The sequence below is a fragment of the Panthera leo genome, chromosome D1 (assembly GCF_018350215.1).
Source record: "Panthera leo isolate Ple1 chromosome D1, P.leo_Ple1_pat1.1, whole genome shotgun sequence".
NCBI classification, from domain to species: domain Eukaryota; kingdom Metazoa; phylum Chordata; class Mammalia; order Carnivora; family Felidae; genus Panthera; species Panthera leo.
This window is the reverse complement of record NC_056688.1, coordinates 92008766-92152944: the sequence shown is the minus strand read 5'-3', so window position 1 is coordinate 92152944 and position 144179 is coordinate 92008766. Positions and strand designations below refer to the sequence as shown.

General features: G+C 35.4%; 1 pseudogene; it reads left to right on the top strand.

The window, feature by feature from the left end:
* The first annotated feature begins 49673 nt into the window (after window positions 1–49673).
* On the top strand, window positions 49674–103252 carry LOC122201279 (annotated as a pseudogene).
* Window positions 103253–144179: the final 40927 nt, after the last annotated feature.

The window sequence follows — 144179 nt, the reverse complement described above, 5'->3', positions numbered from 1 at the left end:
ATTTAATTGTCTTAAATCCTGTATCATTTTAGTGAAGCCTGTGATATCACATTCCTTATTTGAATACTGCTTTTGCCACCAATTAAGGTGGTGAGAGCAGCAGCAATTCCTAATCTTTCCTTTTGACTTAACCACTTCTTTTTCATTGGGAGGTCATTGGAGAAACAATTACCTCACATATTCATATTGACAAATATGTAAATGTCCATTATGAAGGACAGTTCTCCCAAGTCTGTAGAAATTGGTAGAATATGCTCAGATAGGGTCTAGATCTACATATATACATATCATTAGGAAAATTTGTATTGGTTGGAAACTCTTACAGTGATCCTCAGTGACCCCTGCTTCCTGGTGTCTACATACATTTGTAATACCCTTCCCTTGCCTGTACTTACTTGGTCATATCTGATAAATAGACAAAGGAAGAAGTGATTGGATGTCTCTGCTGATATTCAGTTATAAAAAGATAATGGCTTTCTTCTTGAACACTCTGTCTCTCTTTGATTGTTCTGGGGAAGCTAACTGTCATGTCACGAGGCAGCCCTGTGTAGAGGTCCACATGAATGAGTTTGGAAGCAGATCTTCTGAAGACTGCCAGTAGCCTAATGGGAAAGTTGGAGACAGATCCTTCAGCCCCAGTTGTGGCTTGAGATGACTGTACCTCAGCCAACAGCTTGATTGCAACCACAGCAGAAAGCTTGAGTCACAGACACTCAGAAACTCGCACCCAGGTACTTAACCACAGAAACTATGAGTTTTTAATTTTTTTTAATTTTAAGCCACTAAATATGGGAGTAATTTGTTACACAAAAAATTGATAACTAGTACAGATTTTGGTTCCAGGAGACAGATGTCATTATAATAAATATCTGAAAAAGTAAGAATAACTTTGGAACCAGGAAGTACAAAGATGTGAAAAGGATTGCAGTTAACTTGGTAGGCAAAGCTAAAATTTCATTAAGTAGATTTATAGTAGAAATGTGCACTTTGAGGATGCTGAATCTAAGGCTCAAAAGCAAGCAAAGAATAGGCGATTGTTATATAAAGACAGAAATGTAGCAAAGATATTGCCTGCAGTTATGTGGAAAGTAGAGAGTATACCCAAAGGGGGTGATTTAACTAAGGAGACTTCTAAGCAAAGTATTAAAGGTGCCACAACTGTTTCTTTTAGCTGCTATAGTAAAACACAAGAAAAAAAATAGATAAATGGAAATAAGGACTGTTAAACAAGAAGGAGCCAAGATTTGATGGTTTTATAAATCCTCAACCTTTCCAGATGGCCAGCGATACTAAAATTAAGAAATAGCTTTTAAGCAGACATAAAATCCACTCTACTGCCAGGAAAACTTGGTCAAAAGATGAATCCAAGGGTATTACTGTAAATGTTTTATAATACTTCTGAAAGATCAAAGGTCATGTCTCTGTATATTCAGTCACACAACAGGCCCTTTGAAAAGATTAAAGGTGTGCCTCCAGGATCCTCTTGTCAAACAATTGAGAAGTAGAAAGCTTAAGGACTCTTAAGGGCTCTCCCAGGATGAACCCCAAATAGATCCGTGCTTCTCTCCCAGGGATTTATGGGTATGACTTTGCCTAATGCAGAAACATCATCTGCTTTGACTAATGAGCATAGAGGTGATACTGATTGAGAAGAGGCCTTTTGACCACACAATACCATGGCAGAATTGAGGATAAGAAAGTTGCTGAGCTGCAAATATGTGTTACTTTGAAAAAGAAAAGCTAATTCTGAGGGAAAAAAAAAAAAAAAAAAAAAAAAAAAAACAAGACCAAGGAAGGGAAAGTGAAGAGCCATGAGGTATTCTCAGTCATTAATAATAATCAAGAACGTTCCTGTGATCGCCAAACTCGATTTCAGAACTGCTACGGACCAATGCCCCATTTTATCTCACTATTAACATGTCTTTTTATTTTCTATATTCTGATACTTTGATTTCTGGGGGCCTACTGAGTCTAGAGAATTGCCCCTCAGGGTTAGCCATTTCCTAGAGATAATAAACAACTTGCCTCTGAATGTACTTTTCAAATGCAAGGCAACTAATCCAGAACTCATTCACCAAACACTTAGATTATAGGGCTCTTACACTTTGGGCTGCTATTCCTTTGAGCTAATCACCCCAGGGTCAGTTACCATACAACTAGGGTCAGCCCATACAACTCAGAACCTGCTAAAATTCTTCAAACAAGCCACTGAGCCTACATACCCTACCCCACTCCTTTCTTCCCACAGAAACCACAATAAAGGCTTTAGCCCACCAATTTTTTTTGTCCTGTCTGCCTTTGACTTACTCCCGTGCTTCCTGATAAAGTGTGCTGTGCCTCTTGTTTCTAGGGAACTGTGAGTATAAACTTTTCTCTTCATGACACTCATTTCCATGTCTGAGTGTCTTACCTACCTGATGAAAACGAGTCCTGGGTATCCCTAAAACAGTTCCCTTTTACCCCTTTGGAACAGGAGTATCCACAGAGGTTTTCCTATGCTATCTGGCTACTGGAGATTAGGTGCTTATGAAGTAAATAATTATGTATTTATTATCCCATATCTACAATTAAAGCGAGGTCACACATGAGGAACTGTACTTAAAGAACCATAGCTAAGGAGTCTCATCCATACCTATACCTGATTTGGATGATGACATTATAGGTTTTCAACTGTAATACTATGAGACTACGGGGAACTCGGGAGGAGGTGAGTGTATGTTTCCTGTGTGCTGGACATGAATTATTGAAGGCAAGAGGGCACGTTGCAGTCTATAATTAATCTTCAGTGATCTCCACCACCTTGTATTTATGTGCATATGTAATTCCCTCCTCTTTAATGTAGGTTGGACTTTCTTCTACTGAGTAGAATATGGGAGATGTGATGGTATGCTATTTCTGAGGCTAGGCTATAAAAAGACTGTGATGTCCTTGTTGGCCACTCTAATCTTGCTCTTTCCTGGATGACTAGCTCTGCAGGAAACTAGCTGCCATGTTGTGAGATAGCCCATGGAAACATGAAGTTAATGAGTTTGGAAGCAGATCTTCTGATATTTGCCAACAAACATGTGAGGGAGCCTGGAAGCATATTTTTATCTCCAGTTAAGTCTTGAGATGATTAATGTCCCAGCCAACAAATTGACCATAATTTAATGAGAGAATTAAGTAAGAAACACTCAGTAAGGAGCAACTGGATTCCAAACCCACAGAAAACTGTGAGATAATAAAAACTTATTGTTTTAAGCCAATAAATGTTGGGGTATTGCTTTTTCATGGGCCATAGATAACAAGTACACATTTCTACTTTACTCCTTTTCCTGGTTTTGTGCAAAAGTACAGACACTTAATCTGAAAAATGTGTTTAGGAGATAAGAGGAAGTACTCAGAAACTTCTTAATGAGGACTAAGTAATTTACTTATAGGTAACTGAATTAGGAGTTGCATTCTACTAATTTTCTTTTGGATTAGAAATAATGTATCCTTCAGTTAAGTTTCTGCAATTGAAAGCTTCATTTCTTTCAAAAATTTTAAATATACAACTAAAAATTTGAAAAATCCTAAAACGATTTTAGTTTTAGTTAAAAAACTAAAAGTTGCTGACTTAAGCCTATTTTGATTTATAACAAAACATAACTTTTACTCTTTTCTTTGTACACATTGGTAGTATGTTTTAGTTTTTGTATGCTATAGAAGTTCCATGAGGAAAAGGGATGGTGACTGTCTTGTACTCCAGCTCATTGTCACTTTGTAGGACATTGTTTAGCACATACAGAGTGATAAATAAATGTCTTTAAATTACTTTCTACACCTGTTATTGTTATTGTTTATTAGTAAGATTAGTTAATAAAGAAATATGTAGGAAGACAGGTGATAAAATTCTGACACTGAGAACTTTTTCTCAATAACTTAGTAAGAATTAGTAGAGGTAGCTCATAATTTCAGATTAAAATCCCACCACATGTTACCCATATGGAACTATAACCAAAACAAACAAAAATCCATCACTGACGACTTTATGAAATATTTGTGGGTTTATGAACCAAATATTCTTCTTCTTTAGGTAAATGTTATAACTCTTGTGCACAGACACACACACAGAACATCTTTTAAAATTTTAAATCATATCACATTAAGTATACCTATTATGCAAATGTAAGAAAATAAACACTTCTTTTATTAAGAAAAGTATACAGGTTGACTTAATATTGTTGTGGTTTTTCATATAAATAGATTTCAACAGAGAATAATCACATTATCTGTGGGAAATCAAGTCAGAAGATTTAAAACTACCATTTTTCACGCCTGGCTATACTAAAGAATTTCAAAGACAAGGGACAAAAGAGATCACTGAGAACTGAGAGTTTGCACTATATGCCAGAGAAATATTTTATAATTGCCTTCCTTCTCTCATATTGAGAATGAAGGAAGATTTATATATAATGTAGCCTCTACCAAAGGTAGAAGTCATGGTTCAAAGGCTTCTACTCATTATGAAAGTTACATCATGAATGTTTCCTTTCCTATGAACCATGTTTTGACCATGTTTGTTAATCCAGAATTCTCTCTTCTCTGCTCAAATAGCAAGTGTATATGACTTCATTATCTTTTTCTGTTTGAACAGCTTTATTTTGTTTTGTTTATTGGTCTGTCTCCTTTTCTAGATTATAAGTACCTGAGGACAAGAATTGAGTTCAACAAAAGCTTCTAGACTCCTGCCTAGATATATTGACCAGTACTCTGTGAAGTGTTCGCTGAACTTACCCTTTGAGAAATACATTAAGCACCAGAAGGCTTTTTTTCATCCATAAAATTAGAAGTTTGTTCCAGATGTTTCAGAGAGCACTGCTGTTTCCTGTAATCTGACAATAAACTCATTATATTGTTCTTGTGATTTGATGAATTCACAATAGAAAATATAAACTACTGTTTTAAAAGAAAATATTCAATAGGACATTTATTTTACTACATTAAAGAGATGGACTCCATTTCTTGGTATTTGACTACTTACAGCATTGAGCCTCACCCTTCTCTCTTATTCTGTCCCACATCTAGGCAAGCTGGTAAGAAAGACTCTAGCATTGGCAAGAGATGCAATTTGGAAGTACCTGCCTATGTGAGAATCCTCAAAACATCTCCACACCTAAACACAATAACAGCATCAAGCCAGTCACCTGCACCTGCTGTTTCCAGTCAGTTTTGGAACCTCTTTGGAAACCTGCCTTGTTCTCCCTAGAAACCCTCAATTATGTTAAATAATAAACTTTAATATTGTTATTAAATTAAATATTTAATATTTAATTTTTAATATTAATTAAATATTAAAAATTAAATACTTAATATTGTCTTGGTATGTGTGTGGTGTTATTGGGCTTGGCATCAAAACCAAATTTCAAGGGGGCTAGTGGAAAGAGAATCAAATTAATACTTTAGCTTTCTGATTATGCTTAGGTTAAAAACATTTTTAATGTTAAACTTAAAATCTGTGAAAGCAGTAATAAAATCTTTGACCGTAGAAAAATTTAGTGGATTCCCAACTTATAACTGCAATTTGAGTCCCAGTATTAATTAAGAACATGAAGGTTATTGGCTCATGCATTTTAGCACATTGAATGCTATCGTTCTACTCATTAAGTCCTCCTTATGCAATATTATAGAAATTACTGACTCCACATAATCAGAAACCAAACTGTGTTTTCTGTTATAGATTCAGCTAATATGTTCTATTTCATGCCTAGTTCAAAACCTCTTGGCCAGTTTGTCTTCATCTCCAAAGGGAGTTACTACATTTTCACCTGTCTACTTATGGGTACCTCAGCAGGCTTGTTCAGTCTTTGTAGTCAAGACCTTGACTGCATACAACTTTCTCCAGGAGCATAGGTGTGACATTACATTGGTGATTTCTCCTCTGAAGAGAAAGGTGTCTTTACTCACTTGGCACTACTCATTCAGGACATATGCATACTGATGAGGAGCTCAAAAATAGGAATAAGCTCTTGCCCCACACATCATGCAAGACCCTTACAGTTAAATGCCTGCTAATTACTTGATAACTTGAGGGCTGCTCCGTCCTTGGCACTGCCAAAGAACACCTATTGACTTGGTCAACACTACAACTTTTTTAAAGAATCTCTTTGATTTGGAGGGCAACATATTCCTCATTTACAAATCTGACTAAAGCCTACTTGCACGGTGACTTGCAAATTGGCCCACTTTGAATGGGTCTTCCCCCAACAAAAGTCTCCAGAAATCCAAACTACAATACAATAGGCACTGCATTAACGGCCCATGCTTTAACAATAACATCTCATGTCTCTTGGGATCTCTGGACCATCCATGACATCCATAAGTTGGCCATGGATTTCTGATGCAAGAAATTGCCCTCTTCAGCCCTGTGCTATATACATCATTAAAGCAGCAATTGTTAACCACAAAACTAGGTTCTCCTAAAAACAGAAACTGTCACAAGCCCTGAGCCTGTGATATTCTGTACTCAGCTGCTTATTGCCTTGCTTGGGTCATGAAAGAAGCACCCCACAGACTCGGTAAGATGACAAAGACCTTCTTGCTACAGGATGGATCCAAATATAGGCCCTTTGGTATATACCACTTGCAGGAGGGGGAGGCCTCTCCTGTCCTTATTCTCTTGTCAGATGCTGTGGTCTTGTAGAAGTTTAGCCCTCTTCCAAACTCATTGGTTACCTTAAGATTAAGTGAGTCAACAAAGGTGGAGTTCATATATTTTATGGAAGGCATTGTCACCAATGGGCAATTGCTGCTTTTCATTCCTTAACAATTAGTCTCAATATCTGAACCAAATTTTGGGTAAGCGTTCATCCTGCTTTTCAGCATGATTCCAACATAAACATTTGTGTTTAAATCCCTCCATTTTATTTCCCTGTTGTTAAAGAATTTCAGGTATTTTTATTAGTATTTTAAAAAAATCTATAACTAGCAGATAGTATCTCTTTATAATGCTATACATTTTAGCATTTATGTGCAATCACTTTTGACCTTGTTTCATTTTTTTCCCCCTTGGAAAACATTGCACATCATTTGTGGTGCTTTAAGTGCCTATGAATGTGGGTTTGCTTGTTTATTTTAAGAATTTTTAAAAATATTTATTTATTTATTTTTGAAAGACAGAGCACAAGCAGGGGAGGGGCAGAAAGAGAGAGAGAGAGAGAGAGAGAGAGAGGGAGAGAGAGTCTGAAGCAGGTTCCAGGCTCTGAGCTGTCAGCCTAGAGCCTGATATGGGGCTTAAACTCACAAACTGTGAGATCATGAACTAAGCTGAAGTGGGATGCTTAAACAACTGAGCCACTCAGGTGCCCCTGTTTGTTTTTTTTTTTTCATTTGAGAGAGAGAGAGAGAGAGGGAGAGAGAGAGAGAAAGAGGGAGAGAAGGAGAAAGAGAAAATCTTAAACAGTCTTCATGTTCAGCATGGAGCCTGATGTGGGTCTCAATCTCACAGCCGTGAGATCATGACTGAAGCCAAAATTAAGAGTTGGCCACTCAACCAACTGAGGACCTAGGCACCCTTAATGTGGTTTTAAAAATAAGAAATACAATAAGATATTACCACATACCCATTAGAGTGGCTAAAATACAGAAAACTAAGAATACCAAATGCTGACAAGTATGTGGAGCAGCAGGGACTCTTATTCCTTGCTGGTGAGAATGCAAAATGGTGCAGCCACTTTGGAAAACAGTACGTATTCTTACTGTATGATCCAGAAATCCTACACCTTGGTATTTCTCCAAAGGAGTTGAAAACATGTCCACACAAAAATCTGCACATGGATATTCATAGCAGCCTTATGTCTACTTGCCTAATTGGAAGCAACCAAGATATCCTTGTAGGTGAATTGATAAATAAATTGTGGTATATCCAAGACAACAGAATATTATGCATCACTAAAAAGAAATGAACAATCAAGCCATGAAAAGACATGGAGTAACTTTGAATGAATATTACTAAGTGAAAGAATATAATCATAAGAGGTATTATTTTTGCCAGTCACATTTCTTAGCATGATATGCTGAAGAAATTTAAATTATATTTAAAAAAAGAAAATATTGGGGCACCTGGGTGGCTCAGTCAGTTAAGCAACCGCCTCTTGATTTCATCTCAGGTCACGATCCCATGGTGAGTTCAAGCCCCATGTTGGGCTCTTCACTAACAACACAGAGCCAGCTTGGGATTCTCTCTCTCCCTCTCTCACTGCGCCTCCTCCACTCTCTCTCAAAATAAAAATAAACTTAAAAGTATTAAGTTTTCTATATTTCAAAATAGTTTCAAACCCACAAAAAGTTGCAAGAATAATAAAATAATTATTTGCCCTGAACTATTTGAATGTAAGTTGCCAATATGCCATATATAGTGTCAAGAATATCTCCTATATAATGATATTGTACCATTGATATAAAGTGGAAACCAAAGTGATATCAGAAAATTCAAAGAATTATTTCAAATTTACCCATTCTTTCAATAATCTCCATTACAGCAAAACAATCTATTCAAAATGTGTCACATTTAGATGTCATATCCTTTTTATCTATTCCAATCTGGAATTCCTTAATCTTCCTTGATTTTCAGGAGTTAATTTTTAAAATTATGGACTAGTTATTTTGTAAAACAGCCATCAATTTAGTTTGTCTAATATTTCTCCATGATGAGATTCAGGTTAGTATCATTTTATGTTGCCATGTGGCATATGATTTTGATTTGTCCCAAATTCCATTTATTTTTTCGCCTATTAAATGTTAGTACTTGAATAAGAAACGCTTTTAGTGTTTCTTCTCAGAAAAAGTACTTTTTTCACTATTGTAATTAATAAGTATTTCCTGGGGAAGTCTTTTATGATCATGTAAATATCTAATATCTTATCAAACTTCTATCCTCTTATTTTAGCATCCATTGACAATACTTGGCTGAATTATTACTTTGATAGCTGTCAAATTTTGATTATAAATCAATCACTCTTTCCACTTTTATTAGATGGCATTATACCCTAAGGAAAAACTCTTTTCTCCATGTTTTATCATTTATTCATTTATGTATTTTTACCAGCATGGACACATGAATTCCTATTTTATTCAGTGCTTCATAATCAGTTACTATTATTATTTAATAGTATTTTAGATTGTCTCCATTTTGGCCAGGGAATAACTCTTCACCCATACCCATCATTCTTTCAGCATTTCCTTCCTCTCTGGCATGATGCAGTTATTCAAGGATCATTTTGTATTTTTTTTTATACCGGCCCTGTAATTTACCATGTCTTCAAATAGTTTCATTACTTTCAGTGGAGAAACAAAATTTAGAAACTGAGATCTGGGGGATAGGTTTGCTCACAGCTACTGAGGTGTTGCTGCTCTAAGACCCTCTCAGTGAACATGCATCACACACATGCATCTGAATTAATTTTAATGTCTATCTATTTATACGGCAACCTTTGAACTACACTGATAACTTCCTATTTCAATCTCCCATATAGGATATGCTGTAGTTTTCCCCCTTCACATATTTGCAAATTCGTCCCATGGCAACCAGAAAATCAGCTTCTATTATCCTTAGCGTATTTACTTATTCAGTTAATCTCCCTATATGTGAACCATCTGCCATCTCTGTGATCTTCTGACCATGTACCGTTCCCTTCACCACAGGTGAGCCCTCTAGACTCACTGAATTCCAGCATCTCACATCCTTGCATACGACTCACTGTGCTGGGTTGCAGCTGCCATACGACCCACCCAAATATGTGTGCCCCAGCTGTGATGGAACTGAAATTCTGTGCCAGCCAGCTATCACTATCCCCATGCACAGTACCTACCTCACCCCACCTCAGCTATGGCACATATAACAGGCCACGCCCACCACTATTCCACACTTTCATGGATGCCTTTCTAACCTGACCCCCCTTCCTAAGACTCCTCCCCAGCAACCTCTTTGGGCTTCAGCATGTTATGCAGAGCCCCTGCCTGCCCCCTTCCTTACAACCCCCTCACTTTGCTGGGGCTCTGACTCTTCACACCAGGCATTTGCTTCATTCAATGTCTCCTACACTGGGACATACCTCACCCCATTTGAGTTTAATTTCTATTCATTTGAGCCTACATCAGAGTTTGGGCTATCGTAATGAGTCAACCTGAAATGTCTCTCTCTAGCCTTCAATTTCCTTAGTTTTGTAAAGTAGATACCCTTGAAATTTTATCTCTGATAATTTGAATTCTTAAATCTCCTTCTAGAACATTCAGAACTTTATTAGGTAAAAAAAAATTAAATAGGAGGAAAAAAGCTAACAGAAAAGGAAGTCTTTTAATATTATTTTCAAATTACTTTTTAAAGTATGTCATAACTTCTCAGCTTATGTGTAGTCCCCAGGCATTGTTAATGGCCATGAATGCTAATTAACACTGAACTGCTTACTCTAATGTTTTTCTAGCAGGCCGCCTCAAAATGTCCCATTATCGTGATTAAATATTTATTGAACTTGAAGTGTGTCCTCAACACTGTAAAGAAGGTACAGGAAAAGTTTCTACTTCAAAGACATTCTTGTGCTCCAAGTACATCAAGGCAAGATTATGTACCCAAGACTTTTTTTACCCAAATTCTGCTACACTCTATCTTGTATTTATTTATGACTTTTCTTACTAAATCAATAACTATAAATTTAAAACAGTGTCTATTGGAAAAATCTTTCTTGAGAGAAATTTGACAATGTCCACCAATTACATAAAATCTACCCATACCCTTTGACCTTTATAGAAATCCACTTTAATACTTTTAAAAGTTCAATCAGTAGAGGTACAATGTCTATATTTAGGATTTTCAACAACAGTACAACTGTTTGAGGTGGATTATCCCTTGTTGTGGTGTCTCTTATACTTCACCGGATGTCCAGCAGCAGCAACTTTGGTTTCTAACCTCTAGATTCTAATATAATCATCCACCAATCCCCAACATTTGCACAAGCAACAATGTCTCCAGCCATGTCAGATGTTCCCTGGCAAGGCAAAATCCCCCAACCCAGACTGCAAATCACTCCCTTACATATATAAAAATAGAGAATGATTTGGGACATAATCGTACATTCATTTTATAGAAACCTGTGAGTAACAGAAATCACAAACAACTCTGTGGGACAGGAAAATAAAGTAAGTGAATGGAAATCACAGCTGGGGACTGCGATAAACTAAGAGCTCATGACATGTGCTCCAACTAGAAGGACCTGCCATCCCTACGTTATTACTGCTGAGTATTCTAAGACTCAAATTCAGATCCAGTGTTGCTAATTCCCTTTTTTAAAGAAAAAAACCACACACATCTGAAACTCTTATTTTTTAAATATTGAGAATTAATTTATTTTTTAAAATACTCTGCTAACCAATCTTCTTCTTAGAAAAATTCAGATTTTGGTTTGCACCCTCTGTTGCACTGTTAATTGATAAAAATAAATATAAAATTACACAGAAATTTATCAATTTTATCTGATTATGTTAAATATATAAACACTAGAAGGATATCGAGCTGTTTATCATGTTTTCCCATGGGTGGTTATAAATTTTATACAGGAGTATTAATTGCTAACATATTTCTTATATTGATAATTGAGCTTTTATGACAATTTCATGGAGAGAACACACAAATGTTAGTTCAGATGACAGAGAAGTTGGGGGTTTAGGAAGCACAGATAAGCCAAAAAGAGGAATCCCTCAGTTTCCACAAGAGCCTAAACTTTGCTGGCACCAGAGTTTTGTTTTATTTTGTTTTGTTTTTTTATCATCTGACAGTTGAAAGCCACGAAATGGTAGAAATAGGAAGTATCACCTACTGAAGGAAACTGTATCATGCACTGAAGGAAACTGAACAGGGATATAACAGCTTCCCACTGCTCATTCTCTATTATGCCAAATGTAAGCCAAGATGTCACCTGAGTCTGTATGTCCCAGAGTTTGAAAGAAGAAAATGATGCCAAGGATGATGAAGCTCCAACAGGAAACTTGAGAACCAGCCCATATTACACATCCCAAAACATAATACAGATGAGAGCCATAACCACAACTATAGTACATTCAGCTTGTGCTAAAATTTTAACTTCCCCGGAAATGGAGCTAGGATGGAGAAGGAGAAAAATCACCCAGAAGAATCAATACTCAAGAAGATGGAGGCAAAAATACTCATGTAGAACTCAAGACAAAAGATCTGAGTAGCCTGGGGAGAATACTATCCACAAAGACATGCTCCTTTAAATGGGGTTTTTTATCATCCTAAAGGAGCCCATATGATTCACAGATCAGGTCCCTCCTTCATGAAGGTCCCACTCATGACGTGATTCAGGCAGCAAATATTGAAAAGAAAAGATAATGTTTTTGTTGACATACAAGTCAGACAGTGTTGTAGGATTTGAATGGCCCATCTATTTTAATATGAAACTATAACTGTTTTAATTGTTTTTGTTTTCTTTGTTGAAGTAGTAATAGTTTCAGGTCAAGTTTTTCCTTAATTTGGAAGGAAAACAATTTGTAATATTTGTATTAATGGCCTATTGAGATCAGTTGAAGAATAAGAGTGAAGCAGGTGGGGTAAAAAAAGAGACCCGAAAGAAGGGAGAGAAAAGGGTCTTCCAACTTGAAGAGGACAATTAATGATTTGAAGCATCAGAAGTGGTGAAGACAGAATAGGTTGCATAGCAAGACCGGTTAGCTGGCTGCCTTTCAATGATAGGTGAGCCTCCTGGAAAAATGGCTGGTCTCAATAAGGACAAGAAGCAGCCATATAAAAAATTATTTTGTTCAATTAGTTCAGAGAACCAACACCAAATGGCTGACCTAAATTGACCCTTCCTATGGGACACTAAGGTAACTTGTGTGGACAGATTACAATGTGCCATAATCACTCCCGTTTCATTTTATGAAAGGTCTCCAAAACTATAGTGCAACCCAGGGGGAAAGGTTAAGTTTTAGTCAGTGTGCTGAGTTGTGAAGGTAGTCATTACTTTAAAATACATAAAGAGATGGCATATTTCCTGTCCAAGTTTGTATATTGCTACTTACTTGCCTACTCTGTGACTCATCACACTTTTCTATGTGTTTCACATTTTCTAGTATGGGCATGTATTGTGTTTCAGGATCTAAAAATGTATTTCTAAGAGAAAAATCCAAATGTGTGCAAATTACATGTGATGCTCTGATTTTTTTTGTTTGTTTTTAATTAAAACAATCTAGTACTGATGAGAATTTAAGAATGCCAACATGTAGGCAAAATTGATGATACTGAAGCCAATGTCTATTTTCTCATTGATCCATGGCGGTCTGTAGACCTCACAGAAAATAAAACAGTGGCTAATAAATCCTGCTTTGAAATAGAGAAGGTTTAAAATAATGAAAAAATCTATTTCTCATTTTATAATATACAGACTGTCTCACTTAATTGTATTTTGTTCTATAGTTTTGACACAGGCATTACTTTTCCCTTGGCATTAGTATTAGTGGATTATTCTGCAAGAAATCCCCTTTGAGGGACTATCAAGTACTGCAAGTTTGAGAGGCTAACATTTGGCAAACAGCACAAACAGGAGATATTTCAAATAAAAATGAAAAACAAGAAAGAAATGCATGATGCCTTATTTATATGGAAAACAAATGCTTTAATAGCAAACATTACAGAGTTTATGATTTACATCCTGTGTTTAGAAAGCATTCGGCTCCTCTTTCCTGTATCTAGTAAGGGCACCTGAGATCTTTCCTGCACTGCCTAAAAATAAGACAAAGAATCCCTGACCACCTTCCACTATTTCTACATGTACCTTGTTCTAAATAGATTTGAAATAGTTGCCTATTTCTGAATCGCTCCCACCACCTCCTTCCCAGTTCCAACTAGCGATTGGTTAAAATAGGCTCCGTTAAGACCTACAGTAAATATGGCTCAGTGTACATACTTTGGGATTAGAAATGAAATATAGTACTTCTTGTTACAAATATACACAGAGACATGGTCTTTACACATAGCCACGCATAGATACCTGTTTGTGTACAGCATGTTTCTGTGTCAAATACCACATGAGCAATTATTTCAATTCCTATTTCTGGCTTACACACCATTCCCGTATCACCCTTCCCTACCTACACATGTAGAAAGAAATATTTCTCTATATTTTTCAGACAAACTTGGTAGGAAAACCCCACAAGATTCATATTTGTCTACATTATCTTCATTCAGCCTACACTTTTGTATTAAAGGCCAACTTTATGCCAGTCCCCACTGCTCTGAAAGCATTAACATAAAGAACTGTCATCAGCTAATAACACTACAACATAAATTAGTTTTATTCATTTAACAAACATGTATTGTTAGATTGCTATTCGGATGCTGGTACAAACCCAACTGACACTGACTTTGCCTTGGAAACATGCACGGTCATGTGGGGGTAGGGGTCAGTTGTATAAATCAGTAACTATGATGAAAATTACATAATACGCATTTATACAAAGAGTCACAGAGAGTAAACTCTGCAAAGGAGAGTCAAAGGGGAAATTCTATTAAACCTTCCTTCTCTACCCAGTAGCATAATGTGTTATGGAATTTCATATGGATGGTGACGTCCTCTAGGATGATGATGTCCTAACTAGATTGAAAGAGCTAAGTGAATAAGACAGGAGTCCAGCCCTATTTCTCTAAAACTGATGAAATCACACTAAAATCTCATAATGATTAGCGTGATTTACTTTTCCTCAAGTGTAATGGGGGCATAGGAAAATACATTTTTATGGTGTGTTCAGTGAGATGGCACTCCTCTTTTTGTATTAGTCTTATCAGAGCTGCCATTCGTCTGTATGACCCCATTTAGAGTTCCTCGGTGTGACCCTACTTGTCCATTCTCCATATTGAGCAATGGAAAATTACGTGCTGACCATAACCACGCTTCCAGTTGCCAACTGTCCTGTATACTCCTTTCCTGCTGAACCAGTGAGAACACTGAGAGAGTGACAGTATGCATGGGCACAGGAGGGCAGTGTAATAGTCAATGATAAATCATTCTGTGATCTTAATGGTGTTTGGGTCTGGAGAAAAACACATAGTTCTTAACTATTGCCTATAATTATTTCTTGTAGTGGGAATCTCCTAGTGATGAACAAAAGGTTACTTAGAATGCGCCACCACCAGATTTTCCTGGTTGCTTCATCTCAACACTTAGATTTCAGCTGAAATATTACTTTCACTCCCAGGCTTTCCTTAACCTTCCATCAAAAGTGGTCCTTCTAAATGCCAATTCTTCTTTTTTAATTTGAGTATCATTGACACACAATATTACATTAGTTTCAGGTATACAGCATAGTGATTCAACAGCTCTATATGTTACCCTTGTTCATCACAAGTGTAGTTGCCATATATCACATAGAATGCTATTACAATGCCATTGACTATATTCCCTATGCTGTAACTTTTATTCTCATGACTAATTCATACCATAACCGAAGCCTGTATCTCCCACTCCTCTTCACCCATTTTGCTCATCCCCACCCTTCCCTCTGGCCACCATCAGTTTGTTCTCTGTACTTACATGTCTGATTCTGCTTTTTGTTTGTTTGTTTGTTTATTCATTTGTTTGGTTTTTTAGATGTCTCATGTATGTGAAATGCTAATCATCCCTTGTCATATTACTTTATGTTATTTTTTTCATTAACATTTATTACCTGAACTTTTAAGAATATTGTACAGAATACCAACTATGCATTGAGAATATGGAATAAAATATGGCTTGGCATGTAATATTAGTGAAATATTTGTGTTAAATTGATATTGAACAGAACCTGCCTTAATCCAGGCAAACTTGTCTCAATTCAACTAGAGTGATACATATTTATTTATTATATATATTGAGGGTACATGTCAGATTTTTCACCTCAAAAGTGAATAATGCTAATAAAATAAGTTGAAAAACTAATGCCTTGGACCTTAGCAGCAGACACTCTGAGGTTTGGTAATATTAATTGTATTCAATTTTTTTTTCTGTGATTTTTATAACTTTTTTTTTCTGGTACAAACTTTATGTCTCTTAAAAGAAATCTGTATTTGTGCTCAGAGCTCTGTAGGTCAGAAGTCTAGTGGACTTAACTGGGTTCAATGTCTAGAGTCTCAGGCTCAAATCAAGATGTTGGCCATATTGACTTCTGACCTGGAAGCTCTGGGGAAAATCTGATCCTCAGTGTATTCTTGATGTTGGAAGAATTCAGTTCCTCACAGTTATAGGACTGAGCTCTCCATTTAATTCATAACTATTGGCCACTGGCTGCTCTCAACTCCTGGAGACCACCCACATTCTGTCTGACATGACTCCCAACATCTCTAACCAGCAATGGCATATTGAATCCTCATGCACTGAATCTCCAACTTCTTATTCTGCTTCTACCTGTCAGAGAAAACTTTCTGCTTTCTTTATTTCTCTCTCTCTTTTTTTAAGTTTTTATTTACATTTCAGTTAACTGACATACAATGTAATATTATTTTCAGGTGTACAATATACTTATTCCACACTTCCACAAAAACACCCTGTGCTCTTCCCAATAAGTGCACTCCTTAATCCCTGTCACCTATTACACACATCTCCCACCCACCTCCCTTCTAATAACCATCAGCTTGTTCTTTAAAGTTAATAGTCTGTTTCTTGGTTTGCCTCTGTCTTTCTTGTCTTCCTTTGCTCATTTGTTTTGTTTCTTAAATTCCACATATGAATGAAATTATACGGTCTTTGTCTTTGACTTATTTTGCTTAACAGAATAATTGCTCTCTAGCTCCATCCATGTAATTACAAATGGCAAGATTTCAATTTTTTATGGCTAATATTCCACATGAGTGTGTGTGTGTGTGTAAAATATGTTTTTTTTTTTGTCTGAGATCTGCGGTCAGGGTCATGTCCAGAGTTAGGATTAGGGTTAAGATTAGGGCCAGGGTGAGAGTATGTGCCTGGTATCCTGCAGTTCAGAGACCCCTCCACAGGGTTAGGTTTAGGGTTATGGTTAGAAGAAAAACCCCTGCTTTCTAAAAGACTGGTGATTAGACAAAGATCACTTGGATAATCTGTTAAGTGTGTCATATCACATAATCTAATCATACAAATAAAATCCATCATATTTGTGTGACATGGACCCAGGGGACAAGGAATTTGGGAGCTATTTTTGAATTCTATCTACCATGTAGGCTAACACACGCCATGGAGTCAACAAAGCAGAGGCTGCAAAACATAAATTTTGAAAATAGTTCTAAATTTTAAAACTATTCTAATATATCTTCATGGGGAATATCAAGATTTTATTGGACTTACTGGTACTTATTTGTGTGTGTGTGTGTGTGTGTGTGTGTGTGTGTATCTATGTGTGTTGTTGGTTTGCTTTGCTTTTGTTTTGGTAGGTTTGTACTTTGCTTTGGTTGTTTGCTTATTTTTTAAATTACATATGGAAGCCACAAATAATAGTGTAATTTCTGAGACTGTTGAAGGGCCAGTAAGTAAGCTATTTATTCACAACAACGTTACAGAATATATATTATGTATCATATTCTTTCTTTTTTCACTTATGCACAAAATTAAATAAGGTTGTTGATAGGCTCTGCTCTAGAAGGCACATGCTGTAAGGTCAAAATATTGAATATACTATAAAATTGATAAGTTATAGAGTTTATAGATGTTGAAAAGCATTTAAAATGCTTCCAACTCCCTATGGAAGAATGATTTCAATTTCTTCTAATGTCCTATACTGTAAAGAATTTAGAAACATTTGCCAAATGTATTAAGCAATAACAATTCACCAGCCATGACTTTAGAGTAGACTGATTTGATTTTTTTTTCATTCTAAGTTAAAAGCAGACACTGATAGGGAATTTGCCTAAATTAAAACACCTATAAATACCTCTTGTAGGTTATGCAACATGATTTAATTTTACTTATTTTTCTAATAATAACCTAACACCAGGTACCAAAGACTTGGATGAAAACACCCATAAATTATCATTTGTGTGTAGAACAAGATAGAACGAGACTAAACATGATATCCTAAAATTTATGTTTATTCATAAACAGAGTCACAAAATAGATGCAGGAGGTTGCACCTGTTTAAGGCACATACTCTCTCAGATTGCAATTAACTGAGTTTCATCATCTCCTCTAGATGAGATTTCTGCTGTGGGATGGAGTTAATTAAGTGCATTCTATGAAAATAATTAGTGTTTGTGGAATATATAAATGGAACTGCTGCAGTTGGTGTACATGAAGATATTATATGGGGATTATTGCATAGTCCTTCAGATTTCAGACATTACCAAGAGTGACAAGAATAAAACATTCACAGGCATGCATGCAAAAATCTCTCTATGTAGGCACAATATTATCAAATTATCCAAGTTGATTAAAGCTTCACTTGCAAAGTAAAGGTGCAATATTCAAGTGACTTCATGTTTCTACAAGTAAAATTGAAAATAAAATAGCTTTTTCCCAAGTTGCCTGAAATGTCAAGTAAAAGTGGTTTGCAAATTAAATTAACTAGAAAATTGCCTCTGTTTTTCAGCAGATGCAATCTTATTGTCCTCCTTGAATGATTATAAAATAAAAAATGGTCTTATTACTATCTCCTACTTTATGGTACTTCAACCAGTAGGAAACTGGATTAGTTCCTGATAGATAAAATGGTTGTAATTGGTCAATGGGAAATTTCTGAGTGGAACCAAATACAGAATTTCTGATAAATATATAATAATACTCCCTTGAAGCTAACAGTCAAATAACTTACTTCCAAAGTACTTTAATAGTATATGTCAATCTTATTGTAACTTACAGAAGATGAAATTATTAATTTTGGCAAATTTATAGAAAATCAAATTCAAAGAAATGGGACCTAACTTAATGGAAGCTGTGCTAACATAGAATCTCTTTTTTAGACACTATTCTTTAGACACTTCTTCTTTAGACATTATTCTTTCCATAGTTGGATAGCTACATTTGTGGTACGAGTCATGTTTGCAAATTTAACCGGTAGGAATAAACCTCGTCTCTCTTCCACATGATAGTTTCAAGAGTTTGAAGATGGCTAACATATATTTGTTTAAACAAAACATATCACAATATTTTATGTATTTCTTATGTAACATAGTTGCTGGATATTTCACCTTAATTGCTTATCTCTCACTCCACACTATCTTGCAACTGCTTCTCTTAGAACATGGAACCAACATTACTAAAACTTATCCTCCTGAGCATTGTATCCTGGAATCTGGATGGATGCTGTCTATTAATACCAGAAAATTATATGAATTTTCAAGGTCATAGTGAGGATGTTTATTTGGTCAATATATAAGATAAAGGGTACTTTGTTTTAGCTTGACTTCCTGGTCTTTTATGAATCCATTTTATTCTACTAAGAATTTCATGTCAGAATATAAACTCTCTATTTTCCTAACTGCATAATTAACATTCAACAAGGCATCTAATCAAAGCATCCCTTTCTCATTAGTACAGTCCTGACAGTTTCATCATCAAGTGGCAAGTGTTCCAGCAAATTGTGTTGATATCCTATCAGATATGTCAAGAACTTGATCTTCCTTTCCATTAAGTCAGATTAGGGACAGGAACCAATTTCCATTATGAAAATGTGACTGAAAACAATGAGGCTTTTCCAACAAAATCTTCTAACAGAAAATGGATTAAACTCACACTCTCCTTTATATATGTTCTGCATGAGTCAAGTATTTTGAAATACTAATTGAATAATTTAGTATTGATAAACTGGTGTGAAAACTGAAGGAAAAAAGTCCTTAAAATCAATTAGCTATTTGATTACAGTTAAGCTTTGAAATATTGCAAAGAAAAACAAATTGAATCTTGGAATTCATCCATGACTATGAGTGGTATAATTGTTTTAGTAGTTATGGCTATTTTAGGATGGATTTTATTTACTCTTCCATTTGTTAAATTCCATTTATTCCATTTGCTCCATGATTACATAATTTTGTATTTATTTGTCTCTGTTTTTTATCATAAATATATAAAACTAATAATATGCCATCTCAATCATTAACCAATAAAGTTGTACTTTTAATTATATTTATATTGATATGAATACCTATATTAATTGATTATAGTTATATTTAAATACCTTCATAAGAGATTTCATAATGATTTTCTTTTTGGCTGACTGTAACTTTTGATTCTACATCTTTACTTTCAAAATTTTGCCTGATCTTCAATCCTGTTTCTAACATTCGCACTGTATAGAAACTCACTTAATACCATAGAGATATGACTCTCTTCAAAGAGTATATAAATAATAACTTTGGGAAAAAAAGTGTTCACTTGCATCTATATTTCTGTCCACTAAAATATTTTACAGTAACAATATTCCTATTGTAGAAAGCATCTAAAAATCAATAGACCAAGATGGAGCCCAAGAGAATGTAACTAAGATACCCCAAATTAAGGGGACTTCATTTAGTTCAGGTTCTAAAAAGTTCATAAAGCTATGTTTTCTGATAATTTTATCTAGAACAATGAATGCAAATGGAAATAAGATCATTAAAAATGTAAGAGTCTGGGGAGCTCCTGACCTTTAGAGAGGTCAGTGGCAGTCACATGGATTAGCTTACCATTGCACCATGTGCCAGGAGAGATCTTGAAAAGTTCAGGTACAATATTATACTAGTGTAGAATTTCGGAATTTACCTTAAAAGGTTAAGAATGACTGTTGCAAACACTTTGAGTATGAATTTGGCATGTGCTCTATGAATTACTTGACACAGAGTCTTTCCCCTTTTCAACTTTCTAGTTCCAACTTCTAAGCAGTGGCTTTATACTTTTTCAAGATTTTATAACAATTTTCAAAAATATGGTGAATAAAAGGATAGTAGAATAATGTACCCACATTTCCACCGTCTAGATTCAACAATATTGCATATCTTGCTATAATTTTGTTCCGTGTATGTATATTGTGCACACATATGTGTGTGCGTGTGTGTATGTGTGTATTTTGCTGAGCCACTTCAAAGTAAGTTGTGGACACAGCACTTCTTTCTTAAATACTTCAGTATATGTCTTTGAAAAATAAGAATGCTATTTCACATAAATAAAATAATGTTATTGCAATGAAGGATGATAGCAATAATTCTCTAATGACCTCTATAATGGAATTGAAATACTTAAATATTACAGATTATATCTCAAGTGTCTTTTTAAAATCTTTTTTTTCCCACCATTCCCCAATCAAGATGCTCAAAATTATTTTTTTGGTTTATTTTAGAACAGTTCCTACTTTTAAAATTGACATTGACTTATATCAGCTACCGTATTAATTATTTTTGTAGAACGTTCCATATTTTGTAATTGTCCCATTGGTTTTAAAGGTGCTGACTCTTTCCTTTTCTTCTGTATTTCCTCTAAACTGAAGCCTAGATCTAAACTTACATTCTAATTTTAATGTGTCTAGACCTCAATGTGTGCATGAATCAATTCATCAGTCAGTCAAAGTGCTTGAGAAATTAATGAACACAAAACATACAGCATACTTTTAGGCCAAAAAAAATGATAGATGTGTTAATGAGATTTTGAAATACCCTATTAAGCTTAATAAAAGCAAATCAAATTTAAAATTTTACTTTCTGTTTACCATTAAATTGGGTTTTATATGTAGCTCTGCTTCCCATAATAATTGCGTATTTAATTTAAAAATTTTTAATGTTTATTTATGTTTGACACACAGCAAGAGCAGTGGAGGGGGAAAGAGAGAGGGAGACACAGAATCCGAAGCAGGCTCCAGGCTTCCAGCTGTCAGCACAGAGCCAGATGTGGGGCTCCAACTCACGAACCACAAGATTTTGACCGGAGCCGAGGTCAGACGCTTAACTGACTGAGCCACCCAGGTGCCCCTGCATATTTAATTAAAAAAAATCTCTAAATTATATACTTCAGTTTTCCATATATGATAAATGTGGTAATTGTTTGTTTCATCATTTTATTTTTTCTATTCTCTACTTTATATTATTGTGTCCTGGCTTATTTTGGTATTTTCACTAATAGTAAATCCTATAATGATACAAACTGTAGCAAAGTGATCCCTCTATTACCTGCTCCATAACATTTTTATTTACATAGACATATGAGATTTTTCAAAATATCACCTATTAAGACAATGTCCTGATAAATTAATCATTCTATATGATTTCTAGACATGTTATTAACTATCTTTGAGATATGAAAAGCAACCATATACATGGATAATTACTGTATAAATGTTGCCAATCATGGAAAAATCAAAATTAGCAAACAATAGGGTAATTGCCTCATGATGAGAATATAGACAAAAATTCAAAATGTTAGTGAAAAGAACACATAAATGCATTACCCAGATGGAATATAAGGAAGCCCCTTTTCCTAGGTTCATAGGGTCTGTTAAAAAAAAAACATTATGGATAAAATAAGTTGATTTTATTCTCATCTGTTTCTTTCCATTCCAGAAAGTATTTTGTAGAAAACCCATTACTATAAAGCAAGCATAGAGCTCTTCATTGTTTTTTAAAATAGTAATCACCCAATAAACACAAGGTACCAAAGTAAATTGACAGAGTTCAATTATATGGACAACTTTTCTACATTATAATAAAGAAAAAATAACATGACATATGGGACCATGAGTCCTATGCCATTCTCCCAACTTCAGAAAAAAAGTTATTTTCCTTACCTGATGGCATAATCAAACATAAACACTCAATCTGTGAAATGCACACTAACATAGCTTATATTTTGCACTTGTTTATTTTGAAAATGATATTCATTTGCATCTTTCTCATTATTTTTAAAAGGGATTTACAACATCTTTCTATCACCAATAGGAATATCCTGGAGAAAACAGAAGCTAATGAACCACTATATGGTCTGCTGTTCTACGCTCACTGCACTCCTTGACAATTTGGATGAGTTTTCCGTGGACTAGCATATATCTACCATTTCAATTTCTGGCTTTGGGGCGCCTGGGTGGCTCAGTCAGTTAAGCATCCAACTTCGGCTCAGGTCATGATCTTGTGGCTTGTGAGTTCAAGCCCGGGGTCGGGCTTTGTGCTGACAGCTCAGAGCCTGGAGCCTACATCTGATTCTGTGTCCCTCTGTTCTTCTAAAAGTAACACTCAGTCTCTGCTCCTTAACAGTGGCCTTGTTTAGACAAAATATGAATTCAATATTTCCTAGAAAATAAAGTTAAGAGAAATCAGGATTGTCCAATTGTCAGGATTGGACAATTTAATTGTCCAGATATCTAAGATTGTATAGATAATGTCGGTGTATCATTTTAAAGAGTGATTCAATAATTTATCTAAGAGCCATTGGTTCTATGTGAAGTTGGTAAATTGAGATAAAAATATCAATGTCATGTTTACTGCCCAAAGAGAGAAACCTTCTTGTACCTGAATTCACAAAAACGTGGATGTTCTCACAAAAAGGTCAGAAGATGTATCCGTTATGGTAACTCAGACACATCCAAAAATCTCTGTAGATTTAATACAGTAGGAGTTTATCTCCCCTTACACAACCCCCAGATGTTGGTATATGCCAGATGTTCCACATTATTCAAGAATCCAGGTACCTTCATAATGGGGCTCTTCTAGGCAGCAATGTAAAGGGACAGAGAGGGTGAAAGGAGACTTATCTAATTCTTAATTATGCCAGTTCAGGAAACACACACATGTTAACTCATAATGTTTGGGGGACAAATTGGTTCAAAGCCATCCCCTAAGTGTACTAAATGTAGCCTCAGCTTGGGTAGATGTTCTCAGAAACATGTGTTTGAAAAAAATAAGGAAACATGAATCTTTGATTGACAGGTACTAGTCTGCTGCAGGTGAAAATTTGAAGACATTCATAAAATGTCAATCTACTGAAATAAGAGTCTCCCCAGGATCACCACCACGAAGCAAACACTCATTCCTGAAAATATGCTCACCTTCATGCCTTATCAATTTCCCATGTCTAGTTTTCTGCTTACATTCTATTGGCAAAAATTTCATGGGAACAACTTTAATTTATTCAGTAAATGTGTCATTATTATTAATTAATGAAGATTTATTGGCATGCTTCTTATGTGCCAGGTATTGTACATTAAAATTCATTTATGTTATTTCATTAAATCTGCACAATAACCCTAAAAAGCAAGTGTGACATTTCTCTTTGCAAATGGCAAATCTAAGACTAGAGAATTGAGTAATGTATAGAATTGAATCACTGTACTGCATATCTGAAATTAATTATTAACTGAAATTAACTGTTAACTATATTGGAATTAAAATAAAAAACATCATTAAAAAAACAACAACAACAAAAAAAAAACAACTAAGGCTAGATGCTAGCCAAATTGTCCACGGTCAGAATATATATGTTGACATGAAGAAAATGGTAATCTGGTTGCAGTGAAGAAGGAGGAATGAACCCTTAGGAGCTACTGAGTATGAGCTATCTAGCGAGGTATTTAGATTGATCAAGTTGCCAGAGACAAATGACATGACCTCAATAAAGGCAGGGTGAAGGGACAGGTTTTAATATGAGAAAGTTAATCATTAATTAATATAATGATTAGCAGAAGGCAAAAAGGCACATGGAGAGGTAGACTTTATAGTCACATGACAAAGGGAAAGAGAAGAGAGGTTGAGTATGTGTTTTTTGTTTGTTTTTGTTTTTGGGTTTTTGTTTTGTTTTGTCTGTTTTTTGGGGGGGTATTTATTTATTTATTTATTCATTGAGACTGAGAGGGGATTAGAATAGTGCACATGTGGAGACTCCAACTTGGTCAGGCAGAGAGAAAACACTCTCCTTTGAATGAAAAGGAAGGAGGGGAATTCGGGTAACAGTGTAAGGGAGGTGTTGCGTTTGGGGCAAGGAAGGCTGAAGGTTAAGGGATTTTACACTTGACTGAGTCTTACAGCCTGTGGCTTGAGCATATGCTTTAACATTTGCCAGACTTACTGCTTGTGTTATTTGATTGTTGTTTGTTGAACATACCATGTAAGATATTACCATGAGAGTTTTAGGAAATATGTCCTGCTCATCTATTTTATTCACATTCTTTGCCCACATATTTGGAAATACCAATAATTGTGAATATTAAAGAGGGGGGCATAAATTAAAATGAATGCTTTAATGTGTTTCAGGTTTAAAAATTACAGTGAGCAATAATTCCTCTTAACACTATTAACAAGAGAGGAGGATCCTATCCCTGGAAGACAGAATAATTATTAAATATTTTGCCGATTTTTTTCACTCAAAATGTTCCTGTTTACTTGTGTTGAAATCATTTTACTTTAGTTTCATTGAAATGTTTGGTTTCCTCACTAGTCAATTCTCTCCTGAAAGAAAACCGGAGCGTGCACAAATTATTCTGTAGGTTTTTACAAATATTTTTGTTAATAAAAAAGAATTATAGGTAATACTCACTTTGTAATAAGCATTTTCATGAGTACATTACATATGCCAATTCACAGTTTTCATAACGGGCATATGAATAAATGCTAATATTTCTTTTCCATTTTACAGATGAGGAAACTGAAGTAAGAAAATAAAATCTGACATCTGCTTTTCCTGACGTTAGGATAACTCTAGACTTGTTTCATATAATGAATCAATACGTTTTCTTTAATAAACTAGCTTGGGTTAAATGCTGTAATTTCCAATTTTAAAAATGCTGCTGGAGGTGTCCTCCATACAGATCACTAGATATGCACTGCCCATTCTCTCACTGTTATACAGGCTTCAAGAGAATATGCAAATAATCCCCTGTGGAATGATCTTTTCCTCCCTCATTTGCTTAAATCCCACATAACAAGATGATTCTTCAGCGCTCTGAGCTTAGCACTATTTCCCCTGGATGGCTTCACAGTGGTCAAACTGCTCTACCTACATCGTGCTTCTCCAACTTACAATACCAAAATTTGCTGATTAATATCTAATTACCCTCCAGTGCCCCAACACCAGTATGTAATCTCTTCTCCGAACTTCTATTGCTTTTACAAAAAAAAAAAAAAAAAAAAAAAAAACAACTTTCTTTATAACCTATTCACACCAGGATTGAGGAATGGGAAGAAGGGGAGAAAGAAAAAAAGAAATCTTTGGTCTTGGTAATTAATGTATCAGCACTGATGGAACTTATATTCTAATGAGTTTACCTTTTTGTTAGGTTGTTTTACTGTATGCAAATTTGAACATGAGAAGGCATATTAGAGCCATTTTATTATAGTAGCAGTGTAATATATGATGAGCCAATTATATATGGATCACATAATTTATTTTCAGAATTTTTGTGGCTAAATTTTAAAAATTAAGTTTCTTTCAAAGAAATCAGTGTATGGCATATTGGGAAAATGTGAGAATATTATAAAGAGAGGACTGGGTAATTGAGGCTAGTTCTGGCTTGACTTAAAACTAATTTGATGGAGGTGCCGGGGTGGCTCATTCGCTTGAGCATCTGACTCTTGCTTTCAGCTCAGGTCATGATCCCAGGATTGTGGGATGGAGCCCCATGTTGGACTCCACACTGAGAATGGATTCTACTTGAGATTCTTTCATTCTTTCTCTCTACCCGCCCCCCCCCGACTCACTTGCTCATTCTCTCTCTAAACAAAAAAACACCCCTGATTTGATGGACAAAGGACTTATATAGACCTTTCTCCAAAGACATACAAATGGACACCATGTATATGAAATCATCATAAGCATAAAAGAAACACAGATCAAAGCCACACTGAAATATCAATTCACACCTATTAAGATGACTATTATAAAAAAAGAAATATTGGTATGATGTAGAAAAAAAGGAATCCTTATATACTATTGATGGGCATGTAGAATGGATGTAAAATGCTGCAGCCAGTATGGAAAACAGTATGGAGTTTCCTCAAAAAATTAAAAATAGAACTACAATATACTCCAGCAATCCTACTTCTGGATATACATCCAAAAGAATTGAAATATGGATCTCAAAGAGATATCTGCACCCCCATGTTCATTGCAGCAATTTTCACAAAAGCCAAGATACGGAAATAATCCAAAGGTCAGTTGACAGATGAATGGATAAAGAAAATGTGGTAATATATATATACAATGGAATATTATTCAGCCTTTATAAAAAGGAAATCCTGACATTTGTGGCATGGATAAACCCTGAAGATATTACATTATGCTAAGTAAATAAGCTAATCACATAAGAACATATACTGCATGATTGCCCTTATATGAGGTCTCTAAAATCGTCAAACTTATAGAAGCAGAAATTTGAACAGTGGTTGGCAGATGCTGAGGACAACAGGAAATGGAGAATTATTGTTCAATGGATGTAAAGTTTCTGTTGCACAAGACAAATAAGTTCTAGAGATCTGCTATACCACATAGTACCTATAGTTAACAATACATTATGGTGCACTTTAATCTGTGTCTAGAGTTTTGCACAATGTTGGTGAGAATGGAAATTGGTACAGATACTATGGAAAAAAGTATGGTGTTTCTTCAAAAATATTAAAAATAGAACTGCCATATGATCCAGCAATCCCATTTCTAAGTACATATCCAGAGGAAGTCAAATCGCTATGTCTAGGTGATATCTGCACCCCCATGTTCACTGCAGCATTATTTACTATAGCCATGGCATGGAAACAACTAAGTGTTCATTAAAGGATGAGTGTATAACAAAAATATCATATAATACATATATTATATCATACATAATATCATATATATGAATATTATTCAGCCATAAAAGGAAGAAAATTCTGCCTTTTCCAAAAACATGTATGAACCTTGAGGATATTATGGTAAGTAAAAAAGTCAGACATAAAAGACAGATATGTTATGTTCTCACTTATATGTGGAATCTAAAAAAACTGAGTTCATAGAAATAGAGTAAAATGGTGATTGCCAGAAGCTGGGAGCTGGGTGAAATTGGGAGATGTTGGTCAAAGGATACAAACTTTCAGCTATAAGATGAATAAATTTTGAGGATGTAATAGTAAGATTACTATAATTAACAATACAATATTATACACTTGAAAATTGTTAAGAGAGTTAATCTTAAGTTTTATCACCACAAATAGGAAGGGTAAGTATGTGGAGTGTTAACTAAACTTTACTGTGGTCATAATTTTGCAATGTATTGAGTCATCACATCTACATTTACATGTTATGTCAATAATATCCCCATCAAGCTGGAAAATAATGTTGAAAGAATAGATCTCATGTTAAATGTTCTTGCCACCAAACACACACACACACACACACACACACACACACACACACGGAAAATTTTGAAGGTTTAATACATTGATCGTGGTGATGGTTCATTGGTGTTTGCATGTGTCCAAACTCATCAAGATGTATACGGTCCACCCTTGAACAACACAGAACTTAGTGGTGCAGACTCCTCATAACATCAAAAAATCCACATATAAGTTTTGCCTCCCCCCAAATTTAACTACTAATAGTCTACTGTTGAATTCAAGCCCTACCAATGACATAAATGGTTGAGTAATACATATTTTGTATGTCATAGGTAGTATATACTGTATTCTTACAATAAAGTAAGATAGAGAAAATAAAATGTTATTAAGACAATAATAAGGAAAATATATTTACAGTACTATACTATATTTATTTTTTTTAAAGCCACCTATAATGGACCCATGGCCTTCAAACATATTGTTCAAGGGTCAACAGTATATTAAATGAGTGCATTTTGGTGTGTGTATAAATTCTTCATCAACAGAGCTTAGAAAACTGAATTGAGTCTCTTCAGGGTTCAGGTGATCATGTAATATAAAGTTTTTCTCTACATGGTCTCTCTCAGGTTTTTTTTTTTTTATTTTCACAGGATTTGCTAGAAAATATATGATTCCTTTTGGCAATTTGGCTCTTCCTTTGTAACACTGAACATTTCCAGTGTCATAAGAACTCAGCATTAGTAGTGAGAACTGGGAACCAGAACTTTTGGACTGTAATCACTCATCTTGCAACCCTAAGAGAGGCAACCCACAATCCTGTTTGTCATCATGTGCCAGGCCTCCAAAAGAGCCAAGTCTTGTCATTCAGATGCTCTCAGCTGCAATGAATTGTGACAGTGTACGCAATCTATTATATGTTAGTGAGCATCTGTTTTCACCATGTTCTACATAATTAGGCTTTCTGCCACTTTTAGGTTTTAGGTTTAACCACTTGCAAATCTAGTCAAGTGATATGCTCCACACTGTATGATGATTTTCTTCACCACCTAACAGAAATGGAATTAAAGTTTCAAGGCAGCAGTAACATCCAAGAGTCTATTACCCTTATGGTAAGAAAGTCAAATATTTATAAATTTTCATCTTGGGGGTGTATGAATTGAGATTTCACATTTTTAAGGATTTTCAGAATCATAGTTTTTACGTTGTACCTGTACTTTCTATTAAAAATCAAACTAAATTATAACCTTTATCAAAAAAAGTGGATTTTGTTCATTAAAAAAGTGGTTGATGTTCTGTCGCACACAGGTCATTATCCCTAGCTTCCAGACAAAGTGGTGCATGAGACAAGCAAGAATTCTAGCAGAAGAGATGTGCACAATAAACAGTCACATATACTATGTATAAAATGAAACAAGATGATAAAGAAATTGTTCTCTGTGGTTTTGCAGCTTACTTTAGAAAAGTAACTGGGGAAGAATTCTCTGAAGCATTAACATTTGGGGGGAAATAGCAAAGAGAATATCTGGGACGAAAGCACTCTCTTTAGGCAGAACAGGAAGAGCAAGTATGAGAATGAGATGTATGTACATGTTCAAGAAATGGAAAGAACACCAGTGTGACAGGGCTGGTTGTTACTGAGGGGTTGACAGAACGAGGTCCAGTACAGGGGCAACACCTATGCCATATGAAGTCTTTTGTTGGCTTTGATAAGGAGTTTTTAATTATATCTTGAGTGCATTAAGAAATCATTAGAGGATTGTAGTCTGAAGCATTTGGTGGTTTATCTATATATAAAGTTAACTATTACATGAGGGTAAGAGAAGCTCAGGAAGTGCAGTCGAGAGTCTACTGTAATGGGCTGGGAGAGGACGCTAGCCTGCCATGAGCATGGAAAGGAGCTATGAAATACAGTATGTATCAGGAAGTGGAACCAGCAACTTACTACTGGACTGAATTTGGTATGTGAGACGAAATGAAGAACTGAAGGTGACCCTTGGGTTTTTGGTTTGAGCAAGTGAGTAGGCATAGTTCATCTTTACTGTGATGAAGAAGTCACGGGAAGAAAGAGGTTTAATAGTGAATGTGTAAATGAAGAGCCACAGTTATTTTACATATCTTAGCAAAATCAATTCAATATGTAGTCCTCTCAACTTCCATTTGAGAGTAACGAAATTAAAGCCACACCAACTGCCATAGGTTTGTGAACCTAATTATGTTTTTGGTCCAGAATAATAAGAAAATTAGTTAATACATTTGGCACAGTTTCATCACAAAGATAACCTTTCTTAGGTGACATATCACCCTGCGAGAAGCTATTGATTTTCTCTGTTCTATGTTAACAGGGACATAGGAGCTGGCATTATTTCTAAAATTAAATATTTAAAACCTGGCATTTCAGAGTATAATTTCCTACTTAAGGATAATAATAAAATGTTCCCAACAATTTCAATGCACTTAAACTGAAGAGAAGTAATTACCTTTGATAGATCAAAATGAATGTTTCTTTTATCTTATAGACTCAAAGATACCTTTGCAATATCTTCAACCTCACAGAAATTTCACCTCCACCTTGTTTTCAAATTGTAGAGTTCAAAGTATGCATAAGTGTATAAGGTAAGCAGTATAATAATATAAGCATAGGGATTACCACAGTATTCTTTTCTTGAGAAAACAGAAGCAGTAAATATTGGAGAAACAGTTGGCACACAAAATCTACCAACATTGCTGAATGATTTCATAGGTAGTGGATAATATTTAAAGGACTCTTTAAAGAATGTTGATTTTTTTTCTATAAATGTGCAACCTAAGTCATATAATTTGTTCATGTTATAAATATACACTAAACATAGTTTCATATATGTGGCAAGAAAGTACACCTGCATTCTTGGGTTTGTTTATAGGAAGGCAGAATATAGTTAGTTTGGTGAATCTTCCAAATAATCAGAGCTAACTTCAAGTAGGAGGCATCATTTGGGGAACTGTTTGCATCTTGGAAGAAAGCTAACTTGTTGAGCTCTAAGAGGAAAGATAAAGAATAAATGATTAATATGATTAATATAATCATAGGTATTTGATTTAAAAAGAAGGGTGGGTTCCGATGTGAGGACAAGGAAGAATCTAGGCAATAGAAATTAAATTTTTAGTGTGGGAATTAGCAAAGGTTTCTAAATTTGGGATCAAGGTGGGTAATAAAGATAGAAATTCAGCATAGGGAGAGAAGCAATTTAAAAAAAGAACATAGTTTTATGCACTGGAGTAACAACTTTAAGAAACTATCACTATTGAAGCAATAGTCAGACTTATCAGGTAAATTAGGTATTGAAAGGGCATTTCTACAGTCACCTGTATTGGTATAGGGAATCCTGATTAAAAGGGACAAAAAAGAGAAGTTATTTTCATAAAGCTGAATCATAATACAGTATGTACAAGAGTAGAAATAACCTGGAATATTTCAGGCAGAAAGATCTGAAATGACAAAGTCAGAGGAGCATGAAACCGAATGTGATCGCAGGAAGCTATAAGGTTTATAAAAATCTACTTGAATATTTAAATCAATGCATGAATGGCAAGAGAAAAGTTTAGAGAAGTAGGTAGACAACTGTTCCTAGGAGTATTTTTAAACCATAACAATAACAGATAGTATTTATTTTATGTAAATTATTTTCTAAAAAGTTCAGTAAGCTAAATCTGTTAGTTTGTTATTCTTAACATCCTAGTATATATATGTGCTGGATGCAGTGTGTGTGTATGTGTGTGTGTGTGTGTGTGTGTGTGTGTGTGTGTTAAGATTATATGTTAATTATGCTGTTGAAATCTTCTGTATCTTGGCTGGGTTTCTTAGTCAGTTATAAATTTATACTTATATTCATTGCTTGTTATGTCAGTTATAGAGATAAACATGAAAAATCACTCATTATGAATATATTTTGTCAATTTAAAAATATATTTTCATTTAATCTTCTTTAAAAATAGCCAGAGACTATATCACCAGATAGTATATTTGTTTTTAAATTATAATATATTCTTAGTAAATTTAAAACACATCATTATACATTGACCCTCTTTATTTAGAGTAGTGTCCTATTCTCTGAATATTATTTTATTTAACATTAATAAAATGATTCCAAGATTATTTCATTTATCATTTCCTGGGTTAAGTTATAACTTTATTTAACTTAAAAATGTGTGTATGTATTTTATCTTTGCCTCTTGAAAATGGCATATAGGCGGAGTTTGCTTTGTGATAATCTTTTTACTTTAATCAGAGAATTTCATCTGTTTACAGTTAACACATCACATGCTTTTGATACATGTCATCATATATTCTGCTTTTTTATATATCTTGCACGTTCTATATTTCTTTTTCTCTCCTTTTTGCCTTCTTTTGGGTTGATTAAACATTTTTATAATTCATTTTATTCCTACATACTATATAGAGTAAATATATTCTATTGGTTATCTGAGAAATTATAATGTGCATACTTCCTTATCAAAATACAAGTGTAGTCAATCATTTTACCCTCTCCCTCTACCAAAGAAGAACCGCAGACACCACTATAAACTCCCCTCCTTATATATTTTTTTCTTTAACGTTTACTCATTTTTGAGAGTGAGAGAGATAGAGCATGAGCGGGGGAGGGGCAGAGAGAGAGGGAGACACAGAATCTGAAACAGGCTCCAGGCCCTGCGCTGTCAGCACAGAGCCTCACGCGGCACTCGAACTCACAGACTGTGAGACCACGACCCGAGCTGAAGTCTGACGCTCAACTGACTGAGCCACCCAATCGCCCCATAAACTCCCCTCCTTACAGATAACTGTTGCCATATGTTTTAATTCTTACCTTGCTTTTTACCACACAGGAAATTATGATTGTGATTTTATACAGCTAATATTAATTTCAATTTCGCCTCACGGTTACCACATTTTTTGCCAGGCTTTCTGCCAATTAGTTTAAACTTCTTTCTCTTACATCATTTTCTTTAATTCTGGGATTGGTCTTAACTTTCAGACTCAGAGGAAGAAAACTCGTTAATTGAAATGTGTCCTTTTCCACACTCCCATCTATATCTGAGTTGTTATTGAATGGTGTTCATTGAATGTCCTGTATGCTAGCCATTGTGGAATAGAATAACAAAGTTAGAGAGAGACCCCACACGTGAGGAATGAATTAGTTTATCATTTGAAGAGTCAACCGCATTAATAACTTTGGCTTCCAGTACATTGAAGACTCTCAAAAGTCACAAATGTCACTCAATCAAGAATACAGAAAACAACAATTAAAGACAATTTTCTGGAGTGCCTGGGTGGCTCAGTTGGTTAAGCATCTGACTTCGGCTCAGGTCATGATCTCACAGCTTGAAGGAGCCCCGCATCCGGCTCTGTGCTGACAGCTCAGAGCCTGGAGCCTGCTTCAGATTCTGAGTCTCCCTCTCTCTCTGCCCCTCCCACCCCCCCCCCTCAAAAATAAATAAACATTAAAACATTTTTTAGCTTAAAAAAAGACAATTTGCTGAAGATGGTAAAAAGCTAATTTTTCATTAAATTTTGAAAGAAAATTATACCACATATGTGGCAGTTAAAAGAAATATTACAGTAGGCTCTGGAACCTTTAAAAATAAAAAAGAAGAAAAGAAGTGCAGGTCATATGGGTGCTGAGTCCCTTTCAGAAGCTAATCAGTCATGCTATTTCTATTTCGCTTTGCCAAACATTGCATTAATGAAAATGATAATTGTAATTCATTACACTTGTAGAGTTCTTTCATATACCTCATCTCCCTCCAACCACAAAACAGCCTTTTGAGGAAGGTATCATAGCCCCAATTATAGATGAGAAAACAGTCCTTCTGAAACAAATCTAGAGCCAAAATGGTACTTAAATTCAGGTGTTCTGTCTCATAACTTTATCAGTGCTTTTTTTACTATGTCAAGCCACCTGAAAATCTGGTCTTTAAGATATTCAGATAGGAAGAAAGTTCTGGAGGTGGTTAAGCTTATTATTTTAGAATGATCTAGAAAGATGTCAGTGGTTGAAAATAAAAATCTCTTGTTCTTATAACTTATATATGCTTAGTCAAATACTGAGTGTTTTAAGACCCTAATGAGGTATTTCGTGGAATGAAAAAGGTATATTTAAAGCACTAAAAAGTACTTTACTTCCATCTTTATAGGTAAATCTAGCCTGAATTCTTAGTATAATAAAAATCAGGAAAAGCATAAACTTCTTAGTGATTCTTAGCTATCAAGCTATTGTCAGATTGGTTAGATTTGTTGGCTGAACATTTACTTAGAAGTATATATACCCAAATGAATGAATTATATGGAGAAGTGTGTGTGTGTGTGTGTGTGTGTGTGTGTGTGCGTGTGTGTGTGTGTGTGTGTATGAATTGAGTGCTAACACAGATCTGTTTGGTGCTATTCTGTGGTGAATTTGGTTGTGAACTGTAGAATATATTGGCTGTTTAAAAAAAGAATGAATAATAGACTCTTAGGATACATTATTTCAACTTCTTACATCATTGCATTTTGGGCAGTTCAGCAAAGTGAACTGGAAAAAAAAGAGCAAGAATTATAAATCATACCAATCGAAACGTAATGCTTTAGATTCTTGCATAACACCTTCACACATGCCATCTGATTCAACTTTCTCTATCCCCGACAATTCTAAAAGAACAGATTCACTAACCACCACCACCATCCCCATTTGACATACAAGAATTTAAAGTACAACGTTTAGATATGTCTTTTAAAAATTCCCAGAGATATTAAGGTCCAAATATGTGTTTGCATTTCTCAATTAATTTAAATAAAAAAGAAAGGATATCATGGCAAATATACTAAAAGCAAAATTGCAGGGAAACAGATGGCTTGTGACTCATAATTTCAATGGAAAAATATTCGTACAACGTTCTAGACAATCATTTAGTAACATAGGTTTGTTTCTTGGTACAAGTTTTTTGGTTAGTTTTTTGTATTCTAGGAAGGGAAAGAATTTCAAGCTAAGTGTACAAAGGTGACTTACAAGTATTTATTTTTCTTTTAATAAGCAAGTTGGGCACATGGTTATATCTGCCTTCACATTTTCATAATAAAATTTTTGTAATTGTGACTTAAGGGAGCTCTGCTCATCACCTTTTCTGTATCTAACAAACCTTAAATCTGAACTGAATCAAAGAGAAGTGAGTATAATCCTTGATTCATCTCTTACAAAGTATGAATTATCTTTGGCAATTTACTTAACCCCTTTTGTTGGAGGGTCTTTTTATTCTTTTTCTCTCAACTTGGTACAAGTGTAGTGCCTGACAGGGGCGCCTGGGTGGCTCAGTCGGTTAAGCGTCCAACTTTGGCTCAGGTCATGATCTCGCGGTCTTGGGTTCGAGCCCCGCGTCGGGCTCTGTGCTGATGGCTCAGAACCTGGAGCCTGTTTCAGATTCTGTGTCTCCCTCTCTCTCTGACCCCCCCCCCCCCGTTCATGCTGTGTCTCTCTCTGTCTCAAAAATAAATAAACATTAAAAAAAATTAAAAAAAAAAAGAGTAGTGCCTAACACATAGGATTTTTGAAGATTAAATGAGGTGATATATGTGATCGCACTTGATACTGTAATTCTCAATTTTGTTATTGTTATAATTACTATCATCACCTCTTCAGTAGAATTTAAGTAGCTTCTGTGCAGTTCTTTAGTTTTTAGGGGATGATGTCATTCATAATCTGTAATTGACTTTTTTCTTTCAGTTATGCCTTTGTCTTTAGATTGCCACATTAATTAGCTGAACTTCTAATAATCTTCAAGAAAAATAACATTTAAGCAACAATTTCCAAAACTCAACTTAGCAAACTATATTATGGATGGTTGCTGGAAGGCGGCAGAATCTCAATCTATTTGTTCTTTTGGATCAGATTTCATTGCATTTTCAAAAGAACACTGAATCCAGGGGCGGAGAAAATGACTAGTCTATATAATCAAGGCATGCTGTCCAATAAAACTGTAACGACAAAAGTGTTTTATAATTGTGTTCAACACAATCACCATTAGCACTTGAAATGTGGCTACTCGGGCTGAGACATAGAGTTTTCAATTTTAGTCAATTTTAATTTAAATAGCCACATGTGGCTAGTGGCTACTATACTGAAGGGCATGCGTTGAGAATCTACCCTGAAATCGTCATTAATGCTTAGCACCATATCCTCTTGTCACCTAAAGAATCAAATTGAACAAGTTGTGTGTGACTTTACATGATTCCAAAGACCTATCTTCAGAAATAAGATAAAAATTAGACTTTGCTGAAGATTTGACTTAAAAGGATGCTCGGTGTTTTACACAATTCTCTCTCTCTGAGAGTCCACAATTGAGATTTCTTCCTGGCATATAACCAGGACTAAGCATGCTTTCCCTGAGCAACTAGTGTATTTTAACTTATGAACATTATAATTTAAATTTTATGATTTCCTCTTGCCAAAGCCTGATACTAGCCTCAAAAATAATATTCTTTAAACAATAGACATAAAAACACCAATAATACAATTTTCATATTAATTGATCCCAAATAGTATTGATGTCTTCAGATGCAGTTTAGAATGTAAAAATGTATAACATTAACATGTAATTTATGAGGAGCATGAAACTGAAGAATTTTAAGCAAAGAAGAAACTAGATAATGCAATCAAACTAATGAAACCTCATAAAGCTTTCAATCTCCCACCAAGCCTTACCAAATTTAACATGCTTTAAAAAGCAATATCCTACCTGTAAAAAAATGGTTGTTTTAATTTAAGAATGCAGAATAATCTTGAATGCCTCTTTACTATAGAAATTGAATTTTAAGAGTAGCATGAAGATAAAACAGTAAAATTATAATAGTTACAATTGGCTTATTAAAGTAAAATCTAATTAGAGGAAAATAGGAGAAAATATAAAAGATGATGTACGTACTTTCAGAAATAATATATGCTATAAAGGAAAATTGAAATATTATTACTATTACTATTATCAATATAAAAAGCAGCCTTTAGGACTTTAAGAAAATCCTAAGTGATGAAAAAAATAGGTTGTGTTGGAGCTCGTTTACTGGGGTGTAGTGGAAAGAGTAGATAACATGTGGTCAGAAAAAGTAATTGAAGATTAATTTCCATTACGTGCTAGTTGTATAACCATACGCAATTCAACATAAGCCTGGAATCTGAGTTTACAGGGCTTTAAGAAACTATAACCACTGCTTTCTTGGACTCTGTATGGAAACACCCTGGGCAGTTAGGGAAGAAGTAAAAAGTCCTACGTCATTTGCTCTATGTCTATCAGATGTGGTGTTGCATCTTATATGCCCTTTTTTACCCTCACAAAAATTCAATAGGGCTAGCTCTCATTATGAATGTCTTTTTTAAATAAGAGCTTTCTTGAGCTATAATTCATTTACCATAGAATTAACTATTTAAATTCAATGCCTTTTAGGATAGTCATAGAGTTGCCCCACCATCACCATAATCAATTTAAGAACATTTTTTATTACTCCTCCTCACTCTCAAATACCCATACTCATTAGCAGTCACTCTGTGTTTTTACTCCACTCCCACTTCCAGCCTTTGGCAACTATTAATCTATTCTTGTCCGCATAGATCAGTTTATTTTGGACATTTCATAAAAATATAATTATACAATATGTGGTCTTTCATGACTGGCTTATTTCGCTTAGCAAGTTCTCAAGGTTCATCCATGTCATAGCATGTACCAACGCTTCATGTGTTTTTACTGCTTAATGACATTCCATTGTAGGCATGTACTACATTTTATTTATTCATGCATCCATTGATGAAAATTTCGTGTTTTTTTCCCACTTTTGGACTATTATGAATAATGTTTCTGTGAACAGGTGTGTGTTTTTCCCTTTTAAATTCTCATTTCCTTTAGTCAAAGAGAATGATGCTTAACATAAATGCTAAAAGGGGAAAAGAAGACCTTGCCTTTCCATTCCACACTAGATCCTATCGAAATGCTTCCCAGTATTTGGGAATTTCAACCCTCTGTCATCTTTCTGAAAATCAACTGGCCGAGTTGAAAGCTTTTAGGAATAAGAACAACCGGCCTCCCAGCAAATGTTGTAATAGGGGGAGAGCACAGCGCAAAGCAGTGTGTGAAGGTGCTTAGATAATAGAGACAGGTCCTGGGAGCCACACTCATGAAGGAAGGTGTGAGGTCCCTGAACAAACAAGCATTGTCTGTTTCAATACTGGGTTGCTAATGCTCTGCTACAGAGCACAGAGCATTGTGATTCTCATTCCACTCACTGGCAGCAAATTTTGCTCCATGTCATTTTGGATTGTTATAAAAATGTGATCCTTCCCATGATAAATCTAAGCATGTCAATCATATTTTATTAAACTGAGCAGCAGCAATATCTCCTAGCATACTATCAGTCCATCTCTATTTAGGATTATTATTTTTTTAACCATGGGTTTTGAGTGATCAGAAAGCATTAGAGCTCTATATTTGTGTGACACTTCTGGAACCTCATATTTCCAAAATGTAATATGCTGTATCATGTGAAGCAAAGTTAAATAGGGAATGAATTTATTCATGAGGGAAAAGAGGTTGGGGTAACTTGCGTAATTCATGCAATCTAGAGTTAAATAAGGCTAGAAAGGATGCGAATCTCTGGTAAAATGCTTATTGATGTTTTTGTGATCAGGCTATAAAGAATATTAGTTTTGCTTTTCAGCATGAAAGACATTCATATGAATTATGGTAAACTCTTCCTGAGATTTTAACTCTTACCTTCCAGATTTTGTATACTGTTCATGTACAGTATTTTATGTTGTACACTAATGCCTCTCTCCTTAGTTTTGTTCAATTATAGCTAATTATAAGAGTATTGGAAATAGTAACCCTAATAACTATGCCATAATTAGGAATGCCAGGCACTCTACTAATCTCTCTCAAAGCAGTGTTACTTAGTATCACTAAGTTCAGTGACATACTTAATGCTGTTACTCATTGTATAAATAGGATAATCCAAGATTAAATCAGTTAGCAACTTACCCAAGCTAGTAAATGAAACCATTGCAAGATTAGCTCTATTCTAACCAGTTCCTGAGCAAATTCTGCTCATGGATCTGGAGAGCCCTGTAGGGGTTTCCACCTGACAGTAGAAGGGGTCTAATACAAATGGTACTGCTCTTATGGAGAAACAGTATATGTCACATTCTATTAAAATTACCTAATTCTTTGACTATCTTCCTCCAGTAGGTACCACACTTACGCTGGACATGTTGTTCAACCTTGCATACTAGATTTGAGTACAATGAAGATGCTCATTAAATATTCACTGACAAAACAAGTTAAAGAGAAGCACTGATGAAGAACAGGAGCCAACTCATGCCAATCCTATCACCACCTGTCCTTCCCAATCATGTTGTTCTTTTCCATCTAATCAAACTTCTGTATCTCATAAGATCTTATTTTCCCTTTTAGAGTCCAGCCTCCCATGAGGACTGCATTTCTTCCATAAGTCCGAGAAACTGGGGTAGAACACTGAAATTCTGTGGAATATATTTTGGATCATGTACACTTTAACCTCAACCATTGGTTGAGATCCTGATCCAAAGAGAAATTGCTTGGGGTCACAAAGAGAGCCCTTGAAAGTTAGGACATCACTGGTAATTTGAATCCTTTAACATCACTTATCTTCTACCAATTTGCACCAAGGCCAAGTTCACTTGATTTATCTAGATATCTGTGTTTTATATCTGGTTACCATACTTCAGTGATTAATTCTATTTCCAGTTCGATTTTTCAGTTCTGATCTTATTCCCTCTCGTTTCTCGAAAGGACCTGTCCAAACTTTATCAAGCTTTAGAAACAAAGTGAATTTTTCACTTGACTTTCCTTTCACAAAACTTCAATTGAATTGAAAAATGGGTAATGAGTAAATAAGTTCTATTAATAAACTGGAAAAACTCAACAAAATGATTTGTTACTCACTTCATTATTTTTTTTTTTCTTTTCAATCCTTGGGTTTAATTTTACTTTTAATTCCTGAATGAATTTTATACTATACTTACCAGACTCAGCCTGCTGATATAATGAATGAAATGATAGATCTACTCATAGTCAAGAATGATTCTGTGTATGCTCTTAAGATTGATTCAGGATACTTTGGAATAATTGAACATAGACAAAAAGAGAATTTCAAAAATTAATATTCTGCTCAGTGAATTTGTGTGCATTGTGTGTGAGACAGAGAAGAGACAGACAGTGAGAAAGTGAGAGACAGAGAGAGATTTGTATATGAAGAGTAATTCCTGCTGTAAATGAATTATGTAAATTAAAGGCTAACATGAACATTTTAGAAACATTTGACCACCTGTTATTTTAAACTAGTATTTTGGGGAAATTTTGCAACTCTTTTCAGATAAAAGAATAGAGACTAAAAGTGACTTAGAATCTTCATATTATAATTTATTATTCATTTCAGAATTTGTTATTTCAGCAAGTAACTTTATGTTTTATTACGTGAATTGTCATAGGAACTAATTTAACTACCATGATATAGAAATCAGTTTAAAAATTAATGATTTAAGCGTCAGTAAAATATTTAGTTTCACTTCAGAGCTCCATCTTACTAGTCGGCTCAGATCTAAGCTATGAAAACACAGAAAATAGATGACAGAACTTACCCTCTTAATATTATATAGGCTAGAACATGGGCCCCATTAGATTAATTAAAGATTAATAAGCCTTATGTTGCAGTATCAACATATAAATTTTACTGAGTACAGTATTATAATAATTGTTATCATTGTTAATTTACATAACTCCTATTTATTAAAAAAATGAAATAAATTAATGTAAAACAGGGAAAAAACCTCTATTTTAAAAAAGATTGAAAACAGAATCAAGTAATAAATGAATAGCTTATGGGAAAAGAGAATGATTATATCCTGAAATCTATGCTAAAGTACATTACCATAATATAAAAAAGCAAAATAATTACTATAATATACTATAATACTAAAAATACTATAAAAATAAAGTACTATACTATAATTTACTATAATAAAGTACAGCACAGCTGAACAGTGTTACTGATCTCAGTTGGATTTGGTTGGTTTGCTTGAGGTATGTTCTCATGTGACAGAAGAGGTACTGGCAAGATGCCTATGTGACTGTTCAGGTGCTGTACTTGTACTGTGTTTCCTAAAAGCCCATTGACCAAAACAAATTACATGGTTGAGTCCTTAGTTAAGGAAGGGCAACGCTCCTCACCTTACCACCAAAGTGAAAGAACACCATACAAAGATACATGGGGAAAAGAATGGATGTCCAGTCCTGTCACTGGCAGAATATGGAGAATAGTAACAGTATCTGTCCACTATAGTCCTATTCAGCCATTTACTCAACAGATAATTTTTGAGCAATTTAAATGTGACAGGATCTATGTAGGTACAGGGGATATACCTGGAAACAAAATCACTTGTCTCTCATAATTAATATTTTAGGGGAGAAAAACAGAAAATAAAATATATAAATGAAATACATAATGTACTCCTTAGATCATGATAATATTGTAGTAAATAATATAAAGCAGGGAAGGAGAATGAGGAGCATTAGGGGATAATATTTTATTTATTTTATTTTATTTTATTTTTAAATTTTATTTAAATCCAAGTTAGTTAACATATAGTGTAAAGTGGTTTCAGTAGTAGTATGTAGTGATTCATGTAACACTCAGTGCTCATCCCAACAGGTACCTTCCTTAATACCCATCACCCATTTAGCCCACCCCCCATCTAACACCCTACCACAAACCCACAGTCTGTTCTCTAAATCTAAGAGTCTCTTATGGTTTGCCTTCCTCTCTGTTTTTATTTTATTTTTCCTTCCCTTCGCCTATGTTCATATCAGTTTTGCTTCTTAAGTTGCATATATGAGTGATATCATACGATACTTATCTTTCTCTGGTTGTCTTATTTCACTTAGCATAATACACTCAGGTTCCAACCACATTGTTGCAAATGGCAACATTTCATCATTTTTGATCACAGAGTAGTATTCCATTGCGTGTGTGTGTGTGTGTGTGTGTGTGTGCCTTCCTTATCCATTCGTCAGTCGATGGACACATTTGAGCTCTTTCCATAATTTATTATAATATTTTTATTATTTTAAAATGCTTTATTATTTATTTTTGAGAGAGAGAGACAGAGGGAGCATGAGCAGGGAAGGGAAGAGAGAGAGAGGCAGACAGACTACCCAAAGTGGGCTTCATGCTGACAGCAGAGAGCCTGATGTGGGGCTTAAACTCACAAACCATGAGATTGTGAGCTGGGTCGAGTTGGACTCTTAAGCAACTGAGCCATCCAGGTGCTACTGTCTATAATATTTTAAGTAGGATGATAAAAGAAAGACACTGGTGAGGGGACATTTAACTAAAAATGTAAAGGAAGTGAGGACACTATACAGATAAATTAGGATTTCAGTGAATGTTTCAACTAATCAAGAAAGCAGTAAGGGGTGCCTGGATGGCTCAGTTGATTAAGCGTCCAACTCTTGATTTTGGCTCAGCTCATGATCTCATGGTTTGTGTGTTCAAGCTCCACATTGGGCTCTGTACTGACAGCACACAGCCTGTTTGGGATTGTGTCTCCCTCTCTCTGCCCCAACCCTGCTCTGTCTCCCTCTCAAAATAAACAAATAAACTTAAAAAAAAATAATAAAACAGGAAAGCAGTAAATGCAGTCTCCAAAACTGAAGCCAGTGAAGTTATGCAAAGAAGGGGATGAAACCAGAGTGATAGGGAAGAGCATATGTTGGCTTCATAAACCACTGTAAAGACGGTGCCTTTCACTCTGAGTGAAAGCAAAGGCAGTTGCAGATTTTTGTGACATGACCAGATGTAAGTTTTAACAATCTCATTCTGCCTGTTTTATTGAGAATAGAATGTAGGCAGAGAGGGAGGAAGCAGAGAGACTATTGCAATACTTTAGATGAGGTTGGATGGTGGATTGGAGCTTTGGACCAGCACCATAGTGGCAGAGATGGCAAGAGATTGCCCAAGTCTGGATTTATTTTAAGGGAGAATTGACAGTATTGACTGAAAGATTGGATGACAGAGGAGAGGAGAAGAACTGCCTTCAAAATTTTTGGTCTAAGCACCTACGATGTAGAAGTGACCACTACCAGAGATAGAAAGGATATGGAAGTCATTAGGATTTGGGGGATAATGAGAAGCTTGGCTGTGGATGTTATCAAAGTAGAGACATCATGCAGATAGTCATGCATATAAGCCTAAACTTTTGGGGGGAGGTGAGAGCTAAAGGTATGCACAGATGAGTCATCAGCATGAATGATGTTTAAAACTACAGTCACATTAGGCATAATTCTCAAATACAGTTACTATATCAATCCATTAAATTTTAAAAAAAGCAAATGTAGTGCTCGCTTCGGCAGCACATATACTAAAAAAAAGCAAATGTATATTTTTCACCAACTTTTTTTAAGATTCTACTAGACTCGGAGTGCCTATACTATCTAGCATTCTGTCTTAGAGTTCTTTTTTTTTAAGTGTTTTTCTTTAATGTTTATTTATTTTTGAGAGACAGTGTGAGAGATACAGAGTGTGAGTGGTGAAGAGGCAGAGAGAGGGAGACACGGAATCTGAAGCAGGCTCCAGGCCCTGAGTTGTCAGCACAGAGCCCACTGCAGGGCTCAAACTCACGAACCGTGAGATCATGACTTGAGCCACAGTTGGACGCTTAACCGACTAAGCCACCCAGGCGCTCCCCAGTTCTTAGATATCTTGTAAGGTACTCAAAAAAATTTTTTTAAGCCTCAACCAAAGATCTTGAGGTTAAGGAACAATTTCTTTTAAAACAGTGGAAATAAAGATTCAGTAAGGTAAAGCTCCAGAAGCCAAATAATGATGAACTGAGGAATGAATCTCACTGAGCACGGAGTTGCCCAAGGCTCACCCCAACTCAGATGATTCCAGGCATATGTTTGGTGGTCCAGTCCTAAGTGGTCTGGAAATACTCAAACTTGAGTCTAGAGTGTGCATACAAGAGGACATAAGCCCAAACCAGGCAGGACTGGGGGTATGCAAATCTGACAATGAGGACAAGTAAGTCACAGCAGGAACAGGGGCTGATTTGGCAAAGGATTCCGGAAGGCACCATTAGAGTCACTTGAGAGACATCTTAAAATCAGTGTCATGGAAACGACTCTTTTAGTGTCTCAGTTAAAGTTCAGTCTCTGAAACACTAGAGATTTCCCTCTGATTGGCCTTTTTGTAATTCCAGAGAGCTATGATCTTTCACTTCTATTTAAAAGCTATAATGCTTTCTTGCTCCCACTTCAACACACAAGTCAGGATAGAAGGGGCCATTAACTTGGTGTGTGTTTTACAGATAAATAAGGATTTTGAACTAATCTGTATACAGGGATATTTGGTCAGGCCTGGAGATTTAATTGAACTTGGTATTCATTTACGATTAGTTTGTTTTGTTTACTTTCTTATACCATTAGCAAACTTATTAAAAAGGAAATACAAATAAACTTTGTGCCAATTACATAAGAAAATAATTGGATTTTATTAATCCAGGAACTCAGGCAATCAATTAAAGCAAGGGTACTCTGGTCTCAGTCACCTCATTATTCTTCACGCTAATTAATCGCAAATACTAATGGGTTCCTTAGAAATGGGAGGCTTTATTCCTTTAGACACATATAAAAGCTCTTAACGTAGCAATGTTTATGCCTTTGGAAAAAAAATACTGCTTTCACTGAATGGAGTGTTTGCTTTAAAGTAGAAACTTGCATTCTGAGCTATGATAGTAGGTTCTTTATAAATTCTTGGCAAATTAATAATTTAACCCGTGAATGAATAACTCTTTCAAGTTTAAAATCCAATAACAATGTCAATTGGATTAGGAACTAAAAAGATACAATATTCATATATAGGTTCAAGCTTCCTCTATTAAACTAATTGTCTATATGGTAATAAGTAGGATATTTAACTTCTCTGAGCCTGTTTCCTCACTGTAAAATGGGTTAGTAATATTAGCATTGACCATGAAGAATGGGAAAATGCAGTAATGGATATAAAATTCCTGGCACATGTTAGATCCTCACTAAATGTTACTTTTTTTCTCTTTTTCTTGTCTCTTTTTCTCAGGAATTTAGGATTTACCCCACCAAATCATAGTTGGTAGTAGATCATTTCTGGATTTTATCTTTTTAAAATAAAAATGTTGTTCCAAGCAGGTCCTTGCTCCCTAGGCAATCTGCATGTGTTAACTCATATAGGAAATCTTTTTACTAAGGTAGGAGAGACATAACCAAGCTGTCTACCCTTGCTGGTAGGCAAAATTTCAATACCCTTATATAATGAGGAGGGTTGATCATGTTTTTTCAAAACCATTTAGCCTACCTTATATAAGATTTGAATATTTCTTAAAAAGCTTGTAAAATTATCTGTGTGGTATTTATGCAAGTTTCTGTGTCAATATTGATTTTTGAATCAGTAATTTTAATTTTGTTATTGGAAAGTATTAACAGGGCACCTGGGTGGCTCAGTCCATTAAGCATATCCTACTCTTGATTTCGGCTCAGGTCATGATCTCAGGGTTGTGAGATCCAGCCCCATGTTGGGCTCCATGCTGTCTCTCTCACCCTCTTACCTCCCTTGTAATAAGCACCCGGTCAAGAACTGGAATTTCAGCCACCTTAGAAGTGTCTCAATGTGCCCTGTCTCAACCACAGGTTTGACCTTCCTTCCAACATTACTCACTATCCTGACTTTTATAGTGACCATGACCTCATCTCCTTGTATTTTCTTCCCTCATGTAAAGATATAGGTGAGTCTTGATCATTAACAATAAGGATAAGATTAATTCTCTTTCAATCTACAGTTTCCATTTTCATCACTGTCTTTTTCTTATTATTTATGTGGGAAGAACCTAGAGTGTTTGTCATCTCTGGAAGTGTGATTTGGCTGAGGTATATATCCAAGTATCCACCACCAGAATATTTACATCACCCAGAAAATGTTCTTCCAGTGCATCACTTCCCAAGCCCAGGTCCATCCCATTCCCCTAGCCCTAGGCAGCCACTGATCTGCTCACAAAAGGCTTTTATTTTTTTGGCACACCTTAAAGACCATGTGTATTGTGTACGGTTCCTAATATATCCCACATTTTAATGAAAATCTGACCGGATATTGCATTCTTTGTTCAATGCCTTTTGTCATTAATAGTTTTAAGTTTTTTAAACTTCATATTGTAGCTATTACTGTGGTCAAGACATCCGGTATCAATACGAATGTCATATATTTTTAGGGAGCTTGGTCTTTTCTGGAAGTTTTAACATTTTCTCCTCTGTTCTTTTAAGCCACTGTAAAATATGTTTGCACAGGCATCACTTTATTTGTCCTGTTTGACTCTCAGTGAAAAATTTCAATGAGTTCCTTCTTCCTTTTTAATTTATGTCTATTTACCTGTGCTTTGTGTTCTCCTCATTTCATTCCTTCTTGGCCTTATTTTTTGGGTACTGATATCGACAAATATTTTTAGATTTGATTGCCTGTTAATATTTTATATGTTATATCCTGTATTATTTCCTACTTCCTCCCCCCAAAAAATTCTTCAATCTGATATTCCAATTCAACAATTCATTCATTTTATCCATCCCATTTATTTACTCTATATAAAGTACTATTTCAACTATTATATAAATGTTACCATTCAAATCCTTTTAAGATTTAATACAGTTTTGAGCACCTGGGTGGCCTAGTCGGTTAAGCATCTGACTTAGGCTCAGGTCATGATCTCAAGGTTTCTGAGTTTGAGCCCTGCGTAGGGCTCTGGGCTAATAGCCCAGAGCCTGGGGCCTGCTTCAGATTCTGTCTCTGTCTCTCTCTACCTTTCCCCCACTCACACACACACACTCTCTTTCTCTCTGTCTCAAATATAAATAAACATTAAAAAAAGATTTAATACAATTTCATAATTCATACATATATAGATAAAAGTATGTATTTAAACAAACTTGCTTTAATTCTTATTATGTTCTAATACTTCATATAGTACATATTATAAGAAGAGAAGATAAATATTTCTATTTGATATACTTTTTGCCAAAAAACAAAACAAAAAAAGCCTCCATTACTATTTTTTACAATGCATATGAGAAAATATTGATCCTCTCAGCTTTTGCTAGTTTTTAAAGATCTTTATTTTTCCTTAAATTTTGAAGAGTATTTCTGCTGGGTACAGAAATCTAAACAAACTTTGTCCCCTTTGTGTGACACTTAAAAATGCCATTCATTGACTTCTCACCTCTATAGTTTCTGTAAACAAATCCACTGTTATTATATTTCTTCTTCTACATGTGAGGTATCTTTTTGGTCTTATTAGTTTTAAAGTTTCTTTTAATTACTGTTTTTCAGCAATTTGATAATAATGTCTCTTTTTGTAGTGTTTTTCTTATGTTAGGGATTTGGATATAACTTAAAATTTGGAAAACTTTCTGTTATTATTTTCTCATATATTCCCCACCTTTTGCACCTTCTGAAACAAAATCACTCATATATTATAGTGAAAAATGTTGTACAGCTCATTATTCTGTTTATTATTTTTAAATATTTTTCTCTGTGTTTTTTAAATAATTTTGTTACTATTTTCAACTATATTGATCGTTTTATATAGCTTTCAATTTTCTGCTAATTCTCTTCAGTGTATTTTTCACTTAAGAGATAGACTTTTAACACTATAATTTCTAGTTCTATAGCTCCAACATTTTCCTTGACGAATTTCATGTTTTCCTTTACGTCCTTGAGTATATTCTTAGGCTTAAAATAACTATTTTGACGTTATAGCCCTCTAGTTCCATCATTCTTATCATTTCTGGTCTGTTTCTATTGATTTATATTTCTCTTCATTATGCATCACATTCCGCAGCTTCTTTGTATGGCTTGAAACTTTTAGTTAAATGTTTACATTAAGTGTATATTGTTGTATGCCTTTAAAGAGTGGATGAGTTTGTTCTGACACACAGTTAAGTTACTTAAAGATCAGTTTGATTACTCTAGACTTGTATTTAAGCTTTATTATGGTGAGTCCAGAATAGTCTTCATTCTAATTCCACTGTAGACCCGATGGTAAAGTGAAATACTTGTGAACATTAAATACACTGATATATTGGATATTTTTTTTTATTTACAAATTTTTTAAACATTTATTCATTTTTTGAAAGATGGAGAGAGACAGAATGTGAGTGGGGGAGAGGAAGAGAGAGAGGGAGACACAGAATCCGAAGCAAGCTCCAGGCTGTGAACTGACAGCACAGAGCCTGACGCGGGGCTTGAACTCACAAATCATAAGATCGTGACCTGAGCTGAAGTCAGATGCTTAACCGACTGAGCCACCCAGGCACCCCTGGTATATTGGATATTTAATGTATTATTAATACAGTTATATATATTTATCTTGAAGTCTATCCACTCTGGTTGATAGAAACATGAACTATTTCTCCCCTTGTGTGAGTCCTGGGAATTGTCTAGGCTATTGCTTTCCTCTGGTTCTTTAATGTATTTTGGGGTTGTTCCTTACTTGTATGTGCTGTTCAATACTTAGCCAAAAATTTAACAGAGTTCTTGGAAGATCTGTGGGTCTCTCTCTCTCTCTCTCAGCCTTCCACTTTTCTGACTTCATCTGCATTCAACATCATGAATTTGAGCCCCTTCTCCCTTCCCAAATACCAACCGCGTAAGTCATTGAGACCTCTGGAGTCTTTGGGGAATCTCACTCCCTGCACTGTGATCTGGAAACTCATTCTATGCAGGAAGCTGGAACAATTTCAGGGCTTACTTTAAATGTTTCCCTTATTCCAAGCATCAGAGAAATTCAGTACCTACCATCTAATGTCTAAAACTAGTTGCTTCATACATTTTATTCTGCTGCTACATGATTACAGTGAGAGGAAAATGCCGGCAGTAGTCAATGCTTCATAGATGAAAATAAAAGTAATTTATTTAATATTAAGTTAGACACTATTACAAAAATAATATACACACCTGTGATTCTGCCATTCACATTTAACATCTACTAGTTTGCATATTTGCTTCAGGTCAGTCTAGTGAAGGTATATTTTATATTGACACGTAAGTTGCACACAGAATAGAACATAAAACATGAGTATAGCCTAATGAATTCTGACAAACTATGTTCACTTGTGTGTAAGCAGAACCTAGATCCAGCAATACTACATTACCCACTCTGTCCCCTTCTGTCAAGATACACCCTGCTGAGGTTAACAACTGACTACTAACACCAGAGATATGTTTGCCTGTTGTAAATTTTATGTAAATGGAATCCTACATTTCATATTACTTTATACTGGCCTTTTTTCATCAAAAATACATTTGGGGCTCATTCTGCTTCCAGCTACCCTAGTGAGACGAGCAGCAGCCATGTCCGCACAGCTACAATGGATGGTCCTGCACAACTGCTTCAACTATCTGATCGAGGGGAACGAGCAGATACACAGCGTGGAGCCCAATAACCCTTCTGCTATAATAGGCTGATTCACCTCAAGGCTGTGGGCATGGAGCCTGCGGCTGAAGGCTAAAGTGTGGTGGTGGTCAAGAAGTGGAGATCTGGCCAGAGAAAGCCTGCCACCTCCTACAGGTTGGACCGCCATTACAAGAACGCCAAGGCCGCCCTCAGCAGCAACCGGGACACGATCCACAAGAACAAGCGCAGCCCAGATCCGCATGTGGCGGCAGTTCATAGAGCCAGCCCCATCCCACCCAGCCAGAAGACTGTGATGCTGAAAGGGATGCATCCTGCCCCACCAAGACCTCCTGAGCACCTGCTCCCCACCTCCAAACCAATGAAGATAACAACCACCTCAAAAACAAACAATCTCCACCCCCCCAAAACAGTTTGTGGAATTCATCTATGTTGTGTATACCAGTGCATACATTCATTTAATAATATACAATTATTTAATTGCTGTATAATTGCTGTATTATTGCTGTATAATTATTCCATATTAAGTATAATAAAATGTGTAATCATTTTCCTTTGGTAGACATATAGGTTGTTTTGAGTTGTGTTTTATTTACTTTTTTTTAACCATGATGCAACTAGGACTATTCTTGTAATATGTTTACAGTGGATATACATGCACATTTTTTTGGTGGCTTTGTATTTAGACATTGAACTATTTGTATATTTCAAATCATTTTTAAATAAATGAAACATTGCAAATAAAACCATCGCTCCTTTTTTTCTCTAAGTTCTTTTAATGTAGGTACTTATTATCATGAATTGCTGGAAACTCTTTCCGGGCATATTTTAATATACCAAACTATATGCACAGTATTTACATGCAATGCCCTATAATACTGTTTAATAACCAGATGAATGGTATTACAATTCCGCTTTCAGTATCATATTAATTCACACTGTTAAAGTTAGGCCGTGCAGTTACTATTCTGCTGACGCCACAACAATAATTTGGGAGCATTGCTTTCTTTACTGCTCCTTGGAATGTATTAAGTAAATTCAGAGTTATCCATTCATTGAAAAACTTGTAAGCATTCTCTCATGAAATCTTTCAGGCATTTTTTTAAATTTTGGCAGAGAATAAATTTGAAAGTTGAAATAGTGAATGAAGGTAATAGGGAATTTTTAAAATACCATTTTTAGATATTCTTATAGTAATTGTTTGTATAGATTTTTCTATATTGGGTCAGCCTCAGGATGTTACATATTCCAGTATATCAATATTTAAAGTATTAAAATCTATTAATGTAAATTGAGCAAAGAATTATCCTATAATTCTTGTTTTTTGTATTTATCTGAGTTTATGTTCCTGATCTCTTTTCCAATGTGAAAGTTTGCTTTCTCCCTTTTTCCTTTTTGAAATTAAGTATGTGTACATTTATTCACTGTGATGTTGCTCAAAACAGTAGCTGTAAAGAAACAGATTTTCACAAAAACAATAGCAAATAAATTATGGTACTTTCATACATTGGAATAGGCAGTCACCTCCACACCACCACCACCCAAAAACCTGATGTCAATAGGTGAAGAAAAGAAAATTGTAGCCGATGTATGCAATATGCTATCATAAGTAGAAGAGACTTAATGTTATATACATGAATATATGATACATCAATAGTATAGATGTATATATAGGCATATATGTATATTTGTATACATATATGCACACATATACATACATATACCTCTGGAAAAATTTAAAAGGCAATGATGCCATTAGTTGCCTTCAGAAAGAAGAATGGGAGGGCACTATTTTATGGGAGACTTTTCACTCTCCATCCCTTCTGTCTTTTGAATTTTAAATTATGTCAGTTATGTGAATATATTACCTCTTCAACAACAAGAAAACAAGAAAGGAGGGAAGGAAGGAAGAAAGGAAAGAAGAAAGGAAGGGAGGGAGGGAAAAAGAAAGAGGAAGAAAGAAAGAAAGAAAGAAAGAAAGAAAGAAAGAAAGAAAAGAGAGAAAGAAAGAAAAGAGAGAAAGAAAGAAAGAAAACAGAAAGAAAACTTCTTTTGGCCCAGCTTAGTTCGGTTTCCTAATAAGTAACAGCAGTTCAAACTTCCACCAGTAATTCATGAGACTACCTGTTTCATGGCGTACTTATAATTATTGGTACTCAATGTTATTAATCTTTACAACTGTTGTCATTTTAAAGGGTGCAAAGAATTATATCATTGCTGAAATATTTATTATCTTGTCTAGTAGTGGGGTTGAATATCTGTTCATACGTTTATTATTCACTTGAATTTCCCCCTTTAAAAATTGCCTTTTTATATGTTTGAATTGTTTTTGGCAATTTGCAGAGAGTTCTTTGTATATTAAAGTTATTAGCCTTATGTCTTCCCACATTTCTTGCAATGAGCAAATGAGCATTTATAGTTTCTATAATAAATGTAATTTAAAATTTCTATTGCCTAATCATTTAAAAAGTTTCATAGCTAGGTGGTGCCTAAAGGCAATATAATATGAAATAAATTCCTACATTTGCATAGTGCTTTATAGTTTATAAACCTTTATTATGACATTCTCCTTATAAAAAATAATTACCTAATTTTTTAAAGTAACCCATTCATATGATTCAAAATGTGAAGTATACAAAAACACATGTGAAAATTTTTCTCCTTGACCCCAAGAAACTCATATTCCTTTGCTAGAGTTAGTCAATGTTATTTGAAATTTCTTGTATTCTTCCAGAGTATTTATGCATATAAAATCAAATGTGTATCATTTTCTCTTTTTATACAAATGGAAACTTATTAAATACATTATCATTCTCCTTAGTTTTTATTTAATCATGTATATTAGAGAATATTCCAGGGTTTTTATTTAATCATGTATCTTAGAGAATATTCGGATTAGTGCATGCAGAACTTTCTCATTATGTTCTCTAACATTATAGTCTGTTTTATGGATACATTGTAACTTATTTAGCCAGTGTCCTATTCATGAGTATTTAGGTCTTTCAGAATTTATTGCAAACAGTAAGGAAGGAAAAAATATTTTACATTTTATTATTTCAGATTTTAAATCTATAAGATTTTAGGAAGAAAAATTACTGGGTGAAAATTATGTATGTTTTGGATTTTGACAAATATATCTAAATTTACCTTCTAATAATGTCTCATTTTCATATGCTCATCAGTTCACTGTGGTATCAAACTCCTTGAATTCTTCAAATCTGATAAGAGAAAGATAATTGCATTTGTCTTATTATAGTAGTTAATCAGATAGATATAGATATACAAACCGTGTGTATTTCCTTTTCTTTGAAATGCCTACTTATGTCTTCCTGGTTGTAGGGTGTTTATTGTTATTGCTGTTGTTAGAAAATACATTAAATATACAATTTCCATCTTGTGCTGCTTGGAATTTATTCTTTTACAAAGGATGAGTTTTATAACCAACTTTATTCATGGATATATTTATGGCTACTCACTTCTTCCAAAATCATTTATGGAATAATCTTTTTCCTACCGATTGGGAGACTAAGTTGTACATTGAATTTTCTATGTTCTAGGATCCTCCCCTGAGCTTTATATTCTGATTTGTTGATCTGTGTTGGTTCACGTTAATTACATACTTTTCAATCATTAGAGTTTTTTTTAATATTTGCCTACATCATGATAGCATGAATCTCTCCTTGTTATCTTACATTTACCATGTTTCTATGAAAATGATTGCTTGCTTACTTTTTATATGAATGTTGATATTAATTGTCTAAGTACCATCTCCCACTCATAAATAAGAATCTTGATACTCATGAAAAGAATGGATAAATATATCACTGTGAAGTCACACTGTAAACTCCAGGACAAGAATAAACAAAGAGCAACACTGCTAACATGGCAAAGCCAATCGTTATTGATGTAAGTCAGAATAGTTATGTCCTTGTGGAAGGGGCGTGACACTAATTGTGAAACGTTGCAAGGGAATGCTCTAGGGTATTAGAAATTGTACATCTTGACTGGGTGATGGTTACTTGGTTTTATGCACAAATACCTCTTTCACTTACCATATACAAGTGAGATTACAAATTGTGGGGTGGGCGCCATGTAAGATCTTGCCCAATAAAATGGTCAGCTTTGACTGTAAGTTTTAAAAATTAACTCCCAGAATTTAAATTCTAAAGGATTTCCTATAACCGCCCGTATTTTAGCTCTAATACAGTTATCAGAAGTTTCGCACGTCTGGTCCGAATTCCCACAAGGCTCTTCAAATTATGTTGCATGGTTTCATTTGGATGGGACACACAGTCTTCAATTCTCCATGCTTCTCTGCGATCACTTTTGTTTTATCCACCTGAACTACTTCAATCATTTCCTTTGCTGAATTTCGGCTTTACAATATCGTTAATTTCACCGAACTGGGTCTGCTTATTTATTCTTTAATTACCATGTGCACTTGTATTACCGATAGTTGGTCATAAAGCAAATTCACTTGGAATGCCCATTCAATTCTGTCCTTCTTAAAATTTCAAATTATAACCTGATCCTTGAATGCCTCTTCAACTATTCCATCCTTCAATAATCTGTTTCTTTGAATGCCATTATAACTAACTTTAATCTGATTATCAACTAGTATGTAAAATATCTTATGTTTTTTTTTTTTTAATTCAAATACATGTGCTGTATTATATAATAGCACTATTAGGAATGAATTGTGTTTTTCTTTTTTTTTTTTTAATGTTTATTTATTTATTTTTTTTTTGAGAGAGAGAGAGAGACACAGACAGAGCGCAAGTGGGAAGGGCCATAGAGAGAGGGAGACACAGAATCCAAAGCAGACTCCAGGCTCTGTGCTGTCAGCACAGAGCCCGATGCAGGGCTCGAACCCACAAACTGTGAGATCATGACCTGAGCTGAAGTCAGACGCTCAACCAACTGAGCCACTCAGGCACCCCTGAATTGTGTTTTTCATCCAGCTTCCTTAGAGCTTAGGCAAAGTGGATCTAATTAGCAAACTCTTAATTGTTTGAAAATTACATGTTAGAATGACCATTTGAAAACCCAAATATTCATCAGCAAGTTTGCAATGGAAAATCCATTACTGGATATGATACAATGTCCCATTCAGGGTAGAAGAACATCATCTACAGACATAGATATTTTGTTCTAATAATTTATAAAAATTATGATTTAAATATAAATATAGTAAAATTAAGATATTTTTGAAACTTGGATATATATTTTTAGAGAAAAGAAATAAATAAAATGTTGTGTTTGTAAAACTGCTGACGAATTTTCTAGAAAATGATGCCGTTTTTTCTTTTTTTTAAAGAGGAAATCAATACTTTTTATAGATTAAAAATAAAGTAAAAACAAATTGATGCCCCATTGTTTTCCATTACAGAATTACAGAGTAAAGGACTATGTGACATCCAGCATTTTTTTTTCATATCAAATCACTTCACACAAGGGTTTAATGTTCATTTGGAATAATATGTTCATTTTATTGTATATTTCTGTAAGACCCATCATCGCCAGGCAAGCTCCTTTCGATATTTTATATTTCCTTTCATTGATACGATGCTGAAAATGGTCATTTGCATTTCCAATTGAAATAGTGCTCCAAATTTTTAAGCCTTAAGCTCATCTCTGTTAAATGGAATGAGGCTGGAACTAAAGTTTCTTCGAGACCCTTGTTCCAAGGCACAATCTTTTTGTTTGAGGTATTCATGACACATGCAATCACAGACAACTTGTACCCTGTGGCACTAAGAAATTAAAAGATAACATGAATGGTATCGCACCAGGAAAAACTATTACAGTGATAAACAGAAAAAAGGCAATTTAGCCTAAGTCCTTGAGACATCTAAACTAATATTCAACAAACTAAAACGTGTAACTTGCATATGGGAAAGTCACTGAAGTCATTCCTAGATAAAAGTCAACATGCCCAGAAGAGGGACTATGTAGTGGGGTTGTCTGAGCGTGACAGTGACCTTTGGCATTCAATTAGGCAGAGGGAGTTAACTTTCTCAAAGCCTCATTCATGCCTATACAAGATCAAAGCTCTCTCTGTCATTTGTCTCTGGTGTTAAAAATAAGTTCCTGCACTGTGGTTTATTCTCCTCTCTTGAATCTGTATTCACGCATCTTTTGTTTGTCAAATGCAGAGTTGTGACAGCGTCTGATTTTTAACAACACTTTGAAGTAGCTGAGGGAATATGCTATCAGTGTCAACAGAAAATAATTAACTTTTTGTATGAAAATGCAATTCAGGTTTGTATGTGGTTTTGTGATCTCAAAGGCCTGTGTTTATTAGTTTCATTTGACATTTGATAATTCACCTTGTTAGGGGCAAATAATTAAATTTGAGGCATTTTTTTATTTTGTGAATTTATATACAAGAAAATGAATATAATCATAATAAAGTACATTATTGTTGCCTACATTTTCATGACATTTCTAAATTGTAGGCTAAAAAATATATAAAAGAAATTAAATGTGGCCAACTAAAACCACTATTGTGAATAAGTAATGAAAAAAATTTTAATTAACTTACATATTGTACTATATTTGTATTCGCAGGCTTGCAGACAGTCTATATTTTAAAGTGGTTAAATATTCCTTGTGAAAACTGTATAAAAAATCAATTTACTTAGCAAATTGTTTTGATAAATAGCCACCAGCTAAATAGGCAGAGTTGAGTATTTAAAACAGGAGAGGTGATTATGTTTATATACATTTGTGAACCCAGCTCTGGCAATTGTATTCTGGTACCCAAACCTATAATAGACTAAGGAAAGAATAAATATGACAAGTGATTTGACTCAGATATTAATGACACATTTAGAAATAGTGAGAGAAGAAGTAGATCTTTCCATAAATGTATAGTTTCTGGTGTCTGATTTTTTAAAAATTTTTTAATGTTTATTTATTTTAAAAGAGAATGGAGGAGGGGCAGAGAGAGAGGGAGAGAGAGAATCCCAAGCAGACTTCTGGGCCATCAGTGCACAGCCCAACAAGGGGCTTGATCTCACAAACTGTGAGATTAGAACCTGAGCCAAAATCAAGAGTCAGATACTTAATCAACTGAGCCATCCAGGACCCCCTGGTGTCTGATTTCTCAGCCTTGGTCCCTGACATTTGCCAGGACCTTGACCTGACTTGCTTATATAAGGGTAAACATCAAACATTACCTGACTATATCCAAGGCTGGATTCAAGAGCATGGGAGCATTGCAGTGGCACAGGGCCACAAGTTCAGAAGGCCCATGTACTTGGTTTAATGCCCTGTTGTCACTGTGTTGAAATGTTATTTTTGACTTTGTGTTTTGATAGTGAATCTCCATGGCACAAGCAAACATGGTTGAAGGGGGAGAGGGAGGTATGGAGTCTCTGTTCATGTATAGTCCTGTCTTTTGGCCACCCATGCAGATTTTCAGTTGCCCAGCCCCTACTCTCTGGCACCCCAGACACTGCTTGCTGTTGCCTCTTCCCTCTACCTGGGCAACAACGCTTCTCTTATTCAGTTGGGGTGATGGGGGGATGGAGCCTACATTCTACCACCACTCTTCACACCTCAGTGGGGGCCTGAGTATAAGAGAAACTCAGAAGACCTGGATCACAGTCCAGAGTTGGGCACCTGAACTTGGAGTGTCTCTGGGTCAGGCTGGTGACAGTCACCTCTAGCCACTGGAGACAATTCCTGGAACATCCAGTGGGCAGCCAGAGGCCACACGTTGAGAGTGGGTGGGACAGTGGGAAGGAGGACGGCCAGCTTAAATTCTCTAGAGCCCGCTCTAAGCCCAGTTGTGGGAGTCCCACAGTGCAGTGGGAGTCCTAGCAGGTGCCTTCAGTCATGGGTTGGGTAGCAGGGGTGGCTGTGAGGGTTCTCATATCCTGGTATTCCCATACCCAGGGCAGCATCCCTTGGGATGGCTCAGTGCCTGGCCAAAAACCTCTTTCCCTTTTGTCGAACCTCCCAGTGTGTAATGTGGACGTGTTAGCTCTGGAGTGGCTAGAGGCACCCTCCAGGAATGAGTTATAAAATGGAAATTGTGTCATTTTGGTATTTTCACAAATGAGTTAAATGCTCTTATATTTGTATTTAAAATGAACACTACACACTATAAAGAGTAATACTAATAATATTAAATATTATTTACTTAGAACAACATTAAACAGCAAATTAAAATACCCTGAGAAGTCAAGAGACAGACTACTGAAGAAAGAAAAAGCTTTATATTTCAGTGTCTTTACAGCACTTTTCTTTTTTTTTTATTTTTTAATGTTTATTTATTTATTTTTGAGAAAGAGAAAACAGAGCATGAGTGAGGGAGGAGCAGAAAGAAAGGGAGACACAGAATCTGAAGCAGGCTCCAGGCTCTGAGCTGTCAGCACAGAGCCCCACACGGGGCTCAAACTCACGGACTGTGAGATCATGACCTGAGCTGAAGTTGGAGGCTCAACTGACTGAGCCACCCAGGGGCCCCAGCACTTTTTGTTTTGAACAAGGGGCCCTGTGTTTTCATTTTGGGCTGCAGCCTGCAACTCATGTAGCCAGCCCTGCTCATACATAGCTGTCTTACATTCTGTCTCAGTGCCAGGTGATAGCTATTGTATTTTGCCAATTTTTTAAAGCTGATCTGATATAGATTTGCCTTTCAGGCATATATGCTGTATGTGCCTCCCTATATCACTGTCCTTCAGGACCTTCCACGGTGAACTTGTCAGTCTCCACGCAGTCAGAAAGTTCTTCTGGATTGTATTTTTTGGTCCTGAATTGCCCTGTCTGGCCTCTCTGGCTGATAGATTGCAAAGATGCATGTGAGTAGGGCTGCAGCAGGAGTTTCAGTAAAAATTTAACTGAAAACTATGGCGCGGATTCTTCAGGTTGTTATGTTTCCAGCGCTGGCGGGAAGAACAGGAATATTTTGGGGAAGTTAAATATTTGATTAGCAGTAGGCTTAGAGAATCTATAATGTCCTTTTCATCTCTGAAGTTTATGATTTCAGAGAGAAGAGATATTGTTGGCATAAGAAAAATAAATGATCTCTAATGTGGTTCTCATGATTATGAATTATCACTGAAAATTGGCTTCAAAATCTAGGCAGATTATAGTAGTTCCATAATTCTAGAAGAGGCAAGTTGATAGAGCTCCACAGTCTCATCTTTCTGACATAATTTGCCAAAAGTTTCAGACAAAATTGAATGTTATGTAATATTAACAGATGAGAGAAATAGAGAAATGAAATGCCTGCTGTGATCCGATCACTCATCTAACTAGTCACTACTTTGTGCCCATCTAGATTTGAGAGTAGCTTGTGAACTTGGGCAATTCACTTAATAACTCTTAGCCTCTTTCACTACCTTTAATATGGCAATAATATTGCCTCATTTTGTGATTAGTTGCAATCACACAAAAAGTCTCAGCACCACAGACCAAATAGAATTTAATTCCATTTCTGTTTGGAACCTCTCCGTTTAATCACACTTTCATAATGTCCTACCCACATAACAAAAGTAATGAACTTCACTGAATGTCCTTGTAAAAAGGGGATACTTTTAATATCAATTTCAGAAGAGTAATATATATGAAATGTAAGGCATTAATTAATCTAATTATTTTTTGTGTTTTCCTTGATGTCTTGATTCAGATAAAATGTGTGTAAGGACTAAGTTTTGAATTATCCACCAAAATGTTTTTGGACAAATTACTCCAATTATTTGTAAAAATATTTTTCCAGACATATGGTAGATAGTGCCTAAATAGTATTACTTGATATTCAAACTCAAATTGCAACAATATTCCAGGTGGGTGACTTTACCCATCTTTTCAAAGTCTCTTTGCCTATAAGGAAAGCAAAACATACCAAAAACCCCTTGCCTTTTTTTTTTTTTTTTCATTAAAGCCCATTTCAATGACTCAGAAAACTCTGGATTCAGGCCCCAGTGGGTTAAAGATTTGGGGCACCTTCATAAATTATAAAGGCATATTGTTTATTTCAATGCAGTTGATTCTTCCTTTTTTTAAATGTGATTGTTTATATAAATGCTTGTTGATTCAACTTCTTATTGTGTTTCATAATTTTTAATTACTCTATACCCTCACAGCTACTTAGGGCAGTAGCCTTCCATATGATCTCACTATCCATCATTTATTTATATTTTAAACTATGTTCCATTCTCCTGGCAGGATTAACTCCCTAAGATAAGCAATTCAAATCATTGGAGATATGAAGAGAAGTAGAAAACAACCTTTTCCCTGCCAGGGTTTGGAATAAACTGAAAGTTAAGACAGAGGAGAGAGACTAATGACAATATGAAAGCCAACCTCAATACTCACACAATTTTTCAAAGAGTATGGATTTATACATGTAGTCAAATGTGTTTATAACTGCTATAAGCCTACCCCCTTGAATAGCCCACTTAATAGAAAGTCTGAATTTATAGAGCAAACCCAATCATTATAGCTGCAGACTCTGAAGGTAGAGTAGGGTGGGGTTTCAAGGGTAGGCATGGCGGTGGGGGGGGTGGTAATACAATCTCCAGTGTGAATAGACTAGCTGCAATAATCCACCCATTTCAACTTTGTAAAAAGTCAAATCCTTGTTACCCATGGGGCAATCAGTGTGCCGGAGAACTCTCCCTAACATAAAAAAAGACACAAGGGATGGATATCTCTGAATATGTTTATATCACCTCCATCGAAAATCCTTCCATGATTGCTTAGACAATAATTTTGAACTCTCTTTTCCAGCCCTCAAACCCCTTCACAGTAGAGGGGTCCATGAAGCGGCCCTACCTCACCTACTTCTATTGACTCGATCACTTATACTTCAGTCAAGGGTACATTCTACCACATAGGACTCACTCTAAAGAATTGACATGTTGGGTTTTCGTTTTTATTCCCATACCATTTACTTAACCTTTGTGTATATTTTGCTTATCAAAATTATATTCTTCCTTCAAAATTTGGAAAAGATACTGACTGTTCCAAAAGCTATTTTCTGATGTTCTATGTGGAATTATCATTTCCCTCTGCTCGTGACTTGAGCTCATTGTCCATTCATTGAGTGCAATATTTCCAGTCACCTAACCTTCTAGAGTTGAAAGATCAATAATTTGACCAGAATTTGAATCCTACCTCTGTTGCTTAATTAATTACCCGTATGTTGGTATAATTTTTCAATCCATAAAATGTGTATGGTAATGCCTAATATATAGGGTTTTTATGAAGGCAAATAAGAGGATGTAGGTTAAAATCACTTTGGAGTAGTAGAGCTCACTATATTTCATTTTTTTCTTCTTGTTTTTTAAGGTTTGGGCATATATTATCTCTCTCATATATGTATATGAATATATGAGAGAGAGAGAAGGAAGTTCCTTTTTAATTGTAATAATTGTGAATATAACAGAAAATACTATATATTGGGGTACTTGAAGTGTATATCAAGTGTATTTGAGATAGCATCTGTCCCAGTTTTACACTTGAAATTCTGAGTCATTTGAATTTGACTCTGATGACAGAAAATATATTAGACTTTACATATCCCTTTTAAAAGTCAGCTAAGATACTATATTAAATGGATTTTGGATTTAAGTAGAAGAGGTTAGGGGAAAAATCAGAAGGGAATATTTTGTTTGTGGAGAGTATTACTTTAGGTTGTTCTGGAAAAACATAATGATATTCTGAGAACCAATGCAAAAAAAAAGGGTCTCAGTGTATTAAAGACATTGTGGCTCTCACAAAGTTATGAGATGTTCCATAATTTTCATGATCTATATTAGAATTTTAATTTAAAATGGTAAAAAATTTGTCTGACAAAGGAGTGTTCAAGGTAGAGAAAAATGATTTTTTTCTCTAAGGGTAAGAAAAAATAAAAATGGCCAATATTTCGGGGCACCTCGGTGGCTCAGTCGGTTAAGCATCTGACTTCGGCTCAGGTCACAATCTGTGCTAATAGCTCAGAGCCTGGAGCCTGCTTCGGATTCTGTGTCTCCTTCTCATTCTGCCACTCCCCTGCTCATGCTCTGTCTCTGTCTCTGTCAAAAATAAATAAACATTAAAAAAAAATGGCCAATATTTTGAGGCCCTAAAATATCATTTGCTTTTCAAAAATAAACTTAATAATATCAGTGCTGACTACGACAGACAGTGATTCACAGGGAATAATTAAGATATACTTGGAAAGGCATCTGGCCAACGAAATGGGGACCTTTCTGGTAGCCAGTGTTGTAATAGTTATATCAAGATTTATAGCCTAGTCCTATAAGATTTTGCCCACACACTAAGTTTTCCATTACTTATACTGAGGACACTGAGGTTGACACAGGCTATCCAGATGCTATAGAAAGCATAACACAATATGCTTTGTGGGGTCTTCCGAAGTTTTTTGAAGGAGAGCTCATCGTTTTATTGCTTTAGAAGATCTGTAAACAGGTCAGCATTTTATTCTAAGCATTACATAAGATTGATAAATTTCTCACTTAATCATTATCAAATACCAATTTGATTCATACAAGCCATTTTTTTCTTACAAGAAATACATCATTTCTGGAACTAAAATTTTAATATGAAACCTATAACTCTTATAGACCATATGGATTTGTGAACACTATTTATTAAATCCAAGTTACCTCGGGGGTTTAAAACCAGTTTAGTAGTGGAAACCCACAAACCAAGTCACTGTCTTCGTCCATTTGGGCTGCTACAACAGAATACCAAAAACTGGGTGACTTATAAACAACAAAAACATAAACACTTTTGGAGACTGGCACATGTGAGGTTAAGTTGCAGGAAATTTGGTACCTGGTAAGAACTTGCTCCCTGGTTCATAGACGACCATCTTCTCATAGTGTCTTCATATGGAGGACGGGAGAAGGGAGCTCTCCAGGTTCTGTTTATAAGGCCACTAATCCCATTCCTGACCTAATCATCTATAGCAGGACCCACCTTCTAATAGGGGGGTTAGAGCTTCAGCATATGCCTTTATGCGGGAGCAGTCAGTTGATAGCATTGTCCTTCATGTGATAGCTGAAACTAAGGTCCTCAAATTTACCTTCTGAAATATGTTGAGATTTCTGTGACATTTCCACATGGTGGTGTAAAATGTCAGCCTCTGAACTTTCTGGTGATAGGTAAAAATTATTTGATGACAACAATTTGGCATTAAATATCTAGCTTATATTCAAGATGGCCAGCCTCTACATACCTCTAAAATATACCTCTAATAAATTTATACTTCTAATAAATTATTTTCTCTCTACTATCTTATAAAAATGTTCTTTTCACCTGTTAGAGACTATTTCTTGTAAAATTGGGCACTTGCCCATGAAAATGAGTAATAGAGTCTAGAATAAGTTACTTATTTTCTGTGTGTATATTATGACTATGAAATGGAAGCTGGACATTTGCTTATGATAAAGTTATGCTTAAAAAGAATTCCCAATGTTTTCTTTAAAATAGTGTTCAGTTGAAAAGTAGCATTCAGATACTTTGGAATGACTTTTTTTTTTAAATAATCTGTAGTAGGACAACCAGAATCATGTATCAAGCTGAATGGTTTTACCATAAACATTTCCTGATTCATAATGTGCCATTGCTATGCCTGCTTCCTGCTCTCTGCCTCTTCTTCCATTCTTCCATTCCATTTTCTATCTCAGGTTTACCATGACTTTTTCTCATTACCTCTATGCTACTTAGAACTATGTTAAAGCAGAAGGGGCTTGGAAAGAAGAAGAAAGAAGTGCTATAAAGTTGAAGAATTGAGATACAATCTTTGACTAGTTTCATTCAACCTCCTTCCAGAGGTGAATTTGGCAATCTACTTTACCAGGAGAATAAGTTCTAATGAACTACTCATTATTCACTCTAGGCAGTCCTTTGCATCTTGTGGGGCAAATCATTTTGTGGAGAGGGGAGCCCCTGCTCTCCAGGTTTGTTCCCCTTTTCATATCATAAAATAGCAGATTTTTGCCAAGCACCCTAATAAGACTATATTTGTTGTTTCTTCAAATGTATAACATATTTCTTGAAGTCAGGGGAAAAATCTATATTATTTACAATATTAAATGTAATGTAAAAGATGAATGATATTACAAGATAGTGATTAAAGACAGTTATTAAGAACACAGTTTTCTTGGGGAGACTTGGTGGCTCAGTTGGTTAAGCATCCGACTTTGGCCTTAGGTCTGAGCTCATGGTTCCATGAGCTCAAGCCCTACATCAGGCTTTACACTGACAGTGCAGAGCCAGCTTGAAATTCTCTCTCTCCCTCTCTCTCTGCTCCTCTCCCCACTTGCTCTGTCTCAAAATAATAAATAAATAAACTTTAAAAATACTTAATTTTAAAAAAAGAATAGTTTTTCTGATTTCAAATCTTGCCTCAGCTCTTCACTGTCTTCTAATTTCACCAAAGGCTGAATGCATTGCAGAGAGAGAAAATAATGTGTCCATCTCCAAATAATGTTGTGAAGGGTGAGAACATACATAAAGTCCGTAACTAAATGCCAGGCAAATACTCAAGGTACTAACTGTATTTAGTTATTACAAGGTTACACATCAAACACAATAAAACCTTGGAACTAAATGAATTACTCAATACCTATTTTCTTAGTTGAACTCAGTTGAATTTCTAGTGTTATACAAAGATAATCGCCGTAGTGTTTAAGGAGTACTTGTCAGTGATTTTGAGGAGTTCATACTTTTACTTTCAAAAGCACAATCATTTCCATTAGTTTCTTACATTCTTCTTGGTTCCAAATGCCCAAAACATGTCTTAATTTTGTCAATGGATTGAGCCAATTTTCCCCATGTACTCAAATAAATTATTTGAATGAAGTGTACCAAGCTAAATAAAAGCAAAGAATTTAAGTTCTTTCCACTTTGGGAGTTATAAAGTAAAATGCCTAGCTGTACTAGGGCCAGACTTTTAAATAGCCAAGTACCTAAGCATTCTAAATCTAATTATTTTTACTGTTCTTAAAACCCAATTATGCCAAATGATTTAAGGCTATTTACCTTAAATATCGACCTGTTATGGCTTATTTAATTTTGCAGCAATATTCTCCAAATATCTTATAAGCATCAGAAAAATCTATATCTTAAAAACAAAGCCATGGCATAACTTTTATTATGTCTGACTTTTTCATTCTAGACTATAAACATTATAATTTGACTGTACAACTTTTATTGACTTTCTTGCTAACAAATATCTAAAGCCAACAATAAATTTGACTTTGGGAATGTATGTACAATTGAGCAGGCACAAATATGCCTTACAAAAATAATTAAAAGACATGCAGGTAGCTGCTGCCTAATGATTTCAATAAGAGTAAGAAAAATTAAAAGAATAAAATTAAACATTCTAAATAAATCATGTGCCACTGCCATTGAAATATTGATATGTAAACATTGTACTTCTGTTGTTACATCCTCTTTCTCTGGTAAGCGGTATTTTTAAAGTTCACATACACTATGTAAAAAAGTCTGTAATTTTGGGGTTCCTGGGTGGCTCAGTTGGTTAAGCATCTGACTTCGGCTCAGGTCATGATCTCATGGTTTGTGAGTTTGAGCCCTGCGTTGGGCTCTGTGCTACCTCAGAGCCTGGAGCCTGCTTTGGATTCTGTGTCTCCCTCCCCTGTTCTCTCTCTCTCTCTCTCTCTCAATCTAAATAAATAAATAAACATTAAAATTTTTTTTTAAAATCTGTAATTTTAGTGTATACAGTTATATGCTTTTCAGTCGCACTATTTGTACTCTATTAACTTTATGTCCATATTTTAAAGGTAACAGAAAACTTCATTTGCTTAAGATTTTTAAAAAAAATTCTGAGTAGTAAAGATAGGAAAAATAGCCTAAGGTATTTTTCTTTGAAAATGTGAGTGTGCTTGTGTCTGTAACTGCAATTCTAAAGAAATAATTATTTCTCTGACATCTGGTTTATTTATATGTGCGCCTCCTGCTTTTGAGGTTGAAAGTCTTTAAAATTTATTCCTTCAATAAATCTTTGTTTGAATGAATACTTTCATGTATACTAAAAATAGTTAAGATATGTGAATAAATTCATGCATTGAGATAATCTGACATTGCTCTCATTGTATTTCAGTACACAAACAAAATGAAAGTAGTAAATTATGTAGAATACATAAAAACTATTAGAGAGATTATGTGAATTTTACATTAAAATATGTAGGTAACGTGTTAGGTATTTCAAAATTATTAAATGGCACAAAAACAGACACATAGACCAATGGAATAGAATAGAAACCCCAGAACTAGACCCACAAACGTATGGCCAACTAATCTTTGACAAAGCAGGAAAGAATATCCGATGGAAAAAAGACAGTCTCTTTAACAAATAGTGCTGGGAGAACTGGACAGCCACATGCAGAAGGTTGAAACTAGACCACTTTCTCACACCATTCACAAAAATAAACTCAAAATGGATAAAGGACCTGAATGTGAGACAGGAAACCATCAAAACCCTAGAGGAGAAAGCAGGAAAAGACCTCTCTGACCTCAGCCGTAGCAATCTCTTACTCGACACATCCCCAAAGGCAAGGGAATTAAAAGCAAAAATGAACTACTGGGACCTTATGAAGATAAAAAGCTTCTGCACAGCAAAGGAAACAACCAACAAAACTAAAAGGCAACCAACAGAATGGGAAAAGATATTTGCAAATGACATCGGACAAAGGGCTAGTATCCAAAATCTATAAAGAACTCACCAAACTCCACACCCGAAAAACAAATAACCCAGTGAAGAAATGGGCAGAAAACATGAATAGACACTTCTCTAAAGAAGACATCCGGATGGCCAACAGGCACATGAAAAGATGCTCAACGTCGCTCCTTATCAGGGAAATACAAATCAAAACCACACTCAGATATCACCTCATGCCAGTCAGAGTGGCTAAAATGAACAAATCAGGAGACTATAGATGCTGGAGAGGATGTGGAGAAACGGGAACCCTCTTGTACTGTTGGTGGGAATGCAAACTGGTGCAGCCGCTCTGGAAAGCAGTGTGGAGGTTCCTCAGAAAATTAAAAATAGACCTACCCTATGACCCAGCAGTAGCACTGCTAGGAATTTACCCAAGGGATACAGGAGTACTGATGCATAGGGGCACTTGTACCCCAATGTTTATAGCAGTACTCTCAACAATAGCCAAATTATGGAAAGAGCCTAAATGTCCATCAACTGATGAATGGATAAAGAAATTGTGGTTTATATACACAATGGAGTACTACATGGCAATGAGAAAGAACGAAATATGGCCCTTTGTAGCAACGTGGATGGAACTGGAGAGTGTGATGCTAAGTGAAATAAACCATACAGAGAAAGACAGATACCATATGTTTTCACTCTTAAGTGGATCCTGAGAAACTTAACAGAAACCCATGGAGGAGGGGAAGGAAAAAAAAAAAAGAGGTTAGAGTGGGAGAGAGCCAAAGCATAAAAGACTCTTAAAAACTGAGAACAAACTGAGGGTTGATGGGGGGTGGGAGGGAGGGGAGGGTGGGTGAAGGGTATTGAGGAAGGCACCTTTTGGGATGAGCACTGGGTGTTGTATGGAAACCAATTTGACGATAAATTTCATATATTGAAAAAAATTATTAAAGAATATGTATATGAGTATCATTATGAAAATTGTGGCATATGTTCCCTTTATTTAGAAAATAATTCTATTAAAATTTAATATTAAAAATTCTCTTAATTCTAACTTAAGAAAAGCTTACAGAGGATTCCTTGTTAATCTGAAGGAGATGCTTGAAAACAAACTATGACTCCCAGTCCACTGGACTTTAAAGCTAAACCATTTGTAGAATTAACTCAGAGTCTATCAAGCAACAATCAAGACATTGTTCCCCATCACATGATGGTGTACACATGTAGAGGTTCACCAGAGATGGGAAGATAAAGAGCTCACCCATAGTTACAGAAGGAGAGGCAAAACAAAACATATGTGGTTTTGGCCTTATAGGTCAGAAATATGAGCTTTCAGGCATAATTGAATCTTAAGTTTGAACATTGCTATCAGGACATTGTCTTTACTATTTCTCAGTGATAGTTTTCTACATTAACCCCATTTGTGGAAATACAAAGCTTGCCACCATTATTTACATCCCAACAGCTTAGCAACTTGAGAATTGAGAGAATACCACTTCCAGCTAATATCCTCAGTATTGTCTGAAGGTATGCAATCTCCCAACTTCATATCTGTGGTTATTTCTTAATCTATTTCTATAGCACAGAGATACGGTTCTCTGATTAGCCAGGCCTAGGGTCATGTTCCTACCCTACGAATTCAAAATAGAATGGGCCTAGTGCAAGATATACGTAGAGTGAAAAAATGGCAAATCAGTTATCTAAAGTATAATTAGAATGCTTTTCCTTGAAAGAAAGGAGGAGTCTCAGGTGGGCAAAAATAGATGATGACCTCACATTCTATTCTCTAACTCATAAACAATTACAGAGGTCCATCCTCCCATACATTTACTTTCTAAAAATAATGCCGTATATATCATTCCATCTCACACCAAAAAGAAAAATTAAATAATTCACTTTCTACTTGAAGTGTTGTCCAAATTTTCAAGCAATTAGCATATCCAGCTTTCGAGTCAGGTATCAGAGTGATGGACATATGTTTTTTTCAAGTCTCACTCTTCATAATTGGCTAACACATGACTGAATACAAAATTTCAATGCTAGTAGCACAGTACTCTAGAAGAACTATAATAACATATATTAATTTTTTCAATCTTTTTAGCTTTGAGGTATAACAGGTATACAAACTATTACACACATTTCACATGTGCATCTTGATGAGTTTGGGCATATTCCTGAGGTTGCAGTGATGGTGTCACTGGTTTATGTATACGTTAAGTGTTTAGTTAAGAGAAGTATGTTAGATTCATGGTACATTACAACACACTACCACAAACTGGGTGGCTTAGAATATACTTCTGGAAGTTAGAAGTTCAAAATCAAAAAGTGGGCAGAGCCATGCTCTCTCACCTAATTCTTGCCTTCCCATTGGCAATCCTAGGCATTTCCTGCTTGGAGCGCCAAGGCTCCAACCTCTGCCTCCACTGCCACATGGCTGTCTTCCCTCTGTGCAGTGGTGATCTCTTCTCTGTGTGTGTCTGTCTCTGTGTCTCATCTCTTATAGGGAACTCATTCATATTGGATTAAGGACCCACCTATTCTAGTATGACATCAACTCAATTACATGCACAATAACATGTAATCCAAATACGTTCACATTCACAGGCACCAGGGGTTAAGACTTCGGTACATCTTCTAGCAGAACACAATCAACCTATTACCTGGATAAAGCAAAAGAATGCATCTTTACCATCAGTGCATATAATGTTCTATGATGATAAAAAGGAAACATCTACCAAAGGATCACAAACAAGAGATACCACACTCAAATGGAGATGCTAAACCAAACACAGGGATGGAAAAGTCGTTGTTTAAAAAAATTAAAATTTATGAGACTCTTAAACCTCCCGATTTAGAGGGTTTTGAACAAAAATGTTTTCACTCTTTAGAGAGAGTTATTAGAGTATTTAGCCTTACATCCCATGGAGTCCCCATCCTTCTTGCTAAACTCAAGCTTTTGTTAAAATGCAGTGAGTTTATTCAACGAACAGTGCAACATTTTAAATTGATATCTAGACTTCTGAGGGAGCAAGGGAGTGAGGATAAGTAACTGGCCGGCTAACCACTCCAATGGTGGAGCAAAGGGAAGATTGCTGCCTCAGTGAGCAACTTCTTAGGGGAGAGGATACAATAGTTTTTCATGGATAAAAAATGTACCTTTGTGAGAGACAAGATTACTTTAGAACCACCTTAGGCTTTCTCAGAGAATGACTCTAGATTGGCAAATAAAACTAAGCAAGCCATCGGGGGAAACCTTGGGCCAAACGAGGAGATTGTGACAAGATGGAATAGAGATTCATCCACCTTAGCCATCTGAGAGGTTAGAGATCCTAAACCATGATGAGGGTTCTGAAGAAACCATGAAAGACTTCATGAGGGAAAGTCGACTTTAAATATCTAGAGAGCAGTATGGCAAAGGTAGCTTTTCACACAGAACAATGGTTAATAACTTCTCCCTTACTATCCCGTTTAGTCTTCAGGCTACAAAATACCACACACTAGGTAGCTTATAAACAACAGAAATGTATTTCTTGCAGTTCTGAAAGCTGGAAAATTTAAGATCAAGATTCCAGCATGGTTGCCTTGTGGTGAAGGACTTCTTCCTTGTTCATACCTGGTGCCTTCTCATTGTGTCTTCACATGGTGGAAGGGGCTACAGAGTTCTGTAGGATCAAAAGCATTCTTGAGGGTTCCACTCTCATGACCTCATCACCCTCAAGCGTTCTACCTCCTAAAGCCAGCATACTGGGCATTAAGATTTTTACATATGAATGCGGGGGAAACACAGACATTCAGGTCATAGTACTCCCAATTATAAGCTTCCAAATTATAAGCTTCAGTGGACAAGGCAGACTTTCCATCTACACTAGGCCTGAGTTGAGGGAAAACAAAAAGAAAATTTCTGAGATTTGATTACTACATGGAGCTGCATTTGGTAATTAATGATTTAAGATATAGTTACATAAATATGGCCCATAATTTGAATGCAATTGCTGATTTCACATCTAGGGTCAAGGGAAGAACCAGCCTCACTAAACTGATTTTAAAGAATGATGGGAAAGAAAAATAAAGGTGCTTATGAATGGTGCTAGAAATTTTACCTGTTTAACAGAATGGTTTTAATGCCATAAGTTATATTCTGTAGAACCAAGATAGAAAAGATCCCCTGCTGTGGTTTTGTGGACAAACATTAGGGAGAATCCACTAAGGAGGACTGAGGAATTTGCCTCTTTTGCAAGCTTCTTCTTACTGAGTTCTAAGAAACTAAAGATTTCCTTGTGGTGACCAGGCTGAGAAAAGTCTCATGGCTTTTTAATGTTATTAAATGTTAGTACTCTTTGATTTTTTTTTAGGGTTGTTTCTCAAAGCAAATATCTAAGTCCTTTACCTGGTCCATTGATTGGAGAATACAAAATATTAAATTGAAACATGTTGTAAGTAGACAGATATTGTGCACATCACCACTAACATAAAAAAGTTTATGCACAAAGGCAAGTACTTTTGAACCAATTTGTTGAAAAGCTCTTTGACAATGAAAGTTCTACACCCCAAGAAACCATTTTTACTTGAGACTTCACCTGGACTTAGTGTGATAAATAGAGCTAAAATCTCACACACTCAATAAGGCTTATCACAAATTTATTAAATTTCACTGAAAGAAGCTTGATAAATGCTTAGGCCAAGATACATGAACAAACAGAGCCATTTATTAAAAATTTAAATGTGCATTTAAAAAATTTTAAAGGAAACCCTGTCATCCACAAGTTATCCATTTTCTTTTTATTAAGAGACCATAATTTAAACTATATAAATCATTTATTTACGATGGCATGATAATGCCACACAAATAATTATATAAAAGTTAATAGAGAATTCACATGAGCTGGTAAGACTGGGCAATGGAACTACATAGTTATGATTCATATGCATTTCTATTTTAAAGTCCTAAACAAGGATTGATTATTTTTGGCCACTAATTTTTTTTAATTGATCAGATCAAGCTGACAAAAGACATTAGAATGAAATAAACTTTCCTTTTGTGAAAAGGTATTTTAGTTAAAAAAAAAAGTATGGCTACTTGAAATCTCTGAGAATATAGATATATACTATACATCTCTTCAATAATGAGATGAAACTTATTTGCTGAAATAACTGAAGCTCTATAATTCATAGCCGGGGAAAGATGGATGAGGAGGAGGTTAACAAGTGAACTTGACTCTCCTGCTAGAGAAAAAGAAAATTAAGGGCAATAACGTGCTATTGCTGCTGTAGATGCTGCTATTGTGGCAAGTGTCCCCATCCGCCTAACTTTTAAACATTGAACACAGTTCATATTTCGAAAGATCTAGAGAAAAGTAGAACTCCTCTTCAGTACTCTTTGCCGCCCTTATCCTTTCTTTCACTTGCCTTCAACCTTTGGTTGGAAAATAGACTTCTGTGGTTTGAGTGGTCAATAACACATGTGGAGATCAGGGCAAAGTTCAAATGACTTTACTGATGGGTTGTGCTTTCCTTGTACTTTATGGTTATAATTTAATGAGATTTTTCAAAGGAAGCTAATAATTTTTTAAAACAGGAAGGTAGGCACTCTGAAAAACAAATATGTGAATTATGTTACTGTCTCCACTTTATCTTTTGACCATGATAGAAATGCCTGTTCATAAATAAATAAATAATTTATAAAATTTATTACAGCAGATATTAAACGTTCAATAAGATAATGAAAGCTATCTTCTTGTGTCACTGACTTCCCGTGGGTTTAAAATATTATATAATCCCTTCATGTCATTATGTGTGCTCTGAGACTACATACTATTCAGAGACAGAACAAATCAACAATCACCCTATATTACAAAATGAGAATAATAATGAGTATATATGTTTTCAACACTTATTCTTCAATTATCCCATGTTTATATATAGTGAAAAAACATCTCATATGGGAACATTGATATGCCACATGCAACTATATGTTTATCAGTTAAAGAAATAAATGGAAATAAACCTTGGGCTTTCGGCTGAGACTGATGGTAAAAAAGTTATTTTGGTGCATGTGTAAGTTCAGCAATGATAAGTTTAAGCTCTTTTGATATCTGCCATATTCAAGGCACACGAAATGCTAGAAAAATGTCTTTGTATTAAAACATATTATGATGAATTGGGCAATGGTGCAAACATTACTTTTCCAAATACATATAAAACTCAAGGATGGAAATTTCAATCTATTGGTGTTTTAATTAAGACATTCTGAATTATCTAAATGAATCCTGCATACATTAATATAGGATTATAGATTATTATCTCTCACACATACAGATAGTGTAAGATTAAAGAAATACATCTTTAAATAGAAAGCATAGATATTAGTAAAAAAAAGAAAAGATGAAACCTTAACTAAATCCAACTTCCAGAGAGAAACTATTCCAAATATATGTATAGTCCAGGGGAGGAAAACACAACTGAATCAGCCAAGATCAAGTTCCCTTTATCTGGTGCAAAGCTGAGAGTGGTGTATACGTATGGTTGATAGTATCTGTCCACTTATAGAAGATCAGTTAACAATTAAAAGTTACAATTTATGGAATCAGTATTATGAATATTCAGTCCTATTTTTCCTTTGGCTGATAATCCTTTACTCAAAGTCTTTGCCAGACAGTCGTATTATTTTTAAATAAGTCCAGTGAAAAGTAACTCACAGCTTTGAGACAAGGCATGTCCTTCCTGGGAACACTATTCATTAGTGTTTCATCACTAACCTTCTTGCCACTCAGTTTACTAGTTGTTGTACTCTGGTTTCTGGAGTAACACAGAGAAATTCTACTTTTATATCAGGATGAATATTTAGACGTCTCAATGCCTTACAGGTGTCTTATCTTTGGATCATGTAAACCCAATGCATAAAATGATTTTATACCAGTCTTTTACATTGGAATGACTCCTTTGACAGAGAAGGTCAACAAATACCCAGTAATTCAATTTATAAATAAAGGAGTTTAAAAATATAAGAGCTAAGATTTTGAATCTAGCTATCTGGTTTCTAGCGCCATTCTTTTTAAAACTGAATGACCATTGAAAATTTATCCAAACTCTGTGACTTAATTTTCTCATATGTAAAAGGAAGATGGTAAGAGTATCTCCCTCATAGGATTATTGTGAAAATTAAACAAGTTAACACATATAATATCTACAGTTTCTTATATATAACATTGAAAAATTGTCTATTATTTTTTACATTGTCGTATTATTATTGTCAAAAGAAAAGGTAATAAAAGGGATAAAGAGGAGAAATACCATTGTCAATCTGCTTATAAGCTTCTAAGAAATTAATTGAAAATACATTTTTTAGACATTTTGATGAGGCAATCATCATGATTTCATGGGGGAAAGAAAAGGAATGGATAGATTTAGAATAAATGTTTTTCATTTTCTTGTTTGGGCAGATGGAGAAGCTTTGCTTCATAACATCATCCAGGACTTTGATTTTCCTGGCTTAATATGGCTCTGCCCTCCTCTATGAGAAAGACAAAAAACAAATACCCAGGCCTTACCAAGTCCTGTTCTCACTAAGCAGTGTCCAGAGAGCTAAAATGATTCTGCTGCTCCCTCTCAGAGCCAAATTCTCATTTTCTCATTTCATATTTTAACTTGCTAAGCATTCAAAAAGTCACTCACTGAATTTGCACCCCAATCTTTTCTTCTCTCTCATTTTCAAGCAAAATAAATATGTGAATTCCATTAGTATTTAATATGTCCCTATTTTGTGGTATTTATTTTGTTTGTCATCCCCTGTTGCCCTGTATTGAGTCCATTAGTTTTACTGATATATTAAGAGTAATGCCACTGTAGGCTTTCTATAAATGTTTTCTGCTTGATTTAATTCGGAAGTCTACCAGAAAATAGGGATGACTGACAACTGTTAAATAGGTTGTTCTTCTACTAGCCATTTGCAGCCAAAGAGTTGTCCAATAATAATAAAATTAGTCCTGAACAAAGACAGTGTGATATTTGAATATTTCAGTTATGGGTAAGCTGTGGGAGGGCAGTCCTTCTAATTTCCTTAAGGACAAATAAACTATGAAATGAGAAAGTATTTGTAAGTGGGACTTGATATCTTTTGTCATTTAAATTTTTTTAAAACATTTATTCATTTTTGAAAGGGAGAGAGAGACAGAGCATGAATGGGGGAGGGGCAGAGAGAGAGGGAACCACAGAAGCAGGCTCCAGTCTCCAAGCTGTCAGCACAGAGCCCAACGTGGGGCTCGAACTCATGGACCACAAGATCATGACCTGAGCTGAAGTCGGCCGCTTAACCGACTCAACCACCCAGGTGCCCCTATATCTTTTGTCATTTATAAATAACTTTGAATACCTTTTAAGTTTCTTTATTTATTTTGAGATAAAGAGCGCGAGCAGGAGAGGGGCAGAGAGAGAGGGAGAGAGAGAATCCCAAACAGGCTCCACACCGACAGCACAGAAGGGCTTCATCCTACAAACCACAAGATCATGAACTGAGCTGAAATCAAGAGTCACATGATTAATTGACTGAGCCACCCAGGTGCCCCTAACTTTGAATATCTTTTAAGTATCCCATTGAAATCATAGTCAGAGCTACCTCACATACCTAGGGCAGGGAATTGACTTATCAAACCTCTGAAGTCTTTTGGTGAAATCGATGCCCACTATTTTGATGTAGGAATGATTTCATTTATTATTAGTAGTAGTAGTCTCAGTAGTTCAAAAGTTAAAACAATTACCTGGTACACAGCTGTCTGTACTGTTGTATATTCATCAGATCTTTCAAGCTTACTGCTGGGCTGGTTCTTAGAATCTTTATGAGTCATAAGCCCTGTCCTAGGTAAATTTGTTTTATGCAGGAAGTATCACTACTGTGGAGAAACTGGGATTATCAATAAAAAGCATCAGATTGCATTCTGTTTTGCATGACCAAAGTACTTCATGACACAGTTTTATAGATTTATGTTCTGCCTGTAACTGACACTACCAAAGTTCTGACAACAAATTACCGGGCCAAGAATTCAAGTTGGAAAAGGAGGAAATTGGTATCTGTCCTCTATTCTCCAGCCAATCTGACAGTGATCCCTTCTTCCCCATCTCTTTTAACTTTTGTGATTTATGTGCAAATCAGACCCCCAAATTATCAGAATATACTCTCTATCTGTCCTCCTCAAATCCCTCTTAAATAAGAAGCAGAAATATTAAGTGAGAGAGAGCAGAATATGCCACCCCAAAATATATCACTCTGGCTTACTGGTTATTTGAATTGCAGTTACTAAGGAAAGAGCAGGTGAAACAACACCACTTTGAACCTCCTTTGCCGCCCCCCTGAAGGCAGGAAATAACCCCCCCCCCCCATGTGAAAGGGATCCTCCCAGGAGGTAGAGAGACATCCTTATCACCAGAGATAGAGACTTTAGAACTAAGAAGGCTGTAAGAACAAATCTTGCAACTTCGTCACTAAGTTACTAATCCAAGCCCAAACTTCTTTGTGTTACCAATTCTTCACAGAGTTTTTGTTCATTTGTCTAAAAGGTATACAAGCTGCCTGCTTTGGTCTCTTCTTTGAGTTTCATATTTCTATAATCTCCCATACCTATAAAATTAGTTTGTCTACTGATAATCTGTCTTATGTCAATTTAATTAGACCAGTCAAAAAAACTAGAGCTATTGATTTGCTTGAGTGAGAAAAAAGTGGAAAGAAGAAAGTTATTTGCAAAGAAAAAGTCAAGTATGCAAAGAAGAAAGAACTAGAAAGACTAGAAGTTGTGTCAGAGAGTATTATTTGCCAAAAGGGAAAATGGAGCAAATGTGTCTTCTAAAAACTTGGAACTGCAGACTGTTTGTGTCATGACTATTAATGAGAACCTGGTATTAGCAGTCCGTAGTGAGAAATTGTAACTAAGGCTAAAGTCTGCATTTTTCTATTAGAGTTTACTGTGCTATATTATGCTGATATTAGTGGTACTTTTACTTTGACTTATTATATCATTGATAATCTAGAGAAGCATTTTATACTCATAATTATCATTCCAATTATTGACATTTTAATATAGTATTACTTAGATTATTCAAGCTCTCTCTTGTTTTTACTTTGGTTTACATTATGATTATGTCTATCATCAGACAAAAGCATCATTATCTTACCTAAACTACAGTGAATCATCATTTTGATAAAAAAAATAATTAAAAATAAATTCACCATTACTCCCTTTAGTTGATTTTCAATTTCTAACACAACACACTGTACAATTAAACAGTATAACACAATGTGTATGTATGAGATAGGAAAAATACGTTAATAATGCTTAACCTTGGTTGTCAGAGATGTCAGGAAAAATTTCAAGTAAATTTTTAAATTTAAGAAGATTAAAATTGCACTATTTAATGACTCATTTTATGTAAAATTACACTTCAATCAAATCAGAAAAGAAGCAATTAACAAACATCACATATTGTATGCATTCCTCTTCTGTCTTGGGTTTGACTGAGTTCAACATTGCTGACCTTGAGAAAGAAGGAAAATATATCAAGGAAATGTCATTAAGGCTGGGCTTCTTGGGTTCTGGAGTTGGCAAGGAAATTCACAAGGAGATTCTGAAAGTATTTTCTATAAAGCTGAATTCTCTCTGAGCTAGATTATGGAGCAATTCTACACTAGCTTTGGAACCACCCTGCTTTTTCTGGCTTTATGGAAGGATCTGAACAGTGGTTAGATATGCTTTGAGTTTCACTGCCTTATCTTCTTTCTTACTTGAAAGTGAAATTTCATCATGCAGCCTGAAAGATGCTTCTCTATAAAGGTTTTGGGAGGGTTGCATCTCATTCCAAAATATACCAGTAAGTATAGGTAAAATATCAAAGAGTATCATTATTCTAGATTTCCAGCACCATGTTTATAGGTACAAGATTCCAAAATATACGATTTTAATGTTAAAGCCGAATCTCTTTGCTGTAATACATTTTCAATTTTATTCTCTGTGCTGTAGTTAAACCAATTTCTCTGTTGTGGAGACTAAAATCTATCTCTTTAGAATTTGATAAGATTTCTTTTATTTTATGCTTCCTTTTCAGACTCTCATACTTTTTATAAAATCAGGCAGACTAACCTGACTTCAAATTTCTGTTTTCCTGCATCTTAGCTTGTTCCCTATAAAATTATTTTATCAGTCTAAGCTTTATACCTTTACTTCTAATATTATAATATAAAGTAAAATAATGTTTAATGTGTAATACTATACATATATTACATATATATGTACTCATATAAATATAGAGACAACCTGAGTTTTTCTTAGGATGAAAGTATATAAATATCTTAATGCAGTACCTGGCAAAAAATAAGCAGCCAATGCATTTTAGTGATTCTTCTCTTCTTCCTTATTTACTGACATTCCCCTCATGCCCATCTCCAACCTCTTTTCATGGCCCTCAAAAATAGCATTTCTTAACAAATATGGTGCAGAGTAATTCTTTAGTCATTGGACCTAAGTTTACATCTTGTTGTGTAAATTATGCTTATGCTAATATAACTGGAATTCCCAGCTTGGGAGATGAAGGAGATGATTGGACCCACAGGTAATCTTGCAGCTTAGATTGCCTAGAATAGATGGTGAAGCAAGGAAGATGACTTACAACCCTGTGGTCATCTATGTCCGTGAAGAGGTACACAGACAGTAATCATGATGAATAGTGAGCTCTACAGGCTTGAGAAGTGACAGCAGAATGGGGTCTATTAGTCTATGAGCTGCCTGGCTGTTGCTCACACACCAAAAGCTTTCCTACATAATTTCCTAAGTATGGATCACAGCCATCAGAATTCCCCGGGGATATTGGTTAAATTTTGGATTGTCAGATGCCTACCCAGACACACAAGCTTAGAATCTCTGTATTTTCAAGATGCTCCTGTGGAGATTCTTCTGGGTACCAGTGTCTGAGAACCTCTTGTCCAGATGCATCTTTCAGTTAAAATGCTGCTCCTCTGGAACAGTAGGGAGGAATGGACAGCTATTCCTCATCAGGCTTAGTTGGGCTCTATGATGAACTATTTGGTCATAGAGCCCTTCCTCCTTTAAGTGTTCTGTTTGTTCTCTAAATTACCCTTTGCAAAATCGCCATTATTTTTTAACACTTAAGGATGTTTTTTTCCCCAACCATACATAAGTAGGCTTTCTAGGGAAGTGGCTGAATTACAGGTCTGCGGTGAGAATGTATTAGATGAGACTATAATGCATTGTCCACTTTTTCCACTGGCTAAAGTATTCAAAAATGATATTTACAAATGATTGTAGCACATTGCATTTCTAAAAGTCCATGTGTGTCTAAGGGTACTCAAGAAAAGAGACAACGACAAATGCCGTGTGTGTACCTGTTTGAGTACTTGTATCAACCACAAGATCAAGGAAGAAAATTGAAATAGCAAGTTTCAAAGTAAATATCCTCTTGATTCCGTTTCTAGTTTAATTTGTGTTGACTACTAGGAAAGGTCACTTTACTTGATGGCATTTCTAGTAGTGTTCTCTTGGCTTTTAATCTTTTCCAAAGTGAATAGTTTGAATCTTCTTGTTTTCAATAATTTCTGATTCATTTTTGATTTTCTTTTCAAATTGCTACAAATATCACTTGAAAGCCAGTTGTGCTTTTTAGTTACATGGTCCAACAGCCTCCATTCTGTAACAGGTACAAATTTCAATAGGAACAGACCATTCTACCACATTGTATCATTCTTGGACACTATAGTCTCTTACATTCTTATTCTGCCTCCATCATGTTACATCTTAAGTAATACAAATGCAGAATTCATTGTTTCCACAGTCATTTTTGAATTTACTATAAAGACAACCCTGACAACACAAAATTGTTTGTCTTGAACCTATTTAACTGTCATGTCAGAATGCCATTGGTTTATGCATTGATCTGTCATTGCCTTATTCACCCTCGTTTGGATCTAAAAGCAGCACACACACCTGTTTTACAGCAGATGGATCATTCAGTAAAAAAGAAATCTCTTATTATATTAAGGGAAAATGTTTAGTTCCTTTAAATGATCTATGTATTATAAACAGTTTCATTATAATCACAAAAGCATATTTTACTAATAATTAGGAAGATGACAATACTATTAATTCAAGGTGGTGCTGAGTATTTCACATGTGCTAGTAATTGTGCTAAATGTTTTACATACAATAGCTCAGCTAGAGTAACAGCAATCCTATAAGAGCTATTATAAACTATTTTTTGAAAGAATTGATTAAAAGTTAAATAAATAAGATACGTTAGTAAGTGACAGAACCAGGGTTCTGGAATTGCCTAAAATTTTTCTAATTATTAGAAATGACTAATTTTTATTAGAAACTATAAGAGCAGGCTACCTATGTATGCATGATAATATAAGAAAGGAAAATGAACACCTGGATAATTAAGAATCCAATTTTACGTCTTGTTAAAAAAAGATGCTTTAGGCTGAACTTTATGAGGCAAAACCTGTGAATGTCATTTCTTCCAAAATATTATGTGTGACTTTATTGCTTTGTTGATTTTTATCAGGACTATGATTTTTTTTCCTAGCAAAAATTAGCTAAGTTTAGCAATACTTGTCTTCTGTTGGCAAACACATTATAAAAAATAAAGTTTGGGAGGGGACAAGAAAAGGAAGGTGATGTGAGAAATTAGATCTTAAAAAAAAAATGAAACTATTAGCCATTCTTGATTTCACTAAATACACCATGGAAATTAACAACTCTAAGTTTAAACCAGTATTTCTCAAAATGTAGTCCTCCTCTGAGGTACTTTAAGTTTTCTTGATCTCAGGACCCACTAAAAATCAAAATCGCTGAGCTTGAGCCCCAGAAGTAGAACAAGCACCCCAGGTGATTCTAACGTATTTTGTTTGAGAACTAGTGCTTCAATCTTCTAAGGTAAAATTAACATTCAGCTAGATTGAATTATCATAAACATGCAGCAACTGGCAAATGTTTAATAGGCACCTTATTAAAAGAAGCTTTTAGTTTCACACAATGAGGACTTGCAATCCATTAACCCCCATCTGTGTCTGTTCAGTTCACATCCAGACTTAAAAATAAAACACTTAACATGGAAGAGCCTTAGGCCAGAAACAAAGCTCACCCAAGTTTAATAGTATCTTAAGACTCAAAATATACAACCTTGAATTAAAAAGCAAAAACATAAATAGGGTTGGAAGATGGAGGGGAAGGAACCATTTCTTCCTTCCCATGTATCACACAGGCAGCAATAAAAATAAAAGGGCCACGCTATTTATTTTGAACTTTCAAATGTAGTACCATCCAGTGAATATGTATATTTTGATAGCCAATAAAAACAGGCCATTTAATTGCTTTGACTTTTGCTTCTTAGAGAGAATGAGTTCTTTAATAATAACTTTTAAAAAGCTGTAATTTTCTTGTTGATCTTTGAATGTTTCCTACTAAGCCTATTTCATGCTGATGCAGGCCAGCCGCCCTCCCTCCCATTATCATTAATGAGGCTAAGGCACTCCGTAGTGGGGAATGACCTTGTTTAAACAGTAGTTAGTTATTCATCCAATTGACTCTGATGGAAACGTGTAGGATCATTAATAGAATAGATGATCACACAACAGACACCAATGGTGGACAAGGTCTATAATAAGAAATGATAGAATCTGGGGCGCCTGGGTGGCTCAGTCGGTTAAGCGTCCGACTTCGGCTCAGGTCACGATCTCGCGGTCTGTGAGTTCGAGCCCCGCGTCAGGCTCTGGGCTGACAGCTCAGAGCCTGGAGCCTGCTTCAGATTCTGTGTCTCCCTCTCATTCTGACCCTCCCCCATTCATGCTCTGTCTCTCTCTGTCTCAAAAAAAAAAAAAAAAAAAAAAAAAAAATTAAAAAAAAAAAAAAGAAAGAAATGATAGAATCTTTGCCTCCTTCCTCTTTAGAGTGTGTGGATAAATAGTCATTCAATTTATGCTTATATAATGTACCTAGTTGACGTTTTGACAAAAGGCTTATGTCAGAACCCAGGTAATGAATGTCCATAATTTTAAAGAGTGTGGTAGATTTGCTGCATAATCAGCATCTTATACATGGATGAGTTGACTATATTCTTTATAATGAGATTTATTATGGTTTCTAACACTTGGTATACATGCAAAACTCAAGTTTATGTTTCATGAAGATAATCAATATAAATTATTCTATGGCCAATCTTTCTGCTTTTATACTTCATTGTTTGGGGGGAGGGCAGTCTTGTATTAAATATTCAGACCATTGGTTCAATACTTTGGGAACAAATAAACTTCGCATTTCCATATAAAATAGGTCATTGTGGGGCACTTGGGTGGCTCAACCTGTTAAAATGTCAGACTCCTGATTTCAGCTCAGATCATGATCTCATGACCTGATGTATTCTTTGTATATACATTTTTTAAGTGTAAATATAAATATTTAAATATTGAATACTTAGTTGCCTTGGATTTTGTATTTTTTTATATCCCTTATCTCCTGTCAATTACTTTCCTCCCCCCACCACAAACTAAATTTCTTTTATATTGATTATTTTATGACTTAAAAAAAATTGGCAAGGAAATGATCTCTGTAAAAAATATTACATGTATCAATTTTTGAAGTTAATATAGCTGAAACAAATAATAAATAAGATACTTATATATGAGGTATTATTTTATAGTGGCATAGTTAAGAACTTGGGCCCTTCTGTGAGATCTGGTTCCAGCACTACCTCTGTTATAGACTCTGAGAACTTGGGCAATTTTAAACATCTCTCTCACCCTTATTATACTCATTTATGAATGGGGCATGGAAATATTACCTGCCATATGGCAAAATACCTGCCATATGGGATTTGCCTGAGGTTTCTATGAAATAATGATTCACAGAGCCTGGAATATATAGACTTGAAATTATTAACTAGTGTGTTTTTATCACTATCAAAACCCATCAAGTTTCAAAGACAATTCTCCTTATACCAGTACTTATATTATTTCTGGTGCTATTTAAATGTACTATTCAAGGTCTTCTATATGTATGTATTATTATAAAGTCAAAGTCATTTTGAACTTAATTGTCATGTACTTACTTGAAAATGATTATTATATGTATGTTTTTGGCCTAATTTTATTGGCATCATTAGAGAAATAGTTTCCAATACCTGATGTTATAATAGTCTACTGGTGTCCTCTTTGCCTTTATAAAGTTGAGTTTAGGCAGTGATAAAATGACAATAGCATCTTCTTTTTGGATATGAAGTTTCAGTTCTGTGTCTTTTAAAAAATCTTTTCATGGGGTTTCACATCTCTGCTATATATCACTCCAAAAATAAGTTGGAGTTTAGACAACTGCCCATTGACTCTGGCAAAGGAAAGGATTAGATCTCAATCTCATGAAGATCAAGTAACTAAATTCCAATTTTCTTCAAAAGTTTCTTTTTTTTTGATGTCTTCACAGAGCGAGGCTTCCTTGGGTCATAATCTCTCAAGTTCAGTGACTTAGAAGGTTAGGCCAGGTCTGTGATTGACTTGAAAGCCATGAGGAAATGTCTAGATTTATAAGAAATGTTCACGATGCATGATATTTTTCTACTCTGAGTTTTAGAAACAAAAATGGTATCATAGACAATAGATAAATGAATTTTTGGTAATTCGGTATGTTCAGAAATTTAACAAGTTGAACCTGTATTTCAAAAATACCCAGATATCCTTAAAGTCCATTTTACAGCTTGACTATAAGAAGATACGTCCCTATATAAGTTACTTCCCTAGTTTGGCTTTCATACTGGTTTCTAAACAAACTTACTTTCTTTTTTTTTAAATTTTATTAACACGTATTTATTTTTGAAAGACAGAGAGAGACAGAGAGTGAGTGGGGAAGGAGCAGAGAGAGAGACACACACACACTAAGAATATGAAGCAGGCTCCAGGCTCTGAGTTGTCAGCACAGAGCCTGACGTGGGGCTCAAACTCATGAACTGCAAGATCATGACCTAAGCCGAAGTTGGATGCTCTACCGATTGAGCCACCCAGGTGCCCCCCAAAAAACTGATTTTCAAAGAATAGATATTAAATACCCTTAACTAAAATCTCCTTAATTCTACAAGTCTCAGTTTCTTTTATTATAAATACAGGATTCATAAATCCCACTCACAGAATTGTAAAAATTGTGAAATTTCAATACATATATGAAAGCCACATCAATCTTGTTTATTACATTGGGTGCTGTAAATGCTTATAAAAGTTTGTTCAAAAGTCTTAGTATTTAAAGTCAAACTTTTATATTTTTAAATTTCTTCATTCAGCATATATTTATTCATAATCTACATTCTATAAGGCCCTGTTCAATGCTAAACATGTTTAAATGTTTCATTCTGATACTCACCTATAAGAGTCATAATGAATGCAAAATTTTCTTAGTGCCATGTATACATATCCACACAATCATCAATAAACGTAAGAACTAAAATTCAGCCTATCAAGTAATGTTTTAGGTACTATTTTAATTTAATTAATATCGAGGTAGATTTTATTTGTTTTATCTTCTAGTCTTTTTTTTCCTCTCTATTGGTAGTTAATGACCAGAGGAACAGAGACACAGAGGAAGCTTCGGCTGCTCCTAGAGGAGCAACTTCCCCTGTTCGGGTGCTCTCTCTCTCTCTCTCAGAATAAATAAATAAACTTAAAAAAAAAGGTTCTAAGGGGCCCAGCTCCTATTGATGTTTCCTAACTGCCTTAATACCATAACAAGGTGTTATCAACTAACTGTAATCAGATACCAAAACTTGCAAATAGCCTTTCTCTTACCAGTCTATCGTTTATCACTACCAAAAAAACAGAAATTATGGCCTATACTAAACAAGTTATTGATATCAATCATGAGTGATTCAATAGAGGATAGACAATGTGGTAGATATTATTACTTAATAAATATGTGCCATCAAATATTTAGATGTAAAGAAACATATCTTCTCTAGATACCCTTCTCATTTTTTTTTAATTACAGAAAACTATAAAATAGTTACAATACTTCTCAAAATTACATAGGAGCAATTTCTTCTTCTGAGAGTGCTGGAATTAGAAAGTTTTATCTAATTACAAAAAAATTCTAAGAATAATTTTTTAGCAATCAGATTAATGTTGGCTCAATATAGCTGAAATTGTTACTAAAATTCTATTTCCCTTAAATAGTATTTTATTCTTGAACTTTTAGACAATTTGTACTTATTTAATTCCATTCCATAAATGGAATGCTATTAAAATGAAACTGACTATATAGAAATACAAAGCTTTCAGACTGTATTAGCTAAGTAGTATGCATTATTTTTAAAACTTTAGGCAATGTAGCAAATCCTCTGTGATGAGTATGTAAATATGCTGATGAGATTTCCAGTGTTTCTTAAAAGAATCTTATTTGGCCTATATAATGTAGAGTCATAATCTCAAGGGGAAAAGTAATATGTGGAGCATGTTGAAGTAGGTAAATGAAGGAAATTTATTGTAATCACAAGTAACTCAGGAAGCAGGATGCAGACTGTCTTATTCTAAGTCCACCACCTATAGGATATGTTACTTTATTACATCATATTTGAAAGTGTATATGTCACATTTATGCTCTTAAATTAAATATGTGCGTGTTTGTGATATATGAGATTATTATTTACCATGGCAGGCTGGTTACTGATTTATTATTATAAGCCAATTGCACTCATTATAAAGGCATGGATAGAGGATAAATGGATATAGATGTAGATATAGATTAGATATAGATATAGATGATATAGATATGGGTATAGATATAGATATTAATATATATATAACAGGAAATAAGTAACTAGTATGTGATAGTAGTGACACTTGGTATATTATTAGCATCATCATCTTTCTCATCGTTCTTATCATTTATTACAGCAAGTCAGCATGGTACACATATAGACCACACATGAGCCTATATGTTGTTTACTGAGTGGAAATATAATCCAAATAGACTTCAACATGTTAAATATTTATCTTTTTGTTTATCAAAGCCTTTAACTCATGCTTTGACTGTTAGAATTGTTTTCTGACATCTTATTCTTACAGCCTATGTGAAGATGAATTTCTGTTTACAAATTAAGGAAAATCAACTTTATTATTTCAGTGAGGTCTCTCCTTTGCTCAAAATCTCCCATTGGGTTCCCATCTTACTAAGAGTAAGAAACAAAATAAAGCATACAAGACTCTAGAAGATGTGGTTCCCATGATCTCTTTGAACATGTCTGATGCTACTCTCACCCTTGCCTACTCTGTTCCAACCATCATGACTTCTTGGCTTCTGTTAGAACATACTAAGAATGCTCTCATCTCAGGGTCCTTGCACAATGCCTGGAATGCTCTTTCACCAGACAGCTTAATTCTTTTTCTTTATATCACTCAAAGCTTTGCTCAAATGTCACCTCTCAGTGAGGCTTATCCTTACATGTGTGAGTTTACATGATACCCTATCTTTTGCTTAGTCTAAGTTTCTTTGGCATGGCACAGGAACAACAAAGACTATGTTTTAAAGAATTACCTTCCCCAGACAGTTCTAGATTATATTTAACCAGTGAGAAGAACGCACATGAGATTTAGGAGACAGAAAAATGAGGTAACATGAATCTTTAAAAACAGTTGTATCTAGGATCTTGGACAAAGAAATTCAGAATAGCTCATTCATATTGGTAATGGCTTCAAATCAATACATTTAAAAAGAAGAAGTCGGGCAAAAAAAATCATTTTCAGATAAGCAAAATTTAGACAGATTACCACAAACTGACTTTTTGACAATGGAGTCTAAAGAACTCATTTCAAGAGAAAAGGTAAATAAAAAAATAATCACAGGACAGTCCAAAGGGAAAGAATGAATGGTTACTAAAAAGGTAAACACAGACATAAATAGTGATTGATATAAAATGATAACAATGATAAAATCCATTTATGTGATTAAAAAATCATACTTTAAGAGAATTAAAACATGAGCCACAGACTGAGAGAAAGTATTAGCAAACCACAAATCTGATAAAGGATTGGCACCAAAAACATGCAAAGAAGTCTTAAATCCCAACAAGAAGTAAACAAGCAATCTAACTAAAAAATTAAAAATTCACCAAAGTTCTGAATAGATACCTCATCAAAGAAGTCATACAGATGGCATACACGTATGAAAAAAGCTCAACATCATATATCATTAGGGAATTGCAAATTAAAACAACAATATACCACTACACACCTGTTAGAATGGCCAGAATCCAAAACACTGAAAACACCAAATGTTGGTAAGATTGTGAAACAAGAACTCTCATTCACTGTTCATGGGAATGCAAAACAGTTCAGCCATTTTGGATGACAGCTTGGCATTTTTTTTAACAAACTGAACAAACTCTTACCATATGATCCAGCAATCATGCTTACTTGGCATTTACCTAAATTAGTTGAAAACCTATGTACACAAAAACTGACATTCTAATGTTTTTATCCAGCAATCATGCTTACTTGGCATTTACTTAAATTAGTTGAAAACCTATGTACACAAAAACTGACATTCTAATGTTTTTAACAGCTTTATTCATAGCTGCCAAAACATGGAAGCAACCAAGATGTCTATCAGTAGGCAAATGGATAAACAAACTGTGGTATATCCTTACAGTGGAATATTATTCAGCAATTAAAAAAAATGAGATGGTGGAATGAAAGTCATGGTTGTAACCCTAATGCATGTTGCTAAGTGAATGAAGCCAATCTGCAAAGGTTACATATTGTAGGATTCTAACTATACGACATTCTAGAAAAGGCAAAACTATAGATACAGTAAAAAAGATCAGTGGTTGCCCAGAGTTCAGGAACAAAGAGGGAAGAATCACTAGGTGGAGCACAGGGGCTTATAGGGCAGTGAATTTATCCTGCACGATACTATAATGGTAGATAGATGTCATTAAACATTTGTCACAATCTATAGAACGTACAACACAATGAGTGAACCTTAATGCAAACTACGGACTTTAGTTAATAACAATGTATCAAAGTTGGCTCATCAACTTTAACAAACGTATCACCCTATTGCAAATTGTTAATAATAAGGGATAATGCATATGTATACAAGACTATTGAAGATAATTGTTCTAAGACATGTGAATGGGTATTTATGGCAATTCAGATAATTTTTTTTAAGTCTATTCATTTTGAGAGAGAAACTAAAGAAAAAGAGAAGAGGCTGAACAACATTTAAAGAAAAAAATGACAGACTTTTCAACACTGATGAAATGCCATGCTAGGGATTTATAACAATTCTGAATGCCCAGCAAAATATAAGCAAAGAAAACCACACCTTGGGTCATCACAGAAAATCTATTAAAAGTTAAAGACAAAAAGAAATTATTTTTGAACTTTTTTTAATGTTTTGTTTATTTTTGAGAGAGAGGGAGAGAGACAGAGACAGATTGTGAGTAGGGGAGGGGAAGAGATCAAGGGAGACAGGATCTGAAGCAGGCTCAAGGCTCTGAGCTGTTAGCACAGGTGGCATTCAAACTCACAATCTGCGAGATCATGACCTGAGCTGAAGGCAGCCGCTTAGCGGACTGAGCCACCCCAGGCACCCCGGAAGTGTGGTAACAAATTCATTTCTTTAACAATAGAGAATAAAAGCTAATCACAAAAAAAAAAAAGATTGATAAATCCAATTATATGACGATTTTCATCACAATGCACCATGAAGGAAATGAAAGAATAAAAAAAAAAATACTTCACATTGTAAATCAAAGGGAACTCTTTTGCAATGTGGATGATAGGTAAGCAAGGACAGTTTGGAAAATAATTTGACAATCTCTTGTTAAATCGGGTGGTAATATATCCTATAAGCCACCGATGTCTTATACATTTATTTTAGAGAAATTCTGGCATATGAGCACCAAGGAACATGCACTGGACAGTTCTTAGAAGGACAGTTTATTAAAGCAAATACTTGAAATAACAAACCTAAAAACTGTAAGCAAAATGTAATGGTAAATTATGGCAAATTATTTCATGGAATATTATCATGAAAAGTGAACTACAATCCAAAACAATAACAAAAATCTTATAAAGATACTTTTGAGGAAAAAAGTCCCAGTTTACAGACTATAGTTTGATGTCATTTGTATAAAGATCTAAAACAAGTTAAAAAATACTTTATTTAAGATTCATACATATGTAATCACAATGTTTTTGAAAACAAAGTGGTAACTACACAGGTGCCTCAGTGGTTCAGTTGGTTAAACATCTGACTTCAACTCAGGTCATATAACACATAAATGTGTTAAACGATGATGTTATTACTGCAAGGTTATTCCATATTGCAACTTATCCCTTATCAATGTATAATATCTTTTAATGCAGACAATAAATTGTTTGCTGATGAACAGTTTTACCATTTATGACATATGTTTCTGAGCATTTCTTTTTTCATCTGTAACCAAGACAACTCTGCTTCAAATGATGCTTTATTTCATAGCTTCCAATACTTTTGGAGGATTTTATAAAGAAGCTGGAAAATAGTGCATGTTTTTATGGTAATTCAGTTATTTTATTTAACTCTAGGTAAGATTCCCTGGAAATATTTAAAAGGTAAAATCGTAGCCTTCTGTGGTATAAATCTGTGCCTAGGGCTAGATTTCATGCAGTTCATCTCTCACTGTCTGCCTTGTTGAATCATAATCTGAGTCCCTCTAATCAATTACAGATCAAATCAGAGATTCTCCATACTACTTCATGGGAAAAATGACTCTTTTGGTGTCCCAAGACATATGTGCCTTATCAGGACAGATGCAAAACTTAAAATTGTTTATCATTGTTGAATGGTGATAGGAAGAATTTTGAATTAAAGATGTGAGTGAAAAAAATAAGTAAATAAAGATGTGGCTAAGACAGCTTATTTGTGTTTCTGGCCTAATGATTCAAACTGACTGTACGTATACCAATGATTTTAATGTAATGCGTAAGTCTTCCAATTTATTCATCTTGGGGTGAAATTTGGCTGATTTGCCCTAAATTTGGCTATTAATAAGAACATTTTTCTTATGTGTCTAAAATCCCCATTCTAATTCTATCCTTACTTTGTTCTGAAATGTTGTCTGACATCATCAAACATTTAATCCTGTACATAGGTTACACCACAGAGCAGATCAGCGCTTCTCAGAAGGATTCACCATAATTAAGGTAGTGGAAACATTTGGGGGTGTGGTCTCTTAAAACACACACATGCCTTCTCCATGTAGTTGCTTATACTGAAATTATTTCTGAAAATCAGAGGCATCATATCTTTATCACAAAGTTTGCTGTGGGAGCATAATAGACTTCAATTGTTTACACATCTCTACTAGTCAGCTAAACACATTAAACTCACGCAAATGTGACTCTCAGAAGAGAGAGTGATTAATTCAGTTCAGCCAATGAAATCTTCATGGAAGAAGTAGCATTTAAATAGAGCTTTGAAGAGCAAGTAGGAGTTCATCAGATAGAGAAGCCCAAGCAGATAGATGGAATCTGAAAACAGCATAGCAAGTAATCGGCACGGTGGCTAAAATGATGAGAGACAAAAATGAAAACTAACATGTTGAATGCTTATCACACATTGAGCACTTGAAGTAGACTATAACAAATTTAACCCTCACAAAAATTCTAGGTGTTGTAAATTATTATTGCTCTTATCATTACTAACTTATTGATATGGAAACTATTCTTAGGAGAGTTAAGAAACCTGTTTGAGCAAAACACACAGAAAGTGATAACGATGAAATCTGTATCCAGGTCTGTATGACCCTAAAGCCTTAGTTTTACCCATTAGTAATAACAATACTGAGGCAAGGAAGGACCTTAAAGGTACCATCAAAAAGTTAGATTTTGATCTTGAAAAGTACAAAAAAATCAAAGGTTCCTAAAGTACCTTGGGAGGCTAGAGAGATTGGAAGACCAGTTGGTAGCATAATGCGATAGCTCAGTAAAGCTCTGAATCAAGGAAATAAACAGGGAACTGAGAAGACTGAGTCAAGAGGCATTTCAGAGGTAAAACCATAGAACTTAATGACCAGAACTTAGTGAAGAGGAGGAAGGAGTTCAAAGTTTATACATTGGTGACTAAAAAGATAGCAAAGAAATTAACCAAGAAAGGGGGCAGAAAGGGGGGAAAATAATGAATCTGATTGCGGCAACTTAAACGCAAGGTGTCAGCAGTGCATCCCAATCTTCTTTGTGTGGCTATGAGCACAACTTTGGACTGAGGTATCTTCTAGAATTTCTTCTGATGTTTTTACCAATCAGTTGCAATTTTTCATTTTAGCAGAACTGCTTTTTATCTTGACAGTACAATTAATCGTTACAAAATAAATCATTTTGTAATAATTAAAAACAATATAAACACCTTGAGCTTATAGTTGTTCTAGAATTGTCTAAAGATTTATAGAGTGTCAGTAGTCAACATTAATTTGATTTTAAGGCCATGGAGTCTCATATTTATGAGTCTCACATTATATAGATGGGATTTGACATTATGTCCAAAGCAATTATTAATACGGACTTCTAAGTAAAGTGGATCCACTATACTGGCCAATGACTTCAGATGGGTTTTACTAATTTACTAAACTTACCCAAAGCTGGGTGTCAGGGTGGCTCAGTCGGTTAAGCATCCAACTTCGGTTCAGGTCATGATCTCACTGTTCCTGAGTTCGAGCCCCGTGTGGGGCTCTGTGCTGACAGCTCAGAGCCTGGAGCCTGTTTCAGATTCTGTGTCTCTCCCTCTCTCTGCCCCTCCCCTGCTCACAATCTCTCTCCCTCTCTCAAAAATAAACATTAAAAAATATATAAATAAATTTACCCAAAGCTGTAACCCATGCCTGTTTTAGTCTATATGTTCAGAAGTTAATAATATAGTATGCATCCTAAGTCCATCACCAGAGTTCAAAAGAGTAAAAATTCAGGAAATCTTTACTCTAGTTACTGAAATCTAATGACTAACTGTCTTTCTTTCTCTGTCCTTTTGGGGCAATAGGCTAGTTATTTTCATCATCTGGGCAGAGCTTTTTGTCATTTAAAATTTTTTTTTAATATTTACTTATTTTTGATGGGGGTAGGGGAAGAGAGAGGGAAACACAGAACCTGAAGCAGGCTCCAGGCTCTGAGCTGTCAGCACATAGCCCGACACAGGGCTTGTACCCACAAACTGTGATAATGTGACCTGAACTGAAGTCAGACGTTTAACCGACTGAGCCACCCAGGCACTCCAGTTTTTTGTCATTTTAAAGCAAGAAATCTAAAAAAATGTTGATGAAATATGTATTACAGATACCTTTTTTTTTTGCATTTTTATTTTGTCTATATGACTTTCTAAAAAAGGGTCCAAAAGACTAGTTTCAGAAAATAGGATTTGGAAGTTTGATAAAAGTCAGTCCATTAGAAACATCCTTTTACATAGAATTCTACAACTTTATAAAAAAATGTAAAGGCTTTAATATCTTAAATGAATATCTCAACCAAAAATGATTTATGCATCAATAGAGTCAGGAAAGAAGGAACTGAGATTTTTTTTCTATAGTTGTCTCCATTGTGTACATTAAAATCTGTCCAAATATGCTCATCAAATAAGTGAAATGGATTCTCTTTGGTTTCTTTTGATTAATATCATAGTCTACTTCTTTGAATAATAAAAGCTATCTATTTCAATTCCCTGATCATAGCTACATATGTGATTTTTGCACTGAATCTTGAGAAGTTGTAACATTTAATTCAATTCTAGAGTAAAACTTATGCAAATACACTCTTTTGCTTTCTCTCCTAACCCATCCACCCATCCAGCCCGAGCTTTTCAATCTTGTACATTTCATTGAGACACTTATTAAATGCAAATTTTTAATTTACAGCTTCTCTTTTTTTTTTTTTTTAATTTTTTTTTTTTTCAACGTTTATTTATTTTTGGGACAGAGAGAGACAGAGCATGAACGGGGGAGGGACAGAGAGAGAGGGAGACACAGAATCGGAAACAGGCTCCAGGCTCTGAGCCATCAGCCCAGAGCCTGACGCGGGGCTCGAACTCACGTACCGCGAGATCGTGACCTGGCTGAAGTCGGACGCTTAACCGACTGCGCCACCCAGGCGCCCCTACAGCTTCTCTTTTAATTTAATAGTTCTTCATTTTCTTTTTCCTTTTTTTTTTTTTTTTGAGTTAGGTTCTTTACAAATAGATGACATCCAAAGGAGAAACATAAGACTCCCTTGTCTTATTTGCCTGCCATGCTTTTCAACAAATGATCCATGTTGTAATAATCAATAAAATAGGAATCCTGGGAAGATGGCGGTGTAGGAGGATGCTGGGCTCACCGTGCGTCCTGCTGATCACTTAGATTCCACCTACACCTGCCTAAATAACCCAGAAAACCACCAGAAGACTAGCAGAACAGAGTCTCCAGAGCCAAGCGCAGACGAGAGGCCCACGGAACAGGGTAGGAAGGGCGGAGAGGCAGTGTGTGCTCCATGCACTGGCAGGAGGGAGCTGGGCGAAGGGGCGGCCCACTGGCCAAGCACAGCCCCTGAGTCTGGCTTGCAAAAGCGGAGGGGCCAGACGGAGTGTGTTCCAACAGCAAGCGGGACTTGACATCTGGAAGGTTATAAGCTAACAGCTCTGCTCAGAGAACGGGAGGACTGGAGGACAACGGGAGGGAGAGTTGTTGAGCCCCAGACGACAGACCTCAGCTTGGCGGGGAACAAAGGTGCTCACCAGCGCCATCTCCCTCGCCCATCCCCCAGCCAAAATCCCAAAGGGAACCAGTTCCTGCCAGGGAAACTGCTTGCAGCATACAAACACCCAACGCTGTGCTTCTGCATATCCATTCCTCCGGCGGGTCTGACTCCCTCCCGGTGCTGCAGGGCCCCTCCCGAAGGGGATCTACGAAGGAAAAGCGAGCTGAGCCTACCCTTCCTGCCCCTGTGCACCCTGCCAATCCACCTCAGCTAATATGCAAGATTCCCAGCACCACAAGCCTGGCAGTGTGCAAGTAGCCCAGACGGGCCACGCCACACCACAGTGAATCCCGCCCCTAGGAGAGGGGAAGAGAAGGCATACACCAGTCTGACTGTGGCCCCAGCGGTGGGCTGGGGGCAGACATCAGGTCTGACTGCGGCCCTGCCCACAAGTTATTCAAGACAGCACAGGGGAAGTGCCCCATAATCCCACACCACTCCAGGGACTATCCAAAATGACAAAACAGAAAAATTCCCCTCAGAAAAACATCCAGGAAATAACAACAGCTAACGAACTGATCAAAAATGATTTAAACAATATAACAGAAAGTGAATTTAGAATAATAGTCACAAAATTAATTGCTGGGCTTGAAAACAGTATAAAGGACAGCAGAGATTCTCTTGCTACAGAGATCAAGGGACTAAGGAACAGCCAGGAGAAGCTAAAGAATGCTATCAATGAGCTGCAAAATAAAATGGAGACAACTACGGCTCACATTGAAGAGGCAGAGGAGAGAATAGGTGAACTAGAAGATAAAATTATGGAAAAAGAAGAAGCTGAGAAAAAGAGAGATAAAAAAATCCAGGAGTATGAGGGGAAAATTAGAGAACTAAGTGATGCACTAAAGAGAAATAATATATGCATAATTGGTATTCCAGAGGAGGAAGAGAGAGGGAAAGGTGCTGAAGGGGTACTTGAAGTAATCATAGTTGAGAACTTCTTGATATGGGGAAGGAAAAGGCATTGAAATCCAAGAGGCAGAGAGAACTCCCTTTAGACGTAACATGAATCGATCTTCTGCACGACATATCATAGTGAAACTGGCAAAATACAAGGATAAAGAGAAACTTCTGAAGGCAGCTAGAGATAAACATGCTCTAACACATAAAGGGAGACCTATAAGACTCGTGACCAATCTCTCTACTGAAACTTGGCAGGCCAGAAAGGAATGGCAGGAAATCATCAATGTGATGAACAGGAAAAATATGCAGCCGAGAATCCTTTATCCAGCAAGTCTGTCATGTAGAATAGAAGGAGAGATAAAGGTCTTCCCAAACAAAAACTGAAGGAATTCCTCACCACTAACCAGCCCTACAAGAGATCCTAAGGGGGATCCTGTGAGACAAAGTACCAGAGACATCGCTACAAGCATGAAACCTACGGACATCACAATGACTCTAAACCCATATCTTTCTATAATAACACTGAATGTAAATGGACTAAATGCGCCAACCAAAAGACATAGGGTATCAGAATGGATAAAGAAACAAGACCCATCTATTTGCTGTCTACAAGAGACTCATTTTAGACCTGAGGACACCTTCAGATTGAGAGTGAGGAGATGGAGAACTATTTATCATGCCACTGGGAGTCAAAAGAAAGCTGGAGTAGCCATACTTATGTCAGACAAACTAGACTTTAAATTAAAGGCTGTAACAAGAGATGAAGAAGGACATTATAAAATAATCACAGGGTCTATCCATTAGGAAGAGCTAACAATTATAAATGTCTATGTGCCGAATACAGGAGCCCCCAAATATATAAAACAATTACTCACAAACATAAGCAACCTTATTGATAAGAATGTGGTAATTGCAGGGGACTTTAACACTCCACTTACAGAAATGGATAGATCATCTAGACACACAGTCAATAAAGAAACAAGGGCCCTGAATGATACATTGCATCAGATGGACTTGACAGATATATTTAGAACTCTGCATCCCATAGCAACAGAATATACTTTCTTCTCGAGTGCACATGGAACATTCTCCAAGATAGATCACAAACTGGATCACAAAACAGCCCTTCATAAGTTTACAAGAATTGAAATCATACCATGCATACTTTCAGACCACAATGCTATGAAGCTTGAAATCAACCACAGGAGAAAGTCTGGAAAACCTCCAAAAGCATGGAGGTTAAAGAACACCCTACTAACGAATGAGTGGGTCAACCAGGCAATTAGAGAAGAAATTAAAAAATATACAGAAACAAATGAAAATGAAAATACAACCATCCAAATGCTTTGGGATGCAGCGAAGGCAGTCCTGAGAGGAAAATACATTGCAACCCAGGCCTATCTCAAGAAACAAGAAAAATCCCAAATACAAAATCTAACAGCACACCTAAAGGAAATAGAAGCAGAACAGCAAAGACAGCCTAAATCCAGCAGAAGAAGAGAAATAATAAAGATCAGAGCAGAAATAAACAATATAGAATCTAAAAAAACTGTAGGGCAGATCAACGAAACCAAGAGTTGGTTTTTTGAAAAAAATAAACAAAATTGATAAACCTCTAGCCAGGCTTCTCAAAAAGAAAAGGGAGATGACCGAAATAGATAAAATCATGAATGAAATGGAATTATTACAACCAATCCCTCAGAAATACAAGCAGTTATCAGGGAATACTATGAAAAATTATATGTCAACAAATTGGACAACCTGGAAGAAATGGACAAATTCTTAAACACCCACACCCTTCCAAAACTCAATCAGGAGGAAATAGAAAGCTTGAACAGACCCATAACCAGTGAAGAAATTGAATCCGTTATCAAAAATCTCCCAACAAATAAGAGTCCAGGACCAGATGGCTTCCCAGGGGAGTTCTACCAGACGTTTAAAGCAGAGATAATACCTATCCTTCTCAAGCTATTCCAAGAAATAGAAAGGGAAGGAAAACTTGCAGACTCATTCTATGAAGCCAGTATTACTTTGATTCCTAAACCAGACAGAGACCCAGTAAAAAAAGAGAACTACAGGCCAATATCCCTGATGAATATGGATGCAAAAATTCTCAATAAGATATTAGCAAATCGAATTCAACAGCATATAAAAAGAATTATTCACCATGATCAAGTGGGATTCATTCCTGGGATGCAGGGCTGGTTCAACATTCGCAAATCAATCTATGTGATACATCACATTAATAAAAGAAAAGATAAGAACCATATGATCCTGTCAATTGACGCAGAAAAGGCCTTTGACAAAATTCAGCAACCTTTCTTAATAAAAACCCTCGAGCAAGTCAGGATAGAAGGAACATACTTAAACATCATAAAAGCCATTTATGAAAAGCCCACAGCTAACATCATAGTCAATGGGGGAAAATTGAGAGCTTTTTCCCTGAGATCAGGAACACGACAGGGATGTCCACTCTCACCGCTGTTGTTTAACATAGTGTTGGAAGTTCTAGCATCAGCAATCACACAACAAAAGGAAATCAAAGGCATCAAAATTGGCAAAGATGAAGTCAAGCTTTCGCTTTTTGCAGATGACATGATATTATACATGGAAAATCCGATAGACTCCACCAAAAGTCTGCTAGAACTGATACATGAATTCAGCAAAGTTGCAGGATACAAAATCAATGTACAGAAATCAATTGCATTCTTATACACTAACAATGAAGCAACAGAAAGACAAATAAAGAAACTGATCCCATTCACAATTGCACCAAGAAGCATAAACACCTAGGAATAAATCTAACCAAAGTTGTAAAAGGTCTGTATGCTGAAAACTATAGAAAGCTTATGAAGGAAATTAAAGAAGATATAAAGAAATGGAAAAACATTCTGTGCTCATGGATTGGAAGAATAAATATTGTCAAAATGTCAATACTATTCAAAGCTATCTACACATTCAATGCAATCCCAATCAAAATTGCACCAGCATTCTTCTCGAAACTAGAACAAGCAATCCTAAAATTCATATGGAACCACAAAAGGCCCCAAATAGCCAAAGTAATTTTGAAGAAGAAGACCAAAGCAGGAGGCATCACAATCCTAGACTTTAGCCTCTACTACAAAGCTGTAATCATCAAGACAGCATGGTATTGGCACAAAAATAGACACATCGACCAATGGAATAAAATAGAAACCCCAGAACTAGACCCACAAATGTATGACCAACTAATCTTTGACAAAGCAGGAAAGAATATCCAATGGAAAAAAGACAGTCTCTTTAACAAATGGTGCTGGGAGACTGGACAGCAACATGCAGAAGGTTGAAACTAGACCACTTTCTCACACCATTCATAAAAATAAACTCAAAATGGATAAAGGACCTGAATGTGAGACAGGAAACCATCAAAACCCTAGAGGAGAAAGCAGGAAAAGACCTCTCTGACCTCAGCCGTAGCAATTTCTTACTTGACACATCCCCAAAGGCAAGGGATTTAAAAGCAAAAATGAACTACTGGGACCTTATAAAAATAAAAAAAACTTCTGCACAGCAAAGGAAACAACCAACAAAACTAAAAGGTAACCAAAGGAATGGGAAAAGATATTTGCAAATGACATCGGACAAAGGGCTAGTGTCCAAAATCTATAAAGAGTTCACCAAACTCCACACCCGAAAAACAAATAACCCAGTGAAGAAATGGGCAGAAAACATGAATAGACACTTCTCTAAAGAAGACATCCGGATGGCCAACAGGCACAGGAAAAGATGCTCAATGTTGCTCCTCATCAGGGAAATACAAATCAAAACCACACTCAGATATCACCTCACTCCAGTCAGAGTGTCCAAAATGAACAAATCAGGAGACTATAGATGCTGGAGAGGATGTGGAGAAACGGGAACCCTCTTGCACTGTTGGTGGGAATGCAAATTGGTGCAGCCACTCTGGAAAGCAGTGTGGAGGTTCCTCAGAAAATTAAAAATAGACCTACCCTATGACCCAGCAATAGCACTGCTAGGAATTTACCCAGGGGATACAGGAGTACTGATGCATAGGGGCACTTGTACCCCAATGTTTATAGCAGCACTCTCAACAATAGCCAAATTATGGAAAGAGCCTAAATGTCCATCAACTGATGAATGGATTAAGAAATTGTGGTTTATATACACAATGGAGTACTACGTGGCAATGAGAAAGAACGAAGTATGGCCCTTTGTAGCAACGTGGATGGAACTGGAGAGTGTGATGCTAAGTGAAATAAGCCATACAGAGAAAGACAGATACCATATGGTTTCACTCTTATGTGGATCCTGAGAAACTTAACAGAAACTCATGGGAGAGGGGAAGGAAAAAAAAAGAGGTTACAGTGGAAGACAGCCAAAGCATAAGAGACTCTTAAAAACTGAGAACAAACTGAGGGTTGATGGGGGGTGGGAAGGAGGGGAGGGTGGGTGATGGGTATTGAGGAGGGCACCTTTTGGGATGAGCACTGTGTGTTGTATGGAAACCAATTTGACAATAAACATCATATACTGAAAAAAATCAATAAAATAAGTTCATCTGAGGTATCCTTTAAAGAGATTATAATGACTTATTTCCATTTTTTAAATAATCTCAGTTGTGTTTACTACTAAAAATTGCATATTCTTGCTAGAGGAAACAACTTAAGATTTCCACAAGTATTTTATCAGCGCTGGAGACAGTGAACCACATAACCTGGACTAGAATTCCTATAGAGAAGAAGAGTGACTTCTTAATTTGTTTTAAAGGAGGGGCACTCACCCAGGAGCTGAATGTATACTATGTAGGATCTAACTGTAACTATCTGTGGAACCTGGAATAAATCACTTAGCTTCAGTCCCTGCACTTGTGAAACTGGGATATTAATCTCATAATTAATGGAAGACCCAATGAACTAATGTGTAATAATTAATATTCTGCATTAGCATAATGCCATTATCATTTGCTGTTTTCATCTCGTATGTGTTCTTATTATTATTTTCATTTAAATTGAAAAATCAAAAAAACATTAAATGTATTTTTAAAAGGAAATTTTATATCACCACTATAATGGAAAACAAGGATGTTTTTCATAAATAACAGACAACCATAAAGCAAACACTGTGAAAACAAAGCAATGCTACAAACTCCTACCTAGGTATCTAAATATTGTGCCAGCCGAAGATTCTGAGCCTGAAGCTTTATATTTGTAAAAAGACAGAGAGATTGTAAAGAAATTGTGATATTCAACAGATATGTCCTTTCTGAGCAGTAGGGAGGCCAGAGATAAAACAAAGAGGAGTATCTTTGTCTCTCTGTAACACAATGTTATTTAACGTTAAGACCATAGACTATCTAATTATCTTCTGTAACAACAATTTTTTGTGCCCCATATTTTGTGAAATATTAAAATGACAAACATAAAATACTTAACACAGAACCTGCCAATACATTATGGCAATTATACAAACCTAAAATGGTAGTTTTACCAAATTAGAAACCTTCATCAATCCAATTAAATGGAGCAAATTCATACAGGTGAGGCCGACTACCAGAACAATTTATTTTTATTTTAACAAATTCTCTAATTACTTTCATAGGCCGATTATAGTATTTCTCTTTCAACCATTTGGTCAAATAAAATAAAGACAGACAGCACAAAGTTTCTAAATATATAAAAATACCACACCTCCATTCTGATGATGAGACAATCCACTGAATTTGTATTTTGATTATTGTTGTTTTCAGTTCTAAAATTTCCTTTTGATTGATCTTGGCTGATAACTTCAACTTCTTTGCTAAATCTTTCCTTTTTTTTTTTTCCTTTGGCTTCAAGCACAGTCCTAATTGTCCATTGAAGCGCTATTTTTGTTTATCATGCTTACTTTAAAATATTTATCAGAAACTTCTAATATTTCTATTATCTTGTTGCTAGCACTTATTGATTATCTTCTTTACCATTCGCTTCAGATCCATCTGGCTCTCGGTATAACGTGTGATTTTTGTTTAAAACCTAAACATTTCTGTAGTATGTTATGAGACAGCCTGTTTGAGCCAGCGTTAAAGCAAAAATTGCACCAAGTTAAACAGGCAATAGAAGAGACAGACTAAAATACAGTCTAAACTCAACTGCAGTAAAGGAAGGACTAGGGAGTCTTTAAGAGCTGGGTTGGAGGTGGATCTTAGGCAGTTTGTGTTCACTATTCAGCTTTACACAAAAGTGAAGCAAACTTCCTGGAATCTTTCTAATAGGAGACTGCTGTACAATTTGGAGTGAGGTACCCATCTACCCACCTAAGTGAAATTTCTATCCACCCACAGAGACTGGGGGATAGGAGCTCTGTCTTCCTTGATGAGTAGATTTCAAAGGGATGGCTCCCAAAGTTGAGAATGACTGGCCCAGATTATTGAAAACAAATAAACAAACAAAACAAACAAACAAACAAAAACTGGCAAGAAGCTTCTAAAAATATTACATCTCAAAGGGGCAGAAGAAGATTTTGCAATTACAACTTTTCTCAAGTAAATGCTCTAAGGAAAGGATGGTCAGAGACCTAGAGGCAGGAAGAAACCTGTCACAAGTTGGGTCATGCTGAGGGAAATGTTGAGGCCATCTCTGTCACTGGCTTTTTCTGACATGGCCCTAGCAGGGCAAAAGGTAGGGGTCCCACTGAATTATTGCCTGGTGGAAACAGAAGTCTAGATTCCCCCAGACAGCTTCCTGACACTCACGGGGGTGGTGGCGGGGCAGGGGAATGGCTCTCCATCTCTGCTGAGCAGAGTGGGAGATTGTCTCCACATGTGGTCCACACTGACACAGCGCTTGGGGGTAGGCCCGATTTGTTGATGCTTGCCGAGGTGCAAGTCCAGGTTTGCCATATGGACTCCATTGGCATTGTATAGTGTGGGGATCTGGTACTGCTCAGCAGGGATAAAAGTGCAGGCTCCCCACCTAGCTGTCCCTGACTCCAGCCTGGTGGGGGAGGAGGGAGCCTGCTGACAGCCTGACAGAGGTACAAGTATGGGCTATACATTCAGGCCTTGCTGACATAGGAGTGGAGCCAGATCTTTTGGTGCTGTATGGCTAAGTTGAGCATTGGTGGTCTAAAGATTCTTTCCTAGCCCTTTGGCTAGAGAGAGCAGGCTTTTGTTGGGCATTATCTGTGTCCGTTGGTGTTCCCAGGTGGGTAATTTTTTAAACTCCAAGTGTGTGATATGAGGCAAAAGGAAAACCCAGGAACTCACCACCACCACGTTGTTTTGGGGTCCTTTTTGGGTTTCTAGCTGGTCTTTCTTCTTATCTCTACTTTTCTTTTTCTGTTTTCTTTTTTTAATATAACGTCCAGGGCTTTTAATTGGAATAAAACTAAAGATTATTCAGGGGGAGAAATTGGAACACATATGTCTGCCCCATATTCCTGGAAGCCGAAATATAATATAATTCTTTTATGTTTTATTTTATATTTCAGAGAGAGAGACAGACGGGGAGAGAGAGAGAGAGAGAGAGAGAGGAGAGAGAGAGAGAGCAGGGGAGGGGGAGAGACACAGAGACAGAATCTGAAGCAGGCTCCAGGCTCTGAACTGTCAGCACAGAGCCCGACATGGGACTCGAACTCACAAGCAGTGAGATCGTGACCTGAGCCAAAGTCGGACACTCAACCGACTGAGCCACCCAGGTGCCCCTAATATATTTTTCTTTTAATAGTTCTTATTGTCTTCAACTAAACACGTTGGTTTAGAAGGCAAAACTACTTCTCTTCACTGACCTGAATTGTGCTGTTCCAAGCATCACGTAGTATCTTTCATAAATCCCAAATACTGTTCTTTAATGTATAAAAAATCCTTTCCTATATTCTTGATTTTATGTGACAAAATTTTAAGCTTGGCAAAATAGGTAAGATTTTATGACATAGTGTATAGGTCCCCAAATTTAATGTGCCCTTTATTGAACCTTTAACATTGGTCAAGTTGCTTTCTTTCATCTAATTTATAATGCCTTATACAAACAACAAACAAAAAAGTAGTATTGAACTTACAAATTACTGAAAATATTAGACGTGATGATTCATGTGAATTTGTCAGCAAATTACATAGTAAATAAAAATGCTAATATTATTATAATTATATAACTTGCCATGTTCTTTCCTTCGTGCCTTTAACTGTAAATGTTTTAAAATTAGACTGGATCTAAGAATGGAGAGGAAAGCTTCAGGAAGATTCAAGAGCATGGACAGCAGAATTAAATTTATATGCAAACTAAAAAAACATTGGCCTGGTGGAAGTGAGTTATTTATAAGAGTAGAAATGTATAGCATAAACAGGCAATTAAAAAAAAAAAGAAAGAAATCAGTCCCAGATTAAAGACTCCATGGACAAGACAGAACTACCAACAACTCTTCCGCACATTAAAAACAAAGGGAAGTTTGAAATCTCCCCATACTAGAAGATAAAAATTCACAAATACTGGCCAAATTTCATTTTCTTACTGACATTTTTACCTTTGCAAATAGAGTCTCATCTGGTAAAAAGAAAAAAAAAATGAGACAATGCTGTGGATGGAAGGTGGAGATAGTTTATAATTTTATGTATTTTAGTATTCTGAGCATTGAATCCTAATTATTTGTATGCCTATTTTTACTATATGAAAAATGATTATCTCAAAATTTAGAGCCTTTCTTTTTTTATACTTAGTACAGTGTCTGATGTGAAGAAAGAACTTAATGGATTTTTCTCCTAAATGAAGTGTTTAAGAGCCTTCACACAATTTTATTTTTCAGCATTCCCAAAAGTTTCTCTTTTTTTTTTTTCCTTAGTCACTGCACATTGTATTCCAGAAGTTTCTCACCACTCCCTTCATCAAGCCTTCCCTTTGGGCTTTAGCGTGTCACTTGTAGAAACCCAGAGGCCAGTTTGTAAAACTTTTCTTCCTCTCTGATGATCTGTACCTCCGGCCTCATTCTCTGGCTCCCCTCAGCTCTATGGGAATGGGGTTCAGCCTTTGCTCTTCGATCACCTGCACTGCACTGTCTATTGCCATCTTTCTCAGTTTCTTCTGATCTTTGTGCGGGAGTGGGACTCACTGAAGACTGGAGTTGGCACGAGTCACTACCCTGGCCCCTACCCTCAGATCCCTTTCAGCCCCTTCTCTTTCCTCTTCACTCTGTGAACACCGTTGTGTAGACTGAGCGATGCACATGGGGAAATGACAAAAACACAAGGCTCTCTTGCTGCTCCCTGCAGAGATTTTGGGGGACAGAGGGCTCTCCGCCTCATTCCTGCAAACATATTTCAATGCTCTTTCTCAGCGTGGCCAACGCAGAGCTTTGAAAAGACTCTCTGACATGTCTGTCACACTCATGAAGATGAAAGTATGTCTTTTCCTCAGCCGGTGGTAGAGGCTGCTCTGCCAGAACCCAGCGGCCTTGGCCAGTGACACCACATATGGCGGCTTATGTCACAGCCGATGTGTCACCTGAGTCTCCTAATCATCAGGGCTTCCAGGGCCTTTTAAACTCCTTCTCTGAAGCCTGACACCGAACAAATAAGATGTCAACACTCCTGAATGCACTTACCTAGAAATTGTTTGTCCTATACTCCAAGGGAACTGTTCAGAAGCAAAAAAAAAAAAAAAAAAAAAAAAAAAAAATCTGTGTATAAAAAACGGGGGGGGGGGTAAAAATCAGGCCACATGATATTAATCTAATATTCTACTTTGTATCTATAGAAAATATAGACGATGACTTCAGCACACCTACATCATTGCTTAGATGACTGCATCTCACCTACACAGCACATACTTTCATGGGCTGGAACAAGCAATGCAATCAAAGATTGAAGAAAGAGAGCGTGGGAAGTTCACATAAGTTTTAAATTGTTAAATTTAAATTCCTTACATAGAAGTAGATAAGGCTGAGGTAGTGGAAACACATCTCTTCACGACAATCTCTCTCTTCCCCACATCCTATAATATTTTAAGCAGTAAAGTTTGAATAGTTCTTATTCACAGATTCTACTCTCTCTCATCCTCTTGTAATCCTCAATGTAGTGGAAAAGTCTTCAGGACATATAAAAAGACAAGGGCACCGATGACCTTGGAGTTGCCAAATCTATTGTAGTCACGATACTACGTGATCTCTCAAAATCATTTGTCACTGAAAATATTCCTTCTTTATTTAAAAAGGAGAAATTTAAGGGGCACCTGGTGGCTCAGTTGGTTAAGCGTCCAACTCTTGATTTCAGCTCAGGGCGTGATTTCTCAGTTCATGAGATGAAGCCCTGTGCCATGCTCTTTGCTGAAAGTGTGGAGCCTCCTTAGGATTCTCTCTCTCCCTCTCTCTCTGCCCTTCCCCTGCTCGCTCTCTCTCTCTCTCTCAAAAAATAAATAAATAAATAAACTTAAAAAATATTTTTTACAAAAGGAGAAATTTAAAACTGAAAACCAGATTACTGTAGTGAGAGTAAAATTCATTTCATTTTTCAAATTATTATTGAATAAATACATTCATTATTAAGGAGTAACATATACATCATCTGATGGGTGTCAATGAAAGACCACTGACATTTATTAATCACTCACTATAGGTCCAGAATTATCCTAGGAAGTGATAGATTATGTTTAAGCATAACTTCGAAGAATTTCTTCAGTCTTGACATGTCCATACATACCACAGTCCCATCGATACATGGATGTGGTATCTTCCTCTAGAGTCTGAGCTAGCCTTGTGGCTGTCTTTTGCCAATAGAATGTAGTGAAGAAGATGTACCACCAAATCCACACTTATGTCTCCAGAGGACTAATAGCCTCTGCTTTAATTTTTTGGGATCTAGCTGCTGTGCAAAGACGTTCAGATCAGACTACTGAATAATGAGAGAAAATATGCAGGCAGGCCCAGTCTGATAGCAGACATTCTATCTACCCCTACTAAAGTAGTGGGTATGTGACTAAAACTATCTGAGATCTTCCAGAATCAACTTTGCTCCCAGCTAGATGCAGCAGTCACTAAATAGCTAAGTGACCACAACCAACACGACATTGAGCAGTAGACGTATCCATCAGAGTCTTACTTTCTTATAAAATTGTGGGAAGTAGAAAATTATGGTTGTTTCAAGTAGCTAAGTGTTTAGTGATTATTTACTCAGTAATATGTAAATAGGATAGCTGTTGATATGTGGAAATGGCGTGCTACATGACAGAAACTTAAAATAAGTTGTCTTGGCTTATAACCAAGTGGTCCTGGGCTGGATGGGCAGTGAGGACACTGTTGGTAGAAGACCAAAGGAAAGAAAACCAGTGTTGTTCCATTGATGGGAAAATTGGCAAAAGTGCTGACTGGGTTACCATAAAATGTAGAAAATATATCTGAATAAGAAGGTACCCAGGCCGAATGTCTAAAGTACCAGTTGACTTTCTTTACTGGGTATGATAAAATAGAAGATGGGTGATGAGCTAAAGGAGAAAATATTCCATTTTGAAACAAAATATAGAGGAAATATTCCTATCTGAGGACTTTCCAGCTTGCAATTTTTTTTTTCTAATCCCAGCCTCAAAGTCAAAATAGCCTCAGGCAAAGATCAAATTCAGGGCACTGCCAGTTAAAAGATCAAATCCAGGGTGTTTTATAAGACCTCTTTTTAAAAGCTCAGAAGGACTTAAGGAGGTTTATCCTGTATTCCCCCAGCATGAAAAAAAAAAAAACAAAAAAAAAACAAAAACCCAAAACAAAACAAACTATTCTAAGAATATTAAGGCAATGTCCAGTACAACCATGGCTTGCAGCCAAAAGTTGAGAAGGGCTTATCTTGAAGACATTGTGGGTATGGCTTTTGTCTAATAAAATGAACTATAATTTCATACATCAATTTAATACAAAGTTATTAGAAATATGTACAGACTTGGGCTAATAGGGGTTAATATATTTCCTAATGAAAAGAGGCTTTGGCCACCACGTGTTTAGTATCAGGAAGAAAAGTTAGCAACAAATAGTTATTTCTTATGATAAGGGAATGGCCTCTCAGAACAAAGCTGATAGCTCAGAAGATAGAGCCAGGGGCCAAGGCTAGCCATGGGAGAGTGAATGTGTTCTCACAGGCCAGAACCGGTTTCTATTCAGAAGACCTTCCTTCTCTGCGTAATTAGGAGGCTCTGAAAGCAAGCAACAGCTGGATTTCAGAAGAGCTACAGAGCAGAGACTGCTATGTGATGCATATTCTTCCACTCTTTATTTTTATTTTTTTATATATAATTTATTGTCAAGTTAGCTAACATACAGTGTATACAGTGTGCTCTTGTTTTGGGGGATAGATTCTCGTGATTCATCGCTTACATACAACACCCAGTGCTCATCCCAACAAGTGCCCTCTCAATGTCCATCACTCTCAGTTTGTTCTCTGTATTTAAGAGTCTCTTATGGTTTGCCTTCCTCTCTGCTTGTACCTATTTTCTCCCCTTCCCTTCTAGTCTCTACTATCCCATCCCTGACTCATGAATAATACTAGGGGCAGATAGTCAGCCTTTTAATTATTTTTTAAGTTTATTTATTTACTTTGAGAGAGACAGAGACAGTGAATCCCAAGCAGGCTCCAGCACAGAGCCCGATGTGGGGCTTGAACTCACGAAACCATGAGATCATGACCTGAGCTGAAACTAAGAGTCTGACACTTAACCAACTGAGCCACCCAGGTGCCCTGATAACCAGCCTTTTAAATGTTCAATTCTCCAGAAGAACTGGACTTGAACCCAGGAAGTACCATTCAAAGCCAGCCCTGACGCAGAGCAAAAGATACTGGACTTCAAGTCTGATCCTATGATGAGATGTGTTTGGGGAGGTGTTGCAGGGGGTGGATATATTTCTCACCGGAGGAGGCATGATTTATCATGCTAGATTTTACTGAGATTCGTTTCTAGAAATTTGATCCTTCCTTGTACATCCTTGCCTTTCTCATATCAAGACTTATTCTACCTCTCTTAGCAGTGCCCACTGGCCTTGTGACTTGCTTGATCAACGAAATACAGCAGATGTGACACTCTATGAGCAATATCCCTGGTTATTAAAAGATATGGATCTTCCATTTTTGTCTTTGAAGAGTAAGTCTCCATGTAAAAAAAAAAAAAATTAAGACTCTTCTTTTTCAGAATTTCAGCATTCTCCATGCGTTCTAGCAATCCCTATCTATTTTGCCAGACATGTGAGAGAGCCTCTCTTGTATCCTACAAACCAAGTCAACATGCTCCCGTCAACACCATATGGGTAAAGATGATCAATTCCCACTGAGCCTTGCCCAAGTTTTGTAATCATGGGCAATAAATTGTTATTATTGTTTTAAGTCATTAAGCTTCGTGGTGGTTTGTTACATAGCGTTAGATAACTGATACGGGCATTTTGTATGTAGTTTCTTTTTTCAGTTTCAACAAAATCCTTCTAATACCATCTTTCAGACTTCCAATCACTTTCTTCTGCTAACAGCACTACTATATAAATGGAAATATTCCTATGTTCAGATGATTAAACTAATAAGAAGATATTGTGCTTGTATTACCTAAAATAATCACCTCATACTCCACTTGGCTATGGGTGTTCATACATTCATGGTGCCATTTGACCTTTACGTTCTTGGACAGACACCTATTTGTCTAGGTTAATTTCAAGGCAGTCTATGTGGATTCTAGAGAATTAACTGTGTGACCTTTGGAGTTTTCTTCCAGCTGTATGATTGTATGATTTATGCCGATTCACCTGCTTTCATGGCAGTATCTAATGGTGTTAACTCAACATATGAAAAATCTGAACCTGCAATGCTCTTTTATAACTATCTATACTTTGAAAAATTAGGAGGCTTAAACTGTCATTTCAAGGAATACAGAAACAGAGAAATGGCAAAAGCTTGGCAAATCAAAATGTAACAATGGGAAACATGCATGGTGAGTGGAACTCAAAGTTCTTAAGTCCTTTGATTATTAAAATCATATGCCAGAAGGAATCAATACCTATTTGAAAATAAATTAACCCATTCCCTTAGCAAAGGGAATCTAACCTTAAAGTTAGATTATGGAGACACCACAGGGCAAAGTTTTACAGATTATACTAAGTACTACACGTCTGAAACTGTGCTAGGCACCACGGATAGGGCCACATGATCGAAACACAATCTTCGGTCAGAAAGATATGTCACATTATTTAGAACTTATAAATCAGTCAAAAAAATTTCCCTCTTACTCTTTAAGTTAATTAAAAGTGCCTTAGAGAAAACTTCAAATACCACAAGTTTAGCTTGCCTGCTCCATCTTGGATATTTAATAGCTAGGAAGTGACATAATATAATGACAATATTAATAAGTGCAGTAGTATTGCTATTACTTTATTTGTGTGTGTTTTGTCCCCATTTTCAGGGAATTCATGTTCTATGCTCACCATGACCCAGTGAGATAAAAGAAGAAAAATTGAAGTTTTTTGAGAATGAGAAAAAAGATGTACAAAAATATTTTAACTTTTTCAGGATCATACAGCTAGTTATTAAGAAATCATAAATTAAAAAAATACTTTTAGCATTATTTATCTCATTACTTTATAATTGTAAATGAAATGCATCCAAATACTCTAACGGGTAAATTTTACAAAAATAAAGATTATTTCCATGGTACAAATATTAACAACTTTTTACAGATTATACTACAGCTTAGTCTTCAGTCCAATAATCAGAATATTTATATTTATCTTAATTGATAGTAAAATATACATCTAATTTTTTCTAGTCTTATTATAGTTTGCCCATAGTAAATACCACTGCCAGTCCTGGGATTACTGGAATTACATTCCTTTTCATTTATTTCTTGTTAATAGTTAATAAAGAAAGAAGAGAGGTATTAACAATGACATTAGGTTTAAAAAATACCAGGATGTCTAAGGAACATCCTGATTTAATTTTATTTTATTTATAAAGATTATTTATTTATTTGAGAGAGACAGAGACCATGTGAGTGGCGGAGGGACAGAGAAAGAGAGAGAGAATCCCAAACAAGCTCCTCGCTGTCAGTTCAGAGCCCGATATGGGCTTGAGCTCATGAGACTGTGAGATAATGACCTGAGCCCAAACCAAGAGTAGGATGCTTATCCCACTGGGCCACCTAGGTGCCCCAGGAATATCTGATTTTAAGTCCATTATAATGAGTATGCAAGGGCCAGCTTCACAGGTATGCAATGTGTGGACTCCATACTTGGTTTAATGCTCTGTTGTCACTGTTTTGGTCTTATAGGGCTGCTGTAACAATATACCACAGACTGAGTAGTTTATAAAAAACTGAAATTTATTTCTCACAGTTCTGGAGGCTGAGAGTCCAAGATCAGGGTGCCACATAATTGGATAAGGGCGCTCTTCGGGGTACCGACTTCTCATGTCCTCACATAGAGGAAGGGGCAATGGAACTGTCTGGGGACTCTTTTATAAGGGCATTATTCCAATTCAGGTGGGCAGTACACCAATCACTTCCCAAAGGTCGCATCTCCTACTATGATTGCATTGGGTATTAAGCATCTAATGTGAATTTGGGGGAATGCAAAATGGCAGTCATCATATGAAAGTCTAAATAATTTTGAACAAGAGGCCTGCATTTTCATTTTGCACTGGGTACTGCAAATTGTCTAGGTGGTCTGTAAAGATTACTTATGTAGAATTTTCTAGTTAATCCTTTTCATAGCTATCAATTCATATGGCCCAGGCTAACAATTCTGATGATCATTAGAATAGGAATTATTTCCCAAGTATCATTTAGTTTCCTTGATAGTAAGTAGAAGAGGAACTTTATTGACTTGAGCATGCATACAGCAACTTTTTGAAAGGATGTGGATTAAATCACAATAGTGGAGGAATCACCCAATCTTTGGTAAAGACAGGAGACAGCACAACTTCAGAGATTAAAGAATCGGGAATTAGTACACCTTAATCTATAGTGCTACCCATTTCCAGCTGCCTTCCTACCCTGGGTATATCCCAAAAGATTAAAATCCCTAGCAAAGAGGGGCACCTGGGTGGCTCAGTCCATTAAGCATTTGACTCTTGATTTTGGCTCAGGTCATGATCTCATGGTTTGTGAGTTCGATCCCTGTGTTGGAATCTGTACTGAGAGCATAGAACCTGCTTGGGATCTCTGTCTCTCTCTGTCTGTCTCTCTCTCTCCCCCCTTCCTTCCTCACATTTTCACACACACACACACACACACACACTCTCTCTCTCTCTCTCTCTCTCTTTCTTTCTCAAAATATATAAACATTAAAAAAATAAAAGGGGCGCCTGTGTGGCTCAGTCAGTTGAGTGTCCGACTTTGGCTCAGGTCATGATCTCACCATTCGTGAGTTCAAGTCTCACATCAGACTCTGTGCTGACAGCTTGGAGCCTGGATCCTGCTTCATTGGAGCCTGGATCCTGCTTCAGATTCTGTGTCTCCCTCTCTCTTTGCCCCTCCCCTGCTCACACTCTCTCTCTCAAAAATAAATAAGTATTAATAGAATAAAATGCCTAGCAAAGAGATTCAGACAGACAGAGTCTATATGTTTGATTGTCTCTTAATAAGGTCTGTTTGTTGTAAAATATGGGGATATCAAGAGTATGAGAATCATCAGATGGGGTGCCTGGGTGGTTCAGTCAGTTAAGTGGAGATTTCTTGGGATTCTTTCTCTTCGCCTCTCTCTGCCCCTCCCCTCCTCATGCTCTCTCTGTCTCTCTCTCCAAACAAATAAATATTTATTAAAAAATAATAATCAGAATCAAAAGAATAGAGGGAAAATCCCCTCATAAAACTACTGAGCAGATAAAAGCAATGGAAGCATACTTCTTGCTGTAAAAGTAAAGGAAATGAGTAAGGAAACAAGAGTAAAAGTAAGGAAATGAGTCCAAAAGAAGCATTTTGGCAAAAAGTTTTATTTGTGGTAGGTAGTACAGCTGGGGCTTGTACCCCTATCTCCACTATCTTTATATATATATATATATATATATATATATATATATATATATATATTTCATATGCCACTATGTAATTTTGAATATGTCTTCAATACAAGCAGTTTTTCTTATGTTTATTTACTTTTGAGAGAGAGAGAGACAGAGCACGAGCAGGGGAGAGGCAGAGAGAGGGGGAGACACAGAATCTGGAGGAGGTTCCAGGCTCTGAGCTATCAGCACAGAGCCTGACGTGGGGCTCGAACTCACTGTGAGATCATGACCTGAGCCAAAGTCGGATGCTTAACTGACTGAGCCACCCAGGCACCCCCAAGCAATTTTTTTTAATGGACAAAGAATTTGTAAATATGTATAAAAGCAACTAAAACAGACTACGTGGTTTCGTCAAAAGTAAGTTTCAGAAATGTGTTTAGACTGCTGTAATGTACCTAAAACGATTTGGAATTCACAAATAAGGAGTTTTTCTAAGGTAACAGGTACAGTAGAGTCCACTAGTTATTCTAAAGTTATAAACTATCCTTTTCAGAATTTAAGAAATTTGCTTACAACTCTAGGTTATACCAGGCAAAATTAACTGGAGAGAAAGCAACCAAAATCTTTCCCTCACCAGACTGAATGTGTCTCCCCCAAAATTCATATGTTGAGACCTAATCTCCAATGTAATGGTGTTTGGAGGTAGAGCCTTTGAGAGGCAATTAGGTCATGAGGTTACAGCCCTCACGAATGAGATTAGTGCTCTTGTAAAAGAGACTCCAGAGAGCTACCTGCCCCCTTCTTTTATGTGAGGCCCCAGGACACCTCACCAGATGCCAAATGTGCTGCTGCCTTGATCATGGTCTTCCTGGCCTGCAGAACTGTGAGAAATAAATTTCTGTTGACTCTAATCCACTCCTCTCTGGTGTTTTGATATAGCAGCCTAAGCTAAGACAATCCCTTTGAATCCAAATAAATTTTTTTTGAATCATTTAAAAGTTTCTGTAATTCCTCTTAGTTCTCAGTTTCTCACTGCTCAGACTTATTATATGTGACCTCATTCCCCAGCTCTGTTAGCTACGTTTGACTCTATTTGACACACACATAATTGTTTTTCGGCCAGAAGAGGATTGTGTGAGAAGTGGCATCGTACGGTAATCAAGAGTGTGGACCTATAGACAGACTGCTTATGTTCACATGTTAGCTCTGACAAGTTTCATCTTGGTCAAGTTACTTAGTCTTCTCTATTAAGTAGGAATAATTAGTCACTCTGAAGGACCATCATAAAGATCACACTTGTTAACATATGTGAAGTACATATAACAGTAACTGGGATATGATAAATGTTATATAAACATTTACTATTGTTCTGTTAATGAAGCCCAGTGTGTAAAGATTATTTGCTGGGTGTCTAGTGAATGTACAGCTGGAATAGTATGAGGTTCCTTTGAGATCCAAATCATCAGAATAGTATGAATAGATTGTCAGAATTAATTTTATTTCTGACACAATTTCAGGTCACCACTTTTTTTTTAAACTGTCCTGATGAATCACACCTAATATATATTAATTTAATCTAGTATAACAGGTAGTTAAATTATTCTCTGAATGTTTCATTCGCTCAATCCCTCTTACTTTACACTTGCTAATATATACAAGCTTACATTATTTTTAATAGCTGCTCTCTGTAGTTCTATAAAGGCATGGTTTACCAAAGAGTTCAATTTTCTAAAGCATACTGGTTTAAATTTAACTCCCAATGAAGGAAACCAGTTATTATTCCAAGTTCTTGGATTCTTTTTCTTTACACTCAATGCCATAAAACTCTCTATGTTTCTCTCTGAACACATCTCATAGTAAATTGGAAGGTAATATAGGTGTCATGAATTCTGTCAATGAAAGAAAGATCTGGAACCCTGTGCCTATAGCTGCTTTGAGGTAGTGGTCCAGAGGAAGCCTTAGAATAGCATGATTTCAGGGCGTCTGGGCTACTCAGCCGGTTAAGCATCCGACTTCAGCTCAGGTCATGATCTCACGGTTCATGGGTTCGAGCCCCGCATTGGGCTCTGGTACTCACAGCTCAGAGCCTGGAGCCTGCTTTGGATTCTGTGTCTCCTTCTCTCTCTGCCTCTCCCCCGCTTGCTCTCTCTCGCTCTTTCTCTCTCTCAAAAATAAATAAACATTTAAAAAAAGAATAGCATGATTTCTTTAGCTACTCATTGAATTATTTTCTTTTCTAACAAATATTTATTGAGTACTTTCCAAGTGACAGGTGATATTCTGTTTTCTAGAAATAAAATAGTGAACCAGACAGACACAGTTTCTGTTTTCATGGAACGTGTAGTTATAGAAGACAGATCATATGCAAGCGCGTATCTATGAAAATGTCAAACCATGAGAAGTCCTGGGGAGAATATACAGCAGTGTGATGTGACAGAGGGTGAGTGGTACTGGAGACATGGTCAGAGAAGTTCTCTCTGAGAGGCTTATGCTGCAGCTGAGATCTATGTGATAAGAAATGAGACCTAGGAGACTGTGTAGGAAGAAACCTTGAGAGCAGGAAAGAACCAGTGCAAAGGCCACCAGGCTGAGGTGAGCCTGCACTATTTGAAGCGTTGAGAAAAGACGTCGTGGCTGGAGCACAGTGACTGAGGGCAGAGTGAAAGGACCTGAGATGGGAGGCCCCCACATGGCTTCATCACATAGGATCACTTCATATGTAGTAGGAGTCTGGACTGTATTTTAAGTGCAGTGAGAATTTATTGAAGAGTTTTAGGGAGGTCTGTAGTATTTTTTTACTCACCTTTAAAACAGCTATTTTGGCTTTCAGAATAATTGATTTTAGGGGCTGGATTATAAAAATTACAAAATGGTCACAAACATACACAACCATGTTGGCAAATCTTTCTGACCCGAAGAAAGACTTGGTAAATAGGCAGTTCCTACTTCTTCCCTCTAGGATTGTCAAGTTTCGCCATGTCAGCCTTAGTACTTGGTGAAATGCGCATGAATAAAACTATGGTTATATATTTTTGTTATTCTTAAATGACAAAATGTTCTTCAGAAATATATGGTAATACAATGTAATGTATTCATAAAGAATATTAATGGTTTCAAAGTAATATCCTTGTTGACACACCCATTACATACAAGACATCAAATCAGAATCAGTGGAAGGAAAACAGATCAAATTATTGCCTCTACCCTCAGAAAACATGCAATTTATTGGGAAAATAGTATGTTTATGAATAAGTTATTACATCATTGGAAATGTGCGAGAAGAGCCTTAGGGTATCACAGATTTTTTTGTAGTTCAGAATTACAAGATGATGTATTTGTTTGGCAGGAGAGAGAAAATAGCAAAAAGTATTGAAAATGAATGAGAACTCTGGAAGAAACGGCAAAGTAAAGGTGACAGAAATTGATCTAAGAGCACAAACAGTTAAGCAAGTTTGGCTCTAATACTTAATAACTACATGTCAGAGTATCATTGAAAAAATATTTAGAACAAATAATCTAAATTCTGTTTCTTTTAAATCAGGTTCTGGTACTAATTATAAAAGTTATTGTATCTCTTAGACATTCATTTCTTTCTTATTAAAACAGAGTATTGGCCATGCCAAATACCAGGTTACTTTTTTTTTTCTTTTAAATCTATGACTTGTTATCCAGTCAGTATGCTCCCTTCCAACTACCTTCAGACAGCAGCCAAGTCAGAGTGACCTTTTCAAAATGCAAATCTTATCAGGGCATCCTCCAACTTAAAATATTTTGATCAAACTTCCCCTTTTATGTAACACAAGAGAACAGGATTCAGCTTGGTATGGTCCTACCTATTTTTCTAGCTATATCTTGAACCACATTCCCCTAGCTTTCTCTAATTCAGACAAAATGCCTTTCAATCACTAATATTCTTATCGTGCTTCTCTTGACTGCTGTTCCTGGGATACTTTTTTTTTCCTGTCTTCCCTTAACTCCTAAGGCTCATTAATTCCTTGCTCATAATTTATATCAAAGCCCTCTTTTATACGCTGTAGTAGCATTATGTCACTTTCAATCATGGCACTTATTACAGTTGCAATTTTTCAATTAGTTTTATGGAACTAACCTTCATGTATTCTACTAGATTGAGGGTCCATGGAGGTAATAGCTGTGTCTATGTTTGCTCTCTGTGGTATTCTAGTACCTTAGTTATACCTAATAAGCATGTATTGAATAGATGAATGAATGAATCAATGAGTAGAGAGATTAATGCTGGCAGTGCAAATGGAAAGAATGGATATAAAGTATATTTATGATAGTGTCTTCTTCCTGATAGACTAATTCTCCATAATTGTCTGAAAATACTAATGGTTTTCTTCTTCTTCCCTACAATCAACAATGCAGAAATGAGTAAGAACTTGGAACTGCTATCAGAAATAATATCATCATCGAGCACTGGGTGTCGTATGTACGTGATGAATCATTAAATTCTATACCTAAATCTCATATTACACTGTATGTTCACTAACTGGAAATTTAATAAAAACTTGAAAAAAATAACATCATCATCATCATGTTAATCATTATTATCAAAATCATTTTTTTTAACATTATCATCACTGTGATCACTGCCATCATCAACATCATCAGTATTAGAATTACAAACATACTTCTGTTCAGTCCTTTGGCAGGATGGAAATTAAAAGAATATATACATGGAGAGTCAAGCATATTTTTCATGAATAAAGAGGACTGATGATGAGGTGAAGGGGAAGAAAGTGTAAATCTGCAGAATTTATTCATGGTTTGAGGTATAATGTGAAAATTTAGCTTTGAAAGGAAGCAATAAAATTTGCATTTTTGAATTTATACCTAGTTTGACACCCTTTAGGCCAGGACAAGGAACAGATGCTGTCAATACAAGGTGCAGCATTTATGTAATATTTTGACATACTTGAGTGAATGTAAGTAGTTTTCTCAAAGATCTTTTCCTTACAGGAAATCACTTCATAACAGTCGTCCTTTACCTGCAATCCATGGCCCACATCACCTTAGAGTTTAACAAAACATCACTGCATAGGGCTCCTCTTTCAATCTGAATTTGTATCCCAGGTATAGGAAATATTACCTGGTCATAGAACACTTCTTCCCAAATTGAATACAAATCACACCAAATCTATGACAGATTATTATGGATATCTTTATTTCCCTTTGCAGAAAAAAAGAATTAGGACTTCTATGTTGGAAAAAAGCAACACCTGTTCAAAATATTACCTGAGATAGTTAAACTCATATTATATATTATGTTTTTATTATAATATTAGATAAAAAGAGTGTAAGCAGAGTATCATGCATGCATTTTTCACAATGTAAAATTAAAATTCAAAATATTTGTTGGATGAATAAATGAATCTACTCTACAAGTCAATAATTTATTTTTATAAATTAGTGATTAAGGTATTTTTCTTTCTAAAAACAATTTTGTTTGAGGTATATTCCACACACACACACACACACACACACAAATTGTTTCATATTGTAACACATTCCATGTTTTTTCAAAGGAAAAGAGTTGTATGTGATCAATTACATCCTTACTAATTTCCTACATATGACTTTTCTCAGCATTCAATTGTTTCAATCCAGTATTCAAAACATGAGTAAAAAAGTTCCAATTTGACATCTAACTCTTAAATAACTAATAGGTAACTTGAAGGTAATCAACACATCTATAATTTTTGGCTATTTACTACCAATGGGAATTTTCTTAAAATTATGCAATGTAGGGGCGCCTGGGTGGCTCAGGTCATGATCTCGTGGTTTGTGAGTTCAAGACCCACGTCGGGCTCTGTGCTGACAGCTTAGAGCCTGGGGCCTGCTTCAGATTCTATGCCTCTCTCTCTCTCTGCCCCTCCCCCACTCACACTCTGTCTCTCTCTCCTTCAAAAATAAATAAACATTAAAAATATGTTTAAAAAATTATGCAATGTAATAAAAAATGTGTTGGTAAGTATGATGCCAAAATTTCCCTTTTGATTTTCAGACAGTTCTTTCAGCTGACATCATAAAGAAATAAAACTTTTACTCATAAAATAATTACATTGGAAACAATTTAGAATTATGAAGCACACATTATAAATAAAATGTCATTCCTCAGAGACCAAAACATTTTCCCTACTCCTAAATTAAGACTGTTATCATCGGCCTCATTTAGTCACTTATGGATGAGAGTCTGAGAAATTTAAGACTTCCCATGTCTTAAAAATATGGGTAGGTACATTACGGTGGTATATATTTTAGAATCTACTAATACTCAACTCAAAACTTTTAAAACTCCTTCAGTTTGAATATTAAAAAAATCAATCTTTTAATTCCATTCTCCTCATTATTTCCTTCATTTTGTCCAAATATTTCCCCCTTCCATATCTTACTGGAATTGAAGACAAAACAGCAAAAATCCATCTCAAGATATTTTTCTGAGGTTTTGGCCTCATTTTTTGAGATAGAACCTATATCTTAAAGCTTGTAAAAGGGGCGCCTGGGTGGCTCAGTCAGTTAAGTGTCCAACTTCGGCTCAGATCATGATCTCGAGCTCCGTGAGTTCGAGCCCCGCGTGGAGCCCCGCGTGGAGCCCCGCGTGGAGCCCCGCATTGGGCTCTGTGCTGACCGCTCAGAGCCTGGAGCCTGTTTCAAATTCTGTGTCTCCCTCTCTCTCTGACCCTCAGCCGTTCATGCTCTGTCTCTCTCTGTCGCAAAAATAAATAAACATTAAAAAAAAAAGCTTGTAAAATACTGATAATTAAAAGAAATTATCTGGTGACTTTCTAAGTGAAAATCAAAACCTGATCTCGACTTTCACTAGAAATAGCAATCTTTCATTATGTACAACAATCTAGATCAATCCCTACTCTATAAATATTAGACATGGGATTAAAATCTAATTTCCCAATTTCTTTTCACTTATCTATTCTGTGTCTGTATATGAATCTTGATGAATGAATGCAGTTGATAATCAAGGCCAAGCAGTAAGTCAGTGTCAGGATACAGCAGCCATTTACAATTCAACTTGTCCACTCAGAAAGTGAAGCCCCTTCCAGTGTTATGGAAATCCCCAGCCAGGTGAAACATAATCCTCCTCTTACAACAGAAGCTGTAAAGCTAGAATTCTGTCTTACCAGTCCCCTCTTGCACCTAGAACATGAATTATTGACTCTGACTTAACCAATCAGTTGTACGTAGCCCAGACCTGGAATTATAAACCTGAGATTCAGATTAGCTGGGGTACTAGGCTGGCAAGGACGAGAGAATCAGTAATAAATACATTTAGTTTTCAGAGGGAGTAGTATATGAGCATATTGAGAAGTGTCCTGTAGCATTAATAAAACACTTAGGAAAAAAAAGCATGCAAATGAAGAACTGAGACAGTGATTAACATTAGGAGAAAGAAAATGTTGTATTAGAATGAAGACATGTTTATGGTTCATTATATGGTACAGCAGTGAACAATAATGATATAGTTCTAAAAATGCACTCACAAAAAATATTGATTTAAGTAAAAATTAGGATGTGATTATACTACAAAGATGAGGAGAAAGGAAGTGGTAGAAGGTAAGAAAAGGTAGAGATTCATCTTCCAAATTTGGAAGGCAATATCCATATTAGTCAAGATTTTCCAGAGAAATAGAATAAACAGGATGTGCATACATGTACATAAATAGATAGAGGTAGAGAGATGGGGGTGGGGTGAAAGAGACTTATTTGAAAGAATTAATTCACATAAATGTGGAGGTTTGACAAGTCTAAACACTGCAGATGGGCCAGCCAGCAGGCTGGAGACCCAGGGAAGAGTTGAGATCAAAGGCCTTCAACTGATTGAAAGAGGCCCACTGTATTATGGAGGGTGATCTGCTTTATACAAAATCTACTGCTCTAAATGTTAACCTCATCTAACAAATACCATCGCAGAAACATCCAGAAAAAACAGTTGACCAAATATCAGGGTAATGTGGCCTAGCCAAGTCGACGCATAAAATTAACCATCACAATAATACCTAAACCAGAAAAATTAAGAAATAGTATGGGGGAACGAAATTAAGGATAGGGAATGTGAAATAGGAGACTGTGTTTTTCTCATTATAAATCAGATCATTTTTATTGTTTGACTCTTTAATCTACATGAAAATATTTTTGAATAAAAATAATAAACTTTGAAGTGCCTGGGTGGTTCTATTGTTTAGGCATCCAGCTCTTGATTTCAGCTCAGGTCATGATCTCACTGTTCGTGTACTTGAGCTCTGTATCAGGCTCTATGTTGACAGTACAGGGCCTGCCTGAGATTCTCTGCCTCTTTCTCTCTCAAGAATAAATAAACATTAAAAAAAATAGTAAGCTAAAAAACAATTATATAAATACAATTTAAAAGATCAAATGATCATTATCAATATCAGTTGTATATTGTATCCTCCTACAACAAATATCAAATAATGGCAGAGAATTCATAAAAGCACTGTCTATTCCTGAAGGCAAGAATACTAAAGCTGTGGCACACATAAGTTTACATAAAAGTCTTGGATAATGAAACATCAATATATAATTCTTGGGTTGCAAAAATAAATATATGAATGTTTTCAATGATAACTTTTAAGTCATAACCAAAACCCCACCCAATCACCCACAATTGCTATCACTACCACAAAGGGTTATCTTCAATAAGATAGTGATAATGCAGTCTTGACTTCATCCCCCAGACACTTTTAACTTCAAAAACAGTTATGGGATTTGCCAATGTAATGATAAATATATTCTACAAATATGTCACATATAATGAGAATCCTTGATTTTGCCTAATGATTCTTTTTAGTGTCATTCAAAGACGCTCATGTAAGAGTGAAAACAGAGAGTCATTAAATGACAGATAGATGATAGATGGATAGATAGATAGATAGATGATGGATAGATAGATAGATAGATAATAGATAATAGCATTCATTATAAGCCCAAACTACCTCCCCTGAAATCCTTTCTACTACAGAGTCTCTATATTAGACCAAAACTGATTTAAAAAAATCCACGTTATTTCCCAATATCTGGCATTTGCCTGAAATTGCTCCTTATTCATCTTACTTGTTGATGCTTTCTCCTTCCCAAACAGCAACAAAAACTTCTCTAAGTTTCATTCCTTCCTTTTTGCTCGATATTCTTTAAGACCCAAATCATTACTTCTCTTGGTGAACAAGTTTATTTCAGAAAATTTTTTGATATTTCATTATAAGTTTTGGCTCTGTGTTCTTTATAAGAAAATGAATCTGGCTCTCTCTATGATTTATTGCATCATCTTGTAAATGGCATGTAAACTTTATAAATTACCACACATAAAATAACTTTCTCAACATCCAAATTGACTGATAAACAGTAATTATTTTTTAACATTCTGTATCTTAAAACAAGACTAAGTCACATATAGTCATTTTTGTGTATGCTTTCCAGTTATATTTTTTGATATAGGTTTGAGATTTCATACTGATGGATAATATACGATAATATTTTTCATTCACTATAACAAAAATATGTTCCACATTAGCAATTTGGCCTAGAAATTCTGATTTTATATGATAGATTCATATAAAAATTAAATGTTTTTTCTACAAATCAGCAATAGCTTATTTGAAAACATGATATTCAACGGGGAGGCTGGCTGGCTCAGTTGGTTAATCGTCCGACTTCGGCTCAGGTCACATCTCACGGTTTGTGAGTTCGAGCCCTGTGTCGGGCTCTGTGCTCATAGCTAAGGGTCTGGAGCCTGCTTCAGATTCTGTGTCTCCCTCTCTTTCTGCCCCTTCCCCAGCTCACACTGTGTCTCTCTCTGTCTCAAAAAGAAATAAACATTAAAATTTTTTTTTAAAAAACCCATAATATTCAATAAAATAGCCATAAAAGCCACAAACAGAACAGGGCTTCTAGAAGTATAACAAATATCAAATATACCTTTATAGAGAAAACTTTATAAAACATTTTTGAATGGTACAAATGAGATCCTAAACAAATTTGTACATTATGTTTATAAATGGGAAGATTCAAAACAATAGAGGACATTTTCCCAAACATATCTTTAAATTCCTTGTATTCAAATCAATTTCCAAGAGTATTTTATTTTTTTGGAAATTTGGCTTTAAAACATTATGAAAACACACAGAATCAAAGCAATGAAAAGTATTTTGAAATAAGATCACTCTAATTATCAAATACCAATTTTATTTTAAATCTACAGTAATTAAATCAACTGGTAAAATATTGGTATCAAAACAGATAAATAAACCATTTTGGTGGAGAGTTCAAGAACAAATCCACTAACATATTGAAATTAGGTATATAATAGATTCAGAGGTATAACTAAAATATTCAATAAATGGCACTATGAGAAAGAGGCTTTTGGAAAAAAAAATGTATTAAATCCTACCTCAACTTACACACAAACCAATAGTCTGGGGAATGATATGCCTCAATAAAAAATAAATATACTTTAAAATATTTATAAATACATATATATACACACATATCTGTACACATGTTAATGAGTGGGAATATATATGTATATAAATACATACATATGTTTATGCATATCAGATTTTATTTTTTAAATTTATTCTGAGAGAAAGCAAGTCAGGGAGGGGGACAAGAGGGAGAGAAAGGGAGAGAGAGAATCCCAAGCAGGTTCTGCACTGACAGTGCAGAGCCCTACCCAGGGCTTGATCTCACAAAGTCTGAGATCATGACTTGAGCTGAAAGCAGACTCATACATGTGACTGAGCCACCCAGCTGCCCCAGGTATATCAATTTTTTACAATGAATATGATGTGGGGAAATGTATACAGAAGCGAGATACATAGAGGGAAATTTTCTACATTAAAGTTAGAAAAAAAACTTTCTAATATAAAATCATACTATATATGTCTCATAAATCTATACTGAAAAGATACTCAGCTCACCTTTACAGGACAAAGAACATAACCTGGCAATTCATACAGTAAATCATATAGAGAATTAGGAAAAAAAATCTTTAACCACACTAGTAATCAAAGAGAGAAAATTTAGAAAAATTGAATATTATTTCCTATCTATTAGCTCAGAACAAATTAAAAGTCTGACAACGTTAAATGTTGACAAGAAAGTATACTGACAGGAACCCTCTTAAGCTACATGAAGGGAATGCAAATTTTATAGACACCATGTAAAGGGATTTGGTAATATCTACTAAAGTCAAATATCTACTTTGTATTAATTCAGAACTGCAGTACCCTGTGCAAGATAGTTTATTTTTCTTTTATGGAAATAAGTATGGAGGCAAATAGTTTGAGAAGTTCACATGATCATTTGGCCTCTGGGCTCCTTCTTTGTTGACCTGGCACATACACACGCACTACAACTAGAAAAACCTGCATGAAAATGACATATATGAACATTAGTAAGATGGAAAGAGAAAGAATAGAAAAAGAATGGGCTAATTGACAAGTTCCAAGCAAGAACTTACCACCATCTTTCAACTTCTATTTCTTACGGGGGAAAAAAATAAAAGAGGCAAACAATTAAGTTTTGATGAAGTTGAGTAGGTTTGTAATGGGGTGTTTATTATGTTAATCTCTCTAATTTTCTCTACTTTAAAATTATTTAAGAGAAAATATATTTTAGTTCATAGAAAATTGAAAATAATAATGAATAACATATGGGGTAAACATTTTCACTCAGTATGGCTGCTCACATCTGAGAGCCAGTCTGTGGGTGGGAAGTTCCTCCTCCCGGGAATCCTACTGGTTGGCAAAGACCATCTCCTCACACACCCTGAGAAATGTGCGCTCCCTGCTTTTCAGCATCCCTACAGATGGGCACAATCATGGGGCCTATGAGGGTGACACCAGAGGAGGAAGGAGTGAGAAGCTTTTTCTTTCTGTGAGGATGGTAACCATAGTTGCAAAGCCACATTCTTGAAGCGGAAGAGGGGCCAGACCAAAGTGGGACTGTTCTCAGCCCTTCAGCAATGGATGCTGCTTCCTCTTTTATTTTTTTTTTGTTGTTGTTTTTTTGTTTTTTTAAATTTTTTTTCTTCGCTGCTTCCTCTTTAGTGCTAGACTGTAGTTTCCAGATTTGCTGCTAGAAGCGTGGCCTTGAGCATGATTGTTAAGCCCTCAAACTCATTTTTAAAACAACCCCATATCTATTTCATCCTTTTCTTCGGTTTTATCAACCAGAGTCCACTTTTATGGGGAAGGGATGAAGTGGAAATATAGTTGCTGCCAAAGTAAATTTAATGGGACGAGTAGGGAACAGCTTGGGACAGAATCAGTATGTAAACCAATAAAGGGGCTGGAATATGGGAGAAGGAATACACAAAGCCCAACATAGTAAAAGACAATGGGCTTATGTTATCTATTTACAGAGGGGATACTGTATAATGGGAGACGCAGGGATTTTGAAAACGTAATGGTTTGAAACCTAGGTACCTATGACCCAATCCTTTCTGAAGGCAAGAGGCTTCTGACACACTTTACACATGTATGGAAGACATTATTATGAAGACAATAGTTCACATTCATGGATAGCATAATTACTTCCTCCATGTTGTGAAGAATATTTCCATGTGCAGTGGGGCAGGTGCATGTGTATGCGTATGTGTGTGTGTTCTCTACTGACTCTCAATGAGTGAGGTTATTATCCCTATTTGATTGAGATCCTACATGGATCAAGGTTGACGTTAAAATAAATAGCCATTAATGTTTGCAAAATTAATAGAAATATCTTGCTTCATGCCTAGGTACATTTTATAAAATAATCCACTCAATTAAGACAGCTCTCCTTGAAACAGGTTTCTATTAATCCTATAGTGATTGATATTATTTTTGCTGTTATAATATATTGATATTTTACATCTGACTGTCCATTTTCAATTTCAATATGTTTTTCAGGGAGGATATAAAAAATGAAAAAAAAAACTAATGCAAAATCTGCTATCTGTATGACCTTGAGAAAGCTATTAAATCTCTCAGAATTTCAGCTTTGTTGACTGTAAAATGAAGGTTCTTGTTCTGTGAATACAGATTGATTTTATTTAATTATTTTTGGCCAGTATGGTACTGATAAATATTTCCAACATTATAAACCCCATAAAATTTCCCATTTCTGAGATTTGTAACATTCAAGAAGAAGTGAAATGTCACAGAACTAGGGCAATGAAATTTATGATGAAATGATTTAACACCCAGAATTGACATTTCATAAACTGTCATTCTCCAAATATTTCTCTTTTTTTCTTTTTTTTTCACATTTTTTTCTAATAAATATGTTTATGAAGTATTTTGTGAGTATAATTTAAGAAGACCTATGGAGAGAATTCCTCATTTTCACACTATTATATGTGGGTATTTTGGAGCAAACCAGGCTTAATTTTATTTTTTTAGGTATCATCTTTACAGATAGGTAAAATAATTAACTTAACCAGGAAGTTTCAGTTAACAACCCTATTTAGATCTTTGTAATGTAAAAATAGTCCAGGAGACTTTGGGGGCAAAATAAAAACCCTGTACAATAGACCTAATTTAGTTGTAATAACTATCTGTCATTGTGATATAAACATGATTTATGGTCTTGGGATTGAGCCCCATACTGAGTATGGAGCCTGCCTAAGATTTTCTCTCTCTCTCCCTTTCTCTCTCCCTCTGCCCCTCTCCTCTGCTCATGCTCTCTGCCTCTCTAAAATAAAAAAAAAATGATTTAAGATTTTGCTATATGGGAAGAATGAATTAAGTTTTATTAAATACCTTCATCTTAAACAGGGACTATTCTGAGGGCATTATATGCATTATTCTAATTACCTATTTCACATATTGGTTTGACATATATTATGCTTGTTTTACAGATTATTTAAAAAAATGTTTAATGTTTATTCATTTTTGAGAGTCAGAGAGAGACTGAGGGCAAGCAGGGGTGGGGCAGAGAGAGCGAGACACAGAATTGGAAGCAGGCTCCAGGCTCCGAGCTGCCAGCACAGAGCCTGATGCAGGGCTTGAACTCACGAACCATGAGATCATGACCTGAGCCAAAGTCCGATGCCTAACCACTGAGCCACCCAGATGTCCCTTATTTTACATATCAGGAAACTGAGGTTCTAAGTACATAATCAAGGAATACTTGAAATAGATTTTCAAGGTGATAACATCCATTATTGTTTCATTTTAACAACGCTTTTTAATTAGAGACCACCCCCTCCCCCGTCAGTGATCAGAATGATGATATTTACTGGAGTTAGGTAATTTGTACAAGGTTACTGAACTTATAAACAGAAAAGAATGGAAAGCTAATTCTATTTATATTCCAAATATTGCCCATTTTTACTCCACCATGCTTTAAAATTATTGACTTTCTACCTTCCCCTTATATCTCTATCTTTTACAAAACTGGTGAATAGGAGAGATGAATAAGCTATTACAGGTGTGTGTGTGTGTGTGTGTGTGTGTGTGTGTGTATACATGGAGAGAGAGAGAGAGAGAGAGAGAGAGAGAGAGAGAGAAAATTCCATTGTGAGAAGTGTTAGATAAGTTTCCTGACATCAAAGAGCCTAGACTCTATACAGGGAGCATATTCATGTATTTATACAAAATGTGAGAGAGTGTGACAATGTGACACAAACAAGTGGTCCAGAAAAGACATGTTACCATAATTCTGTACACACTACAGGAGCATCAGAACCTGATTGGTTCACCCTCCATACACATATAAGGAGCCTAGAGACTGACCAGTCAATATGCTTCACTGAGTCACATGGTATTTGTACTCAGTTCTAAAGATATAAAAGGACCATGAATGAGAGGCAAGTTTAAGATCAGCTTAACAACTATATATTAGTTGTTAAGGAAATAATATATGATACAGGACAAAAGCTCATAACAGAACTCAGAGAACTAATGATATAAGTCTGGGTTCAGTGGGAGTAAACAGTTGAGAAAGAGGAAAACTCCAAGAATCATTGACTTGGAAAATTCCAGTGTGAGAGGTAGAGAACAGAAGCCAAGGGCACATTGTAAGTGGTTCAGAATCAAAGATGCCAAATTCATGCTTCAGTCTGTGAAGGGTGGTAGCTCAGAAATTAAGATCAGATTGTATGAAGCTCATCTAAAAGCTAAGGATTTGGAACTTATAAAGAAGCCAAGTATCACTGAATTTTTTTTTATGAAGCAATGTCATCTTTAAAGAATAGTTTTTAAGGATCTTATTGGAGTTCATGTATTTTGTTAGTTTTCATTCAGCAATTTAAAAATTGTCAGCAGAGGAAAACATGGCAATGGACTTATTTCACTCAGCATAATACCCTCCAGTTCCATCCACATTGCTGCAAACGGCCAGATTTCATTCTTTCTCATTGCCAAGTAGTATTCCATTGTATATATAAACCACATCTTCTTTAGCCATTCATCAGTTGATGGACAGTTAGGCTCTTTCCATAATTTGGCTATTGTTGAAAGTGCTGCTATAAACATTGGGGTACCAGTGCCCCTATGCATCAGCACTCCTGTATCCCTTGGGTAAATTCCTAGCAGTGCTATTGCTGGGTCATAGGGGAGATCTATTTTTAGTTTTTTGAGGAACCTCCACACTGTTTTCCAGAGTGGCTGCACTGTGCAGTCGCCCCTAAGTTTTTTTTTTTTTTTAATGTTTATTTATTTTTGAGAGAGCGAGATAGAGGCAGAGTATGAGCAGGGGAGGGGGAGAGAGAGAGGGAGACACAGAGTCTGAAGCAGGCTCCAGGCTCCGAGCAGTCAGCAGAGAGCCTGATGCGGGGCTGGAACCCACAGACACTGAGATCATGACCTGAGCAGAAGTCAGATGCTCAACTGACTGACCCACCCAGGCGCCCCTATAAAACTTTTCAATTTAACAGCCTTTTAAAAATTTTTTTGTTTACTTTTATTTATTTTGAGAGGGAGAGAGAGAGAGAGAACACACACACAAGCAGGGGAGGGGCAGAGAGAAGCAGAGACAGAATCCCAAGCAGGCTCCACTCCATCAGCTCAGAGCCCAAAGTGGGGCTGGAACTCAGCAACTGGGTGAGATTATGACCTGAGCCAAGATCAAGAGTGGGTCAACTTAACAGTCTTTAAAGAGACATGTTCTTTCCAATTCTCCTTTGATCACTCTCCCCACACACCTTTTTAAACATTTATATCTGTCTATCTATATCACACAAATATTTAAATTGCCCAGGAGGAAAAAAATACATTTTGATTCATCCACCTATTTTCCTGCTATGCAATGTAAGCATTTGACTTTGCAACTCAGTATAGACTATAAAACATTACCTTCAATAGTATTTAGGTGAAGAAGATCTGAGAACTTAGTTGGTCTATATCAGGAAATCAATAATTAACTCATGAAATAAAAGTCAAGCATTAAAATTCCAGAAGAACTGGATACTGGACAAACATTAGGTTTTATTTTCAAAATTTTCCGCTTGAAGAGGCTACATGTACAAAGATTTTTTTTAAAAAAAATTAATGTTTATTTAATTTTGAGACAGAGAGACAAAGCAGGAGCAGGGGAGGGGCAGAGAGAGAGGGAGACACAGAATCTGAAGCAGGCTCCAGGCTCTGAGCTGTCAGCACAGAGCCTGATGCAGGGCTCAAAACCACAAACTGCGAGATCATGACCTGAGCCAAAGTTGGCCGCTTAACCAACTGAGCCACCCAGGTGTCCCCCTACAAAGATTTTTATATTGGAAATTGAAATCATAAACCTAGAGAGAGTTTTGACATTTGTGACAAAGTTTACTTCCAAAATAAGGAATATGTCTTTGTGGCTGATGGAAATCATTCAAATCTAAAGGCCTTCACTGAAATACATTTTCCTTTCTGAAAAAATTTTTGGAAAGAACTCTGCTTAGCAAAATAATCTTTTATAAAGGCTTGTCTAGCATGAATATTTCACTCGAAATACTTAGAAATATTTGGAACTACATATGGCTTACGTCGACTAAGTCTGTTCAGTCTGGAATGAATAAATAGATGTATATATGCACACATATGTAAATAACATATATGCACAAATGCAAATATAATTTCTGAAGTGGGATAGATTAATAGTAAAAATCCATTGAAAAAAATGGCATTTTTCCCAGGTGAGATCCTGCCAAAAGTAAATGATAAGGGGCAATGTAAGACAGAGAACAAAAACCATAAGCAGCTTTACAAACTGTCTTATTTGAAATGTTATGATACTCCGTACATGTATAATTTTCTCTCAGACAAGATTTAGAACATGTTGTACATTGTGCTCATCATGACCAGTGTCCATCTGGCAATATTTACAAAGATTTATTGCCCATGGGTGAACATTGCAGAGGTAATTAATTTATTGTGTAAATAAAAGAAGGGAGGAGTGAACTAACAGATATATTTTATGCAAGGCCGTTGAAAATTTTGGGTGAATTTTATTATTGAAGTTCACATACGTTAAGTTAATATTCGGTGTCTCAATGCTAATAAGCGGCAGAATTATTATTAACACTCAGGTGTTCCTGGCTTACATACCAACATGTTTTCCCATGTGTTCAGTTGCCTACCACTTTTAGGTCTAACATGACAAACACAGACTTTTGAAAATTCTGATTTCAAAATGATAAATGTCCTTTCAAGGGAAAATGGAAAATAAAGAATTTCAATCAAAACTAAACAAATATTTCCAACCTATCTACTACTTGTTATATGCAGTTTCTACTAATCCATTTCTATGTGTATGCTTTTTTACTTTCACTAACTTAGAAGCACTCTGTATATCCCTGTTTACAACATACTTTCTCCCTTTTGTGGACATTTTCACATGCCAATAATATCCTACCTACATCATTATTTTAATGGACTCATAAAAATATTTATTTATTGAACTATTTATCCATTGTTGGATATTTGTCATGCCTAACTTTTATTATCAACAGTGCTATGATGAACAAGCTTGCAGCCACCACTGTGTACATATCTCTAATTAGTTTCTTGTAATAAATTCCCAGAAAGAAATTTGTTCATTTGAAAGGATATACATTTCTCAATTTACTGATATGTTGCTAAATTACTCTCCCCAAATTTTTACCTGTCTAGATTCTTAAAAATAGGATATTCTTTCATATGTGCCCATGGGCCCATCCATATTATTGCTAAAACTAGATTAAAAACAAAAACTTTGCATAAAAGAAAAGCTTTGCCGGTTTTATGTGAAAAAATATTATCTCAGAGATTTAATTCTCAGAGATTTAATTGGCATTTCTTTGATTTTTGATGATGTTGGAAATGCTTTCACTGGCTTACTGGTTTTTGTATATCTTCTTTTATAACAGACTAATTTATTTGTGTCTATTTATCTATTGGGATTTTCAGCTTCTTTTTTTAAAAAAGAGCTTTCATATATGGAAAACCTTTTCTGTGTATGCTTGCCTCTGCCTCCAGTTTTGGCCTTTTATCTTTGTAATTAATTTTATAATCAGATGATTTATATTTAATATAGTCAAGCTTGAAATGCTTTGAACTTTTCATGTATGTTTGGAAAAGATTTCACCACAATTTAATTAAATATCTCCATCTCTTTCTGTATTTTCTAGTTCTTTTATGTTTGCATTTTTTTATATTTAAATATTTAGCAGAGATTTGCTTTGTCATAATGAGATTTTTCTTTTCCCCCTAATACAGTTAGGCAATGTTCCCAATTTTCAAAGCTGGTTGAATGTTTATTGTGCAGTATTATGTTTATCTTATGTTTATTTTATATCTCCTCTGTTAAGAAGCCTGTGTCTCAGTTATGCTTATGTATTGTTCTCTTATACACAATCACTAAGTATCCTATGCTAGGCCTTTCTTAAATGAGAGAAGGAACTCAGGTTGTAAAGAAACAAAATAAGGCTAATGTGAACAGTCCTGTAAGATGTATACATACTGCATACCTGCAATGAGATAGGTCTGTTCTAAATTCAGTGAACATGTAACTCCAGGCCCCTAAATATTCTCTTGAGGTAAATGATATTAATATCCTTACTTACAGGTTAAATAGCAATATTAAGGAATGAAGTTAGAAATTGATAGAAGTAAGATTCAAACCCAGGCAGGCTGACTCTAGTGGCTATGCAATTAATCATTACATTATCTTTGCCTACAAGTAAAGATAAAAGGGGAGAGGGAGAGGACTCCAAGAGTTGGGGAGAAGGGGCATAAACTTAATGAGTGCACATATCCTTTCAGTTATATTTTGTTGTTTATTTTTTTCCTTTCACAGACTTTGAAAGACAAACACTTGAAGTGTAACATGAAAAATGGAAGCATATTTACCAGTAAATATGGCCAAAGGTAAACGGAAGCATTCTCCAAACTAGGCAAGAATTAAAGTATTGGCCATGTTATTTACCCAAAGTGCATAAATGTATAATTATTGGGGTGATACTAAATTAAATTATTTCCCTAAAATTACAAGAGATATTTCAATGCATCAGCACCAAATAGACAGTAATGAGAAACATGTTGACCATAGTCTCACCACAGTATTTCTTAAGCACATTTCTATTTTACCAGAATATTCATGTGTATTTTACTACAAATTATAAGCTGTGACACAGAAATGAAAGTCAGTAGTTAATGTAAAATTCTCAGAAAGACGTTTTAAAAATATTTTAAAATGTTTACTTATTTATTCTTGAGTGAGAGATAGAGACCAAACAGGGGAGGGGCAGAGAGAGAGGGAGACAGAATCCCAAGCAGGCTCCACGCTGTCAACACAGATCCTGATGTGGGGCTCAAACACATGAACTGTGAGATCATGACCTCAGTCCAAACTAAGAATCAGGCACCCAACCGACTGAGCCACCCAGACACCCCAGACATGTGTGTGTATGTATATATGTATATATATATATATATATATATATATATATATATATATATATATGTGTGTGTGTGTGTGTGTGTGTGTATGTATATATATATGTATATATATATGTGTATATATATGTGTGTGTATGTATATATACACATATATATACATATATATGTACACACACATATATATATATGTGTATATACATGTGTATATACACATGTATATAATAATAATATACATGTGTATATATGTATATATATGTATATGTGTATATATATATACATATATATGTGTGTATGTATATATACATATATATAATACAACATAAACACACAGATTTTTATGTATATGTGGGGTGTGTATGTGTATATATGTGTGTGTGAATATATATGTATATATATATTCACATATACACACCATGCACACCGCACATACACACATGTACATGCATAAATGTATAATTCATATCTCAGAATTTAAAATACTATTGACAAATTGCCAGCAAAATGATGTTTCTATTTTACCTTTAAGTCACTAAGTAATTTCCTAAAGAGAGGAAAATCCTCTATGGTAAAGCAACACAAAACAGAAATGCAAAGAAAACGCAAGAATCCAACATTAAGATTTTCAAAGTAGGAATAAAGAGGGGGTTCAAATGAAATTTTGATATGCCTTACTTCTCAGGACGGCAATTCACTGAGTTAACTGTATCTTTTGCATTTGTTTCTTATTTGTTATTTTAGCTTATAAATCACTAGTAGTACCAAATATGCTTTCTAACCCATATACACGCGCTAGTCAAATGGAGAGGCCACTTTATGCTTCTACCTTTACAGTCTATGATGCGGGCACCACCCAAAGTTTCGCCATTGTGATGGAAAAGTGCATACAATTTTCTAAAACATTTTCACTTTGCTTCACTCCGGGTATTGAAAGATACAAAAGCTGTTTGCAGAAGGATTCAGAGTATCTGAGCTCTTTAGATATTTTCCTTTCTGCAGTTTGTTTTAAATTCAGGTCAGAAAAGCTAGGGGAATATTGGAATTGAAGAGAGCAACAGTGTTTTGACATTGTATATCTTGGCATAAACCTTGCCTCATTCACAGTATGAGATGTCACGAAACTCAACTCAGCATAACATAAAATCAAATGGATAAAAGGAGTTCAAACAGCAAACATTCAGGTGTCTCTGGTGTCCAGCATCTAGTAATGCAACAGGCTTGTAACAAAATATCATCATGCCAGTATTTATTCAATATTTATCATGTACTCACTCTGTGGCAAGGAGCAGAAATTAATAAAACATGTATCTTCTTCTCGAGAAGGAAATAATCAGACAGCTAGAATTTACTGGAAAAATTAAACACTAACCTGAGTACTTTACATACATTGTTTTTTAATCTTTATATCAACCTCATGAATTTGACTATATTATCATTTTACAGTGGTAGAAAGAGAATTCACAGATGGTTGATTAAATGATCTAAGGTACCTAATCTGCAAGTGGCTAATAAATATTTGGAACAGGTCTGCCTTAACCACAAAACCTTTATGCTTTGAGTTAAACATTGCCTCTCCATACACTGAAGCAGACAACCCAACAGTGCAAGAAATCAACACACTGTGTTAAGTACTTTTGCATAACTATATACAGATTACTAAATTACTACATGACAGTCAAAAGGAGGATAGTAATTACTCCTTGAGACTTTTTTTTTTTTTTTTTTTTTTTTTTTGGTGCACGGAGTGGTATTTTAACTGGACCTTGAGCCTTGAGCTATAACCATGCCTTTGCCAGCCAGAAAACAGTGAATCAGGATATTCTAGGACTAGGGAGCAGCTTGCAAAAAGCATAACATGTTAAGGAATCACAACAAAGTTCTGTTTATAGGAAGTAGGGAAAAAATGAGGAGCATACTAGAAATATATGTGGGGCCAGGATGTGAAGGGTTTTGTTTGCCAATTAAAGTGGGCTTTTTTTCAATAGTGGAAATGGAGTCAAGATGTTTTTAATATTGGGGGGAAATAAACATACCTGCATTTAATAACACTTTATTTTTTTAAACTAGTTTTTAAACATATAATAGGCATTTCCCTTATAATGGTTTACATTTATTTGTAACATTGATTTTCATGTGATAAAATAGCAGAGGTTGTGGGAGGGGAGAAGGTTTCTGATCAAATTCTTAAAACTAAAGATCTCATGAGAAGGAAGGAAGGGAGGAATGGAGGGAGGAAGGAAGGGAGCTACTACCTTAGTTTTATGTACATTAAAATTTTACTACAGAAATACCTCACAAATATAGCACTTTACTTGCAAAAAGACCTGAGGTTTCCTTTGTGGGATTCAGTATGATAATGTCCTTAGAGCTTTTGAGTGTCAAGGAAGAGATTAGAAACAGAACATCATCATTCTCAGGACAAAATGTTACATCAAAGAAACAGGTGTTTGGAGATCGTTGTGATTTTTCTTTCTTTTTCACTATTTTTAAGAAGGTGTATGTGATTTTCTACTTTTTGTATACAAAGGAGGAAAACGGAAAGAAAAAAAGGAGTCCTGCTGTGTTCGTTCCACTCATCTCCCCCTTTTACAATGAAGCTGCTTTTGCTGTTAATGACCCCTGATGCTACCAAGTGTTGTTCCAAGTGTTTCAGTCTTTCAGTTGTCCTAGTACACAGAAAGCACTTTTCCATCCTACTCACGACATGGCAATGATGACACATTAAACTCTAATTTCTCTTATCAGCTATGCATCTGATGGCACTCAAAGTAAACTTTTTTTTTCCAGTTTCTGTTCTTCTGATAATATATTCTCTCATTTATTTCAAAAACCCTGCTGTTTCAAGCATTTCTAAATGTAATTCTTGTGTTCCAATTTGGGTGTATTCTTGGACTTTTGTAATCAGGTCCTTTAAATTTGGAGTAATGTTTTAAATAGTCTCATGAAGAGAAAATGCAAATTCAGGAGAATTTCACCACATAATACTTGAACGATAATACATACTGGTAAACTGGCTAAGGGACGGAAGATGAAATGTATGTATGTATGTATGCATGTATGTGGTATGCATTTTCTGTATTACTCTGGAAAGTACCACCTTCAGCTGAGTGGTTTTTGTGATAACTTGGTATATATTGGAAGCAGAGACTATGTTTACTGTACGAAAAAACTCAAATAAGAGCTTGTGCCATTTTACGTTTTCACAGTTCTCTTCCACTTGTTTATCCTACACATACGAAAAAATAAAGAATAACGTAACATAAAGCAACATGTGCTCATGGTAAAATTTCATGAGATAAGATGTATAAAGAAAAGGTTAGTTTCAGGTCCCGTGCCTACTCTTACTCCTCAAAAACCAGTGACCTTGAATCTTTGAATATGTCCAGAAATAGTCTACATATCAAAGTTTACAATTATCATTCTTAAGTATATCTACTGAGTGCTTTTTGAAATGTGTGATTGGGAACATCGTGCATAAGTGGTTCTGCATCTCTCTCTATTTGCTCAATATTCTGAGTAATTTCCTAATGTCAGTACAAAATTTGACTCATTCTTAGCAGCTTTATAAAATATTTAAAACTTTTCCTGTTGAAATCTGTTTAGGTATAGGATAAAATAAATAATCTATTTATATTGTTTCCATGGAAACAGTATCAAGTCTGATGATGGGTATATGTAAATAGTTAATCCTTAATTTATTAAGAACTTGTAACAATATGTTTTCATTTCAGTATAATATTCTTGATTATAATTAATTAAATTTAACAAATGTCATATGAATATTACTGCAAATGACCATAATTTTCTCTAAGATGATTTTTTGCTTTTGACATATAACAATAACAATAAACTGTATTAAAGGACTTATTTACATTGAACCATCTTCGCATTTCTGTAATTAATTTCACAAGGCAATCTGTTTTTCTTCACTGTGATACTGAATTATGTTTCTTAATATTTATTTTAGCCTTTTGCATTATTATCCATAGGTGTGTTTCTTTAATTCTATTTATTTTCCCTGTGTGTATGATCTTCATGACAGGTTTTGCATGAATTAAAACCTTAAATGTAACTATTTTGAAAAGTTTCTTTGTGTTTCTTTTATTATTTTTTTATACTATGCAATGGACATATTTAGAATTATCTATGTTTTAAAGGTTGGGTAGTGTTGTGTAAAATTACATGGACCTATATTGGGGGAGTTTTCTATTATTAGCTTTTAGTTTACTAAATAGTGACACTAAATATTTATGGGTATTGTTTTGGAAATGTTTTAAAGTTTTATTTCTTGCTTAATATATGGAATTGATTTTTATAAATAACACATGCATACTTAAAAAATGATATATTCTGTTTATAGGAAACCATCATTTTCCTAGGTCTCCTATATATTTATTTTTGGTCCATTTGATCAATCATGACCTGAAAGAGGTTAATTAAATCATATGATAGATATTATGTTTCTATTTTCCTTATATTGTTATAGTTTATTTTTTAACATATAAACACTGGCCTATAAAATTTGGTGCATACACATTAATTATTGTAAGTCCTTCATGGGCAATTCTACCATTTTTATATAAAATAATGTAATTATTTTATCCAGGTGCACAAAATATTTTTCTTTATCTTAGATGTCTGATCATTTTATGCAACAGATCTAGTAAACTGTTCTTTGCTCCTTTTCTGTGGGCTGTGGTACACTCTCAAACTTATTCAAATCTCTTAATTTTCTTAAATTACCTATTTTAGTGTGTTTTGTTTTCACTTCTTTATATATTTTTTTGTTCCACAGCTCATAATTTCTCCCCACCCCAGTGAGATTAGTACAACATGGTAGCTTTCACTGCAAACTACCTCTTCTATGCCTCCCCAACTATTTCATGCAAATATATCAACTCTACTTGATTTAATTAGTCCTACTTTCTTTCCCTGCTTCTTGAGTTTTATTTTGTTTTGTTTTGTAGTTTTTTTGTTGTTGTTGTTGTTGTTGCAATACATTTAGGGAAACCCCTACAACCAGCTTGTGTAATTTTTTACATTTTTCAAAAGTAATGGAGAAAGTCCTTCATATAAATCAAATAATTTGATATGAGCATGTTGAGTTTAGATATCGATGAGATATACAATAAGAGGTGTTCCCAAGACATTGGAATTACTGACTAAATACTTAGGAAAAATATTTTTGCACACAGAGAGGCAGAAATAACACTGAGAAGACAAGCTTAAGAATGTAGATGGAAAAGAAAATTTCACAAGAAACACCTTCCATAGAGACATAAATGGTCAACAGATGGATGTTTAAGATTTAATTGACCAGCCAATATTCATGTATGAAATACCTATGATGTTAGAGGTTATAAGGTATGAGTCTCAAGCAAAGAATAATAACATAGGTCATCTCCATGTTGTAGATTAAAATTTAGTGTCTTTCTGAGACCCATCAGTCTCTCTCTTTATAGAAGATAAAGGACTAAAAAAACTACTAATGCAGAAAAACTCAAAATATTTGACAATAATCCTGACACTTTTGGGAAAAAAAATGAGAGGCTTGCTTGGATCCCCTCATCCATATAAACAAAAATAATTATAAGGAGTATCATTTATTACATTACTGACAAAGCTCTACAAAGATGAAACTTTAAGCATCCAAACTGGGAAAGATTTGAGAGTGAATGTTTTATAGGAAAACAAATATACAGCAGGACTCTCATGGGCAACTTAGGATGTACTGGCACCTAATTCTAAGTTGCTTGGTAAAACAAGCGAATCATTGGTGAAACAAGGGTATATCAGGTGGTAACAATTTGATTTTACTCTTGATTAATATCAACCATTGGTTCTAACTATACATCCAGCTCTCTTGCTTGTAATCCAAGTTTCTGTTACTATTTGCTTCAAAGTAGGCTTTCCTGCCACAGATAGAATGTGTGTTTATGTAAGTGACACTTCTTTCTAACTCATCACACAAGTTTATTTGTCAGTGTAAATAAGTGATTTGCTTTGTCTGACACACAATTCATCTGTTTGGGGCTTGGGGTAGCTGGATCAATTTCTTAATTGCTTCTTGTGAGTTGATGCAACTTAGATGCCAAGCATGGATATATGAGGCCAGAGACCTTGGCAGATTCAGGGAACAATGAGTAGAGCAATAATGCTGGATCGAAGCCAAGGACGTTCAAGTTTGTCATCAATGACGCACGTTTCTTAAGAAATAATTCCCATCATTGAAGCCAGAGGGTACTAAGCAATGTCCCCTCATATCCATGGAGCATTACCTGAGAAATGATACCCCAGGCTTCAGAGTGGCATTGGTGTTCCTTCCTCACTGTCTGTGCACAAAATGCCATTGGCAAAACATCTTTTTTTCTGTTGTTCCTTCTACATAGATGATGGTCTCTGAAAATCTAATGAAATATCTTTTTTTTCCTCTTTATTTTCCCAGTCCTCCCTTCACTGCACATATTTTCTGAACTTGATCTTGTCTCATTCATCTATGAAAAGTGAGTAGGTCAATAAACTCAGAGGTTTAGGCTTTCTTCTTTTTTATTGCATTCTTGGTAGTCCTTATCCCCAGCCAGACACATTAAGTGACAAACAGTGACGGTGGAGGTAATAAGGATATCTTGATTCTAAACCAAAGTAAACAGGCTGTCATAAAAATGTGGAATTGAATAGATGACAAACTAAATTCTCTCTCTGAAAGCAATTATTTCTGAACCTCAGATCTAATAATCTGCAATTCTGAAGGCTGAGGGAAGTGCTCATTCGTGGTTCAATCAATTTAACACAGAAATCCACATGATGATGCAGATAGCAGCCGAGATTAAGAAAAAAAAAAAAGGTTTCCTTACTCTGAACAAATAACAGATATCTATTCTAATACTTATTAGCTCTCAATTTATTGTAACAACAGTATATTATGCAATCATCTATATTATGAAACAACAGCTTTACGGACTAGTAAAACCATGTCTTTGTACAGGAATAGGAAGGTAAATAGATGAGTAAAATAATGCTCTTCTTCAGGGAAAGGTAATTATTAAATGTCTCATTCCACCAAAATGCTACAAAGTTAAAATAATTTTATTTGTGTACTTGAAATCCAATCAAGCAATTAGTAGTAAGCATGCCAAGATTGTGCATATAGGTGAATATCTACTTCTCATTTATTTACTTTGACACCTTAACATAGTGAATTTAAATGACGAGTATATAAAACCTAAGAAGCCCATAGCTAGAAAGCGTTAAACTTGTACAGAACTTTAATTTCTAGGTAAAGTGATGCTTGAGGAGGTAACGGACTTACTCAAGATTTGATAGGAAGAAGGGAAAATTATTTTAAAATTAATAATTCTTGTTTGATATAAGGTAGATTTAAATATTCTTACACTTTAAAAAATATATATACAATGTTTAGCTAATATGGAGAGTTCATTTTGGGTGACCAGAACATTATTTATGTTATAATCATACACAACTTATAAAAAATGCCTCCAGTAAATTGTCTCTTACACGTCCTTCGGCTTAAATTTGAATTGTGATGAGTTGTCTAATACATCTTCATTCATTATTTTTGTCATTCTACTCTTTTGGGATATAACTATAATATAGAATTATATATTATATCACTATTATTTAGAATTAGAAAAGGAGTTCATTTTAAGTGTTTTGAAATGCAAAAGGCTAGATGTATGGGCAATGTTTATGCGGCAAACTACAGCTACATAGAAATATAAAAGATTTCAAATTTTGTGGAGAACAAGTCCAGATTTGTGAAAGATGTATATAAGACTATAATACTGTTCACGTAATTGCAAGGTGGCATTTATAGCTTAGGTAGATATATGTATTCTACACTGTAGAGTAGTATTAACTTCTTCACATTTACCACTGAGGCAGAGAATACTCTGAGTTACGGGGAAAATTGTATGGTTTTAGCTTTTCTCTCAAGAGTGAACTTCATGTTTGTCTTCCTTAGAGAGTGAAGCTACCCTACAGAGTAGGACAACACATAGTAATGTACTTACTACCTGACAAGAGCTCTTCTAAGCCCTTCCCATATTTTAACTCATTTAAGCCTCCAAGAAATACTAAAAGACTGCCATTTTCATCACCCCACTTTATGGATAAATAACTGACATACACAGAGGTTAATAAGCCTGGTTTTCTCTACAATTGTTCCATTATTTCTCTTGAACACTTTGGAATCACTACATTTTAAATGCCTCTACCTCAGTCTTCCCTGAATGCTGTTTGCAAACAGAAAAGTTACATATAACCTTCACATCGCCTAGCTGTTTAAATATGTTTTATAGATGAAGCTGAAACTGACAGCAGATGGTAGTTGGAGAAAATCCAATATTTTCCCCTTTTCCATCACATAATAGCAGTTTTTATTATCCTCTCCTCACTCCACACATTTACCCCATCAGAATAGGTTTCCAAGAAATTAACTAATGAGGCTATTTTTTACAAATATATATATGGCATATGTCTTTACACATATATATAAAACAGATTTAAGCCACAGAGTTAAATTATTGATCAACCATTTCTGTTCCATATTCTCATAATGTCTCCGCTGCTTTTGCTCTTACCTTTTTCATCCCTAGTTTTTAAGTGATGATTTAAAATGTGGACATTGATTATTAATGATTTTATTCTATAAGGACTCTAAAGGTTACATGAAACATTGCCCCTTTATTTCAGAAGAAAGGAAAGGGTTCTCAGCTAATTAGATACTTTCTAAAGTTCAAATGATAAGGTCAAAAACAGACATTATTTTTTATCTAGCAGTATAAACACTGTTTATCACCAAGCATGGTACAAAGCATGATCACAGCAAATTTTGGTGTCTTAGGGGGAGTAAAATATCCCTTTAAAAAAGCAAATGCTAGGGCGCCTGGGTGGCTCGGTCGGTTGGGCCTCCGACTTCAGCTCAGGTCACGATCTCACGGTCGGTGAGTTCGAGCCCCGCATCAGGCTCTGGGCTGATGGCTTGGAGCCTGGAGCCTGCTTCCGATTCTGTGTCTCCCTCTCTCTCTGCCCCTCCCCCGTTCATGCTCTGTCTCTGTCTCAAAAATAAATAAACGTTAAAAAAATTTTTTTTTAAAATAAAAAAAAAATAAATAAAAAAGCAAATGCTAAAAAATACAAATAAAGAAATTAAATTTGAAAATGATGGTCTAAAATGGTTTTTGCCAATTTGTAATCTGAAAATATGGTAATATATAAACAAAGATGTTGGAAAATCATTAGATGTAAACGGGCTAGTTAAAATAAGAGAAAAGAGGAATGATATTTTATTCTCTCATTAAATTTAAATCAGTAATTTTCCAAAATTATGCATTTTAGTGTATAGCAAAATGATGATGTAGTTTATAAAACAACAACCTAGTGATTGCATGCTAAGTGCAGTTTAAATTATTGGTAAGCAAAGAAAAAGAAGGATGTTTTGACTTGAAATCTAAATAGAAATGCATACCACTTCTTTCAGAAAGGCTATAATAAACATTTGATTCCCCACAAAATGAAAAAAATATTTTATAAAATTTGGCTTATTTGGTTGTAAACTTGTTTTTTTTTTAATCTGCATAACAGAAGGTACAAGTGGACATATGAGCTCCTATTTACTTTTTTAAAGATGATTTATTTCACACAATAAGATGCAGTGCCCTTCTAAAAAATACCATAGGTTTTATGTAAAGCCTGTGAATAGAGGCTGTCACTACAAATCCACAACCTGTACCCTTGACAGTGTTTTCCAAGTCTAAAACCCTGAAAAGAGTATTAGCTTTTTAAGTTGGAAAGTGGATAATATTGAATTATTTATATATAGATTTTTTTACAGGGTGTGTCAGCTAACCATTGCTTCCTAACAAAATCTCAGTGGCCTACAATTTATCCTTCATCCTTTTAATGGAAAGTAATAGAGAAGGTCATGGAAAGAGAGGTTTAAAAAAAAAAAAAGGTGCCTGTGGTTGAATCTATCACAAAGGATACACAAAGAATAACATCAGAATATTTTGGACAAATGGGTAATATTGCCAAAAATCATCAAATTGTTGTGCGTCTGTGATCATAAGAATAAACAGATTTGGGGTGCCTGGGTGGCTTGGTCGGTTAAGTGTCCGACTTCGGCTCAGGTCATGATCTCACGGTCCGTGAGTTCGAGCCCCGCGTCGGTCTCTGTGCTGACAGCTCAGAGCCTGGAGCCTGTTTCAGATTCTGTGTCTCCCTCTCTCTCTGCTCCTCCCCTGTTCATGCTCTGTCTCTCTCTGTCTTGAAAATAAATAAACGTTAAAAAAAAATTTAAAAAAAACAGATTTGCATTAGGGGAAATGCAAATCAAAACCACAATGAGATATCATCTCATACCTGCCAGAATGGCTAAAATCAAAAACAGAAGAAACAAGTAAGCACATGGAGAAAAAGGAACCCACCTTCCCTACTGTTGGGAATGCAAAGTGGTACAACCACTGTGGGAAAGAATGTGGTGATTCCTCAAAAAATTAAAAACAGAACTTCCACATGATTGGGTGTTTACCAAGAGCATACAGGACACTAATTTGAACAGATATATGCAGCCCTATGTTTATTGCAGTATTTACTGTAGCCAAATTATGGAAGCAACCCAAGCGTCCATCAATAGATGGATGGATAAAAAAGATGTGGTGCATATGTCCACACAATGGAATATTAGTCATAAAACATAATGAAGTCTTGCCATTTGCAACAACGTAAATGGATCTAGAGGGTATAATGCTACGTGAGAGAAGTCAGAGAAAGACGAATACCAAATTATTTCACGCATACGTGGAATTTAAGAAACAGAGAATCTTGAGCACTGAGCAACATATAGAATTGTTGAATCACTATATTGTGCACTTGAAAGTAATACAGCAGTATATGTTAAGCATAATGGAATTAAAGAGGGAGAAAGAGAATAAAGTAGATGTGGCAAGGCTGCCAAAATTAAAAAAAGAAGTAAAAAAAAAAAACACAAAGAATAAATGGATTTGATACAAAGGTAATTTTGCCACAAGGTTCAAATAGTTTTAATGAGTAATCACAAAGATAGGAACACATTACATTCAGCTGTCATGTCTCCTAAGGCTCCTCTTGGTTGTGACAGTTTCTCAGACTTTTCTTGTTTTTGATGACCTTGGCGGTTTTAAGGAGTACTCAGGTATTTTCTAGAATGCCTTTCAATAAGCAATTTGTCTGATGTTGTTCTCCTGACTATATTAAAGTTGTGGAGTTTTTGGTAGAAAGACTACAGAGGTGAAATGCCATATTTATCACACCATATCAGAGTTACATGCTTTCAACATGATTTAGCACTTTTGATACTGACCTTGATCATCTGAAAGAGGTAATGTTTGCCAGAGTTCACGACTGTAAAGTTACACACATTTTTCCTCTTCTCTATTTTTATTGCTTAAAAATGTTTGGGTGTACTATAGTTTGTATATTCATTAGTGCATTAAAGGGCATATTAGTTGTTTCCAGTTTGGGAAGATTATTAATAAAGCAGCTGTTTTAAATAGTCATGTGCAAGGTTTTATAAGGACATATGTTTTCAAATCAGCTGGAGATATACCTAAGAACACTACGACTGGATCATATGGTACTTCAAACTGACCATTTATATCAAATGTATTTTTGATCTTAATTGGTCTTATCCAGCTAGTTTTTATGAAACTACCAATTCTAAAGTCCCTCAAAGAGTCAGCTATGTGATCTTATCTCTCATTCCTGAATCACCTTGCTCTTTTGTAGGGCACCTTACAGCAAAAATGTGATATAGATATCAAAATAAGTGATGATGCAGAAGAAAGCTAAAAAAGAGCAAATTTGTCAGAATACACTATAATCATACAAGGTGATTCATTTCCTAATTTTCTTTTTACTTCAAATATAGCTGTAATGTCAATTTTTCTATAGTACCCTGAGGGATTCATAAGTTATTCTTGATGCCAAGGTTTTACTTCCCACATAGTCTCCATTCTTTCAGAAATAAAATTAGAGAAAGCAGAAGAGAGTGACTCAAAGATTCTCAAATTTGTGCTATGTGAAAATTTATTCTCCAACCCATCTCCTGCCTCTCTTGCCAAGATTCTGGGCTCTCATGTACTTTCTGCTGATTCCTTCGAATTTATATTCTTTTCTCCTACTCTTTCTGAGATAGAATGTGGATGGATGTCTACTTCCAACAGTAAATCAGTTGCTCTATGCACGAAGAACATTTGTTCTAGTAAATATTGTTCCTTGATTCCTCAGCAAAGTATGAGCCCAGAACTAGTTAGGCTTATGAAATGATATGAGGTTGATGCCATGGGAATGTTTTATGTTGATTGAAAAATGTGGGAGACTAAAGTTTCTTAGTGAATAGGTGGGAGAAATATGATGGATGTAAGCCCTGTGGTTATAACACAACTACCAATTTTCAAGCTGCTGGCCTAAACATTTTTTTTTAATTAAAAGGAAAGCCTAAACATTTTTTTTTTAATTTATGTTAACTAGTGTTGTGGGTTTGTTCATTTATAGAAAGATGGGAAATGAAATTGGAATCATTTATTGAGCCTAGTTTGTGGGTGGCATAAACATTATATTATTGTCATATTTTATTTTAAAAAATAGAATGTGACTTTTAAGCTGTGGCATCATTATGGTAGCATTAGAATGGTTTCTGTTTTTTTTTTTAATGCATGAGGTTAGATATTAAAAGAAATTAGGGGATTCTGAGAAGAAAGCCTCCTTTCAACTCATGCAAATTAGGAAGCACTGGAAAAGCAGGTATCTCCCCATAAAGCGGAGTCAAGATTTGTATGTGATAGGAGAAATTACATACTTGTCCTACAGTTTCAGTTTAATCTGGTTTTTATTTTAACAAAAACATATGGCTGTGGGCCATTCCTGTATTCATGCTCCTTGCTCAGAGTTCCCATAACCATGAGAAAGATATTTTCTGAGAACTGTGTTTGCAAAACCTGCACTTAATCAGCTTATCCGGGTGAGGAAGTCAGAGACCAAAAAGAAAGAAAAGGATGCAAAGGTAGAAAATAAAAGAGGGCCTGGGACCTTTGTCATTTGTTGCCACCTATGGACTTACATCCACACTTTATTTTTATCCAAAGTTCCTAGTTTACATTAAGGTGCAATCCTGGAATTGTATATTCTATGGGTTTTGGCAAATGTATAATGACATGTATCCACTATTATAGCATTATATATACTAGCTTCACTGACTTGACATTTTTCTGTGCTCTGCCTATTCGAGTTTCC